We start from the raw sequence: 144,179 nt of genomic DNA on the forward strand, positions 1-144,179 counted from the left end.
AACTTATATGGGCGCAAGTGAAAGGATTTGTAGCAAGACAAAAAACGACATTCAAAATGAAAGACGTTAAGCTACTGTTTGATCAAGCCATTAAGGCACCAGAGAACTGGCGAAAAGCAGTCCAGCATGTCATTAAAGGGGAGAAAATGTGGGATCTTGACTACATGATTGAGCGGACCGTCGACCCGTTAATTATAACGTCAAAAGGAGATGACAGTTCCTTAGATGACGAAGAGTATTATGATTTTTTATAATTTAATTTCTGTATAATGTTCAATAACAAATAAGTGTACCTAATGTCTAATTTTTATTCTGTTAAAATAAAATTCTTTCCTTTTTACGAGTATCCCACCGGCACGCCTTTGGCACACTATTTTCAGTGTTTGGGAATGCATAATAAAAGGCTAAACCCATATATTGATCTCAACCCGGGTGGTACTACCTGCACTTGATAAAAAGAAAAAATTTTACAATGAAATCAATGCCAAACTATGAAAGTGGCTTAAATATTCGTTGGGTCACTCTGTGGTCCTTTTGCATACCTATTGAGATTTTATTACTCTATACCTTTCTGAAATAAACCATAGTAATATTTAGTACAAAAATGAGAATTTCAGTTTTCTTGATTGACTTTGATATTATTTCATGTGCATTTTCAATAATACCTAGATTTTTGTTCCAATATTAAGTTAATAATTTTCAATATTTTTTCTCCTCAGTTTTTAAAAAGTGATTACATATTTTTTTAATTGGCTTACTGTGCCAGAACAAAACTTTAACTGTTGTAAAATTTTGATTTAAATGAATAATAATAAAAATTAATTTATTCTCTATGCTATAAGAGGTTAATGAATGATTGAAAATAAATTAAAATTGTATATTACACTAAAAATAATTAATTTTCCTTGACACTTTTTTAGGCTAAGAACTGACAAAAAAATAAATATTCTTAACAGGCTTGCTTAAAAATCTAATTAATCTAATAAATTTGATAAAATGATTAAAGTTCTTCGCTTTCACATTTCTAACTTTGTAATTCCAATCTCCAATTTCTACAAATCACAAAATATACTAAATTATTGAAACCATTTTTTTTGTGAGTGCTTCTCATTTCTTTTCTTGAAACTTTTAACATCATCTTGGTAGCAAATTAAAGTTTTCAAAGACTCATATATTCTTAAATCTTCTTTGTCCTTACATTATAATACCATATCCGACACTGTAAATCACAAATTTTGTTGCAAAAAACCTTACTATAAGATTTGCCACTTACCCAATTCAGTTTTACCTTAAATGCCCTGATCTCAATTATTTCTATGCTATCCTAAACATTTGCTTTGTTCTGAATTTTTAATTCTTAGTATCAACAGTAACGTTTCTGTGGTAATTTTTGGTATTTGGTTTTTCATTTTTAATAATCTTCCACATCTTTCCATCTATAGTATGTTTAACAACCAAAACAAAACAAATTAAAATAAGTTTTTGGTTTGTAACTGATATAAGCTAAATACCTAAAATTATGTTTTCCACCTAATCATACTTTAAAAACTTATTCTAATGCTTATAATATTTTGTGTGATCACGTACCTGCTCTGTATGTTCCAATTCTTAATAATATGCCTTATACAAAGTAATCTTCTGGATTTTTCTTCTTTACACATAATCTTGGTTCATGGATTTTAGAAGATCTATCATCAAAATTTGCCTCTTGATTGATCTTCGGTAGTAATGACTTTTTGTTGAATGCACAATTTTTGTCAGATCTTAGTGAATTCCTCCTCCAATTTCTTGATGTGGCATTGATGGGATTTTCCATGAGACAATATCTCTGCAAAGAAATAAAGGAACAAATGTAAAGTACCGATTACTGTTATATTGAAATTACCTGAAATATCTATTGAAAATATCAATATTGAACCACAGCTTCTCTTCTAATTGATGATACTTTGATAGCATCTAGAGAGGATACATGAAAAACCCAAAACCATAGACTAATAATTATATCTTCAAATGACAAATGGGTGCCTTCAAAGAATGAGCCATTAGTAATGCGGCTGTAGTGTTTACATTTTCTACAATATACTGTATATTCTATATTTCACAATAGCACTTGTTGATTCCTGCAATTTTTCTTGGGGCATCTTTTTAGTTGTTTTAGAAAGTGATCTTGTTGGAATGCCAAGATTACATCTTTCTCATCTTGTTGGAAATTAAAAACAAATTGTTTGTTAAATGCTTATTGACGGAACCATTGTTGAGATTTTAAGATGAGCTTATTTCGAGCACAAATATTCAAAAATTCTTTGTAGAATATTCACATGTTTTTCATTTTACTAAAAATCAACTTAAATAAATAAATCTTACATTAGTAGTATGCACATTTATATAGTTAAGTAATCAAGTAATAGCAATTGTGTAATTGTGCATTTTGTTTACAAGTTTTGAAGCAAGTTGTATGTATCAAAAATTTACACAAGAAAATAGACAACACTACCGCTTCATTATTTTTTTACAATAATTAAACGTTCTCGCCACACCTAGAATAATGTGTCCACTACATATCTTTATAGATCCATGATTTTGCTTTATTAAGATATGATAAACAATAATACCATACACTACTAAAATGAAAGCTTGAAAAAGTTATTGAAACATAAAATAAATAAATTAGGATAAAGGTTTTTATCGCACATATCTAGGCATTCTAAACTAGATTTAGGGGTAGGCGAGATACCTGTCATCACTGTTTTCCATACTTCAAGTTCTGTTTTAACCACTGATATGTTGCTTTCGGGAAGTAGTGACGAGTATATGGAATACTTTACGATGTTTGGTAAACCTTTCAACCAATTGTTGAATTGTATGATCATGTAATGGAATGAACAAATTAATTTTGTAATACGTGCATACAACGCGTGGTATTCGCAATATACCACCATTTTTTTCAGTAAATCCTTTGCGTCTTCATATAGATGAAGATATTCAACGTCAGTTTTGTTTCTCAGGAGTTGTGACATTAATAACATCATCTACATGTTTGAATGCCGTGATGAGATCGATATCAATTGTTTGTAATTGTTTTGATAGCGACAATATATAGTTCATAACTTTTTGAAGAATCACTAAACACATCACAAAATCCAAAAATCGAAGCGTACTTAGTAATTTGACGGCTTGTTGCGATGTTTCCTTATTGTGATTGAGTTCTTCGAAAGCATTCACAATCGCTGAATAAATTTCCTTGAATCTTATAATAGCTTCATGTGGACCCACCGTGTTTCACACATTGAGAGCTAGCTTTTTTGGTTACCAACGGGTAGTAGCTCTTCAAGCTCTAGAATTTTTTCCTTTAACAGTGCAATGAGCAAAATGTCGAAAGTAGGAACCAACAGATTGCACAATCCCAATGCAATTTCGGACATTTGCTAATGAACATGAATCAGCAATCGCAAGGTTGCCCTACAGTATACATAAAGAGCAAAAGAACATAAGCTTGGGCACCGGCTAGGGCATTTTTCCATTTACTAAAAGGTTCGCTTACCAGGTAGCCAATCTTTTGATGACCGCCTTTACCTTCATCAAGCGAACGTCCCATTGCCACGCAAACTTTGCAGTATGCTCCACTTTTATATTCCAAATATGACAACCAGCGAAATCTCTCAAGCCTTTTTAATCGAAACCGCAAGTTTCGTTTTGTGAAAATAGGAAACTCATAATAATAAAATTGGACTTTAAAATATTCATCCAAGATTTTTTCTTGATTCGCGTAAAAAACCAACATCCAACTTAGCTACTGTTGTAAAAGATAAGGTACCAGGCAAGCTGGCCTGTTGCAGACTAGATGTAGATTCGGCAGTTGAAGGTATCGAACAGGGCACCAGTAACATGGCATCGATTTCGATATTGTGATTGAGGGCCCGCTTGCCATCGCAGTCTTCTTATCAGCATGCAAGGTATCTGAAGCTTCGATAGTTAAATCTAAATTTGTTTCTTTATTAGAAACCCCTTGACTACACCACTCTTTCCAGTAGTCCATACCTTTAATTTATCACCCTTCCTTTTTCCCCTCCATTTTTCGACAGTAATAATGATTCACGTATCTATCCTTAACAGGGTCATCGAATAACACTGCTCTAAAATTACTCACTTACACGGTACAATACTGCCGTAAGCGCGGTCACGCGCCGCTTATATAGCTTCCACAAAGCACCGCTCTTTCCGACCTAGGTGCGTGGTGAATAATCGAGAAACAATGCAAAGTTTCCATCCAACACAAAATAGTTCGGCTACTCGACTAGAGATGGCTTTACTGTGCGCAACGTCCACTAGTTCAGCTGCAACTGCGTCTGCCTCTCGTCAAAAGATGACGCGAGGCGCTACTATATGTATTCAAATGTAATAATTTAACTCTCTGCACTTCTCGTATTTTTTCGGTATAATATTAGGTGATTTTTGTTTATTTTTTTGGGCTAAACTTACAACTAAAATACAGTAAGACCCCGCTTAACGCTGTTTCGGTTTAGCTCTCTTTTATTTCAACCCGGGGATTCCTCGAAATCACTCACAGCATAAGGGGATTCACCGAAATATTATGCAGCGATAAGTTTCAAATACATATCCGAATGAGTTTACTTGTATTTCTTGTTTAGTGCCGTATTGTACAGACATATTTTTATTATTGGAAACATTTGTTGACATTATTGTAAATAGGTATTAATTTACATATTCAATACTATATTACAGTGTCAAATATTTTGATCTTTAGTTTTTTACTATGGGTGATAATGAAAAAGAAAAGAAAGCAACCAGAAAAAGCATTTCACTCAAAACTAAAATGGAAATGATAAGAAGAATAAAGAAAAAATACTGTCATCGGCAACTGCAACTACGTCAACCTCTGCAACTAGAATTACCCGTTCTAGAAATAATATTATAGAGGGAATGGAAAAACGACTGTCTATATAGATTAACGACGAAATTGACCGCAATATGCCATTAAGCCAATCTAACAGAATGGAAAAAGCTAGAAGAATTTTTAATTACATTCAGGCTGAGACAATTGACAAAAGTGAAACCCAAGAGCGATGAAAGGCATATCTAAATCAACTTTACCTGTAATTTAGTCTAATAAAAAATCATGGATAACTGCGAAAATTTTCCAGGATTGGTTCACTGAACATTTCTGCCCGTCTGTTAAACGTTATTGCGAAATTAAAAAACTTGAACAAAAAGCACTTCTGTTAATTGATAATGCTCCAAACCACCCAACAAATTTACTATTCAGACTTAACAACATGCATTCCAGTCGAAGTGGTTTTCTTGTCGCCTAACACAACTGCCTTAATTCAACCAATTAACCAAGGCGTTATATTAAATTTTAAGGCTTATTACTTGCGGCGAACCTTTAAGCAAATGTTTGAAAAAACAGACGGAGAAGAGAACAAGTCCGTAAGAGAATTTTGGAAAAACTACAACATCGTGGATGCTGTAGAAAACATAGGCCTTTCTTGGAATGGGGTAAAAGAAAGATCTTTGAAAGGAGTATGGAAGAATATTTGGCCGGATTTAAGTAAGAGCGATGACGTTGGACACTCTGTCGATGCGGATGAAATAGTGGAAGAGATAGTGAAATTAACGAAGCAAACCGGTTTTGAAGGGGTAAATGTGGAAGATGTCGAAGAAATAATTCAAGAAGCAGCGGCTAGTCTTTCTAATGATGAGCTCAAGGAATTAACTGAACAAAAAGAAAAAAAAAATGTTGACAGCAGTGATTCAGAAGAGCAAAAAGAATTTTCGATGGCGTTTGTAAAAAGGAGTTTGTCTACCATAACTGAAATAATGGATAAGTTAATTGAAAATGATCCGAATTTTGACAGGAGCTCAAAAGTAAGGCGTGGTGTTAGATATGCTCTATCCGTTTATGAAGAACTTTTAAGAGAACGACGCAAAAGAAAGAGGCAAACATTGTTAGATGCTTTTGTCACAAAAAGGCAGAACACTGAAAACGCGGAAGGCTAACTAAATATGACTGACTTGGAATTTTATTTGCTTTTATTTTTGCAAGAAATAATATGGTATTAATTTGGGCTTTAAGAAATAAATGTTTGGTTTTATTTTTATTAAAAAACATACTTTTTAAATTTAATACCTAACCAATTTCCTAGCCGCAATATTTACATGTAAAGATAGCCTCATTTAGCGCTGTTTCGCATTACGCTCTACTTTGATGGAACGTATCCCCCGCGTTAAGCGGGGTCTTACTGTATTAAGAAAATATTAAAAAGAGTTAAATTCTACAAAAAAAGTTACTCTTCTTTGATTCGTGTAACTCAATCGGTTATCGAGTTATTTGCTTCTAAAAAGTTCAAGAAATTTTAATTTTTTTCCGAAAAATTGTTATTATTCCTTAAAAAATATGTAACAATAACAAATTTTTAAACAAAAATAAAAAACTTCAAAGCAAATGCTCAAAATGCCCACCATTTAATTAAATACACTTTATGATCCGCTTTCGTAAAGATCTCTTAATATCAAAATCACATTCGTGAATTAAGCCGTTGTTTAATTTTTCGTTTCCTTTTCAAGTAGGCTTGTGTCGTTATTAGACAGTTTGTGTAGAGTTTAATTTTTCGTTTTTTTAAGTTGGCTTGTGTTACTTTTAGACAGTTTGTGTAGAAGGTGAAACGGGGTCTTTACGCTCTAAAACTGAGCACGGTGCTACAAAAAAATCACTGCCAATGAAGAAGATGAAATTTTAATTTGTGTTACGGAGAATCCAGATATCAGTACTCGCCGATTAAATCTGCAAACAGGTATAAACCAATCATCTATTTTTAGAATACTGAAGAGGGAAAAATTGCCCATTTTTTGCAAGATAAACAAAATGTTAACCCAGATTTTCTGGATACAATTCTTTTTACTGATGAGGCAACATTTACCAGACGAGGAATATTTAATTATAAAAATAATCATTTGTGGGATTCTGAAAATCCACATGCTATGAGGGAAACACATTTTCAGCACGAGTTTAAGGTTAACATTTGGTGTGGTGTAATATGTGGGTATTTAAGAGGTCCTTTTGAACTTGAACTTCAAGAACATTTACACGAATTACTAGAAGATATACCTCTCGCTTTAAGACATAATATGTGGTTTTTCCACGACAGAGCACCACCACATTATTCTTACAAGTTCGTCAATACTAAAACGAACAGTTTTCGCATCGATGGATTGGTCGTGGAAGTGAGTTTGCTTGGACACCAAGAGGCCCTGATTTAAATCCTTTGGATTTTTCAATTTGGTCGCAAATGAAGGCATTAGTTTACAAAGAAAAAATTACTTCTCTTCCACAACACCGACGGAAAATAGAAGAAGCCGCGGATGTAATTAAAAATAATAGACAAGGATTATTTGATATTAAGAGATCTTTACGAAAGCGGATCATAAAGTGTATTGAAGTAAATGGTTAAAAAGAGTAACTTTTTTCTGTAGAATTCAACACTTTTTAATATTTTTTTATTATTTTAGTTATAAGTTTAGCCCAAAAAAAGTTTACTTTGATTTAATTAACAGAAACAAGTGTAACTATCGCCCTCTATTAGTTATGTTAAATTAGAATACAAATTATGATTCTTTATGCAAAAAAACGTAAAATTGCCAACTTTCAAAGAGAAATTGTGAAAACATAAAAAATTATTGCGAAATTCAAAATTTAAAGTTACACTTTGAACACCCCGTATCTCGGAAGCTGGCAATATTTGCATAAGGCATGTTGAGCGGAATCATCATATTTTGATGTCTAGAATCTACAGTTCAGAGATTGGACATTCTTAATGAATCACCCGTCCCCGTCCCATTTCAGTTGGCCCTATTGAAAAAAATTACTAATTATTGCTTTTTCAGCTATTAAAAACCGGCAAATTGTTTCGTTTTGAGCACTTTATATTTTCTATAAACATTTTAGATACTTTTACAGGAGTTACAAGTCTTAAGATATGTTATAATTACAAACCAAAAAAACAAAAACCAAATGTGATCAGAAAAGCTTAAATATTAAACATACTTTTAAAAGTTACCATTGCGTAACATCCCCTTGATTTTTAATAACTGCCGTAATTCTTTGAGGCATGGAGTTTATTAAATTCTGGCAGTATTCGAGAGTAAAATCATCCCAAATTTCTTGTAGTCTTTCTTTTAATTCCATGACAGTTCTAGCTGGATTTGCACGCCACTGCTTTTTCATTTCATGCCAAAGTGTTTCTATTGGTGATAAATCTGGACTACTTAAAACCCACTCTAAAAGTGGAATATTGTCTAAGAACCATTTTAAGGCCTTTTTTGACTTATGGCATGCTGCTCCATCGGATCAATAAGTATTTTGAAGTAAATTTTGAGCATTTGTTTTGAAGTTTTTTATTTTTGTTTAAAAATTTTTTATTGTTACATATTTAAGGAATAATAATTTTTTTTAATATTTTTTTATTATTTCAGTTGTAAGTGTAGCCCAAAAAAGTTTACTTTGATTTAATTAACACAAACAAGTGTAACTAGCGCCCTCTATTAGCAATGTTAAATTAAAGTGCAAATTATGATTCCTTATGACAAAAAACGTAAAACTGCCAATTTTCAAAGAGAAATTGTGAAAACATAAAAAATTATTGCGAAAATCAAAATTTAAATTTAAACTGATTCTCGGAAACTAGCAATATTTGCATAAGGTATGTTGAGCAGAATCAACATATTTCATCATCATATAAAATTCACTGTCGATATAATTACCAAAAAATTATATAGTATGTTGTTCCAATTTCACCATCTATATCTTGAGTTACGAGTGGATGAAAGTGCTTTTCGCTAGTACACGAGAATGGCAATAAAAACATTTGATTATAATGATGAAAAAATACGCAGTGTCTGTTATCATTGCACAACGAATTTTCAAAGACCGATTTCTGTTGAAGAAAGGCTTTTGTTAACCTTAGGTAAGTAATGTACATGTAATGTAGGATATTTATTTTTTAGTGTTTTTATTATAATTTACCGATCAACAGTTTAGTTTAACTAAAGAGGGTACATATTCTGAAAATGAGTTGCCAAATAGGCTGAGTCTGCAGATGACGGAGGTGAAGAAACATTCGAATAGGTCGATGAGGCCACTGATGATACAGCAGTTGAGTGGTGCTGACGAAAATGAATATTTTCGGAGTGAGAACTGGTAGACGGAGGTGACATTTCTTGGATTAATATGTCTTGGAATTTGTTTCTTACACGTAGTTGCTGCAGCGGATCCATTTTTTGGAAATATGGCAGGAGGGACCTCAGGAATAGAGAATTCTCGTCTTCCGGTGTTTCAAGTAGAGCAAGTTTTTTTGCCTCTATATTTAATAATTGTTGTTCTACATCTTCTTTCTTTTCAGGTGGTGCCTTTCTTTTAAAACGAGGTGTTGCTGTACTTTGGGATGGCGTGTTTTTTTATCAAGATACAAGCTATCTTTGATTTTCATTTACTCGTAAACCACCACTGTTGGCATTGACTTGTGAAATACCATCCTTAGCACCTACTTGTGGAACCTTGGCCATTGGGTTCTCTTGTGTAACATCAGCAGTGACAATTCCTTCTGAAACATCGACAATTCCTGTAATTTCCATCTTCATCTGAGGGGTCGCCTGAACGAGGTTCACGAACTTTTTTTAATTCTTTCGCGAATTGATCTAGTAAATTGCGCCATTTTCTTTTTGCTTCGTTTTCTGGAAGAGAAATCTTGTATAAACAACTATGCTATGTTTTGTTACAGGTACCTATCTACTGGACTCGCTTTTAGGCAAATTGCCTTTACATTTCGCATATCAAAGTCATCAGTTGGGTCTATAGTCATAGAAATTTGCAAGGCTCTTTGGGACGCACTTCAGAGAATACATATGCCTGAGTCTACCGTTAGATATTTTGAAAATGTTGCAGCACAGTATTTCAAAAAGTGGAACTTTCCAAACTGTTTAGGCAGTATCGATGGAAGAGCACATAAGAGTTAAATGTCCTTCAAAATCGGGCAGCATGTTTTATAATTACAAGATTTTTTTCTATAGTACTAATGGCAGTTGTGGATGCAAATTATCATTTTTTAATGATTGATGTGGGTGCCTATGGAAAAGGTAGCGATATCAATATATCCAAACACAAATGACGATTGAAGTACAAATTGATGATGATCTCCATGCCCATTTTTTTGGCAAAATTCTACAACGAATGAAGCTGCAACTCAAGTATGTATTCCATTAAGAAAGACAAAAGTAGTTTGTAAAGTAAAAGCACCACTACCAAAAAAACTGTATCAGTTCGTGAGGTTTCTGACGATCCACCAAGAATAGGATTTTTGGGTTACGAAGATTTACAAAACGATAGAAGTATGAAAAAGTTGGAATTACATTGAGTTTCTTTAAAACTTTATTAAATTTCTTTCAACCAAAAAGCAAAGGTCAACCTGCTTTTTATAAAACTCTAGATACACCTAATAGATTACTATTGTTTTTAATAAAAATGAAGTTAAGCATAACCTTCGATGCAGTTGATCGTCTTTTCAAAGTTTCAAACAGCACTGAATCCAATATTTTCCATGAGGTATTTATGAAAACACCAAAACTTGGATTTTTTGGCCTTCTAGAGAAGCAATAAAGGAAACAATGCCTTCATCATTCAGAAATTAACCAGGGTGCCGAGCTATCATTGACTGCACAGAGCTTTATTTTGAAACTCCAAAAAGTGTTGAGATGCACGTACAAATGTATTCATCTTATAAATCTAATTATACAATCAAATACCTCATCGCTATTAATCCTTCAGGAATGATCACTTTCATCTCAAAAGGTTATGGTGGTGAATCCACTGATGGATTCATCGTCAATGATTCCAGATTTTTGAAGTAGTAGAACCAGATCAAATTCTGGCAGATAAAGTATTTTCACAAATAAGAATAGCTCTTGTACATAAATTAATATAGTTTTCGTTAGATTTTCCAAAGATAGAAAAAAATTTTTCTATCTTTGGAATAACTTCATTAAAAAACTCTTCATCACGTTGAATTTTGAAGTGAACATGTTGCTGCATGGAGTACATGAAAAAATGGTAACTTCTCACGCTCACTACGTACATTGAAAGCTGAATTTAAGTGTAGTTTTTGTGTTTCTTTTTTAATGTAATCTCATTATCATCATTAACATCAAATAATCAATAAAACTTTGTTTATTTTGGTAATCAACAATGAATGAATTGGCCCACGAAAATAAATATTTTATTTCGAGTAGTTCGAATTCTTCTGCATTAAAGACTAACCCATCAGGACTGCATGCTAGTTGTAAAAAATTACTAGCCCTGTGTTATAAATTTCTTGTTCGCAGCCAATTTGTCGAAAATTTCGCGTCCAGTTTTGATTCGATGAGCTTTTTCACTACAAGTGATCCTGTTCACTCGTCCCTTAATCCAAACAGAAGATTTCGACTGATTTATAGATGACAAACATATCTCGAGCCACTTTTGTTCATCTACCACCACATTTTTTTGATAAAAATCTGCTCAAATTGAAGGACATTCAAAAATTTACAATTTATGTTTTCTGTTTTCATTTAATATGGATTTCCAGGAATGGTATACTTGGAAGAAATTCTTACGTTGTAGTGATAATATGTGATTGAGGAGTTCCCTGTTAGCTCTTTCTTGTTACTTTTTCATTTGTTCTCTCGCTTCTTTTTCATCGATACATTGTTTTTCAGCCTTAATTATATTAATGAGATAGCACGTTTCTTCCATATGAATCTCTGTGATGTTCTGCACATCCTTGAAGGTATAAACTTTCCTGTCTTAAATATTTCCTATATCAGAAGGAAACAATGATTTAAATGTGCAGCCCTTCCGATATTTCTCGTGTTGGCGTTCATGCGGACGATTCCAAATCATTGGAGTGACAGTTTTTGATAAGGTGCTTTCTTCGTTGGCAAAAATGCAAATTGCAGCAGCATTCTTGCAAAATAGCATTCCTGCTTTACAGGTGTATTGTGCAGCACAAACGACTCGCCCATTTACATTATCTATCTGAAAAATAATCATAAATTATTGAAAACTCATTTATAACGATTCAAGCTAACTAATAAGATACATAACATACATAAGAATTTATCAAATACTTACTGTAAAAACAGGTAAATAAACATTTTCATTCTTTTTGTGCTGTAACACCAGTAGTTTCTCTAAACACGGATCCAATTTGCTACCTTTCGCAATGCTCTTTTTACGAAAATTTCGTGAATCAAGTGCTTGAAATCCTCATTATAAAGTTGTATTATGCTTTTCAATGTAAAAGATCCCTCCAAATCAACGGTTCCGTTTTACCCGAGAATTTAATAAAACATCCACGAATAGCGAGCACATCACCGACTCGAGTGACTTGCCAAGCGTATATACCAAGAAAACTTTAATTCAAAAATTAGAAAATGAATCGAGAGATATTAATTAAAGTAAGCCAATTAAAAAAATATGTAATCACTTTTCAAAAACTGAGGAGAAAAAAATATTGAAAATTATTAACTTAATATTGGAACAAAAATCTAGGTATTATTGAAAATGCACATGAAATAATATCAAAGTCAATTAAGAAACTGAAATTCCCATTTTTGTACAAAATATTACTATGGTTTATTTCAGAAACGTAATAAAATCTCAATAGGTATGCAAAAGGACCACAGAGTGACCCAACGAATATTTAAGCCACTTTCATAGTTTGGCATTGATTTCATTGTAAATTTTTTTTTATCATGTGCAGGTAGTACCGCCCAGGTTGAGGTCAATATATGGGTTTAGCCTATTGTTGTAAGAAGGAAAGAATTTTATTTCAACAGGTTAGCAAACCTTCTTTTAAAAATCCCTCTTCTCTTCCAATGTGGACGATTATTAGTCTTTTCTCTTTACCTGAAGGCACCTTAATACCTGTTGACAGGCCTTCCATGAAAGCTTGGCGAGCACCAGTTATATTTTTGTCTTGCCACATTTTTGGTACTGTATAACCTTCATTAATCCACGTCTCATCAAGATAAAAGATTTCTTCTGCTCTGTTATGTACTGCTTTATACTTCTTAAGTATTTTCGACGCCAGCAAGCAATTTCATAGCTTTCCAGTAAAAGTGCTTTATGGTTATGCTTTTCCCAGGCAAAATCCATATTTCTGAAGCGTATTACAAAAATGGCGTAGCTTGGTAAGAAGTTACAAAAGTACCAAAGATAAAAACAACAAAACGGGTAGAGTTGCAAGTAGATTTATGTTTTATGAACAAATTGATAATTTAGTAGGAGATAAACCACCAATTAGCTTCCAATACATAATGAAGTCATGCTGCAACGAAAAACGGAAGCGATATATCACAAAAAGTAGAAATATTTGAACAAATACATCAGAAGCTAACTGTAAATAACATCATTTTCCTTTCATTATAATTTTGACACAAAATTTAATATCAGTGTTTAAACAAAGTCTCCTATATCTATTCTTTAACAAACCAAATGCATTTTCTGTAACAATTCTAGTAGATGAATGTCTACAGGGTGATTCATTAACAATTGACTATAGTCATGAGAAAATCAAACAACCAAACAAAGATCAAGATTCCTATTGCAACAGAAAAGATTCTCATAGCTTGATTATATAAGCAGTTTGTGATCTTGATAAAAAATTTTTGATTTATACTGTGGGAAACCAGGATCTCTTCACAAAAGGGTATTAAGAACATCAGCAATTTATCAGAAAGCGAAGAATCCACAATTTTTTACCAATTATTACCACTTTTAGGTGATGCAACTTATCCAAGTTTGTCTCGGCTAATACCTCCTTTATAAGACATGGGTGCTCTTTCAGAAGAACAAAAGCAATTTAATTATACAGGGTGATTCATTAAGAATGTCCAATCTCTGAACTGTAGATTCTAGACCTCACAATATGATGATTCTGCTCAACACGCCTTATGCAAATATTGCTAGTTTACGAGATACGGAGTGTTCAAAGTTTAAATTTAAATTTTGGTTTTCTCAATAATTTTTTATGTTTTCACAATTTCTCTTTGAAAATTGGCAATTTCACGTTTTTTGGCATGAGGAATCATAATTTGCACTCTAATTTAACATTGCTAATAGAGGGCGCTAGTTACACTTGTTTGTGTTAATTAAATCAAAGTAAACTTTTTTTAGGCTAAACTTACAACTAAAATAATAAAAAGATATTAAAAAGTGTTATATTCTACAAAAAAAGTTACTCTTCTTTGATTCGTGTAACTCAATGGTTATCGAGTTATTTGCTTCTAAAAAGTTCAATAAATTTCAATTTTTTCATAAATAAATTTTATTATTCCTTAAAAAATATGTAACAATAACAAATTTGTAAACAAAAATGAAACACTTCAAAGCAAATGCTCAAAATGCCCACCATTTACTTCAATACACTTTATGATCCACTTTCGTAAAGATCTCTTAATATCAAATAATCCTTGTTTATTATTTTTAATTACATCCGCGGCTTACAAGTATTGACGAACTTGTAAAGAATAATGTGGTGGTGCTCAGTCGAGCAAAAACCACATATTTTGTCTTAAAGCGATTGGTTGGCAGTTCAAAATGACCTATTAAATACCCACATATTACACCACACCAAATGTTAACCTTAAACTCGTGCTGAAAATGTGTTTCCCTCATAGCATGTGGATTTTCAGAATCCCACAAATGATTATTTTTATAATTAAATATTCCTCGTCTGGCAAATGTTGCCTCATCAGTAAAAATAATTGTTTCCAGAAAATCTGGGTTAACATTTTGTTTATCTTGCAAAAAATGAGCAAATTGTAGACGCTTAGGTAAATCTTGAGGTAATAAATTCTGAACAGGAGTGTAATGATATGGATGCAATTTTTCCCTCTTCAGTATTCTAAAAATAGACGATTGGCTTATACCTGTTTGCAGACTTAATCAGCAAGTACTGATATCTGTATTCTCCATAACACAAATTAAAATTTCATCTTATTCATCGGCAGTGATTTTTTTTTGTAGCACAATGCTCAGTTTTAGAGCGTAAATACCCCGTTTCACCTAAGCGGCTGTAAAGATTTCGGTACAGTTTGTAATTGGGTTGCCTTCAATTTAGGTATAATTGTGAATATCTTCGAGACGCAGCTGGACCACTATAATTTGACTGAGCAAACACACAAATCATATCACGCTTCTCATTATTGGAAAAATTCGTTGTGCCTAGGCATTATTTGATAAATAACTATTACACTTGTTAATTACTAAATTGTTAATAAATGGTATACTAATGTATTACTTATTCTTATTATTATGCAATTTTTGCTTCTACACAAATTATCTAAAAGTGACATAAGCCTACTTAAAAAAAAACGAAAAATTAACCACGGCTTAATACACGAATGTGGTTTTCATATTAAGAGATCTTTACGAAAGTGGATCATAAAGTGTATTGAAGTAAATGGTGGGCATTTTGAGCATTTGCTTTGAAGTGTTTCATTTTTGTTTACAAATTTGTTATTGTTACATATTTTTTAAGGAATAATAAAATTTATTTATGAAAAAATTGAAATTTATTGAACTTTTTAGAAGCAAATAACTCGATAACCATTGAGTTACACGAATCAAAGAAGAGTAACTTTTTTTTGTAGAATATAACACTTTTTAATATCTTTTTATTATTTTAGTTGTAAGTTTAGCCTAAAAAAAGTTTACTTTGATTTAATTAACACAAACAAGTGTAACTAGCGCCCTCTATTAGCAATGTTAAATTAGAGTGCAAATTATGATTCCTCATGCCAAAAAATGTGAAATTGCCAATTTTCAAAGAGAAATTATGAAAACATAAAAAATTATTGCGAAAACCAAAATTTAAATTTAAACTTTGAACACTCCGTATCTCGTAAACTAGCAATATTTGCATAAGGCGTGTTGAGCAGAATCATCATATTGTGAGGTCTAGAATCTACAGTTCAGAGATTGGACATTCTTAATGAATCACTCTGTATAATTAAATTGCTTTTGTTCTTCTGGAAGAGCACCCATGTCTTATAAAGGAGGTATTAGCCGAGACAAACTTGGATAAGTTGCATCACCTAAAAGTGGTAATAATTGGTAAAAAATTGTGGATTCTTCGCTTTCTGATAAATTGCTGATGTTCTTAATACCCTTTTGTGAAGAGATCCTGGTTTCCCACAGTATAAATCAAAAATTTTTTATCAAGATCACAAACTGCTTATATAATCAAGCTATGAGAATCTTTTCTGTTGCAATAGGAATCTTGATCTTTGTTGTTGATTTTCTCATGACTATAGTCAATTGCACCTATAACTCCATTAAACTGTTGTTTCTGTTTAAATTTACCAGCAATTGTCTCTTTTTCTTCACTGGGCAATTTTATGTATATATTTTTTATAGATATTGACAAGACAATCACTCTAAGTAGTGACCTATGTGCTGAGCTTAAGCTGACATTGAACTGTACAGAAATTTGCCTTAAACTCTGTACCCAGATACTACATTGTTAGAAGCATAAAAGCAAAATGGTACTATATTCACTTGTTTAGGATATCTGTAAAAGTTTTTTCATTGGTATTAAATGATATTTTGAAATAGTATCCTGCACAATAATTTAAAATATCTAACGTTCAAATGGAAACACAATTTTTTGTTTTGAAGAGACAAAAACAAGTTTGTTTCACAACAATTTTTAACAACCACCCAAATTAGAAGAATGCTCAAATTTTTAATTCACAAATGTATAAGGTTAATAAGCACATACCAATAAGCTCGCTGATTGTTTATATTGTCATTCGGAAATGGCGTTCATAAGTGTCTGAATAGTATTGCTGGACTGTGTGTTCTATTTTTTTTTTCATTTTTGTAAGTGTACGAAGTTCCTCTTCGTCTGAAGATGAAGAAGTGAACCAGCCAGCCTTGGTATCTAATGTACAATCTACAAATTGTACATTACATTAAATTGGTTAATATTTCTCATTTCCAATAAAGTATAAATAATGAGGTATACCAGTATACTAAGAAATGCTATATATAGTCATCAACCTATAGTCATTTTCGTATTCCATTAATTGAGTAGCTTTTGTGGTTATGTACATAGATAAAAGATATAGGATGGTTATGTTTTAAAATTTGTCATTTGACATAAAACTCACGGGAAGTTTGCTCCAATTTATTCTTGTGTACCAAGATCATGAGCGTCGAGCTCATAGGTTTCGTGCACAAAGTGCTTGATTAATTGGATAGCAACAATAGAAACGCGCATCTTGATATTTTGCAAAATATAATGTTCATATAATTCATTCAAATTGTTAGCTGCTCCTTTTTTATCTACCTATTTACATTTTAATCATCAAGGACAAAAAATCTTTGTAGCATGAAATAATCAAAAATTCAAGATGGTAACATTGCTTACACAGACTGGGTACATTCGGGATGGTCACAAAAACCGAGACAGGGATTCGATCTAATACCAATCGTAGTTGTAAACCAATTAATTTCTTTTAGTATGAAAGGTGGGAACAATTTTAGATATTTAGATAAATTCGTCTAATAGAAATAGGAGTACATTCATTGCAAGAAGTTTGGCAAAAAGTTTCTTCTAGTGGTTGTTTTAAATAGCTTAGTTCATTGAAAATATATTTGATATTGTGGCTTCATTTCGAACTAATGATTGATTAAACTTACGAATACGTTTCACAAATAGTTTTTAATGCTGACAAACAAAATTTGATAAAAATTAACTTTAGCGCCAAAACCATAAAGACCAAAAGATGGCGCCTCCCATTGTTAGTGAAAATTGTAAAATGGCGGATCAAAGTTTGGTGAGCTAGTGCATATAAAATTATTGGATAGAAACATGTTTATTAACAGATTTTTGGTGAAAATTTTTTTCATTTAGTTAGCCGGTAGTATAGATTTTTAGTATCGTGGCATTTGTGATCCAAACAAATATAAGATTTCGTGTGGTTTCTACTTATGAATAGACCTTGTCCACATCTTATGTAGCCATATTTATGAAGTTTATATTGAAAATATATCCGATTGCTGCAGTTTCCAATGAGAAGTGAGTACTATCTTAAAATAAAGTCTAATTTTCCAATGTTATAGAATCATTTCTATACTTTCTTGGAAGCTCATTCGTTTTAATCATCCAAGAAGCTAGGGCATAGCGTTGATTTTGTTGATTTCATGTCAGAGGTCAAGATTGATTGGATTTATTTAAGCCGTACACTTCCTTACTTCTGAATATTTGGTACTGAATTCATTAAATTTCGAAATGATTAGTGAATATCTTCAAACCAGCGGTAATATTCAAATTTTCTTACACATATATGAGCTTCACATTTTCAAGGTTACTTAGCTCTTCTTTTAGAAGAAAACATTCATATGGCAATATAATGGTTGTTAAATGTTCTGCACTTTTAACTGATTGATTGAATATACCTAGAGGTAACCTTTATTTTATAAGTCGAATAAAAACTTACCCTTTAAACTAACAATCAATATCAAAAATATCACTTCACAATTTTTTTATCATTTCTGTAATTAAATTTCTCACTTTCATTTTTGAGCTTTTAACTTCAATATAAAATGCTTCATATACTTGCAACTTTATTAAATACCTATGTATGAGTATTAATATCTATTTTCATTTTTTTAAGGACCATTATTAAAATATTTTACAGCCAACTCTGTTTTAAAATGGAACAACTAACTATAAAATGATAGTACATTATAGACACTTATTACATGTTTTATTACAGTATTACATTTAGACGTCTATGGCAGACACATTGCATTCTGAACGATACAATTTTGCTATTAGTATAATAGTAATATATACTATTTTTCGTCAGACTTAAACATAATCTAAATTATTCTAACAAAAAATAAGAAATACATGGCATTGTTTATAGCTCAACTATTTATTAATATATTCTTGGAATAAGTGATTTAATACTGGAATAAACTATTCCAACTAATTATAGATGCATTCATTACAAGATTTAATATATCGATCCATCTTTTTGTTGATATATTCCTTTAATTTTTTACTTCTTAGACCTTTTGTTTTTGTTGATAAATCATATTGATTTTATGTATTTTCTGATTGAAAATTAGTTTTTCTAAAAGGTAAAATTATTAACATTTTAATCTATTTCTGAGTTTATCAAAATATCAGAATGATACAAATTTTAAATTGTTTTTTTTTTATTAAGTTTATACATTTCTGGTTTTTAGGGAATTTTATTTATCTTAAGTATTCTCAACTCCTGTTTAATACAGATAAATTTTGGCCAAAACTGTACTCCCCAGAGTGGCAAGAGTCAAGTGTCGACCCTCGAGAACCCAGAGACATTAACATATAACATGCTAATATGTGAACATGTATCACAATTTATTGTATGTTTCTATTATTTGTCATTTTATTATAATTAAAATTTAAAATGTGAGTAATCAGTATCATTACAGTCTACTTACACGACAATAACTCCTGCATATTTATTGTTATAAAGATTATCTCATTTTCTTTGATTATGGATTTTCTCTGGCTTTCTGCATGATAAAAGCAAAGGTGCCGGAGTAAATACGTAGTTATGACAAGAATAATATAATGTTGGAAGTTTAAAACTTTAAAAACTTCTTCAATTTTGTTTTTGTTCCTAATATCAATGGCTATAAAATATGGCTCTGCTAATACTTTCTTTTCCAAAGAAAATCGTTTATAGAGCAGATTTCTGATAAACACCTGACTAGGTAAATGGACAAAAGAAATTTTGGTGACTATGGCAAAATGTAGTCTTTTTTGGAATGTAACAGTTTTTGTTTCTAGATTTCTTGAAAAAATTTCTTAATATCTGAATATCTTTTTGCCGATAATTACCAGGATTTTCAACTAGATTATATTTCAAAGTATGTTAAATATATTTTCTAAAACTCAATTTAAATCATTTATGATATACTTGCTAACAGCTCATTAATTTGTTTTAGATGGGATGGCTAAGCAACATGAGCTAACCAGTATTAATTATGGATCCAGTGGGGCCATGGTATGCAACTCCCTATAACCGCCTTGCTAGTGTGCAAGCGGGATCAGGAAGTGGAGAATTACATCACCATTTAGCCACAACAACTGCAGGTGCTCCCCCGACGACAACCACTCAACTTCTACCAGGTGGATTTCTCTCCCCACCTCCTGTAGGATATGAATCAGTATTTACTCCTCTTTTCCACCATGCAGCAGCAGGAGCCAAACCTGCAGCACATTATGTGTCTCAGGTCACACAACAAAGAGCACAAGCCTTGGCACAAGCTGCTGCTACTAAACAATCTGGGGATGGAGAGTTCCATCCCCAAACTCAAGCTTTTTTTGAACAAGGTGCTGCAAGTGCCTGGCAGCAGAGTAGCCCTTTTGGGATATTACCCCATGAAAGTGTCGTAGCCACTACAACTAGTAAAACTTACGAAAATTTTAATGCTCACTTTGCAGCTGCGCAAAACCTTAACAACCATTTAAATTCTCAAATTGCCAAAACTGGTGCTAATAGGGCTCAAAGTCCACAAGTATCAACTGCATCAACAAAAAATAATGCATCACAAGGCAATTCAAGTAGTTTCTTTCAAGTCCCATCCAGTATATCTGACAATGCTTCAAGTACTAGTAAAACTTTCTCTTCATCCAACACATCTAATATACAACAATCATGTATTGTATCCTCTCCTCCCACCACTGTCTCTAAGGATTATAGAGTTCCACATCCTTCTCCTCGTACCACTTTTTTAAGTTCTCCAAATACTTCTCGTACTACCATTGAAAAAACTTTTACATCTCCATCTAGTAAACAACAGGCATCACCTGTTCAACCCCAAATTCAAACCAAAGCCCAGACGAAAATATATTCTGAGCTAGGAAATCAACAAGAAAGACAGAGGTTAGTTTTTATATATCTTGATTTAAGGTCTTAAAATTAGTTTTTTTATAATTGTACTCTAATAACAAAATTAGAAACTAATTTGAAATACATAACTATTAAAATAAGTAAAGTAATTCCTATTAATATTTTGCAAAAATTTGGAGAAAAATGTTTAGAAAGAACTGAATCACTTAATAAATGTGGAGAAAAAATATCGAAACAACTATCTATCAAATTGGATCGGAAATTTAACTGACACTGACATACCAGATGAAGTGAATGAAGTTTTATCTTTAGGTCCCAATTGTACACAAAATATTTCAAGGAAAAAAATTACCTGTGACAAATATTTTATATAATATAGTATCGTAATATTGAATGCAACATAAATCATCTAAATAATGAAAATCAAAATGAAATAAGATCTGTACTTGTAATATTATCACTAATTGTAAAAATGAATAGAAAAACTAAAAACACTAGAATCTTATCAAATTTCAAAATGTAACTGAAACCAAAGAGTTTATCAATAAAAACAGAAATCTCAATGTTTTGAGAGCAGGTAAATCTAATAAAATGGTAAATAAAATTATTAAATGATGATACAATATGACCCTACGAATTCTTATTAAAAACAAAATAATGATCTAATTAGATCTTGGGAAGAACTTTTTATTTTGCCGTCAGAGGCAAAAAATTGACAATTCACATTGCTTTACCTAGAATATATGGTTAGCCAAAACTGCACAAATGTAGCATACCTCTTCGACCGATTTTTTCAAGTATTCACACTCCTATTACCCCGCCAAAACAAATACTCTAACAATAACACATGGAATTTCAAAGAAAAAATTAAAAATATAAAAATTCCTCATTGATTTCGTTAGATTAGTTTCTTTATAGACAAATATTTCTATTACAATTGTGAAAAATATATTGATAAAAAATGGGACAAAATTAAAGATTATATAGAAATACCTCAAAATGAATCTATAAAATCTATAGAACTTATACTTGCAACAACGTACTTTAAATAAGAAAATGAAATATACAAACAAATTGATGGTTGTGCTATGGGAACTTCCATTTCAAGTGATATAGCACAATTAGTACTGCCCTAAGCAAACTTGATATAAATATACTATTCTTTTTCTGATTTGTAGATGATTGCATTACTGCCGTACCAAAGAATCAAATTGAAAACATAAATAAAAAATTCGATTCTTATCATACAAAACTGACATAATTGAAATTGAACAAAATAATAAAATCAATTTCAGTGATAATAAGTTTGGCTGATAGATCTATCCAACTATTAGATCCTGAATTTAGATGCTTAGCTATTCAAAAAGCGAAATATTGCATTGAAAGAAAATAATTATCCGCAAAAAATGATAAATAACATAATCAAGAAAAGGATAAACAGATACTACAATCAATTAAAAAACAAAACATAAAACAACAATTAAACTCTAAAACGCCCAAAAAGAAAAGATCTCTCAGTATTTAGAAAATAGACTAAAAGATCATCAGTATGATAAAAAAAAATAAAACCATTAACAAACCATGAAATATCAAAAAAACATAACTTCAATTATAAAGATTCAAAAATTCTTAAAACAGAATCTAATACATGATGATACAACTACAAATAATTTGATTGATTAAAGACTGCTACATATTTAAGATGTAAGGACTAAGTATAAATTGATTTTTTCTTATTAGAACATTTTCTATTTTGATTTTATTCTTATTTTGATGTTCATGATGTAGGTGATCTATTGATTAATATAAATACGCAAATTATCAGTGTCAATATCATATTTTGATAAAGACTTGAAAAAAAGTCGAAACGTCAAATTTTATCTTCCAAAAATTATTAAATTTAAAAGAGGTCTAAAATCAAGAACATATATATATATATATATATATATATATATATATATATATATATATATATATATATATATATATATATACAAAGGTTTCCGTGGTCAAGTATTATGAACAAAAGAACTAGGTTTACACGGTGGTTTCAATCTGCCTACTCCACGCAATGAATCACCCCTTTTTTCAGTTGATTACAAGGAAATGGAAGGCTGAAATAATAAAATATAAAATTATTAAAATAAAAAAAAAAATGATATGCTTACCCCATCGAGAACACTTTTGACACTAACACAATCACTGCTGGTCTTGAGTTAACTGGTGAGCTAGACGCCTGGACTTTGTAATTATAGGGAATCATTCGCGGGTTTTGGGCTTTTGGCGCGCGTGAGAACTACATTATTGGCGGGAGAGGTAATAAATGTGTGGAGATCGACTTCTCGGGGGGTTTTAGAGGAAATGTTATTGTTGGCAGGAGTGGTATTGGAGCGAAGTGTATGAAGAAGGTGTTTCCGGCAATCTCTGGCTGTCATCCTTGTGTTCAGACAGTTTGGACGTTTTTCTATTTCGATAGTTACTCGAATAATCCTGGACTTGAAAGAGGTGAGTGAGTCCATGGTTTTGATTATTTTGAAATCAATTGTGTGTCCACGACATGGACACTATGTTGGAGAAGGGTGGAAGACGTCGGTTTGTCTGGCCAATATACAAACGGGGGCAATTTATATAGTGTTTATTGGATATTTTATCTTTGACGCATCTGATTACGTAGAGGAGTTTCTGATTTGGTTTCAAGATTGTATTGATGTAATGAAGAAACACCCTCAGTTGATCCTTCAATCCAGTGGAGGAGGCTGAAGGAGTTGAAGATGAAAATTTGTGAATGCTCCTAGAGATTTGAGATTTGTTGTAACCATTTTGAATCAATGTTTGAATCAATTGATTTCAGGTGGTCGACTGGAGTCGACAGTCAACGAGATGGATAGTGTACGAGTGTATCAATGAGTTAAGTTTGGCTGGATGATGATGGGATTGAGCTTTGAGGAAACGATTAGTGTGAGTGGGTTTTATGACTCCTCCACATCCATCGTCAACTGTATACAGAAATGTACGCCATTCAGATGGAGTAAGAAGTAATCTAGAGTATCTCTTCCATGGGGCCAAATGACAGAAATATCATCAACATAACGTAGCCAACTACTTGGTTGGAGGGGGGAGAAGGTTAGTGCTTTATTTTCAAAATGGTCCATGAAAATATTGGCAATGACAAGAGAGAGGAGGGATCACATGGGGGCATCTTTGAGTTGCCGATAGAAATTTCCTTGGAATATGAAGAAGGTGTTGGGCAAACAATGTTTGATGAGCGAAAGGTAATATGGGGCGATGTAGTGACTAGTGCTTAAGATAAAGTTTCATCGATGGGAATGTTGGTTAATAAGGAGATAATATCAAAGCTGACAAGAATATCTGAGGGGGAAATATCGAAACCTTTGAGTAGGTCGATGAAATGACGAGAGTTTTCGACGTAAGATTGGGATTTTTCAGCAAATGGCAGGAGAATTCCAGCAAGATATTTGACCAAGAGTTGGGTGGGACAATTAAATGCACTAACAATGGGACGTCTTTGGCAAGCGCCTGTTTGGCATATTGGGGGATAGGGGTTTTGGAATAGTTGTTAGTTTGTCCATATGAATAGTTTTTGGAGCGAAATAAGTTTGGATAGTTTTCTCTTTTGATATATGCTGGCCTTTCTCGTTAGATAAATGATGGAAAGTGTCAATCAATGGGTCTATATGGAAGGAGTGGATTTGATGAGAAAATATTGAGAAGTCGGAGATTCCAACGCTGTTCTTACGCGTACAAATCTGAACATATTTCTTTATCCTGACCGCGGAAATTATTATATATATATATATATATATATATATATATATATATATATATATATATATATATATGTATGTATGTATATATATATATATATATATATTCAGTAAAATCAATTTTTGGAACCATTGGTCATTTATAATGAGCACACTATTTTTTATCCACCAATACTCACAATTACACTGTCTGAGGCGCGTTTTATTGTCTTTAGAGACTGAACATGTTTTGACAACCATGTTTTTATCTCCATTAACTGAACGCGCGTCAGACAGTGTAATTTTGAGTGTTGGTGTAGGGGTAGTAAATAGTGGGATCAGAAAGAAATGAAATTTAAATGATCTACTGAAATATTGATAGAGAAATGTGTAAAATTAGTATATATGTATATACTTAAGTTCGTAGGTTATATAGCTTTTTTATTTTAATAGATCTAGCAATGAAGATAATCAAAGTCAGTCTTCTCCTATAAGTTTTTCGATAATGGACGCCCCAGGCCGTTTGAACTACTCTGGTAGTAATTCATCTGGAAAAAGACCGCCACAATTTCAGCATAATTACAGACATTACCAACAAGGCAGTTCAAATTCTGAAGAATTTCAGAGACCTAAAAGTGGATCTGATTACAATAATTCGAATGGACCTGATTGTAATGTTGTTGTACCGAGAAGACCAAGTCCACTTCAAGCACATTCCCAGGCATCACCTTTAGGTAATTATTGAGTTTTATTTAATTTGTTGTTTGAACCAAGAAACAAACTTTTTTTTCTATTAAAAAATAAAAGAAGGAATTACTCAAGTATAATTTTGAGTAATTTGTTACAAACATATATTGTTGATTCAACCAATTAGCATTCATTCAGTTTTTACTACTTACTGTATTGTACTTGAATTTTAGTTTGATACAGATCTAAATTGATGGAAACAAGAAACATCTCATTGTAATTTTTATTCTATAAAACTGTTTTGTTTTTAATGTTTGTAATTTTATATTTAGGTCATGCTCAAAGTCCAGCTTATCCTATGTACAATAGTCCTATGAACTCAATATCGTCTCCTCAGCAAAGTTCTAGCAATCAAGTAGCTCCACCTTCACCATTGGATGTTTCTGTACCAAGGCCAAGTTCTCAGACTAGCTCTGTAGCTTATCCTTCTGTTATAACTAGAGCATTGAACCATGAGAAAAATTTTCCTGATCGATATGAACGCCAGAATCATAACAATCAGCAGAACCAGAACTGTTGGGATGAGAGACAGGTAACTTAAGTTAAAATTAAAATTGGATAATTTAGTTAAATAAAAATTTTGATTGTTAATTATATTTATTAGGATCTTAAAATTTAATTGAAACATAATAATTATTATGTATTTCAAGATATTGAAAGAACTACGTACTTTATCTATGTATTGGTTAAGATAACTTTTAAAACGGATTTAAACTTATTTAATGATAAAAAACACACTGCCACAAATACCATGAATAAACAAGTTGAACTCATTCCAAAAGTAGCAGAGAAAGAAATGGAAGTAGACAATAGACAGCAAAATAAAATAGAAGAAGAAAGAAATTGCGAACAACTTGTAGATCTATGGAATTGATCAAAAAGAGTCACGTTACTATCAAAAACTTATGAATGACAAGTGCAACTATTAATTAAATCTTAAAAACATCATGAATCAAAACTAGCAGCATATTATTCAAATATCAAACAATCCAGAATACAATTTGCTAATTTCTGAAATACAAGACATCAAAACTCCTCTAATATGTAAATAAAAACCAAAAAGTAAAAAATAGTATATTGTTTAACGAGCAAGAAATGATAATCGTTTCCAACTCTTTTGAAGTTTGTGGGAAATGGCCATTTATACACTATACTTTTTCTACGGCTTTAAAGGATAATATCAAAATAATGTAACAAATAACATGAACTTCAAATTTAAAGTCATTTAAAATTTCCATTTACAATAAAAATATCAATTACTCATTGAATAAAGAAGAGGAGGTATTTTCATCCTTTTTGGAAGGTTAAAACAAATATTTAATTATTATTACTATATTATTAGGATTTTACAAAATCCCAATAATTTTGTAACACGTTTCACAACTATACAATTATAAGTAAATAGAGCTGTAATTGCTTGAAATTTAACATTCCATAGGAGACCTGATTTATTGTATAATGATTTGTGTAATAGTCGTTGAAAAAAAGAATTACACAAAAACACAACTGAAATTATCAGTCCAGTCAAAAATGGTCAATTAATATAAAGAAACAAAGTTTCACTAACATGGAACACCATCATATACCTCTAGTAACAGGACTCTCCCCTTTGTTGCATCATATGTAGAATTGGATATTGAAGTCACATCTATAAAAGATCATTTTATAAATAATTGAATAATTAGTGAGATTATTTATCATTGCAAAAACTACTGATTGGAGGAAGGTTCCTGAAAAATTATCATTATATTTACCGTAGCCAACCACCCTAAGCCTCTTGAATCTCATGTTTTAATTATTTATTATGCACCCACACTACAGAAAACTGTACCAACTTACTAAATTGCAGGAAAAGGCATTGAATAGTACTCATAGTTTTCTGTTAATTGATTTTTATTAAATCAATTAAAAATATAAATTTTTTATTCTAATGAAAATTCCTATAGTAACCAGAATCAATATTTCTATCAAAATCAATTTAAATATTGAATTTTGAATTCTATGAGTTTAAAAATTTTTACAAACTTTAATAATATCAAAAATCACCAGAAATCTTAATTAATTATTGTAAGTAAAATATTATTATCGTTATACGTTTATACATATTTCTTCTATTGCATTTTCATGAATGCATAAGTATTCGAAAGCTTGGAAAATATATTGTAGTTAGTCCTTTTTGCTGTTTCCTTGCCACGTTCCCAATAAAAAACTACTCATAATATAGCTGGCAGACTTCTTTACAATTCATATAAATATATATATATATATATATATATATATATATATATATATATATATATATATATGTGTATATATATATATATGTGTATATATATATATATATGTGTATATATATATATATATATATATGTGTATATATATATATATATATATATATATATATATATATATATATATATATATATATATATATTTATTTATTTGTACTTCTACTTCTGAATGCTCTTGATTTTAGGTCTCTTCTATTTTAAAATTAGTTTTTTTTAATAATTTGAATTTGAAAGTCTGATAAAAATTCGATTCGACTTTAGTTTTTATCAAAATGATTGAAAATAAATTTAAAATAGAAATTTGTTCCAATAAGAAAAAATAATTTTCCTTAGTCCTTACATCTCAAATATGATTAAATTATTTTTAATTAATTTACAAAATAAAGCTATAAATTTTACTTAAATTATTTAGGTCTTTTTTATCATTTATGGCTTTTTTGTTCTTATGACTATGATCTATTTCTAAAAATTCTCTTTTTTGTGTATTAGATTCTGGAATCTTTATAATTGAATTTATGTTTTTTTTTATATTCCATGGTTCGTTAATTCAGTTTTATTTTTTTTATCATTTGATGACCTTTTATAATATTTCGAGTATTGAGAGGTCTGCCTTATGTAGACAGCGTCACAGTACAAGGCACTTGATATATTGACTTTTGTTTTTTGGTGGTTTAGTTTTTAATTTAGTGAAATATTTGGATAATGTATTATGTCCTTTATGACTTATACAAATATCATATTTATAATTTGATAGTTGTTGGGAAAGTCCTTGTACATAAGTTAAGGAGAAATGTTTTATGTTTTGATGTTTCGATTCTGTTTTGTTTCTTAATTGATTATAGTAACTGTTCACCCTTTTCTTGATTATATTGTTTATCATTTTTTCCAGATAATTATTTTCTTTCAATGCAGTTTTTGCTTTTTGAATAGCTAAGTATCTAAATTCATGATCTGATAGGTGGATAGATCTATTAGTCAAACTTATTAACACTGATCTTTTTTGTGGCATAGGATGACACAAATAACTTGAGGACCAAATTGGTTTTGTATACCATTCTGTTCTTATGTTATTATTAAATTTATATAATGTGACATCAAGAAAATTAATTTATCAGTTTTTCATATACTTCAACTTTGCCTTCTTTTGTGTCTTCTGTTATATTTGCTATACTATTTTTTATTCTTAACTTTGATATTCTTTCACTTCACTTCATATTCTAGCACATTTCTTATCATCCTTTTGCTAATCATAAAACTGGTACCACTCTTTCCTTGTTTATCTTCCTCGCCATAAAATAGAGTAAAGTTTCTCTTATTTATTTGTCTTTCACTCTTCTATCGTATTTCTTAAAGTGCCAATATGTCTATTTTGTATTCCAACATTTCTTTTGCAATTTCCTTCATTTTCCCATTGCCAGCATTGTCCTGATATTCTATGATGCCTTACCACTATATCCTTCCATTTGTTTTTGTTGTTTTTACCCTAAGGCATTATTCATTTCATTTCTTTATCGACTTTTATCATATCTATGTTCTTTTCTTTAATTACTAGTTTTTTGACTTCTCTTTATTTCCCCCTTCATTTTCTGGGTAAAAATCGCTTGCTGCATATTTCTTGTCGTCATTTTCTCTTGACTTTTCCTCTATGTAATGCCTCTGCTTCATAAAGTTTGATATTTATAATTAATTTGTTATATTTGAGTGTTGCGTTGTATCTTTGTTCTCAGGCTAATTTCATCTGAGGTAACAACTTTTCTTTCTATTAATTTTTTTCAGTAGTCTTCATTAATCCAACCTATCAGTTTTTTTAGCTTGTTTCACACTTTCTAATTTTTTGTTACATTTTTTAATTTTAACTATAATTGTTCTCTTTTTGTTTGTTTTAAATGCTGCTATTCTGTTGCATTCTAGTAAATAAAATTATGATTTGGACTTTTTCCTTTATGATTTGTTGACTTTCATTTTCCGCATCTTCTTTAAATTATTATATTATAGCGCCTCATTTCTCTTTCTACATTTTCCAATCTTTCTTCTTATTCAGTTATTATTTGATTAAGCTTTTGATTTTATTGTTTTAATTAATCTATAATATATGCACTCCAGTCTATTTTTAATTCCATGCGTTTGAGACTTTCTTTTATATGTAAGAACATTCCATGCGTTTGAGACTTTCTTTTATATGTAAGAACATTCCATTTATTGTTTCCATATCGTATTTTTCTTTTTGATCATTCATTACTTTGCTTAACGCACCTTAACGAGTTCCACGTCTCGTGCAGTTTCGCAGACCCCAACAGTTACGCCGGCTGGCAAAACTCGTCTAGCTACGTATTGTGCTCTAATTTTTCTATTCTAATTGGATTTACTCTGGTTCTTTATTTTGATCACTTTGGGTTTCTATTTTTATTAGTTTCTTTTGTCTTGTCAAACGATATTTGTTTATCGTTTTTTTTGTTGATATTCATATGTATGTATGGATATTGGGGTATCATATATACTGCGACCCAAAGGATATATTGTGTCCCCCTTTTTTGATGCGATACTTCGAGAGAATTTGGATAGAGGTTTCGTCAACTGTGCACTAAAATCTGATAAGTCTAGCGTCTTTACGTGTTGTTGAGGCGACAGTGCCCCGATAGGACTCCTGTTAGTTTTCATAAATTGTTCTGACTTAGGTTCATACATTCCGTAGATCTTCTCTGGTTATAGTTTTTCAGAAGAGTCTTTGCCTGTCTCAGCCACTGTAGGTTATCCCAATAATTGGGTTTGCTCTTATCTACCTTCCAGTGCTTTTTCCATTGTTCGTATCAGATACCACAGAAGGGTTCAGGTCCCATGAAGGGCTTGTTTGTCCCCGCTTTAGCGTGTTTATCAGCTATTTCATTCCGTTCATTCCCAGTGTGTCCTGAAATTCATTGTAGGGTAATTTTATATTTCTTTCCTAACTCGTTTAACTTTTGTAGGCAATTCCAAACAAGTTTGGATTTTATGATCTTCTGTTTTCGATAGTTTCTCTCTACATTCAACTAGACACATTTTTCAATGACATAGATTTCTGCTTGGAAAATGACGCTTGGTGTATTGCCCAGGCTTTCACAATGTTTAGTACTGGGTCCGTACACTCCTATTTCAGTTCTGTCTGCTGTTTTAGATCCGTCCATAAACCATTTAATGGCATTTCTGTTCATTTCTTGTTTGTTGTTATGATCTCACTTATTGCTCAAAGCTAATCTTTTTCGAAGCCACAACCTGAGGCATGTTCCCGGTTTGGTCATTATTTAAGGACGTTTTTTTTTGTGATTGCGTCTCTAATCATTCTAAGTGATATTTAACACGCTTTCCTGTACTATGTGGAGAGGTGGGAGGTTTAGAATCGCTTCCAGTCTTGCTGTTGGGCATGATCTCATGGCCCCGGTTGCACATAAAAGCCAACCTTCAAGAGCTTGTTCTTCGTGGTATTCAGACTTTTATTAGTACCTTAAACCACTGGATTTTTTCTCTGTTTTCACTAATTTGATGGGCTTGAGGTTGAGTTTTTTCATCCTAGTAAAGGGAAGGAAAATATTATATTTTGATAAAGACTTAAAGAAAAGTCAAACGTCAAAATTTATCTTTCTTTTAAAAAATTATCAAAAAAACTAAAACAGAAGAGACCGAAAGTCAAGAACATTTAGATGCATTAATATATCAATAGGTCTAAGAAATGAAAGAAAGAAGTGTATATATATATATATATATATATATATATATATATATATACGTTTAAAAATTTCAAAATGCTCTAATATATTTAACGGATTCCAGGGCCAAAGAAAGTTTCAAAACAACCAAACAGGGTCACAGTCCAGCAGCAGCTACGGTTCAAATAACAATATTGAATTGAGCAGAAATGAGTCCAGTCAACAGAGAGTGATACTTGGTGGTGGCGAGAGGCAGCAAACATATTTTGATTCAAACAGTGGTCATCAAGTAACCCTACAAGATCTTTCTAGCTGTAGGGGCGATCCTATGAGTATAGTCAAGAATTTACAACAGCAGCAACAGCAGCAGAGCTGTCAGGTACAACAAACGGAGATTAAAACAGAACCTAAGCCTCCTAAAAGAAGGAAGAGCAGTGATAAACCAATTACTGAAATGCATCAGTTACCAAGTAAGTTATTTTATTAGTAAATTACAATAATGTAAGTAATACATTTTTAATTAATTAACACATATTTAATACAGACAAATAATCTTTTCAGTTCCAAAAATAATAAATTTCATCATTATTTTAAATCATGAATATTAAGTATTCTACAGCTAACACTCTCACACAAAACCGTACTTTGAAATCTGTACTTTGAATGGTAAATAATTACATATCTACTTAATTAGTTCCAAAACCTAAATCTCGCGGAACTACCGCGGGTTTTGTTACCGCGTGCTATGTGAGAATTATTTTGCTTTTGAGTTATTTCAATACTGTGATTCATCCTAAGATATTTGTTGAAATGAAATCATTTATTTTCATAATGATCACGATTTTATCAAAAAGAGTTCGCATTCTTTCTAATAAAAATTATTCCCCATAAAAAAGTTATATTGGTTGCTATAGTGTATGTCCACTTAAGGACTAAAAATTTATTATCATTGTTTTATAAATTAACATTAAAGTAATTATTCCATTTGAGCAATATTTTCATCTATATACTATTACTACAGAAATTAAAATTTTTTTTATGTAAAATTTAGCTACAATGCTGTGGTTTTAGGTCGAATTCCTCCACCAGCACATAGCTCCGGTGCCAATCAACCACAACAGAATGGCGCTTATTTTGACTTTGATAGATGGAATCTTCCCCCACCTACTTCCAAATTCCTCACACCTCAATCATTACATCCACAACATCAAAGTCTTATGGTACCACATCCGCATGGTCCTCATCACCCACCTCCACCTTTACCATATTTTGCTCCATTCCATTTACCGCCCCACCCCACCGATTATCAGTCTTCTGTAGAATTGACCCCCTTAACAAATTACAATGAACAATCACCACAAGCTTCCAGTCAGTATCAACCACAACCTGAGGAACACCCAAAAGTGGTGGTGCCAAACATTGAGGAGGAACTGAATTTTTTGTCCCAAGGTAAGATCTCTAAATGTTTTTCATGAATGGACCTGAAAAAAGTAAGGTTAACTAGGCAATAAAGTCTGTAATGTATTAAATTCTGTATTAAGTGAGAAATGAGAATTATAATCTATTTGGCTCGTTTACTCTTTCGATCTTTTGAATACTTATGTATTCATCACTGGGTACTGAAACTATGTTCAAAGTACAATTTAAAATTCACAATTCTCAACTAACTAATGTAAGTAATTTTAATTGTTGTTATACTATTATTGATATTTTTAAATTGTATTTGACCATAATTTCAGTTCCTTATGATGAATACCTATGTCGAAAGATGGAAATTACAATAATGTAAGTACACTTTGGTATTGAATTTTGCCACAATCCCACAACGAAAACGTAACAAAGTTAGAATATTTGAAACGAAACTACAATATTCATACATCAAAATAATGTATTAACAAAAAATCCGATTTGAATAACTTTTGTATGAAGAACAAATTTTATAATTATCCAAAAACAAATATAAATATAAATTTCAAAAACAAAATAAATCAATAAATTTGGAAATTGTCTTTTGAAATGGAACTATCCAATTTTTTATTATAATTTTTACATTTTTCCTCGATTCTGGGTTAATTGATGTTATTAATTTCTAAATTTCAATTTTTTCTTTTATGTTCTAAATAGTTTTAAATAGTAATTCGTGTGGACTTCAGTTAGATATCATTTATTATTAACGGGTATTTGTAATTGTTAAAAAAAATTACAGATGTGGTTTCTCAGATTTGCTGGAATGGTATTTTTCCTTTGACTTTTCAAGGGATTTTATGCTTCATATAAATGTTTGTATCAATTTTTGTTTGATGCATTTTTTGCAGGTCATTAGTGAAAATTGAAAACACTTTGGTTGGTATTGTGCAATAGTTCTGTTTTCTATCAACTGGTCATGGGCTATGAAGGAAAAAGTAGTGCTGTGGGAATATATATTTATAATTATAATCTCCATAAAGATATATATTACTTAAAACCCACAGAATAATAGTTTTAAAAATATCCATAATGTATTCCTTACTATTGTAGATTCAACAAGAGTTTCAAACAACCAACATCAACACCAGGCTATTCCAAAACCATCAGTTTCCATTAATTCTGGTACTAATAAATCTGCAGAAAAGTCTGCTGGTACTGGCCCTAGTTTCATGAGTAGCTATTTAAAATTTCTGCAGGGAGAACGGGATACCTCCCCACCTCCTGCAATGCGAGGAGGTAACAGAAAACAAACTTGGCCCAGGACTCCTATGAAAGGTATGGAAGACAAATCTCCAGAAAGCAATGGTGTCCCATCAGGCCACTCTAATTTAAATCCGTCAGTGCCTATAGTTCCTCTCATACCTACACCAGCTGCTAGACTTTCATCTCATGGTGATCCTCAAGATGATCCGAGGTATTTCCCATTACCTAAAGAGAGAAAACGTAACAGTTTCGATAGCTCTGACGATGGATTTAGTTCAGATGATGATTTCTTTGGAAAGAAGAATAAACAAAAACCTCCACCTATTTCAACCACAGAGGTAATTCAAATGATTTTTGGCGCGTTTAAATTTGTAAAAATTAAAATTAATCTGATATATTAAAATAGTTTTATGTAAAATGGTGAATTTTACTCAAAATCGAAATTAAAGAATAATGTGAGAAAAATCAATGATAAATTTACACAAAATATCTTGGAAGGTCTGGGACAATTAAATTCACAGAATCAATAATTGCTTATTTTAAATACATACTTGAATATATTTTTTACACTATTTGTCTAGGTAATCTCAAACAAAAATTTTTAATTTGGATGACATAGATGGAAAAAATATAAGATACATTTGGTATGAAAATTCGGTGATATCGAGCTTGACTAATATTAAAATGAATGTTACTTTGAGGTTTTTTTGCATAGCTAAATATTGATAACCGTAGATCAATATAAACATTTACTAGATTACTACTATTTAGAAAATAGATAAGAATGAAAAGTGGTGTACCAAAAATATATGCTCTTTAAAATTAAGCTTGACTTCTCTCGTTGGAACAAATATTATTTTTCCATTAAATCCGTCTTTGTGATATGCTAAAGCACATATTTGATATTACAGAAAAATGAAAAAATCCTCTAAATAAATGAACGAAAAATGACTTTTCTATAACCTAGTGAAATCTGTATCTCGATATGAAAAATACATAATTTGATAAATAATATATATGTTAAATAAGTTTTCTAATTTACAATACTTTATTCTTATCTGACCACTCTGAAGAAAACTCCTAAAATTGACTATAGAATGGAGCAGATAAGGTTAAATTTTTCATTTCAGTTTTATTTTATTTGCGATTTTCATGAAACCAAAATAATGATGATGAGATATTTCTCTTGAACAGAACATTTATGGATACAGTGTATATGGTTGTTACCTAATGAATATGTTGAATTTCCAGTTTTAGTGTCTTCACTAAAAATGTAAATTGAATCAATGTACCAAATAGGTTGAAATACAACTTTTTCCGTTTTTTTTTTTCGATTAATTTACTTGTTAATGTGTTTTACAGCAGATTAAAGATAAAGAAAGAGAAAAGGATAAAGAGAAAAAGAAAGATAAAGACAAAATCAAGATGATTAAATCTCCTCCTGATAAATCGAAGAAATCCAAAACAGATAAATTTCCAAAACCGGAAAAAGAAAAAAAGTTCAAGGAAAAAAAAGATAAATCAAAGAAAGAGAAGGATTTAGAAAATGTTCCTAGACGAGAATCGACAAAAAGGGCAGCAAAAAAGAAAAACAGTCTATCAGAGATTGGTAAAGATGATGAACCAGAGGAGCCACTTGAGTTTCAGGATTCAGATTCAGATCCAGCTTGGACACCTGCTGCTAATAATGATGAAGAGGACGGTGCGTTAGTTATTAAAAAAAATAGAAGAGGCAGACCACGTAAGTATGTTCTTTATAGTGGAAAATTTAATCGTATATTCATATCAGTAGATCAATACTACACTGCCGTACAGAGTTTGGAAGTAGTTCAATTTCACGATGTTCTTAAAAAAATTTGAGGATTATCATTCCACATCCGTCACCTCACAAAAATTCTTAGATTGTAATAACTATGTATGATATCCTTTTTTATGTAATTTTGAATAGATTTATTGAACATTTTTGGTAGTTTAGCAGTTTCGTCTCTATGTGTTTTCCTTTTTTGGCATTCTGCTTTTGCCTGTTTTCTTGCTTCATTATATCTTCTTTTATTGTTATCTGTATTTTGGTTCATTAGTCTGAGTCTGGCTTGGTTTCTCTTCTCTAGCATCAATCTACAATGTTCGTCAAACCAATCTTTTCCAGTGCTTATTTTTGAATGTCTCAAAAATTTTTGCATCGTTTCTTTCAGTGATGATTTTATTTGTTTCCATTTCTCATTAATGTCCTTCATTTCTGGCTCCTCCATTCAGCTTTGCTATTTTTCATTTCTCTATATTTCTTAGTATTTCTTCACTCTTCAATCTGTTCATATTAAACTCAATCATCGCCTTACCTTTTGTTTTTATAGATGTTTGCATCTCCGGCTTCATTTTAGTTATGTTCAGAACATGATTTAAGTCTGCATCTGCTCTCTTAAAAATTTTGACATCTTTTATTGTTTTTTCGTGAAGTCTCTTTGTGCACTTGGTCTATTTGCTTTTTGGTTCTCTCTAATAGTATTTACTTTTTTGCAATTTTTTCTTGTCTGTGCCTTTTGCCAAATCATTTGAATCCTTACTCCATTTCCAAACTTCCCCATTTATAAATAGTTTTGTGTAGCCTATTCTCATCCCTCATACTTCTCTCTTTCCTCTCCCACTCCTTAAATCTTCTCTTGCATTTCTTTCTCTTTTGTAGTGAGATCATCATTATGGGAGACTATCCCATCTTTCATGTGCCGTAATTTGTTTTGGTTTTTCAATATCTTCATTTTATCCTCAATTGTTATTACACACATTTCAATTCCAATTTTTCTCACTCCAAATTTCGAATTTATTGTTGGTGAAAAATCAAATTTGATATTGTTATTTTATTCTACTAGTTGGCAGTAAATCGAAAAAAAATTTAAAGAATCTAATATCGGTTGCTGCCCAAGGAGCGGGTATCAGCGATGGCGATGGTTACGGTAGCGATAATTCTCACAAAAAGAAATCTTCACACAAACATAAACAACCTCAACAGCCTCAGCAGAATATTGCACCTACATTGGAGGACAATATTGCAGCATCAATTCAAAGTAGTATTCCATCTGTCATTGACGAAGGACCTTTCAAAGTGAGTAACATATCAATAGATAGATATCATATTCTGCATAATATGCAGAACATTAAGTCATGAGAATTAAATATTTGCTTAAAAAAATCATTTAGTATGAAACCCATACCTATGTATGCAATTCTAAGATCCGAAATATTAAATAGTTAATATAAACCCAATTATCATTCCAATAAATCTGTATATAAAATATTTATAATGATTAGATATTCCATATGATTAAATTTAGGGGTTTCTTTAATTTATTTTATTCATATAATAAACTAGATTTATTTTTCTTTTATGCAGTCGAATAGACTAAAGGAGAAACAAGATCAGGTAACAAATTATTAAGTATATTTCTCTACTTCTAAGAATTTATATGTTTAATTTTTTTAGGCTGGAGAATTTGTAGTAATTAAGTCTGAACTAAAAGAAGAATGGCCTGCAATCTGGAGAGTCGATGGTAAAACACTACTTCAAAAATATGAACCTTTTGAACAAAACGGCATAACATTATATCGGAATATATCAACGGTAAGAAAAATTGTATCAGATCAACGAAACTTTACAGTAAAATAGGACAACACAAAATGTTTATGTGCAGTATTTGAGTCAGTCAATATTCGTAAATTAATATTGCATATTGATGAGCATTGTCACACACTGCACAACAGACAGTTGCATTTTTTAGTGAAACTATACTCGCCTGTTTTGACCACGTTTGATATCTGATTATTTTTTAGCCTAAAGAAACATTTACGTGGTAGACGTTTAACAACAGAATTTTAAAGATATTCGACGTCATATTGAAAATATTTTTGATGTTTCAAAATAGCTTAGCTGTTTATCAAAATTTAATTATATACGAATGTAAATATTAATGAATTCAATTCCTTGAAAGGAAACCAATTAGATATATATTCTAATTTATCTGAATTTGATATTCAACATATCAAACTAAATTATGAACAGAAGTGTTCCCAGCATTTTATCCAGTAGAACACAATTAATTGATATATTTCACTTACAAAGTGTTTGCTTGATTCAGATTTTGTAGCTCTTTTATCTACATTTGTGTATGTAAAATGCAGTTCGCATTACGTCACGCTGGAATCAGAATGTTTTCTTGGCAATTAAGATTAGATTGGAGTTGTACGTATTTTACTGGGATTTGTTATTTGTGTGAGTGATATTTTTTGTGCTTAGCGGCTATTATAGAGTTGACCTGTCTTTATTTTCTTTCCAACTATTGTACTTTCTATTATCAGATCATAATACCGTCGCTACATGCAAAAACATTAATCGAAATACCAAAGAAAGAGGTATTGAATACTTTGGTTTCCAAAAAAAATGGATAGGACCCTGTGGTTGAGAGGATGAAATTAATTTAAAATATGGTAAATGAATGTCGTAAATCACAAAATAACGCACACAATTTTTTCCAATAATTATACTTATTTTATGTTGTTATCGATTCACTTGTAGAATTATTAACAAAAACGATTTCATACTGAATACATTGGTTACACCAACACTCACAATTACACTGTATGACGCGCGTTTCGATAACCAAGTTATCGTCTTCAGATACTGAAGGTAAACTAATTTACCTTCTTGGTTATCGAACCGCGTGTCAGGCAATGTAATTATGAGTGTTGGCGAAGTGGTGGTGTAAAAAGTGTATTCATATCATAAACGGTTCCAGAAATTCCAACTTAGTTAAAAACGATGGTTGGAAATATAATCTTTTGTCTATAGGAAGGTTCATTTGTGTTCATTGTAATTGACGTTCTTGTATATGTTTTGCCACTCTGATAATTTCATATTTTTCATACGTTTGATTGAATTAATCATTTAATTTGATGCTTTCCAAATTCTGTGCTATGATTTTATTTGTGACCAGTGAGATAATAAAATGTCACTTTTGAATTTTTTTATTTGAAGAATTGAGGAACCTTTACCATTTAATTTATTCAGTATCCAACTTTATGGTTAGCTTGTCAATCAATTTATATGTATGTCTTTCTTTGGAAATTAATATGATTTGATTGAATTCTATATAACACTGATTCAATAAATAAACTTTCTTTCAGTATACTTCCTGGACTCCCGAAAGTAAAAAGGAATATATGGCTGTACCGGTGAAATACAGGTCACAGAGTCAGTTAGAAACTATAGTAGAGTTTTTAAAACATGAAATGACAATTGTAGACTTTGATTATCAGGAACAGTGTATGAAACAGTTTGAACTCTATCAAGATAATTTTGAGGTGTATATCCAAACGCTGATATCCCAAGCTCTAGATAGTAATTTTCTCATGGAAATATTCCATGAAAAAGGTAATTTATATTTAAGATTTAGATTAAAATTTGCATAATTGGTTAATAAATTTTAATTCATATTTTGGAAAAAAATTAAGTAAAATTGCCAATTGAACTTCCAAAACATATTTTAAGTCCATAAAAATTTATTAGATGAAACAATCTATGCATTAAAATATATGTAACCAATTTCACACAGTAACTTGAAAGAACATTTGTACATAAATTAATACATTCTAATACCTATTTAATTTCTTCCATTTATTTGTTATTCTTTAACAAAAATTATGTTGGCAAATTACAAAACAAATCAATATAATCAAACTTTCTCAAGAGGACTCAATGAATGATATTCTCTTACATCTATGATTAACAACTAGTTTAATTAGTCAAAAGGGAATATGTCCAGTTTTATTGTTTATTTTGATTTCTGGGCAGTGTCATCTGCAAATGTAGCTAAAGCAAAAGGTATTAAAGTATTAAAGTGAATAGAGGTTTTCTCGTATCATGGGACTACTTTCTTCAAGAATAATTTTTACTGAAACGCTCGCAAAATCAGTTCATTTCTTACTAACTTTATATCCCTTCTCAGTTTCATCTGAATTTATTATTGCATCAATGTAATCACTTGCACAAATTAATTTTAGATCCTGTTTCATATTCATGATAGTTTTTTAATATCCTCAAAAACCGGACAAAAATAGTAATGGTATACAGACATTGAAATTGCCATTTACATCACCCAACACCTTTTCACCCTTCATTGTTGGGACCATCCTGCATTTTCATTCAGATACAGATAATTTTTTATTGTCGAAACAAGACCTATATACATCACGTACAGAATCCACTTACGTCAGCTCATATCTAAGCTCACGAAATAAGAATGCAATAGCGTTGTTTATGAACTTTATTGGGTTTTCTTCAATGTATAAATAACTGTTTGAGGGTAGTGTATATGTATCCAGATCCTGTATGGGCGTTCGAATCTCATCATTTTAGTTCAATTTACCAGGTATGAAGGGCTGATATGTGTGAATCTGATATTGCTCAATAGTGGTGTCATTGAAGAGTTCACATGTAAGATGTCCATTATATCAGTAGTTTGAATACAAGAGATTTCAAAAATTGCTTATTTTTGGTTGTGAGTGCCTCTTTGCTCTCATCAGACTAATGGGTGGTCTTTTATAGTGTTTAGTGGAATGTGAATAATTAAATTTTAAGACCATACTTTTCCTATGTTTAAAGTAACAGCAATTTCTTCACATTGAAAATTGACGAGGTTTCCCAATTGATCAATGATTTTTATTTTGACGTTGTTCATCGTTTCAACACTGACTGGGAAATACAAGATATTTTGCGTGACTACTATTTTATAACCAGGCACCATTGGAAAAAATTGGTGAATGATATGCACAGGTTTTCTGTTAAAATAGGATTCGGTTGCTATGCTGCAATCAATGCCTGTCGTGTTCACTTTGAAAATAGTCACCAGTCGGTCTGAAACATATCTCAAGTTTGGATGAAGAGTATCTTTGAGGAAATTATGCAAGGAACCTAGGGTGGTGTCTGATTGAAATGAGATGAAGTAATTGCTCTGCCCAGACAATTTCAAAGTATTTATATCCTGTGTTATTTCAATACATGTATCTTTCTTTATGCTTTTCATTTGACTGTTTAAAACTTAAGCTATACCGATCAATTCATATGCACCAAGGGGTATATTATAAAGAAAAAATTGTTTTCCTAATTTTTCACTTGAAGAAATTGTTCATATAGACGCGGTGCTTGTTCCTGCCCCTAAAGTTGCAAGTAGTGGTAGCAAAAGCGCTAGAAACCCACCATTACATTACGAATTACACAATTTTTTTTGATACCATCTTTTTTCCACCTTAGGCAAATCCTCAGTTTAAGTTCGCATTTCATAATATTGACAAGCATCCCTACGCTACAGTGCCGACAATATTCATTTTCTCTCTCGTTCGAGACACTTCATCTATACTGCGCATGCTTGAGAATGCCGAACTGGAACCTCAGAGGATAGTGAAATCGTTGCCATTCTGTCTTTCTTAGTCGGAACAGCTTCCACTTTTAGAAACTGTCCATATAGAAGTATTACGTATATGGTGAATCGGTTGGCAATCAACCAACAATGACTTTCATTGAATAAGTGTTATGATATCTGAACGGTCATGTGACTCATATAATCAACGAACAATACCCTTATATATCGAACTGTTACGTGATACACTTCGTATATGCCTTTTTGATATTGAACCCTTATGTACCACCTAGTATATAACTCTTTCAATGTACCCCGCCTTTTTAACATACTTCTTATTTCGATTTTTCTTGTTGATGTTGAATATTTGTTATCGCAAGATGCGATAATGATCCAATAATTTATTGTTACTAATTGAATTTTTCTGTTGTTAATTTATTCTAATCTTGAATAAAATGCTCATAATATTTAAATACATAATATATCCTATAAGGAATCCATAAAAGCGTTATAGTCTCTTCTAACGAAATATTAAACTTACTTAACGCACTAGTGCGTGAGAAAATCACAATTCAACTTATGTATTTCAATAAAAATTTTGCTGGTATTGTATGTAATTCATGTGTAAAGGCATTTTTTATTGTCGCATTCGCTTGCAGCTCATTCACATTCGTCGAAAAAGGCTACTACATTAATAACTATTTTAACACGCTTATATATGTATACTTGTATGCTTGTAACGGAATCTTGAATTCGATTTTTGAATAATTTAAAACGTCTGATTTATTTTATACTTATTGAGGACCAATACCACTCATATTATCAAAGGAAATAAATAATAGTTCAAAAAACTAAAAAACTACCCTTTAATAGTAAACCAAACTGAAAATTGCTAAATAATAATACTTCTAATAAGGGTGGAGATATTATGATGTAAAAATGTGTGGGATGTGCTCTCCAAGATAATTTGATAATGAATCTGCTTAATCAGTTTATTTATTTACATCCATGGATATCAAGCTTTTTACATTAAAATATTTCCAATTTTCTTAGTTTTTTTAAATTATTATTTGCATGTGATTTTCATTATTTGCGTTTGATAAATCATAAATTCATATCGTTAGTATTAAAACTAGAATTATTTTTTATTTCTGGGAATGACTCAGGGGGTGCTGTCTGTCATCTGTATATATATATATATATATATATATATATATATATATATATATATATATATATATACAGTGCTTTTCAGATAAAAGTATCCACCTTTAATAACTTTTGTAATACTGGTATTTAGAAAAAATCCAAAAACACGTCAATTTATGTTGGAAGGGGCAAGCATTATGGCTTATTTAAACTTACTGGAAAAGCCACCCCCTCACCCCTAGCAGCATCCCCTTTATTTTTTTAAATTACTTTTCACATTTTTTATGTAAAATTTGGATACTCCTCTTTGAGCTGATTTCAAAAATGTATAATACTTGTAGGTTAAAGTGGTTAGTTTATGAGATAAACAATTTTTCTTTTAAGAGCACAAATTTTACTTATTATTTACTTTCACCTTATTTGCCTGTACTAAAATAGGTTGTACAACAGTTCAAACTCTTTAATCTTTTTAACTGTGCTATTTATTCTACTTAAAAAATCCAAACAACAAAAAACTCTACTTTTTATTAAAGTTTGACATTGTCAACTAGAATTTGTAGTCACTATTGATAGTGTAATTTGATACATTATTTATTTTGTTTCTCTGAAATGGTTTACTCTTTGCAAGAAAGAATTGAAATTGTAGGTTTATACTACCAAAATAATAATTGTGCAAGAGCTGCTGCTAGAATATTTAACGAATTACATGACGGAAGACATGCAACTCATAAGTATGTAATTCAACTGATGGAGAAATTTACCACAACAGGGTCTGTTTGCAATAAAGTGCATAAGCGAGAGGGACTCGTAAATAACGAAGCAATCCAAGTGGCAATTTTAGGGCAAGTCAGCTTAGAGGCTCAACAACCCCAATCGTTGTCAACAATAAGTAGAGCGATCGGTGTTTCATCTTCTACAGTTTTCCGAGTTCTACATAAATTCAAGTACCACCCATACAAAGTTAAGTTGGTGCACGAGTTGAATGAAGATGATTTTGATCGTCGTCTAGAGTTTTGCGAATCAATGACGCAAATTATCAATAACAATCCACAATTGTTAAACAATATTTGCTTTTCTGATGAATGCTCATGGTCATTAAATGGCTTAGTAAGTAGGCATAATTGTAGATATTGGGCTGAAAGTGATCCACATATTATGCGTGAATTCCATACACAACATCCCCAAAAGTTAAACGTTTGGTGTGGTATCCTAGGTGACCACATTGTCGGACCTTTCTTCATCAACGGAAATTTAAATGGTGAATCATATCTTGAGTTACTCAGGGAAGGGGTTGACCCACGTATTACAACAATAATAGAAAATGATGATAACCTTTCCGAAGATTTACTGGTATTTCAACAAGACGGAGCTCCCCCACACTATGCTATGCCTGTCCGACAATTTTTAAACGAAACATTCCCCGCTCGTTGGATAGGTAGAAGGGGGCAGATGATGGAGTGGCCACCTAGGTCACCGGATCTAACACCCCTAGACTTCTTTTTATGGGGGTATTTAAAAACAAAAGTTTATGCTACCCAACCAGAATCTCTGGATGATTTACGAGAGAGGATAGAAAATGAATGTCGACAATTAAATCCAGCCGTATTAAGCAATGTCAGAGAGGCATTTCAAAATAGATTATACCATTGTATGGAAGTGAATGGTACTCATTTTGAACACTTATTGTAACTTCATAATAAATAGCACAGTTAAAAAGATTAAAGAGTTTGAACTGTTGTACAACCCATTTTAGTACAGGCAAATAAGGTGAAAGTAAATAATAAGTAAAATTTGTGCTCTTAAAAGAAAAATTGTTTATCTCATAAACTAACCACTTTAACCTACAAGTATTATACATTTTTGAAATCAGCTCAAAGAGGAGTATCCAAATTTTACATAAAAAATATGAAAAGTAATTTAAAAAAATAAAGGGGATGCTGCTAGGGGTGAGGGGGTGGCTTTTCCAGTAAGTTTAAATAAGCCATAATGCTTGCCCCTTCCAACATAAATTGACGTGTTTTTGGATTTTTTCTAAATACCAGTATTACAAAAGTTATTAAAGGTGGATACTTTTATCTGAAAAGCACTGTATATATATATATATATATATATATATATATATATATATATATATATATATATATATAAACAGATGATTTGTTGAAAATTATCGCATGAGTTCACTCCCAATACAATACAAAATTGTTTTGGTCAGATCAATCACGTGAAATACTGGAACACTATTTTTTGAAATGTAGCTTAAAATATATGCTTATAAAGACTAGAACATCTAAATTTATCTAGATTGTTTTTACGGAATAATTTTTAGTAACAAATTGATTTAATCACGTATTCCTTGAAAGTAACAAGATTAATGATGCTACACTATTTATTTCCAAAGTTCCTCAACTAACGGTTTTAATACTTAGAAATCTATTTATACAGATGACTACTTTCTCTCGAATGTGCAAACCATTGATGACATAACAGATAGTAAGAAACAAAAATTCTTCAATCTCTTGAGGTGGCCCGCGAACGTTCAAGCAGCAATATGCACCTGGCCATGCTTCAATGTTCTTAGAGAAGTTAGCGTTTCAGATGCTGAGACAAAAAATTGTGTAGCGTGCGGTAGAATCGGCGTATCTGCCCGGGTACTCATGTATGGCCAGCCTTATAATTCTACAACATTGGAAGGCTGCCAGCCTGATCCTAATGCCATAAATGAAAAGGTGAGTTTAATGAGATTAATATATTTGAATTATATATATATATATATATATATATATATATATATATATAAATGTTCTTGAAATTTGGTCTCTTCTGTTTTAAAATTAGTTTTATCAAATAAATTTTAGAAGAAAGACTTTTCGACTAATTTTTAAGTCTTTATCAAAATATGATATTGACACTGACAATTGCGTATTTATACTAATCAATAGATCACCTACATCATGGACATCAAAATAAGAATAAAATCAAATTATAAATTTGTTCTAATAAGAAAAATAAATTTTTGCTCAGTCCTTACATCTCAAATATGTAGCGGTACTTAATCAATCAAATTATTTGTAGTTTTATTAGAATTTACAAAATAGAACTATAAATTTTACTTAAATTATTTAGGTCTTTTTTATCATTGACAGATTAGATTCTGTCTCAAGAATTTTTGAATCTTCATAATTGAATTTGTTTTTTTTGATATTTTATGGTTCGTTAATGCAGTTCTTCAAAATATATTCAAAATATTGAGATGTCTGCCCTATGTAGACAGCGTCACAATTAATACAATGAATATTCAAGAAAAAGGATAAACAGGTACTACAATCATTTAAAAAAACAAAACAGAAACGAAACATCAAAACAAGACATTTTTCCTTGCCGATGTACCAGGACTTTCCCAACAATTATCTAATTATTTAAAAAAAATGATATTAGTATAATTCATAAAGGACATAATATGTTATCCAAATATTTTACTAAATTAAAATCTACAACACCAAAAAACAAAAGAAGTTATATTATTTATTAAGTGCCTGGTATTAATTGTGACGCTGTCTACATAGGGCAGACACCTCAATATTTAGAAAATAGACTAAGAGGTCATCAATATGATAAAACATATAGAACTGTATTAACGAACCATGAAATATCAAAACACCCTAAATTCAACCCATACCATTTGGAATATCCTTTATTTTTAAACTTTTTAAATCAATCTTCATTGGAGAAACGTGTAATTGATTTAATTCATTTATTGCAAAAGGTTGTCCAAACGTTTTTGTTGAAATATTAACTCTTGGTTCCTAAATATAATTTTACATGCTGAATTTTCTATTAAATAAATGCCTTTAAGAGTTCTCACCTCAGTTTCTTGCTTACATTTTATGATTAATTTTTCTTCTACAGGAAATATTGCCAAAAATTGATTTATCTCCATAATAATTTCAATGTGATTCTTAATTATTTCAATTTTTGTATATTAACAATATGTAGAATTTCCTGCTAGCAATATGTTTTCTTCGCATCCATAATTATTATTGTCTTGTAAATGGTTAAGACATTGAAAAATATTGCCACAAGTGCAAATGTCATTTAGAGGTTTAATGACATTATTTGATTTAAGTAAAAATTTTTAATTAGGTATTAATGTTACGTATTCTGATTCAATTTCTGTAGGTATAGATATCGATAAAAAAATTTGTATTTGATTATTTTCTACTTTACAAACTACGTCTATGACGGCTTCAAATTCTACAATATTTTTATGTTTTAATTCGAAGGGTAATTCCGCTTGGTAGTAATAATGCAGTTTTTGCAACTCTACAAATAAATCGTGAGATTTTATAATACTTGGATGTAATGTTCTAAGTTTACAGAAGGTCAAGGAATTTTCAACCGTTTCTAAAATGTCTTGAATTACATTGAATGTGATAAGAAGTTCGTTGAATAACTCTTTCAAATAAATAATATTTTCCGCATTTTCGTTTTCAATATTTTTTCATTAAATTTAATGTCCTGAATTGTCTTATTAAAATTATCAATGAATTGGTGACTAACAGAATATTGCATTCTAATTTGATTATGCAAGTTTTCTTGGTTTTGTTTTAAATGTTCCATAATTGAGTTAATTCTATCTCCATCTTCAGAGTCCAAGTTTCCTGTAATTGTTTTTACTATTGATCCAAGACCGTTAATTAACCCTCTCTTTGGTCTATCTAAGGTAGAATGAATATTAATGTTATCAAATTTTTCTTCTATACCATTCCTAGTGTACTCTATTATATTTATAATATTTTCTGTTTCAGATAGAAAAAATGTATTATTAGACATATTATATTTAACGTAATTATATTGTATACTTAACTTATTATATTCTACGAGTAGTAGACTTAAATTATAAAAATAAACAAAAGTATGACTGGATTTCTGCAGCTTGGCATATCCAAGATTTTGGGAAGTATTCCCAAGTTATGGGTAACATCTTTTATTTTGACTGTTGCGTCTCCGGCGGTGACGAACTTAAAATATATTTATAGGGAGTCTTTTTAGGACGTTTTATGTTTGAAAGATGAATATTTTCTGAAGTATTTTTGTGTCTAGTAGCGATTTTAGCTGTTTTTAGTCGGATATTGTTGCTTTTAATTTCTTCACTTTTATATTTATTTTTGGTTTTACCTTGTGTCAGTTTATTATGTACGTACACTTGTAGTGTATTGTATCTGGTAATTCTTCACGGCTTTTATTTGCTTTAGAGATTACTTTTGATTTGTTTTCCTGTAATTTTTTATTTAAATTCGAGTATAAAATTTTCATTTTATCTTTATGATTTTGTATATAATTATTAACTAATTGTTGATCAATTTCTATATCGAAAGGTGTTACTGTTTATGTTTCCGGTAATTATTTCGTTTGGTTTCAATTTTGAATTGTAAAGAAGTCTTTGCCAGCTATATTATAAGCTGTTTCTTATTGGGAACGTGGCAATGAAACCACCAAAGTAGACTAACTTTAATATATTTTCCGAGCTTTCTTATACTCATGTATTCATCGTCTGGGAAATAATTAATTAAGAATTTCGGTGGTTTTGAATCGTATTAATTCTTGTAAAAATTTCAAATTCATAGGTGTCAAAATTTTAATATTAAATTGAAAGAGTCTTATTAATATTTGTTATATCGCTTCTTCCATTTTCACTTAATTTGAGACTGGCATTTACATTTGCAACTTTCGTGTCTTCTATATTGTCTACTGGTAACCTAATCGGTTCAGAATACTATTCTATATAAAAGCTGACAAAATTTGTGTCTCGAGAAAATTTTTTCTGTGATTTTTTGTTTTATGAAATTGTTAGGTTTGGCAAGTTTGATAATATTTATTAGTCGGTAATGAACGTTAGCTACTGTTAAGAAAACTGGTTGGGGAGACAAAAGGTCTCTCCCACCTAGGAGAATTATTCGAATTGTTTAATTTTAAAATTATAAACATCAATATAATTGTACTTGTTCATAATTTTTTCTTGTTGACGGTTAATACTTTCTATCATGCTTATAACCAAAAACTTTTAATTTATTTAAGTTATTTCTCAGTAGAACGTTAATGTACTCGTACTAGCGAAACGATTTTAATTACACACACTTTCACGAGCCTATCCAGGGGTCAATATGTCAATTATTGTGGGTAGACATTTCAGTATTTAGAAAGTAGATTGAAAGGTTATCGAACGATAAAAAAATGAAACTACATTTACAAAAATCATGAAATATACATTCAATTATAAAAATTCAAAAATTTTTTAAAAATACAAATTTTTGGAAATGGTTGATATGCATAGAAGGGGAAAGCTGTCAATGTTAGAAAAGACCTAAATAATTTGAGTAAAATTTATAGTTTTATTGAGCGCTATTCTGATTTCACTATAACGACTCATTTCGGTTTTCACTGATAGAATTTCAAGATCTAGTTCAATTAGTAGGTTTGGAACGTATGATGCAGTACTGGTGTGATACATAGTATCTTGTTCTGGAACCCTGATATTTCAAAGTTTGAATTACTGGCTGTACCCTGTAGCTATATTCTGCAAACCCATATTAACTTTGTAAATCAGCAGTTTATTTTCTAGATTTAGTATCTTTCTCATAAATATATGGCTCTCCAGAGTTAACCTTGATCTAAGTGAGTTCCAAGATATTTGATTTTTATCTACAAGAGATTGATTGCTAAACAAGACCTTTGGACACGAATCGTTCTTTAGGGTGAAAGTTACATGCACAATTCTAATTTGATTCGTTTTGATTTACCATGTTTTGAACTAATTTGTTGATTTATTTAGATGCAATTGAAGATGTTTAGTTGCTGTGTTTGGATTTTGATGGGATATAAGCAAAGATGTGACATCTGCAAATGTTGCGATGAACCAAGAACGCTACCTTGTAAACCCATGATTTGATTGGGTATTGTAGATTGTTAGGAGAGTCGTTTCGTTAGGGTTTCTGTGTCCAACATCTCAATGTATTAGTACTGCTCTTTCAAGGTACTTAAGCCTTTTAATGAAATGGACAAGATATTCGCATAATAGAGGCTGTGCTGTTTCCATGGCTTGCTCACGGAATCTGCAATTGTCGTCATCTGATATGCCTATTGTCTTAAGGTGGTATTTAACGGGGAAGTCACCTGTCAGAAGCGACAATCAGTTTAATGCGGTTTCTTGTTATCACAAGAGTTCCTCAGACTTCTTAGCTGGTATGGTTATGATACGCATTGTTTTAGGCCTGGAATGTTTCTCCTGTAAGACTCTGCTCAGTTCGTTATTGATGTGGCACCTCTTGAGGCCACAGTAAGGCTCGGTCCTATATGGAGTCATTGCTCCTTTTTTAAAAGCTGCTCCTCATTGCCTGGCGGTCTGATAGCTACATTAAGATTACTTTACTGTTAACTAGTGCTTTTAGAGTTTGTTTGCACTCTCACTCTAGTTTGGACATGCACTCAATAGCTTTCAGGACCTTTAAGGCCGTTTGGCTAACTGAAAGAATGTGAATGTGCTTTCTAGAGAGGTTTGTATCCAAATACTTTTGTTTATTGCTAACAAATCTACCTGAAAATTGATAAGTGATTTTTCGTTTTGCGCTAGTTTTGAACTATCTTTGTACCAAAGAGATACATGTCAAGCTTCGCGGAATATCTTTATTAACCTATGATTGGTGGTCATTAATTACCACAAATGGGATATCTGTGTCCATCATGATGTGAATTTGGTCTATTGATTTGTCACTGCTTTCTAGCTTTATCAATTCTTGAATCCATAGGTGACTGTCAGATTTCCTATCTGGCCCATCATCATAGATTTGATGATTGATCTCATTCATTCATTGATTCTTTATGTATGGTCTTGTATTATTTTCAATATTTAATTGTTGATTTCCTTGTCTTGTTACTTGTGCATATGTTATATCTGGTTAGGTTGTTATTTTGGAGGTGCTTTCCATGTATCTAATTTTTGGATAAAGTTTTTCCTGTAACTTTTTGTGAATAACACATCCTCTATAGATCGCTGGCTGTTTTCCTTTACAGTTAATCATTTCACATTATCTGGGAGTTCTTTGACAAAAGTTTTTTGTGTGCCCATAGTGTTCACATTTTGTATAATGCAGAATTATTCTGTTTGTGTGGGGTGCTTCAAATGTTACTTCAACTAATAGCAGTTTGATGTTATGAATTTTTTCATTATTTTTATTTAGTTTGATATTCCAGATATTTTGCTTGATCTCATTTAGTTATGTGGAATGATCTATATTATGTAGCAGTAGTTAATTAAATTATTTGTAGTTTCATTAGAATTTACAAAATAGAGCTATAAATTTTACTTAAATTATTTAGGTATTTTTTATCATTTATAGCTTTTTCGTTCTTATGAATGTGAACCATTTCTAAAAATTCTCTTTTTCGGGTATTGGATTCAGTTTCAAGAGTTTTCCAATCATTATATTTGAATTTATGTTTTTTTGATATTTCATGGTTGTTTAATGTAGTTTTGTTTTTTTATGATATTGATGACCTTTTAGTCTTTTCTAAATATTGAGAGGTATGTAGACAGCGTCACAATTAGTACAAAAGACTTGATATATAATATTACTTCTTTTTGTTTTGGTGTTTTAGATTTTAATTTAATGAAATATTTGGATATCTAAAGTATTATGTCATTTATAACTTTTACTAGTTTCTGTTTTGTTTTTTAATTAATTGTAGTATCATTTTTTCAGGATGCTTATTTTCTTTCAATGCAGTTTTTGCTTTTTGAATAGCTAAGCATCTAAATTCAGAATCTAATAGTTGGATAGGTCTATCAGTCAAACTTTACACTGATCTTTTTTGTGGCATAGGATGACACAAATAACTTGAGGACCAAATTGGTTTGGTATACTATTCTATTCTTATGTTATTATTAAGTTTATCTTATCACTGATCTTTTCTGTTTTAAAACAGAAGAGACCTAAAATTAAAAACATTGAAAAGCATTAATATATCAAAAGGTCTAAGAAATAAGAAATTAAAGAAATTTATACCAACATGGATAAAATAATGCCTACCTACCATAATATTGAACTTACATATGGAACTGGAGCCAAACAGAATCTGAAAAATTACGAAAGACATTGTGAATTTTCAATTTTTTTGTATATGTTGGCGAAATATAGTTTTTCTTCCCAAGGTCGAATTAGATAATTATTTTGTGTTTGATAAGAATTCATAGGATCTTGTTTAATTTTCCTGTAAGTTATCTCATCGTTTAATAATTTCATAATTTTATTATAATCTTGTGATTTCATAATAACAGTTTTATTAGATTTATCTACTTTCAACATTTTGAGATATCTGTTTTGATTGATAAATTCTTTGGTTTTAGTTATATTTTGGGGTTTGATAATGCTTTGGTTTTAGTTATATTTTGGGGTTTGATAATGCTTTGGTTTTAGTTATATTTTGGGGTTTGATAATGCTTTGTTGTTGTTTGTTTTTCAATTTATTTTCAAAAATAGTGATATTACAAGTATCAGATCTTATTTTATTTAGAAATATTTTGTGCAAAATTGGGACCTAAAAATAAAACTTCTTTCACTTCATCTAATATGAGAGTATCAGTTAAATTTTCGATCCATTTTGATTTTATTTCATTTGAATTTTTAGCAGTAGGTTGTTGTTTCAATATTAGATTATAAATTTGCTTAATATTTTACTCTTTTTGTATTTATTAAAAAGTAATTCAGTTGTTTCTCAACATTTTTCTTCAAATCCTGATCATATTTTGCTAAAGACTTAAAATTAGTCGAAACGTCAATATTTGTCTTTCTTTTAAAAAATTATTTAAAATTTTCGATAAATTAATGTAAAGTAATTTGAATATTGTTATACTTTTATACATATTTTTACATTGTATTTTGACCATCATTTCAATTCTCAATGCATAGGTATTCGAAAGCTCGGAACGGAACTAGTTGGCAAAGACAGGCATAATTGTTTAATCAATATAGATATTCCATTCTTTTTTCGTTATGTAGATGACTGCATTAGCGCTGTACCGAAAAATGAAATTGGAAATAAAAAATTCAAATCTTATCATAAAAAACAGAATGGTAAATAGGGCCAAGTTCGTTATCAAGATATTTAAACTTCAATTCATGTCATCCTATTTCACAAAAGAGATCAGTAATTGTTAGTTTGGCTGATAGAGCTATCCAACGATCAGATCCTGAATTTAGATGTAAACAATAAAAAGATGCTTTAATAGAAAATAATTATCCTGAGAAAATGATAAAAAACATATTCAATAATAACTTTCTTTAATTTCTCATTTCTTAGACCTTTTGATTTGTTTATGTTTCTAAATCGCCTTGATTTTAGATCTCGTATGATTTAAAATTATTTTTTTTATTTTTAAAGAGAAAAAGTTGACTATTCTACCTGTTGCGGTCTTTATCAAAATATTTTTGAAATAAAAAAAACTAATTCTAAATCAGAAGAGATCTAAATTCCATACTATTTAAGAACATATTCAATAATATATAATCAAATGAGAAAGAAAGATAAACAAATACTATAATCAATTAAGGAACAAAACAGAACCTATACATTAAAATGTAGAACACACCTCCTTACTATATGTACAAGGGCTTTCACCATAACTTTCAAATTATTTTTATAAATATATTATATTAGATCAAGTTATAAAGGATATGATACATTATGAAATATTTCACTTAACTAAAATCTAAAACACCCAAAACAAAAGAATATTGTATATCCAGTATCTTGTAATGACTGACGCTGTACATAGGACAAATATCTCAATATTTAAAAAATAGAATAAAATAGTGATCACTGTGCAAAAATAAGTGAAAATGTATTATCAAAACATCATACATTCAATCATAAAGATTAAAATTAATCTTTCTTGTTAAAAAAATTCTATTTTGATTTTATTCTTATTTTGATATTCATGTAGATAATCTAATGATTAATATAAATACGCAAATTATATGTGTCAAAATTTTGATAAAGACTAAAAGAAGTCGAAACGTCAAATTTTCATTTATCTTCAAAAAATTATAAAAGAAATTAATTTTAAATCACCAAAATCTAGAATCAAGAACATTTAGAAGCATAAACATATCAAAAGATTTAAGAAATATATTTATGTTTCTAAATCGTCTTGATCTTGGGTCTTTTCTGATTTAAAATTAGTTTTTACTTACAATTTTTTAACGGCATAAAAAACCTTCCAATCATATTCGAAATCGAGAACAATAATTAAATTTTCTTAATGCCGCATTATATAAAATTAACAATAAAACAGAATGGTATATGGAACAACTTGTCCTCAAGATAATTGAAATGCAATTCATGACATCCTATACTCCAAAAAAGATCAGTGATACTAAGTTTGGCTGATAGATCTAACATCAGATCCTGATTTAGATGCTTACCTATTCAAAAAGCAAAAACTGCATTGAAAAAACTTATCCGGAAAAATTATAAAAAACATATTTGGGGCGTTGTATTTTTCTACGGACAATCTCGGTGATAAATTTTTTGATTTAAAAAAAAAATTATTTCTTTTATAAATTTTATTTTTGTCCAATTATCGAAGATTTCAGAAACGTATAATCCATCGAAGTTTTATTTTATGCCTTTTATTTATTTTAATTTTTTTCGGACTAGTAAGAAAAAATGAACACCTCTGTCACAAAAAAAATATATTTAATAGGTATTATATAAAATCAAATTTTCATTTTTTCTTTAACTATGCTCAATTAATACAAGAATTATTATTAACTAACTAGATTTATAAGAATTTTTATTACAAATATATAAAAAATGATATTTAATACCACTCTGTCACATTTTTGCTGGTTAAGGTAACAAACTTTGGAATATTTTGCAAATAAATGAAATAAACATAGTGGATATTCTGTATGGTCAATATGTAATAATATGAGTTATTTTAGTTTATATTTTTTCAATAAACTGATCATATGCTACATCGACGTTTAATCACAAGAGGCACAAAATTGTGACAGAATATGATAGAGTGGTAGATATTAATAAGCCAGCATTTGAACTTATTTTTTTAACATTTTTGAAACGAAAACAAAACATAATGGTTCTCTTGGTAGAACCATTCTTTGGTAGACATAAAATCAGACTAATTTTCTCTTTTCCCTTATTCTACTTTTCAAATACTTCTATTGGTTTATCAAATTCGTAATAAACACGCCTTCCTCTTTTGACTTCTCTAGTACTAGGAATTATTTTTATCAAGTTTTCAAACATCACATCTGATACATCTGATTTTACTAATTTAAATATTTTTCCACTGTCATCAACAGTTTTATAAAACATGACCTCAACATCTTCATCCACACAACTTTTTGCAACTCCAAAGTAGGTGTACTCAATTTGTTTTTACTGGGTACTTTTACTAACATATTTTACTACCATTTTTTATTAATAATGGGTAGATGTTGTCAACAGACAGGTCATCTGAAGTACCCGATTTTATATGCACAGTTTTTTTCTGATTAAAAAGAGGTTGATCATTTTCATCCTCTGAACTAGAAATATAAATAGTCTCATAAAATCTCTTTGTAGAAGTTATAATTATGTTGGTTATATCAGCCAGTGGTTCTTTCAAATCTGAGGTTGGGCTGACTTTCATCTCATGTTCAGGTAATTGGCGATAAGTCTTCAAATTGTAACAATCACAAAATTTGTGGCAAAAACAACTCAATTTTCGGTAACTCAGCACTCTAGGTTGCTGAGCAAGTAGTTGGTGGACGTTCATAGTACCTTTCAGCGAAATAATTTCATTTGGAATTTCCATTAAAATTTGGGCAATATCATCTTTACCAGCAAGAAAAAGCTTTACCTTACTGAGGTCTTTAAGTGCTTCATAAAATTGTAAAGCGTTGATAATGTCGTCTCCACTGGCGACGAAATTGTCAGCTAAATTTTTTATAAACCCTCCATACCGTCAACTGCTCCCTTGCCGTGACCGGACTCAAAAAAATTCCAGGTGGAAGGTGAAATCTGTATTGTTTAAAAAATCTTGTTGCAAACAGATAAAAATTATTTTTTTACTTGTACTGTGTTGCTGGTACATCAGAAAAAAAATGAACTGTCTTAATGTGGGGTAATTCTTTTTGAACCCAATCAAGTACCGGATGTAGGTGGGCCTAAATAGCTGCAGGACCAGAAGACAGAATACAAAAAGCAGTGATCCACCGAAAGGCACTGATTGAATTTCTTCGTGGTACTTACTCGTACAGGCGTAGTTTTCACTATAGTCAATATGTAAGCAATTTCGGTTACAGTCAACTCATTTATACATTGGCGATATGATTTATATTGATTTCTAATATTAAATATATGTGATTTAAAAACTTTTAATTCTTCTTCAAATTTACTAATTAAAATTTCAATTGTAACTTGGTCGGTCTGTTTTATGTTTTTACTGATTTTAACTTTTTTCGTTCTTCCCAATAATATCCGTTTCTCTAACTCATTGTACCAATTCAACTAGTTTCTCTTAGTCGATCATATTACTATATTTGAGTTTCTTTGCTTCACATTCAGTGCATTTTCCTTTCATTCATGTTAATGAATTTACATAGCATACAATGTGTGAGATTAACAGATTCATGTAATTCGTTTTGATAACTTTGTTTTTATAGAGAGCAACTTTCATAAACGTAATATTTGCGTGCAGCTTACACATGCAGGTTTTGAGGACATCAGTACGAGGTGGTATGACATAAAATGGTTTATGTCCTGCAAAATAACTTTAGTGACATTTAACGTCTGGATTTTCTTTTCAAAATGATAAGTCTAGATTTTTTCTGATTTTTTCTTGTGTCCAACAAAATTCGTTTCTGCATCTTTTTTTTTATGAAAACTTACAGTCTCGTTTTTCCCAGCAGTAGCTCGTGATACATCATCCCTGAGATAACATGTATGAATTTTCTCTCTCAATGAAATACTTATTGGTCTTAATGTATAGTTTTTTGATTTTCTTTTTATTCCTAAAGTTTGTTAAAACAGTTTAAGTTTTAGTCCCGAACGGTTAATTGTTGTGTCTTCAAGGATTTTTCTCAAGCAGCGTTTTGTTTTGTAGTCTTTAATTTTTTTTGTAATGTTCCTTAATGGTATTTGTCAAGATAGTATATTTTTTTTCTTCTTCGGTGTCTTTAATTTTATCTTCATTTTTTTATTTTTTTTTTTAATAGTTTTGGTTATATTATGTAATAATATCTTTTTTATTTTTTTGACGTTGTCTTTTTGTATTTTCTTCCTTAATTGTTTTACATTGTCTTGAAGTTTCACATTTGGCCTATAAATTTTCGATATGTCTCGTCTAACTTTTTTTCTACCCCTTGCTCTAGCAGTGGATGAGATTGGGGTTAGTGAACGAGATCTAGGGCTTGAAGGAACAGGTGTAGAAGCCGGAGCATTCATTAGAACATTCTGCAAAGCTTTCTGTTGTTCTCTACTCTTCTTGTTTCTAATTTGCCATTTTCTTTTCATTTGTCTGTGTTCTCATGGTGTCAAATCTTTGACAAGCTTTTTGCGAGTATGGTATCTTTCTAAGTCTTTTCGTTTCATTTCTGCAATTTTTTCGGTGTCTTGCTTCCTTTCTTCACGACAACGTCGCTGCCTTTCTGCCGCAGATAACGCCATTTTTTAATTACCCCGATGATAATACCTTAAATGAATGAAATAATTGATAATGTAATATATAGATCACAAAAAATAATAATTTACTATTGTAAGAATCAATTAATGCAAAGTTTCAGACAAAATCACCACTTCGTCACGAGTTATGCCACTCCGTCACAGTTTATTTGTGACAGAAGTTTAAAATAACAGTGTTCGAGGATTTTAACATTCATAAAATTACAAATTGTTCGTAAAAGTGGGTGAATATGACAAATTTACTGGGAAAGAATAATATTACTAGGGTTCACCCCAGCAATGAAAATTTAGTGGTCCAAAAGGACCACCTAAGTTATGATTTAGTGGTCCAAAAATATAACGTGGTAGACAAAAGTAAAAAAATTAACATATGCATGCTACACACACTTTTATAGGTATTTTTACGGCATATATAAATTCTTTTATGCAAAAACAGCACAGTAAATATAAAACATAGGTTTTTTTTAAAAATATTTTGGGCGATAAATTTGTCGTCGATGTGTATGATTTTGGCGACATTTCTTGATGATTTGGCGACAATTGTCGCTATGTCGCCATGCTGGCGTGAACCCTAAATATTACATATATAAATAGTAATTAAATAAAATTTCAAAGTAAAAACTTACGTCACAGAGCGGTCGCCGAATAAACAAACGCACCTCCGTTCACTTCCTGCAGGCGACTAACTCGACTCGCTCCCGGGTATGCCTCCAAGGGGAAGAGGAAACCTACTGTTGCTTAGTATTGAAGATCAAACAGCTAGGAGCGTTTCTTGTTTTGCGAAATGCGTGACGGAAGAAAGTAATAAAAAACATTCATAGCCGAACCTAACGATAAAATATTTTTTTGTTTAATAGTATGAACCTTTACGTTTATTATATTCTAATTAATTTAAAAACAATATTTCAGAAGTTCAATAAATAATTTTATATTAAATAAAGGATTCTATATTTTTTAAGCGAGATCATTTCGTAACATTAGGCAGTGCAAAGAGACACATTTTAACACATTTTATTTGTATGTAAAACACCTCTGTCACATATTTCGACTACTATGTCACAATGATTTTGTAAAAAGCAAAAAAAATAAAAACGGAATTTTATTATTAATCTCTGTATGGTCCAAAAAAATTTTTTGTGAATAAAATTTGAGAAACTGCAATTTTTGGACAAATAACAATTTTTTTTTCAAGAGGAGACTCGCCATTATCGGTAGAAAAGTAGAACGCCCCATTTAAGAAAAGGATGAACAGATACTATAATCAATTGAGAACCAAAACAGAAACTGAACAACAGTTATAAAACATTTTTCGTTACCGTATCTACAAGGACTTTCCAACAATTATCGAATTATTTTAATAAATATGATATTAGTACAAGTCATAAAGGACATAATATTATTATCATTATCCTAATATTTCACCAAGTTAAAATCGAAAACACCTAAAACATCTTTATCAAAATATTTTGATAAGTCGAAATATCAATTTTTGTATGTCAAAAATTATTAAAGAACTTAATTTTAAAATAGGAGAGACCTAAAATCAGAAATCAAGAAGATTTAGAGATTTAGAAGCATATATATATATATATATATATATATATATATATATATATATATATATATATATATATATATATATATATATATATATATTATAAGAAGTCTTTGCCTATATACATACAGGGTGATTCATTATGAATGCCCAATCTCCTCTGAACTGTAGATTTTTGATCTCAAAATATGATGATTCTGCTCAACATGCCTTATGCAAATATTGCTAGATTCCGAGTGTTCAAAGTTTAAATTTAAATTTTGATTTTCGCAATAATTTTTTATGTTTTCACAATTTCTCTTTGAAAATTGGCAATTTTACGTTTTTTGGCTTGAGGAATCATAATTTGCACCCTAATTTAACATTGCTAATAGAGGGCGCTAGTTACACTTGTTTGTGTTAATTAAATCAAAGTAAACTTTTTTTGGGCTAAACTTACAACATAAAATAATAAAAAAATATTAAAAAGCGTTATATTCTACAAAAAAAGATACTCTTCTTTGATTCGTGTAACTCAATCGGAAAGGATTTAAATCGGGGAAAAATTGCATCCATATCATTACACTCCTGTTCAGAATTCATTACCTCAAGATTTACCTAAGCGTCTACAGTTTGTCCATTTTTTGCAAGATAAACAAAATGATAACCCAGATTTTCAAATAATCATTTGTGGGATTCTGAAAATCCACATGTTCTGAGAGAAACACATTTTCAGCACGAGTTTAAGGTTAACATTTAGTGTGGTGTAATATGTGGGTATTTAATAGGTCCTTTTGACCTGCCAACCAATTTAAATGGACCTCTTTATTTAGTTTTCTTCAAGAACATTTACACGAATTACTAGAGGATATACCTCTCGCTTTAAGACAAAATATGTGGTTTTTGCTCGACTGAGAATTTAAGGCTTTTTAATATTTTTTTATTATTTTAGTAGCCCAAAAAAAGTTTGCTTTGATTTAATTAACACAAACAAGTGTAACTAGCGCCCTCTATTAGCAATGTTAAATTAGAGTGCAAATTATGATTCCTCATGCCAAAAAAAAACGTAAAATTGCCAATTTTCAAAGAGAAATTGTGAAAACATAAAAATTTATTGCGAAAATTAAAATTTAAATTTAAACTTGGTAGGTGTGTAGCAATATTTGCATAAGGCATGTTGAGCAGAATCATCATATTTTGAGATCAAAAATCTACAGTTCAGAGATTGGACATTCTTAATGAATCACCCTGTATATATGTCAGCTCTTTGTCAGCTAGTTTATAAACGTTCTCGTCTAGGTATTTTTGTAAAATTAAACACTAAAGTGAACTATTTCTAATATATTTCAACCTTTCGAATACCTATGTTCCTATGATACTATTTGAAAACGAAGAAAGGTTAGGTAGAATTGATTACAATGAAAATTTGTCAAAAAATTCGTTCTTCCGGCTGTAAAAAATAAATTAAAAAAGTAACTGGAATTGAATAGTAAAAATCTGTGAACAGAAGGCACGAAAGAATGTTGAAGTGTAGAAATTAAAAGGCCTAGACAAAATAATATTACAGAATTAATAGGAAAAATTAAATATTAATCAAATGGCATTCAAATAAAATATAAAAATACCTCTTCCATCGACAAACTAACAATTTTTTCCAATACTTCAATGTCTTTTTTTTTGGTTGTGACCATTTTACAGTTTTAATTTATTGTCCAATATATTTCATTTCGATTTTGTATGTATTAACATAGTCTTCTTTTCACATATATCTTGATTTCTAATTCTTGTTTTGTTCGCCTTTTAGCCCCATTATTTTTTGTCGCTTACTTGCGATTTGGATTTTCTTATTATTATTCAAATATTATACAACTCTGATTTATACGTTCGTACATCAGCCTCTTTTCCCCTGTTAGTCAACCGACTTCAAAAAACGAGCCATATTGTTATAATTGCACAATTCTTTTGTATGGTTGGCAATATTAGCTACCAAGCATGTGTGTATTGTTCGTACGCTCATACCTTCAAAAGTATAAATCGGATAATCCAGTAATCTATTTCAATTCAGAATTTAATGGTATAAGTTTAATTATTGTATGGGCCATTATTTTAGCATTACAAATTTTATCTCAAAATTCACAAATGCCGGCGTGTACCGTCTTTAGACATTCAAAGAAAAAGTTCGCAAAAATCAGTATCTGTCCTTACTATAAATATGTAGAAAGGTCGGATAATTGAGTTGGTATTAATTGGTTTATAGTTTTGAAAGCATACCTAAATTCAAGAGATTACATCGTTAAGACAAATTCATTTAATATCTTTTAAACTTAGAACACAATTCAATTTTAGTCTAAAATGACTGTACTAAGATTACAATTTTTTTCGTTGGATTAGTGTACTAGAAAAAAATCATTTTATGTTGACAGTATTGAAATTGTTATTTGTAAAAATAGCTTAAGGACATAGAACCTATTACATTCAAATGTTAGTGCTATTCATCGAGGATGGCTATAAAAATGTGGGTAATACCGAGGATGCAGTTGGTCCCCAATATTAATACTGGAACATATCTCAAAAAATAGTTGGAACATTTAAATTTTAATAAACGTTTTATTTCCCCCCTTTTTGATACTGATCTTACAAATTAAATAAATTACAACTTTAAGAACTTTTATTGATTGGACGATTCATTTCAGGGCATTTGGTTTTTTTTTCTGGAACAATGTTTCCTTGCCATAGGCCTATATAATTTTATGCCGAATTGTATATTCTCGTTTATGTTTCCACAAATATTTTTATTGGTATATTGTGATGATTCTGTAATGTAAGCAGGTTCCAATTATTTTTTTAGAAGTTTAGAACGGATTTTTCAGAAACAACTGGTAATCTTTTTTTAATTATTATTTATTGGAAGAATGATATTAAGAGATGACTAGGAAATATTAAAATTATTCTTATATGTTTTCTGTATCTTATCCATGCTATTACAGTCTGGTATTCATTTGGGGTTTTCTCAATCATGTCTACTTTGTCTCTTTATTGTTCCATAACTACTTTCAATTAGTTTCAATTAGGTGTTTGTAACTTTTTGCTGCTTTTTGTAACCAAATTTTTTTCTTTTTATTCTGTTTTATTTCTCACTTTACAAGGTGAAAAAACAATTTTCATTATGAGAATTGTACGATATTGATATTTTTCTTAATTTTTTATATATGGTATTCACCATTAGCTTACATATTGAAAAATGGGTATAAGTCTCTGCTTCTCTTTTTAAAATAATAATAATTTGTTTCAGGACTTTTTAATGTGTAGATTATGTGTAACCCAAGTAGAACTTTTGAATAAAGTGACTCACCAAAAGTATCTAATGTATATAGAATGTGCAAAACGTGTTAGTGAAAAACGGACTAATGATGCAACAAAAGATACAACGTGTATATTAAATGAGTTATTGGCAGATGAAAATTGGCTAAATCAGGTATGTTTGATTTATTTTTATGTTCAACAGACTCTAAAAATATGGGTGCGCTACAACTCGTGACGATTATTAATCCGTTGAGATAAGGATGCGCCATCTCGGGACAGAGATATTTCAGGTAAACGAAGAGTCTATAATATAACTCGTTACAGATTCATTAAGAGTATTACCTGTACCTAATCCACGTAAAGTTAGAAAATCCAAAAATTAAAACCTAGAATTTCTAAATCCCTTAAATTTTATTTTAATTTACGTAGGTACTAATTAATATACACTAGAGAAATGAATTTTTAAAATTGCAATTGGTTAAAATTCTACCCCCAATGTTACCACTACCCTTTGTCATTTAAAAACAAAATCGATACTCCGTTCTCTATTCTTCAAACAGATAACTTGGTGTGACAATCTAAAAATGGAATTAGCATTTGATTTTATGCAAAGGCATTAATGATTTTAAATTTAAAAAATAGAAATTACAAAAATGTAAAGTATTTTCATGTTTTTTGTATGAAAAATTGGATCAGAAATGATGAATATTCAACTACATTCAAAACGACTTAACCAATTGAAATTTAATGTTATCCATAAATTTACAATATTAAACATCATTCTTATCTAACCTATAAATATTCAACGTCATTCATAATCTAACCAATCAAAATTTAATGAAAATTCCTATGGTAACCAGAATCAATATTTCAATTAATCAATATTACTATCAACGTCAATTTGAATATTGAATTTTGAATTCTATGAGTTCAAAAATTTTTAAAAGCTTTAATAATATCGAAAGGCACCGGAAATTATTATAAGTAAAATTTTATTATTGTTATACAATAATACATATTTCTTATATTGTTTTTGACCATAATTTCAGTCCCAGACGATGAATACATGAGTGTTCGAAAGTCCACTTTGGTGTTTCCTTGGCACGTTCCCAATAAAAAATCGCTCATAATATAGTTGGCAGACTTTTTTACAATTTAAATATTTAAAAAAATTGCTTATTTATATTGATCACCTTCATCATGAATAATATACAAGAATTAATACATTTCAAAACTACCAAATATGTTGATTACTTATTGTAAGTAAAATTTTATATATATATATATATATATATATATATATATATATATATATATATATATATATAAATGTATAACAATAATAAAATATATATAATATATATATATATATTTATATATATATATATATAAATGTATAACAATAATAAAATATATATAATATATATATATATATATATATATATATATATCATCCGCCACTATTTGTCTAATATTTATAACAGCCAGAATCTCAAGTAGGCACATTGTAACAGAAGTTAAAATTTTATAGCGGATGTTAAAATCACGAGTTGTCGCACGCCTAAAAATGTTTTGCCCTATTGTCCAGTTTTTAAATAAGTATGTTTATTGTATTCTATTGTTTGTATAGTACTGAGATGTTATCCTTTAGAAATCTTCTTTGGATGAATGTTATTATAATACAATTTACTCTTATTACTTCCAATTTTATTATTCAAAATAATTTTCTTCCAAGCAACAAGTATATTTATTTTATAGTTTCATGTTTTTTGGTTAGAACTAGTCACATTGACAAGTATTTCTGGGATTTATTGTTGTTCTGAAGAAAAAAAACTGAGTCAGCATTTACAATTTCTGAATCCGAATAATCTGAGAAATAAACAAATATTTTACGAAATTTTTCATTTTTCACAAATTATAAAATAAATAAAAATATTTATGTTTATTCTCAATAACAAAATCCCATTTCTTTCATAAGTTCTTTTTTATGTAGCTAATTTTTGTAAGTTGGTTGTTGACAAATTTTTCGTGCCACTCAACTTCATAAAAGTCCTGAGGTATTGATTTTTGATATATTAGTAGTATCAGCATTCATCCTATATCAACCTAACCAACCTTTTTTTAAAATAATAATTGTAAAAATATCAGTTCGACTTAAAAACACAAACAGGGTGGTTCAAAGATTGGGGTTCATCTTAAAAATTGGGCAGTATTACCAGAAGAGCTCTGAAAACTGTTGGTTTAGTTTGTATAAAACAGAGAAATCTGACATTGATACTATTGTCAGTTAAACGCTAATAATAAAATATTTATATTATACATATGGTACAGAGGCAGTTAAATAGATAAAGTTGTTCGTTTCATATCACATGTATGAAAATATATTTATTTGTTTCAGTTATTCTTGGAAGTGCGAACGTCTTGGGGAGAAATAGATAGCATAGACTATAGTTTTAGAACAAAAAATTCAGTGCATTCTCAGTGATTCAAGAATTAAAATATTAATTAGGCCGTAATTTAAATCAAAACAAAACGTGTATATTTGAGAGTTTTTATGGATAATAATAAATTGTAATTAATTTAGGAATAGTAATCGATATGCATAATATTTGATGAATAAGTACATAATCTGTTTTTTATGGTTACATTTACCATTGTATGCTGTGCATTTTTTATTTCAGTGCTCTAACATTTTTTAAAAGTGATATTGTATTATTTGTTAATTATTATTTTGTAAAGATTCAGCATTGGTTATTTATAAAGAGCACAAACACTCATTTAATAAAAACGAACATTATCATTTATAATTTCTTTTTATGTTGAAACACGCCAACTCTAACACCATTTTATTATGAATTAAAAATGTCCCTCAGAAACATTGATATCGCTTATTTCTAATTTCCTAGAGCTTTAACAATCGAATTATATTAACGATTTCCTTTTGACGTGGAGTGACAAACTGACTGACTGAACATCTTTTAGGTCATCTTAAAAACGCTTAAACAACCAAAAAAAATACGTGCACGCGATAAACATTTACTATCATACTCTTCTTTTAATAAATGTATTTTTCAAAACCACGATTTAGTGGTCGTTCGGGCTCTTCTGTAATAACATGGATCGAGAAAGCAAGTTGAGACTTTGTGTAAAGGTTCCTAAGACGTATCACTCAAGCATTTAAGATATATTTACTAACCCACTCTTTCTACTATATGAGGCCAAGAAATCGGGAACCGCACTACGTATTTCAAGGATTCGTTGGGCGACTGTTTGCCGCATCAAACAATTTGGTCTATATTTATACATATTTGGTTCTTAAACAGTATCGCTCAGATGAACAGTAATAAAAAAGAGGAAATTTCTGACATTCGTTCAAAAGTCTTAGTAGCTTAAATATTTTCTGTCCTTTTTTCCCATTTAAATGATCACATACTAAAATACCAATGATGCTTTAAATCATAGAATGGACTTAGGTGCTTTTAATCCAAAAAATCCAATAGATTTTTTTATTTAATTATGAATTGCAAGTGCCTTACAAATAAATTGCTTTCTCATTATCTTATGAAAGTCATCGTTTTCTTGTTGGACCAGGTTAGTATATAGGAACGAGAGAGATCCGCTTTAGTAGAGGTTTCAAAGAAATTAACTGCATCAATGAAAGTGATGCAGGCGATGTAGCTAGTACAAAAGTTTTTGAAAAATCGAGATATTTAATGATGTGGGTGTTGATTAATATTTTTTTTTTTTTCATTTTTTTAAACATCCCAAATAATTGTAATCTAGGTTGATCGCTCCTGTATATCAATTCATTATTGCCAACTCTTTAGCATATGTTCCACGATATTTTGGTTTTATTTTGTATCCCACACCCAAGTTTCCACCTCAACGTGTTCTTTGACTACTTCCATGTTTCTAGTTTTGCTTTTTACATTTCTTTCTTAGCTTTTTCTTCATTTTTCTCTGAAATTTCACGGTTGTTCTTTCTACTTCCATCCTATCTATGCAATCGTTGTTTCTTGTCAGATGAGTTCTCTTCTGAAATTCTCCAGTTTAGTACTTTTTTTTGCGATTATGGTGTCGTGACAGTTTGATATCAATATGCGAGGCATCTTCATTTCGTCGAAATGTAGGTGTATTTCCGTCATTAAGGACGATGAGGTTCAGTTTGGCCATTTTGGTAATGCCGAGAAAAGCAGATCATCCTAAGTATAACTGTAAAATAAAATTTTCATTCACAGTTAATGTTTTAGTTTTTGTGTTCGGGAAACTTATAGTAACATGTACCGGCTCAGCGATCGACACTAAACAAACGTTTTCCTAAAGATTTTGCATATTACAACCTTATCCGCTCTTTTACAACTTGTAGGAAATGTCTTATATTGTTTTAACAAACGAGGCTCGTGTATTTTTGTGAAAATAATATAATATATGAAATGCAGTTCTATTATTATAAATAAAATACATATTTGTGGTTCGATTAGAGGGACTTTGAAGACGAATACTAAAACTAAATTTGTTTGATATGCTTAGAGATCGATTATTTCCAAATATTGTGAAGTTTCAGAATATTTTACCTTTTCTGACCGAATATTCTGAGATTTCTTTAGAGGCAGTGAACAAATTTTCGGGGTCAATAATAGATTTCCGGTTATTGATTTAAATATGCTATCAATACCATTAATCAATCCCCTCTTTTGTTTTTTCTCGTCAAAAAATATTTTACTATATCTTTCACTGATAGATTTCGCGATTTGTTGTAATAACGACAAATGTGATTTAACTTCGGATCTAAACGACGTTATCATGGAGTAATTTCAACCAAAGGTATTTTGAATTGTATTTAAGATTAGATTGTTATTTTCAGAAGTTTGTTTAAAAGTTGATGTTTTTTTATGTACCAATAAGGGCCATTCGCCGTTCAAGACCATTATTTTGGTTTTTAAATACGTTGTGGAATTTTTGTGTATTTTTAATTTTTCAAAAGGACAATTAAAATTATTTTCTAATTTATACTTAATTTGTGTTTCTTTTACATAAACTTTCGTCATCTACACAGGCGAAAAAATTGAGGTCTCCTTAAAATCTTCATGTTCTTTGAAATTTTACGTTTTCAGATAGTATTCGCAAACTGCATCATTGCATGTTCTTTTGTAAGCTGAATGTGATACTCTACACCAAAGAAAAATGCATTTTTTTCTTGTATTTAATGATTTATTTTGAAAAAGCAACACATTAACATTTTGGGCGAAATTAAACATTTTGTTGTTAGGGAATCTTCTCAGCTCCTGGGCAGTTCTTGGTGCTGATGTGTGTCTGCGGAACAGTCGTCCCAGACATGTTCTATGGGATTCATGTCTGTGCTGCGGGCTGGCCAGTCAAACCGCCTATTTCCTACCTCATAGAGATACTCCCCGACAATTCTGCCTGTATGCGGTCTCGCATTATCTTTCATAAAAATGCCACGTTCTCCCATAGTCACCATGAAAGGCATGACATGGTCTTCTAGCACCTCTGTAATGTATGTGTGAGAGGTTATGGAGCCATTTTCTATGAAGACCCACTCTTTTTGAGCTTGTGCAGTGATTCTTGCCCAAACCATAACTGACCTACCGCCAAATGGAAGACGCTCGTCAATGCAAACTTCAGCACATCTTTCCCCAGGTCTTCTCCACACTCGTTGACGTCCGTATGATCCAATGAGGGAAAAACGCGACTCATCAGAGAACAATACCCAGCTCCAGTCATCATCATTCCAACGAACGTGGTTTCTAGCAAATGTCAATCTTGCACTCTGATGTTGGCGTTACAACGGGGGACCTGTAGCCATTCTGCATGATAGTCCAGCAGCATGAAGTCTTCTAACGGTTCATTCACTAACGTTGACATTTCTCACTTCTTCCAACTGATTTCGCAATACCACTGTAGCTGTCCTATTCTGCAAACTTGTGGAGATCAAAAAACGGTCACCTCGTTGAGTGGTACTCTTTTTGCCAAGACTTTTTGCACACTACAAAGATTAGCACCAACAATTCTTGAAGTTTCACGTTGCCCCCGACCATCTTGTAACAGCGCAACAATTCTTGCCTGTTAAATCACTACACTTTGCAATCGATAGGCTTTACACCAAGAATCAACAGTAAAACTGGAAAACAGGCAAGGGAAATGTGAATGTGCAATTAGCGCAAAGGAACATTTTTCATCAAAGTCGTACTCTAATACATCGAATGACAGCTGTCAAGTCTCGGAAAGAATTTGCTTTAACACATACTAATCCTTATCAATATTGACGCTAAAATTATTCGGAATTTCTGAAGAGACCTCAATTTTATGCTCACCAGTGTATTTTACTTTACTACTTGCTTTACTTTACCCTTGCTACTTCTAGTAATAAGATATACGGTTGTTTAGGTTTAGGTATTTGGTGAGTAATTCTTGTTAATTATACAATTTTTCTGGTGATCTACTGGACTTATGTCCTAATATAAGTTTGTATGATGTAAATCCGTTGTCTGTTTATAGAATTGTTATAAGTAATAATTGCGAAAGGTAAAATACTAAGGGTTGTTCGTTCGGGTGATCTGTTAAATTTATTCAAATCATTTGTAACAAATTAGCGTGTAATATTTCTAAACATCTGTAACTTTGTGGATGATCAACACTTGAATATGTGAATTTAATATCAAACATTACATAGGTCTTTCGTTAGTCCGTTATTCGCAACCGGCATAGCATTGAATTGAAAGCGGTGTACCAAAGTGTTGAAAGAAAACTAGTAGTGAACTGACAATAGGTTTTGCACTTTTATCCTCAAGAGGGTATGCTTTGCTAGTTCCTCTCTCATTATATCTTTGTGGTATTCGCCTAATAGTTTCATTAATTTCGCGGTGAAGGTAGCTTTTGCTGTTATGAAATTTATATAAAATAGTTGGTATTTGATGTTGTTTTGGTTCTTTAGTAACATTTTGACAAATAGTGAATTTCACATCAATTTCTGCTAATAGAAATGGCAACGTTTCTAATATTGGTAGATTATGGTTATCTTCAACTGCATATCTTTCTGAGGGTTTAAACAAACTTCGAGTTCTATAAATTGCTGCAAATAAGTGATCACAGTAATTACTTGGTTCACATGGTATAGAAATATTGAGTATTTTCTATTTTTGTCGGTTTTACTGCTAAATACGTTAATTGTTGCGTAAGAAAATTCAGGGCTTTTTTCATATATTATTACATCTATTATTTTTTCATAAATTATTTTCTCGCAAAATGTTTTTATTTTGCTTATTTAGTAAATGGCTATTAGAATATTCTATTTTCGAATAATCGATTAATGATTTTGTTTTGAATAGTTCGGTAACTTCCCAATTGACTTCCAGTTTACCTTCATCAGTTTATTCGGATGACCCTACAATTTCATGAGTGGGATAAATTGAGTAAGGTAAACATTTGAAATTTCCTAGTTTTGGAAGAAAAGAATGGAAATATTTAACTTGGTTCATTTTTATCCGAGAATGGGCATCTGCATTTTTATTAGATTTGTCAGGTTTGAATTGGGTTTGATAATCATATTCTTCTAATATAAGGTGCCTCTTTCTATCTTAGAGTATTTTTTTTGGCTTTGCACAATGTCCTAGACGCATAAGCTATAGGTAAATCTTTTTCTCTATTGGGCCTTGCGATAAAACCGCGCCAATTGCAATTGCGTTATCATCTGCAGTTAAAAGGAAAGTTTGGGTATATTTAAATCGGAATGATAGTTAAAGCATCTTACAACTCTTGAAAATCCTTTTGACATTTGTTATCAAAAATAAACGGAACATATTTTTGTAGAAGTGTTGTCATTGGCCTAAAAATTTTTACCAAATTTTGTATAAACCTTCGGTAGTAGCCAGCGAGTCCCGGTAATACAACCAAATACCCACGCTCTACGGATCACTTATTCTCTAGCATTTACAGACGATAACAAAGCTAATGGACTCGTAGAAAGCTTTGAGCGAGTACACGTACACCACAGGACTGAAAATGACGGGGATGAAAAAATAGAATTCCTAGATAATAATATATACATTCAAATTAAAAATGAAACTATAAATATCGATGAGATAGAACAAGGTTGCAACAATTAAAAATACAAAACCTAGGAAAACGCCAGGACCTGACGGAATACAAAATATCTTTTACCCAAAAAAGTAATTGTACTAATGTTTATTATAAATACTTGCATGAAAACATCCTACTTCCCGACTTCATGAAAGAAGTCAATGTACTACTGGCTTTTCCCAAACCTAGCAAAGACAAACTCTTCCCAAAATATTATCGTCCAAACAGCTTACTACCAAGTCTCAGCAAAATTTTTGAAACTATAATACATCGATATTTAGTTTCATTTTTATTTGAATGTATGTATTATAAGCTAGTAATTCTATCTTTTCATCATAAAAAACTAGAAAGTGTTAATGGACAAAGAAAATCTGATACAAAAAATATTCAACATTATCTAAAATTACATGTTAAAAATATTAGTAACTTGTGGTAATACTGAAAAGTATTTATGGATAGAGAAAATCTGATACTCAAGATGTATAATTTGAATAAAACAAATTAACATACCTTTCACCTCCTGTTCTCCTGATACTACTTTTTCGGAGATTTTGTCTCCGTGGGTAGGGACATGAGTACTGTGGTTAACAACTAAATACCTACGCTCCACGGATCACTTATTCTAGCATTTACAGACGATGACAAAGCTAATGGAGTCGTAGAAAGCTTTGAGCGAGTACACGTACACCGCATGACTGAAAATGACGGGTATGAAAAAATAGATCTCCTAGATAATAATATATACTTTCAAATTAAAAATGAAACTATAAATATCGATGAGATAGAACTAAGATTGCAACAACTAAAAAAACAAAACCTAGGAAAACGCCAGGACCTGACGGAATACAAAATATCTTCTACCCAAAAAAGCAATTATACTAATGTTTATTATAAATACTTGCATGAAAACATCCTATTTCCCGACTTCATGAAAGCAGTCAATGTACTACTGACTTTTCCCAAACCTAGCAAAGACAAACTCTTCCCAAAAAATTATCGTCCAAACAGCCTAATACCAAGTCTCAGCAAAATTTTTGAAACTATAATACATCGATATTTATTTTCATTTTTATTTGAATGTATGTATTATAAGCTAGTAATTAATTCTATCTTTTCATCATAAAAAATAGAAAGTGTTAATGGATGAAGAAAATCTGATACAAAAAATATTCAACATTATCTAAAATTACATGTTAAAAATATTAGTAACTTGTGGTAATACTAAAAAGTATTTATGGATAGAGAAAATCTGATACAAAGAATATTCAACATTATCTAAAATTTCATGTGTGAGGGCCACAGGTAGGAAACTCAAGATGTATAATTTGAATAAAATAAATTCACATACCTTTCACCTTCTGTTCTCCTGATACTAATTTTTCGGAGATTTCGTCTCCGTGGATAGGGAGTCCAAATCGAATCTCATAAATTCTAATATATTTGAGTGAGTTTACATACAACTTAGTCAGATATCGTCGATTTACAAACAATTGATACCAGTTTAGGTCGATTGTCATTTGTGTTGATTGAAAATTTTCAAAGTCTATATTCCTAATTTGAGGTCGATTCTCATCAATTCTCATATATTTGAGTGAGTTTGCATCTAATTTGGTCAGATATCGTCGATTTACAAAAAATTTGTGCCAGCTTAGGTCGATTGTCACTTTTTGTTGATTGAAAATTTTCGAAGTCTATCTTCCTAATTTGAAGTCGAATCTCATCAATTCTCATATATTTGAGTCAGTTTGCATCTAACTTGGTAAGATATCGTCGATTTACAAAAAATTGATGCCAGTTTGGGTCGATTGTCAATTGTGTTGATTAAAAATTTTCAAAGTCTATCTTCCTAATTTGAAGTCGAATCTCATCAATTCTCATATATTTGAGTGAGTTTGCATCTAACTTGGTGAGATATCGTCGATTTACAAAAAATTGATGCCAGTTTGGGTCGATTGTCAATTGTGTTGATTGAAAATTTTCAAAGTCTATCTTCCTAATTTGAAGTCGAATCTCATCAATTCTCATATATTTGAGTGAGTTTGCATCTAACTTGGTAAGATATCGTCGATTAACATCCGTTGAAGCCCTTTGAGGTCGATTGTCACTTTGTGTTGATTGAAAATTTTCTAAGTCTATCTTCCTAATTTGAAGTCGAATTTCAAAATTTCTCATATATTTGAGTGAGTTTGCATCTAACTTTGTCAGATATCGTCGATTTACATCCGTTGAAGCCCTTTGAGGTCGATTGTCACTTTGTGTTGATTGAAAATTTTCTAAGACTATCTTCCTAATTTGAAGTCGAATTTCAAAATTTCTCATATATTTGAGTGAGTTTGCATCTAATTTTGTCAGATATCGTCGATTAACATCCGTTGAAGCCCATTGAGGTCGATTGTCACTTTGTGTTGAGTGAAAATTTTATAAGTCTATCTTCCTAATTTGAAGTCGAATTTCAACATTTCCCATATATTTGAGTGAGTTTGCATCTAACTTTGTCAGATATCGTCGAATAACATCCGTTGAAGCCCTTTGAGGTCGATTGTCACTTTGTGTTGAGTGAAAATTTTGTAAGTCTATCTTCCTAATTTGAAGTCGAATTTCAAAATTTCTCATATATTTGAGTGAGTTTGCATCTAACTTTGTCAGATATCGTCGATTTACATCCGTTGAAGCTCTTTGAGGTCGATTGTCACTTTGTGTTGAGTGAAAATTTTGTAAGTCTATCTTCCTAATTTGAAGTCGAATTACAAAATTTCTCATATATTTGAGTGAGTTTGCATCTAACTTTGTCAGATATCGTCGAATTACATCCGTTGAAGCTCTTTGAGGTCGATTGTCACTTTGTGTTGATTGAAAATTTTCTAAGTCTATCTTCCTAATTTGAAGTCGAATTTCAAAATTTCTCATATATTTGAGTGAGTTTGCATCTAACTTTGTCAGATATCGTCGATTAACATTCTTTGAAGCCCATTGAGGTCGATTGTCACTTTGTGTTGAGTGAAAATTTTCTAAGTCTATCTTCCTAATTTGAAGTCGAATTTCAACATTTCTCATATATTTGAGTGAGTTTGCATCAAACTTTGTCAGATATCGTCGATTAACATCCGTTGAGGTCGATTGTCACTTTGTGTTGATTGAAAATTTTCTAAGTCTATTTTCCTAATTTGAAGTCGAATTTCAAAATTTCTCATATATTTGAGTGAGTTTGCATCTAACTTTGTCAGATATCGTCGATTAACATCCGTTGAATCCCTTTGAGGTCGATTGTCACTTTGTGTTGAGTGAAAATTTTCTAAGTCTATCTTCCTAATTTGAAGTCAAATTTCAAAATTTCTCATATATTTGAGTGAGTTTGCATCTAATTTTGTCAGATATCGTCGATTAACATCCGTTGAAGCCCATTGAGGTCGATTGTCACTTTGTGTTGATTGAAAATTTTATAAGTCTATCTTCCTAATTTGAAGTCGAATTTCAAAATTTCTCATATATTTGAGTGAGTTTGCATCTAACTTTGTCAGATATCGTCGATTAACATTCTTTGAAGCCCATTGAGGTCGATTGTCACTTTGAGTTGAGTGAAAATTTTCTAAGTCTATCTTCCTAATTTGAAGTCGAATTTCAACATTTCTCATATATTTGAGTGAGTTTGCATCAAACTTTGTCAGATATCGTCGATTAACATCCGTTGAAGCCCTTTGAGGTCGATTGTCACTTTGTGTTGATTGAAAATTTTCTAAGTCTATCTTCCTAATTTGAAGTCAAATTTCAAAATTTCTCATATATTTGAGTGAGTTTGCATCTAATTTTGTCAGATATCGTCGATTAACATCCGTTGAAGCCCATTGAGGTCGATTGTCACTTTGTGTTGAGTGAAAATTTTATAAGTCTATCTTCCTAATTTGAAGTCGAATTTCAACATTTCTCATATATTTGAGTGAGTTTGCATCTAACTTTGTCAGATATCGTCGAATAACATCCGTTGAAGCCCTTTGAGGTCGATTGTCACTTTGTGTTGAGTGAAAATTTTGTAAGTCTATCTTCCTAATTTGAAGTCGAATTTCAAAATTTCTCATATATTTGAGTGAGTTTGCATCAAACTTTGTCAGATATCGTCGATTAACATCCGTTGAAGCCCTTTGAGGTCGATTGTCACTTTGTGTTGATTGAAAATTTTCTAAGTCTATCTTCCTAATTTGAAGTCAAATTTCAAAATTTCTCATATATTTGAGTGAGTTTGCATCTAATTTTGTCAGATATCGTCGATTAACATCCGTTGAAGCCCATTGAGGTCGATTGTCACTTTGTGTTGATTGAAAATTTTATAAGTCTATCTTCCTAATTTGAAGTCGAATTTCAAAATTTCTCATATATTTGAGTGAGTTTGCATCTAACTTTGTCAGATATCGTCGATTAACATTCTTTGAAGCCCATTGAGGTCGATTGTCACTTTGAGTTGAGTGAAAATTTTCTAAGTCTATCTTCCTAATTTGAAGTCGAATTTCAACATTTCTCATATATTTGAGTGAGTTTGCATCAAACTTTGTCAGATATCGTCGATTAACATCCGTTGAAGCCCTTTGAGGTCGATTGTCACTTTGTGTTGATTGAAAATTTTCTAAGTCTATTTTCCTAATTTGAAGTCGAATTTCAAAATTTCTCATATATTTGAGTGAGTTTGCATCTAACTTTGTCAGATATCGTCGATTAACATCCGTTGAATCCCTTTGAGGTCGATTGTCACTTTGTGTTGAGTGAAAATTTTCTAAGTCTATCTTCCTAATTTGAAGTCAAATTTCAAAATTTCTCATATATTTGAGTGAGTTTGCATCTAATTTTGTCAGATATCGTCGATTAACATCCGTTGAAGCCCATTGAGGTCGATTGTCACTTTGTGTTGAGTGAAAATTTTATAAGTCTATCTTCCTAATTTGAAGTCGAATTTCAACATTTCTCATATATTTGAGTGAGTTTGCATCTAACTTTGTCAGATATCGTCGAATAACATCCGTTGAAGCCCTTTGAGGTCGATTGTCACTTTGTGTTGAGTGAAAATTTTGTAAGTCTATCTTCCTAATTTGAAGTCGAATTTCAAAATTTCTCATATATTTGAGTGAGTTTGCATCTAACTTTGTCAGATATCGTCGATTTACATCCGTTGAAGCTCTTTGAGGTCGATTGTCACTTTGTGTTGAGTGAAAATTTTGTAAGTCTATCTTCCTAATTTGAAGTCGAATTACAAAATTTCTCATATATTTGAGTGAGTTTGCATCTAACTTTGTCAGATATCGTCGAATTACATCCGTTGAAGCTCTTTGAGGTCGATTGTCACTTTGTGTTGATTGAAAATTTTCTAAGTCTATCTTCCTAATTTGAAGTCGAATTTCAAAATTTCTCATATATTTGAGTGAGTTTGCATCTAACTTTGTCAGATATCGTCGATTAACATTCTTTGAAGCCCATTGAGGTCGATTGTCACTTTGTGTTGAGTGAAAATTTTCTAAGTCTATCTTCCTAATTTGAAGTCGAATTTCAACATTTCTCATATATTTGAGTGAGTTTGCATCAAACTTTGTCAGATATCGTCGATTAACATCCGTTGAGGTCGATTGTCACTTTGTGTTGATTGAAAATTTTCTAAGTCTATTTTCCTAATTTGAAGTCGAATTTCAAAATTTCTCATATATTTGAGTGAGTTTGCATCTAACTTTGTCAGATATCGTCGATTAACATCCGTTGAATCCCTTTGAGGTCGATTGTCACTTTGTGTTGAGTGAAAATTTTCTAAGTCTATCTTCCTAATTTGAAGTCAAATTTCAAAATTTCTCATATATTTGAGTGAGTTTGCATCTAATTTTGTCAGATATCGTCGATTAACATCCGTTGAAGCCCATTGAGGTCGATTGTCACTTTGTGTTGATTGAAAATTTTATAAGTCTATCTTCCTAATTTGAAGTCGAATTTCAAAATTTCTCATATATTTGAGTGAGTTTGCATCTAACTTTGTCAGATATCGTCGATTAACATTCTTTGAAGCCCATTGAGGTCGATTGTCACTTTGAGTTGAGTGAAAATTTTCTAAGTCTATCTTCCTAATTTGAAGTCGAATTTCAACATTTCTCATATATTTGAGTGAGTTTGCATCAAACTTTGTCAGATATCGTCGATTAACATCCGTTGAAGCCCTTTGAGGTCGATTGTCACTTTGTGTTGATTGAAAATTTTCTAAGTCTATCTTCCTAATTTGAAGTCAAATTTCAAAATTTCTCATATATTTGAGTGAGTTTGCATCTAATTTTGTCAGATATCGTCGATTAACATCCGTTGAAGCCCATTGAGGTCGATTGTCACTTTGTGTTGAGTGAAAATTTTATAAGTCTATCTTCCTAATTTGAAGTCGAATTTCAACATTTCTCATATATTTGAGTGAGTTTGCATCTAACTTTGTCAGATATCGTCGAATAACATCCGTTGAAGCCCTTTGAGGTCGATTGTCACTTTGTGTTGAGTGAAAATTTTGTAAGTCTATCTTCCTAATTTGAAGTCGAATTTCAAAATTTCTCATATATTTGAGTGAGTTTGCATCAAACTTTGTCAGATATCGTCGATTAACATCCGTTGAAGCCCTTTGAGGTCGATTGTCACTTTGTGTTGATTGAAAATTTTCTAAGTCTATCTTCCTAATTTGAAGTCAAATTTCAAAATTTCTCATATATTTGAGTGAGTTTGCATCTAATTTTGTCAGATATCGTCGATTAACATCCGTTGAAGCCCATTGAGGTCGATTGTCACTTTGTGTTGATTGAAAATTTTATAAGTCTATCTTCCTAATTTGAAGTCGAATTTCAAAATTTCTCATATATTTGAGTGAGTTTGCATCTAACTTTGTCAGATATCGTCGATTAACATTCTTTGAAGCCCATTGAGGTCGATTGTCACTTTGAGTTGAGTGAAAATTTTCTAAGTCTATCTTCCTAATTTGAAGTCGAATTTCAACATTTCTCATATATTTGAGTGAGTTTGCATCAAACTTTGTCAGATATCGTCGATTAACATCCGTTGAAGCCCTTTGAGGTCGATTGTCACTTTGTGTTGATTGAAAATTTTCTAAGTCTATTTTCCTAATTTGAAGTCGAATTTCAAAATTTCTCATATATTTGAGTGAGTTTGCATCTAACTTTGTCAGATATCGTCGATTAACATCCGTTGAATCCCTTTGAGGTCGATTGTCACTTTGTGTTGAGTGAAAATTTTCTAAGTCTATCTTCCTAATTTGAAGTCAAATTTCAAAATTTCTCATATATTTGAGTGAGTTTGCATCTAATTTTGTCAGATATCGTCGATTAACATCCGTTGAAGCCCATTGAGGTCGATTGTCACTTTGTGTTGAGTGAAAATTTTATAAGTCTATCTTCCTAATTTGAAGTCGAATTTCAACATTTCTCATATATTTGAGTGAGTTTGCATCTAACTTTGTCAGATATCGTCGAATAACATCCGTTGAAGCCCTTTGAGGTCGATTGTCACTTTGTGTTGAGTGAAAATTTTGTAAGTCTATCTTCCTAATTTGAAGTCGAATTTCAAAATTTCTCATATATTTGAGTGAGTTTGCATCTAACTTTGTCAGATATCGTCGATTTACATCCGTTGAAGCTCTTTGAGGTCGATTGTCACTTTGTGTTGAGTGAAAATTTTGTAAGTCTATCTTCCTAATTTGAAGTCGAATTACAAAATTTCTCATATATTTGAGTGAGTTTGCATCTAACTTTGTCAGATATCGTCGAATTACATCCGTTGAAGGTCTTTGAGGTCGATTGTCACTTTGTGTTGATTGAAAATTTTCTAAGTCTATCTTCCTAATTTGAAGTCGAATTTCAAAATTTCTCATATATTTGAGTGAGTTTGCATCTAATTTTGTCAGATATCGTCGATTAACATCCGTTGAAGCCCATTGAGGTCGATTGTCACTTTGAGTTGAGTGAAAATTTTCTAAGTCTATCTTCCTAATTTGAAGTCGAATTTCAACATTTCTCATATATTTGAGTGAGTTTGCATCAAACTTTGTCAGATATCGTCGATTAACATCCGTTGAAGCCCTTTGAGGTCGATTGTCACTTTGTGTTGATTGAAAATTTTCTAAGTCTATTTTCCTAATTTGAAGTCGAATTTCAAAATTTCTCATATATTTGAGTGAGTTTGCATCTAACTTTGTCAGATATCGTCGATTAACATCCGTTGAATCCCTTTGAGGTCGATTGTCACTTTGTGTTGAGTGAAAATTTTCTAAGTCTATCTTCCTAATTTGAAGTCAAATTTCAAAATTTCTCATATATTTGAGTGAGTTTGCATCTAATTTTGTCAGATATCGTCGATTAACATCCGTTGAAGCCCATTGAGGTCGATTGTCACTTTGTGTTGAGTGAAAATTTTATAAGTCTATCTTCCTAATTTGAAGTCGAATTTCAACATTTCTCATATATTTGAGTGAGTTTGCATCTAACTTTGTCAGATATCGTCGAATAACATCCGTTGAAGCCCTTTGAGGTCGATTGTCACTTTGTGTTGAGTGAAAATTTTGTAAGTCTATCTTCCTAATTTGAAGTCGAATTTCAAAATTTCTCATATATTTGAGTGAGTTTGCATCTAACTTTGTCAGATATCGTCGATTTACATCCGTTGAAGCTCTTTGAGGTCGATTGTCACTTTGTGTTGAGTGAAAATTTTGTAAGTCTATCTTCCTAATTTGAAGTCGAATTACAAAATTTCTCATATATTTGAGTGAGTTTGCATCTAACTTTGTCAGATATCGTCGAATTACATCCGTTGAAGCTCTTTGAGGTCGATTGTCACTTTGTGTTGATTGAAAATTTTCTAAGTCTATCTTCCTAATTTGAAGTCGAATTTCAAAATTTCTCATATATTTGAGTGAGTTTGCATCTAACTTTGTCAGATATCGTCGATTAACATTCTTTGAAGCCCATTGAGGTCGATTGTCACTTTGTGTTGAGTGAAAATTTTCTAAGTCTATCTTCCTAATTTGAAGTCGAATTTCAACATTTCTCATATATTTGAGTGAGTTTGCATCAAACTTTGTCAGATATCGTCGATTAACATCCGTTGAGGTCGATTGTCACTTTGTGTTGATTGAAAATTTTCTAAGTCTATTTTCCTAATTTGAAGTCGAATTTCAAAATTTCTCATATATTTGAGTGAGTTTGCATCTAACTTTGTCAGATATCGTCGATTAACATCCGTTGAATCCCTTTGAGGTCGATTGTCACTTTGTGTTGAGTGAAAATTTTCTAAGTCTATCTTCCTAATTTGAAGTCAAATTTCAAAATTTCTCATATATTTGAGTGAGTTTGCATCTAATTTTGTCAGATATCGTCGATTAACATCCGTTGAAGCCCATTGAGGTCGATTGTCACTTTGTGTTGATTGAAAATTTTATAAGTCTATCTTCCTAATTTGAAGTCGAATTTCAAAATTTCTCATATATTTGAGTGAGTTTGCATCTAACTTTGTCAGATATCGTCGATTAACATTCTTTGAAGCCCATTGAGGTCGATTGTCACTTTGAGTTGAGTGAAAATTTTCTAAGTCTATCTTCCTAATTTGAAGTCGAATTTCAACATTTCTCATATATTTGAGTGAGTTTGCATCAAACTTTGTCAGATATCGTCGATTAACATCCGTTGAAGCCCTTTGAGGTCGATTGTCACTTTGTGTTGATTGAAAATTTTCTAAGTCTATCTTCCTAATTTGAAGTCAAATTTCAAAATTTCTCATATATTTGAGTGAGTTTGCATCTAATTTTGTCAGATATCGTCGATTAACATCCGTTGAAGCCCATTGAGGTCGATTGTCACTTTGTGTTGAGTGAAAATTTTATAAGTCTATCTTCCTAATTTGAAGTCGAATTTCAACATTTCTCATATATTTGAGTGAGTTTGCATCTAACTTTGTCAGATATCGTCGAATAACATCCGTTGAAGCCCTTTGAGGTCGATTGTCACTTTGTGTTGAGTGAAAATTTTGTAAGTCTATCTTCCTAATTTGAAGTCGAATTTCAAAATTTCTCATATATTTGAGTGAGTTTGCATCAAACTTTGTCAGATATCGTCGATTAACATCCGTTGAAGCCCTTTGAGGTCGATTGTCACTTTGTGTTGATTGAAAATTTTCTAAGTCTATCTTCCTAATTTGAAGTCAAATTTCAAAATTTCTCATATATTTGAGTGAGTTTGCATCTAATTTTGTCAGATATCGTCGATTAACATCCGTTGAAGCCCATTGAGGTCGATTGTCACTTTGTGTTGATTGAAAATTTTATAAGTCTATCTTCCTAATTTGAAGTCGAATTTCAAAATTTCTCATATATTTGAGTGAGTTTGCATCTAACTTTGTCAGATATCGTCGATTAACATTCTTTGAAGCCCATTGAGGTCGATTGTCACTTTGTGTTGATTGAAAATTTTATAAGTCTATCTTCCTAATTTGAAGTCGAATTTCAAAATTTCTCATATATTTGAGTGAGTTTGCATCTAACTTTGTCAGATATCGTCGATTAACATCCGTTGAAGCCCATTGAGGTCGATTGTCACTTTGTGTTGATTGAAAATTTTATAAGTCTATCTTCCTAATTTGAAGTCGAATTTCAAAATTTCTCATATATTTGAGTGAGTTTGCATCTAACTTTGTCAGATATCGTCGATTAACATTCTTTGAAGCCCATTGAGGTCGATTGTCACTTTGAGTTGAGTGAAAATTTTCTAAGTCTATCTTCCTAATTTGAAGTCGAATTTCAACATTTCTCATATATTTGAGTGAGTTTGCATCAAACTTTGTCAGATATCGTCGATTAACATCCGTTGAAGCCCTTTGAGGTCGATTGTCACTTTGTGTTGATTGAAAATTTTCTAAGTCTATCTTCCTAATTTGAAGTCAAATTTCAAAATTTCTCATATATTTGAGTGAGTTTGCATCTAATTTTGTCAGATATCGTCGATTAACATCCGTTGAAGCCCATTGAGGTCGATTGTCACTTTGTGTTGAGTGAAAATTTTATAAGTCTATCTTCCTAATTTGAAGTCGAATTTCAACATTTCTCATATATTTGAGTGAGTTTGCATCTAACTTTGTCAGATATCGTCGAATAACATCCGTTGAAGCCCTTTGAGGTCGATTGTCACTTTGTGTTGAGTGAAAATTTTGTAAGTCTATCTTCCTAATTTGAAGTCGAATTTCAAAATTTCTCATATATTTGAGTGAGTTTGCATCTAACTTTGTCAGATATCGTCGATTTACATCCGTTGAAGCTCTTTGAGGTCGATTGTCACTTTGTGTTGAGTGAAAATTTTGTAAGTCTATCTTCCTAATTTGAAGTCGAATTACAAAATTTCTCATATATTTGAGTGAGTTTGCATCTAACTTTGTCAGATATCGTCGAATTACATCCGTTGAAGGTCTTTGAGGTCGATTGTCACTTTGTGTTGATTGAAAATTTTCTAAGTCTATCTTCCTAATTTGAAGTCGAATTTCAAAATTTCTCATATATTTGAGTGAGTTTGCATCTAATTTTGTCAGATATCGTCGATTAACATCCGTTGAAGCCCATTGAGGTCGATTGTCACTTTGTGTTGATTGAAAATTTTCTAAGTCTATCTTCCTAATTTGAAGTCGAATTTCAAAATTTCTCATATATTTGAGTGAGTTTGCATCTAATTTTGTCAGATATCGTCGATTAACATCCGTTGAAGCCCATTGAGGTCGATTGTCACTTTGTGTTGATTGAAAATTTTCTAAGTCTATCTTCCTAATTTGAAGTCGAATTTCAAAATTTCTCATATATTTGAGTGAGTTTGCATCAAACTTTGTCAGATATCGTCGATTAACATCCGTTGAAGCCCTTTGAGGTCGATTGTCACTTTGTGTTGATTGAAAATTTTCTAAGTCTATTTTCCTAATTTGAAGTCGAATTTCAAAATTTCTCATATATTTGAGTGAGTTTGCATCTAACTTTGTCAGATATCGTCGATTTACATCCGTTGAAGCCCTTTGAGGTCGATTGTCACTTTGTATTGATTGAAAATTTTCTAAGTCTATCTTCCTAATTTGAAGTCGAATATCAAAATTTCTTATATATTTGAGTGAGTTTGCATCTAACTTTGTCAGATATCGTCGATTAACATCCGTTGAATCCCTTTGAGGTCGATTGTCACTTTGTGTTGAGTGAAAATTTTCTAAGTCTATCTTCCTAATTTGAAGTCAAATTTCAAAATTTCTCATATATTTGAGTGAGTTTGCATCTAACTTTGTCAGATATCGTCGATTTACATCCGTTGAAGCTCTTTGAGGTCGATTGTCACTTTGTGTTGATTGAAAATTTTCTAAGTCTATCTTCCTAATTTGAAGTCGAATTTCAAAATTTCTCATATATTTGAGTGAGTTTGCATCTAACTTTGTCAGATATCGTCGATTAACATTCTTTGAAGCCCATTGAGGTCGATTGTCACTTTGTGTTGAGTGAAAATTTTCTAAGTCTATCTTCCTAATTTGAAGTCGAATTTCAACATTTCTCATATATTTGAGTGAGTTTGCATCAAACTTTGTCAGATATCGTCGATTAACATCCGTTGAATCCCTTTGAGGTCGATTGTCACTTTGTGTTGAGTGAAAATTTTCTAAGTCTATCTTCCTAATTTGAAGTCAAATTTCAAAATTTCTCATATATTTGAGTGAGTTTGCATCTAATTTTGTCAGATATCGTCGATTAACATCCGTTGAAGCCCATTGAGGTCGATTGTCACTTTGTGTTGATTGAAAATTTTATAAGTATATCTTCCTAATTTGAAGTCGAATTTCAAAATTTCTCATATATTTGAGTGAGTTTGCATCTAACTTTGTCAGATATCGTCGATTAACATTCTTTGAAGCCCATTGAGGTCGATTGTCACTTTGAGTTGAGTGAAAATTTTCTAAGTCTATCTTCCTAATTTGAAGTCGAATTTCAACATTTCTCATATATTTGAGTGAGTTTGCATCAAACTTTGTCAGATATCGTCGATTAACATCCGTTGAAGCCCTTTGAGGTCGATTGTCACTTTGTGTTGATTGAAAATTTTCTAAGTCTATTTTCCTAATTTGAAGTCGAATTTCAAAATTTCTCATATATTTGAGTGAGTTTGCATCAAACTTTGTCAGATATCGTCGATTAACATCCGTTGAAGCCCATTGAGGTCGATTGTCACTTTGTGTTGATTGAAAATTTTCTAAGTCTATCTTCCTAATTTGAAGTCGAATTTCAAAATTTCTCATATATTTGAGTGAGTTTGCATCAAACTTTGTCAGATATCGTCGATTAACATCCGTTGAAGCCCTTTGAGGTCGATTGTCACTTTGTGTTGATTGAAAATTTTCTAAGTCTATTTTCCTAATTTGAAGTCGAATTTCAAAATTTCTCATATATTTGAGTGAGTTTGCATCTAACTTTGTCAGATATCGTCGATTTACATCCGTTGAAGCCCTTTGAGGTCGATTGTCACTTTGTATTGATTGAAAATTTTCTAAGTCTATCTTCCTAATTTGAAGTCGAATATCAAAATTTCTTATATATTTGAGTGAGTTTGCATCTAACTTTGTCAGATATCGTCGATTAACATCCGTTGAATCCCTTTGAGGTCGATTGTCACTTTGTGTTGAGTGAAAATTTTCTAAGTCTATCTTCCTAATTTGAAGTCAAATTTCAAAATTTCTCATATATTTGAGTGAGTTTGCATCTAACTTTGTCAGATATCGTCGATTTACATCCGTTGAAGCTCTTTGAGGTCGATTGTCACTTTGTGTTGATTGAAAATTTTCTAAGTCTATCTTCCTAATTTGAAGTCGAATTTCAAAATTTCTCATATATTTGAGTGAGTTTGCATCTAACTTTGTCAGATATCGTCGATTAACATTCTTTGAAGCCCATTGAGGTCGATTGTCACTTTGTGTTGAGTGAAAATTTTCTAAGTCTATCTTCCTAATTTGAAGTCGAATTTCAACATTTCTCATATATTTGAGTGAGTTTGCATCAAACTTTGTCAGATATCGTCGATTAACATCCGTTGAATCCCTTTGAGGTCGATTGTCACTTTGTGTTGAGTGAAAATTTTCTAAGTCTATCTTCCTAATTTGAAGTCAAATTTCAAAATTTCTCATATATTTGAGTGAGTTTGCATCTAATTTTGTCAGATATCGTCGATTAACATCCGTTGAAGCCCATTGAGGTCGATTGTCACTTTGTGTTGATTGAAAATTTTATAAGTCTATCTTCCTAATTTGAAGTCGAATTTCAAAATTTCTCATATATTTGAGTGAGTTTGCATCTAACTTTGTCAGATATCGTCGATTAACATTCTTTGAAGCCCATTGAGGTCGATTGTCACTTTGAGTTGAGTGAAAATTTTCTAAGTCTATCTTCCTAATTTGAAGTCGAATTTCAACATTTCTCATATATTTGAGTGAGTTTGCATCAAACTTTGTCAGATATCGTCGATTAACATCCGTTGAAGCCCTTTGAGGTCGATTGTCACTTTGTGTTGATTGAAAATTTTCTAAGTCTATTTTCCTAATTTGAAGTCGAATTTCAAAATTTCTCATATATTTGAGTGAGTTTGCATCTAACTTTGTCAGATATCGTCGATTAACATCCGTTGAATCCCTTTGAGGTCGATTGTCACTTTGTGTTGAGTGAAAATTTTCTAAGTCTATCTTCCTAATTTGAAGTCAAATTTCAAAATTTCTCATATATTTGAGTGAGTTTGCATCTAATTTTGTCAGATATCGTCGATTAACATCCGTTGAAGCCCATTGAGGTCGATTGTCACTTTGTGTTGAGTGAAAATTTTATAAGTCTATCTTCCTAATTTGAAGTCGAATTTCAACATTTCTCATATATTTGAGTGAGTTTGCATCTAACTTTGTCAGATATCGTCGAATAACATCCGTTGAAGCCCTTTGAGGTCGATTGTCACTTTGTGTTGAGTGAAAATTTTGTAAGTCTATCTTCCTAATTTGAAGTCGAATTTCAAAATTTCTCATATATTTGAGTGAGTTTGCATCAAACTTTGTCAGATATCGTCGATTAACATCCGTTGAAGCCCTTTGAGGTCGATTGTCACTTTGTGTTGATTGAAAATTTTCTAAGTCTATTTTCCTAATTTGAAGTCGAATTTCAAAATTTCTCATATATTTGAGTGAGTTTGCATCTAACTTTGTCAGATATCGTCGATTTACATCCGTTGAAGCCCTTTGAGGTCGATTGTCACTTTGTGTTGATTGAAAATTTTCTAAGTCTATCTTCCTAATTTGAAGTCGAATATCAAAATTTCTTATATATTTGAGTGAGTTTGCATCTAACTTTGTCAGATATCGTCGATTTACATCCGTTGAAGCTCTTTGAGGTCGATTGTCACTTTGTGTTGAGTGAAAATTTTGTAAGTCTATCTTCCTAATTTGAAGTCGAATTACAAAATTTCTCATATATTTGAGTGAGTTTGCATCTAACTTTGTCAGATATCGTCGAATTACATCCGTTGAAGCTCTTTGAGGTCGATTGTCACTTTGTGTTGATTGAAAATTTTCTAAGTCTATCTTCCTAATTTGAAGTCGAATTTCAAAATTTCTCATATATTTGAGTGAGTTTGCATCTAATTTTGTCAGATATCGTCGATTAACATCCGTTGAAGCCCATTGAGGTCGATTGTCACTTTGTGTTGATTGAAAATTTTCTAAGTCTATCTTCCTAATTTGAAGTCGAATTTCAAAATTTCTCATATATTTGAGTGAGTTTGCATCTAATTTTGTCAGATATCGTCGATTAACATCCGTTGAAGCCCATTGAGGTCGATTGTCACTTTGTGTTGAGTGAAAATTTTATAAGTCTATCTTCCTAATTTGAAGTCGAATTTCAACATTTCTCATATATTTGAGTGAGTTTGCATCTAACTTTGTCAGATATCGTCGAATAACATCCGTTGAAGCCCTTTGAGGTCGATTGTCACTTTGTGTTGAGTGAAAATTTTGTAAGTCTATCTTCCTAATTTGAAGTCGAATTTCAAAATTTCTCATATATTTGAGTGAGTTTGCATCTAACTTTGTCAGATATCGTCGATTTACATCCGTTGAAGCTCTTTGAGGTCGATTGTCACTTTGTGTTGAGTGAAAATTTTGTAAGTCTATCTTCCTAATTTGAAGTCGAATTACAAAATTTCTCATATATTTGAGTGAGTTTGCATCTAACTTTGTCAGATATCGTCGAATTACATCCGTTGAAGGTCTTTGAGGTCGATTGTCACTTTGTGTTGATTGAAAATTTTCTAAGTCTATCTTCCTAATTTGAAGTCGAATTTCAAAATTTCTCATATATTTGAGTGAGTTTGCATCTAATTTTGTCAGATATCGTCGATTAACATCCGTTGAAGCCCATTGAGGTCGATTGTCACTTTGTGTTGATTGAAAATTTTCTAAGTCTATCTTCCTAATTTGAAGTCGAATTTCAAAATTTCTCATATATTTGAGTGAGTTTGCATCTAATTTTGTCAGATATCGTCGATTAACATCCGTTGAAGCCCATTGAGGTCGATTGTCACTTTGTGTTGATTGAAAATTTTCTAAGTCTATCTTCCTAATTTGAAGTCGAATTTCAAAATTTCTCATATATTTGAGTGAGTTTGCATCAAACTTTGTCAGATATCGTCGATTAACATCCGTTGAAGCCCTTTGAGGTCGATTGTCACTTTGTGTTGATTGAAAATTTTCTAAGTCTATTTTCCTAATTTGAAGTCGAATTTCAAAATTTCTCATATATTTGAGTGAGTTTGCATCTAACTTTGTCAGATATCGTCGATTTACATCCGTTGAAGCCCTTTGAGGTCGATTGTCACTTTGTATTGATTGAAAATTTTCTAAGTCTATCTTCCTAATTTGAAGTCGAATATCAAAATTTCTTATATATTTGAGTGAGTTTGCATCTAACTTTGTCAGATATCGTCGATTAACATCCGTTGAATCCCTTTGAGGTCGATTGTCACTTTGTGTTGAGTGAAAATTTTCTAAGTCTATCTTCCTAATTTGAAGTCAAATTTCAAAATTTCTCATATATTTGAGTGAGTTTGCATCTAACTTTGTCAGATATCGTCGATTTACATCCGTTGAAGCTCTTTGAGGTCGATTGTCACTTTGTGTTGATTGAAAATTTTCTAAGTCTATCTTCCTAATTTGAAGTCGAATTTCAAAATTTCTCATATATTTGAGTGAGTTTGCATCTAACTTTGTCAGATATCGTCGATTAACATTCTTTGAAGCCCATTGAGGTCGATTGTCACTTTGTGTTGAGTGAAAATTTTCTAAGTCTATCTTCCTAATTTGAAGTCGAATTTCAACATTTCTCATATATTTGAGTGAGTTTGCATCAAACTTTGTCAGATATCGTCGATTAACATCCGTTGAGGTCGATTGTCACTTTGTGTTGATTGAAAATTTTCTAAGTCTATTTTCCTAATTTGAAGTCGAATTTCAAAATTTCTCATATATTTGAGTGAGTTTGCATCTAACTTTGTCAGATATCGTCGATTAACATCCGTTGAATCCCTTTGAGGTCGATTGTCACTTTGTGTTGAGTGAGAATTTTCTAAGTCTATCTTCCTAATTTGAAGTCAAATTTCAAAATTTCTCATATATTTGAGTGAGTTTGCATCTAATTTTGTCAGATATCGTCGATTAACATCCGTTGAAGCCCATTGAGGTCGATTGTCACTTTGTGTTGATTGAAAATTTTATAAGTCTATCTTCCTAATTTGAAGTCGAATTTCAAAATTTCTCATATATTTGAGTGAGTTTGCATCTAACTTTGTCAGATATCGTCGATTAACATTCTTTGAAGCCCATTGAGGTCGATTGTCACTTTGAGTTGAGTGAAAATTTTCTAAGTCTATCTTCCTAATTTGAAGTCGAATTTCAACATTTCTCATATATTTGAGTGAGTTTGCATCAAACTTTGTCAGATATCGTCGATTAACATCCGTTGAAGCCCTTTGAGGTCGATTGTCACTTTGTGTTGATTGAAAATTTTCTAAGTCTATTTTCCTAATTTGAAGTCGAATTTCAAAATTTCTCATATATTTGAGTGAGTTTGCATCTAACTTTGTCAGATATCGTCGATTAACATCCGTTGAATCCCTTTGAGGTCGATTGTCACTTTGTGTTGAGTGAGAATTTTCTAAGTCTATCTTCCTAATTTGAAGTCAAATTTCAAAATTTCTCATATATTTGAGTGAGTTTGCATCTAATTTTGTCAGATATCGTCGATTAACATCCGTTGAAGCCCATTGAGGTCGATTGTCACTTTGTGTTGAGTGAAAATTTTATAAGTCTATCTTCCTAATTTGAAGTCGAATTTCAACATTTCTCATATATTTGAGTGAGTTTGCATCTAATTTTGTCAGATATCGTCGATTAACATCCGTTGAAGCCCTTTGAGGTCGATTGTCACTTTGTGTTGAGTGAAAATTTTGTAAGTCTATCTTCCTAATTTGAAGTCGAATTTCAAAATTTCTCATATATTTGAGTGAGTTTGCATCTAACTTTGTCAGATATCGTCGATTTACATCCGTTGAAGCTCTTTGAGGTCGATTGTCACTTTGTGTTGAGTGAAAATTTTGTAAGTCTATCTTCCTAATTTGAAGTCGAATTACAAAATTTCTCATATATTTGAGTGAGTTTGCATCTAACTTTGTCAGATATCGTCGAATTACATCCGTTGAAGCTCTTTGAGGTCGATTGTCACTTTGTGTTGATTGAAAATTTTCTAAGTCTATCTTCCTAATTTGAAGTCGAATTTCAAAATTTCTCATATATTTGAGTGAGTTTGCATCTAATTTTGTCAGATATCGTCGATTAACATCCGTTGAAGCCCATTGAGGTCGATTGTCACTTTGTGTTGATTGAAAATTTTCTAAGTCTATCTTCCTAATTTGAAGTCGAATTTCAAAATTTCTCATATATTTGAGTGAGTTTGCATCTAATTTTGTCAGATATCGTCGATTAACATCCGTTGAAGCCCATTGAGGTCGATTGTCACTTTGTGTTGATTGAAAATTTTCTAAGTCTATCTTCCTAATTTGAAGTCGAATTTCAAAATTTCTCATATATTTGAGTGAGTTTGCATCAAACTTTGTCAGATATCGTCGATTAACATCCGTTGAAGCCCTTTGAGGTCGATTGTCACTTTGTGTTGATTGAAAATTTTCTAAGTCTATTTTCCTAATTTGAAGTCGAATTTCAAAATTTCTCATATATTTGAGTGAGTTTGCATCTAACTTTGTCAGATATCGTCGATTTACATCCGTTGAAGCCCTTTGAGGTCGATTGTCACTTTGTATTGATTGAAAATTTTCTAAGTCTATCTTCCTAATTTGAAGTCGAATATCAAAATTTCTTATATATTTGAGTGAGTTTGCATCTAACTTTGTCAGATATCGTCGATTAACATCCGTTGAATCCCTTTGAGGTCGATTGTCACTTTGTGTTGAGTGAAAATTTTCTAAGTCTATCTTCCTAATTTGAAGTCAAATTTCAAAATTTCTCATATATTTGAGTGAGTTTGCATCTAACTTTGTCAGATATCGTCGATTTACATCCGTTGAAGCTCTTTGAGGTCGATTGTCACTTTGTGTTGATTGAAAATTTTCTAAGTCTATCTTCCTAATTTGAAGTCGAATTTCAAAATTTCTCATATATTTGAGTGAGTTTGCATCTAACTTTGTCAGATATCGTCGATTAACATTCTTTGAAGCCCATTGAGGTCGATTGTCACTTTGTGTTGAGTGAAAATTTTCTAAGTCTATCTTCCTAATTTGAAGTCGAATTTCAACATTTCTCATATATTTGAGTGAGTTTGCATCAAACTTTGTCAGATATCGTCGATTAACATCCGTTGAGGTCGATTGTCACTTTGTGTTGATTGAAAATTTTCTAAGTCTATTTTCCTAATTTGAAGTCGAATTTCAAAATTTCTCATATATTTGAGTGAGTTTGCATCTAACTTTGTCAGATATCGTCGATTAACATCCGTTGAATCCCTTTGAGGTCGATTGTCACTTTGTGTTGATTGAAAATTTTATAAGTCTATCTTCCTAATTTGAAGTCGAATTTCAAAATTTCTCATATATTTGAGTGAGTTTGCATCTAACTTTGTCAGATATCGTCGATTAACATTCTTTGAAGCCCATTGAGGTCGATTGTCACTTTGAGTTGAGTGAAAATTTTCTAAGTCTATCTTCCTAATTTGAAGTCGAATTTCAACATTTCTCATATATTTGAGTGAGTTTGCATCAAACTTTGTCAGATATCGTCGATTAACATCCGTTGAAGCCCTTTGAGGTCGATTGTCACTTTGTGTTGATTGAAAATTTTCTAAGTCTATTTTCCTAATTTGAAGTCGAATTTCAAAATTTCTCATATATTTGAGTGAGTTTGCATCTAACTTTGTCAGATATCGTCGATTAACATCCGTTGAATCCCTTTGAGGTCGATTGTCACTTTGTGTTGAGTGAAAATTTTCTAAGTCTATCTTCCTAATTTGAAGTCAAATTTCAAAATTTCTCATATATTTGAGTGAGTTTGCATCTAATTTTGTCAGATATCGTCGATTAACATCCGTTGAAGCCCATTGAGGTCGATTGTCACTTTGTGTTGAGTGAAAATTTTATAAGTCTATCTTCCTAATTTGAAGTCGAATTTCAACATTTCTCATATATTTGAGTGAGTTTGCATCTAACTTTGTCAGATATCGTCGAATAACATCCGTTGAAGCCCTTTGAGGTCGATTGTCACTTTGTGTTGAGTGAAAATTTTGTAAGTCTATCTTCCTAATTTGAAGTCGAATTTCAAAATTTCTCATATATTTGAGTGAGTTTGCATCAAACTTTGTCAGATATCGTCGATTAACATCCGTTGTAGCCCTTTGAGGTCGATTGTCACTTTGTGTTGATTGAAAATTTTCTAAGTCTATTTTCCTAATTTGAAGTCGAATTTCAAAATTTCTCATATATTTGAGTGAGTTTGCATCTAACTTTGTCAGATATCGTCGATTTACATCCGTTGAAGCCTTTTGAGGTCGATTGTCACTTTGTGTTGATTGAAAATTTTCTAAGTCTATCTTCCTAATTTGAAGTCGAATATCAAAATTTCTTATATATTTGAGTGAGTTTGCATCTAACTTTGTCAGATATCGTCGATTAACATCCGTTGAATCCCTTTGAGGTCGATTGTCACTTTGTGTTGATTGAAAATTTTCTAAGTCTATCTTCCTAATTTGAAGTCAAATTTCAAAATTTCTCATATATTTGAGTGAGTTTGCATCTAATTTTGTCAGATATCGTCGATTAACATTCTTTGAAGCCCATTGAGGTCGATTGTCACTTTGTGTTGAGTGAAAATTTTCTAAGTCTATCTTCCTAATTTGAAGTCAAATTTCAAAATTTCTCATATATTTGAGTGAGTTTGCATCTAATTTTGTCAGATATCGTCGATTAACATCCGTTGAAGCCCATTGAGGTCGATTGTCACTTTGTGTTGAGTGAAAATTTTATAAGTCTATCTTCCTAATTTGAAGTCGAATTTCAACATTTCTCATATATTTGAGTGAGTTTGCATCTAACTTTGTCAGATATCGTCGAATAACATCCGTTGAAGCCCTTTGAGGTCGATTGTCACTTTGTGTTGAGTGAAAATTTTGTAAGTCTATCTTCCTAATTTGAAGTCGAATTTCAAAATTTCTCATATATTTGAGTGAGTTTGCATCAAACTTTGTCAGATATCGTCGATTAACATCCGTTGTAGCCCTTTGAGGTCGATTGTCACTTTGTGTTGATTGAAAATTTTCTAAGTCTATTTTCCTAATTTGAAGTCGAATTTCAAAATTTCTCATATATTTGAGTGAGTTTGCATCTAACTTTGTCAGATATCGTCGAATTACATCCGTTGAAGCTCTTTGAGGTCGATTGTCACTTTGTGTTGATTGAAAATTTTCTAAGTCTATCTTCCTAATTTGAAGTCGAATTTCAAAATTTCTCATATATTTGAGTGAGTTTGCATCTAATTTTGTCAGATATCGTCGATTAACATCCGTTGAAGCCCATTGAGGTCGATTGTCACTTTGTGTTGATTGAAAATTTTCTAAGTCTATCTTCCTAATTTGAAGTCGAATTTCAAAATTTCTCATATATTTGAGTGAGTTTGCATCTAATTTTGTCAGATATCGTCGATTAACATCCGTTGAAGCCCATTGAGGTCGATTGTCACTTTGTGTTGATTGAAAATTTTCTAAGTCTATCTTCCTAATTTGAAGTCGAATTTCAAAATTTCTCATATATTTGAGTGAGTTTGCATCAAACTTTGTCAGATATCGTCGATTAACATCCGTTGAAGCCCTTTGAGGTCGATTGTCACTTTGTGTTGATTGAAAATTTTCTAAGTCTATTTTCCTAATTTGAAGTCGAATTTCAAAATTTCTCATATATTTGAGTGAGTTTGCATCTAACTTTGTCAGATATCGTCGATTTACATCCGTTGAAGCCCTTTGAGGTCGATTGTCACTTTGTATTGATTGAAAATTTTCTAAGTCTATCTTCCTAATTTGAAGTCGAATATCAAAATTTCTTATATATTTGAGTGAGTTTGCATCTAACTTTGTCAGATATCGTCGATTAACATCCGTTGAATCCCTTTGAGGTCGATTGTCACTTTGTGTTGAGTGAAAATTTTCTAAGTCTATCTTCCTAATTTGAAGTCAAATTTCAAAATTTCTCATATATTTGAGTGAGTTTGCATCTAACTTTGTCAGATATCGTCGATTTACATCCGTTGAAGCTCTTTGAGGTCGATTGTCACTTTGTGTTGATTGAAAATTTTCTAAGTCTATCTTCCTAATTTGAAGTCGAATTTCAAAATTTCTCATATATTTGAGTGAGTTTGCATCTAACTTTGTCAGATATCGTCGATTAACATTCTTTGAAGCCCATTGAGGTCGATTGTCACTTTGTGTTGAGTGAAAATTTTCTAAGTCTATCTTCCTAATTTGAAGTCGAATTTCAACATTTCTCATATATTTGAGTGAGTTTGCATCAAACTTTGTCAGATATCGTCGATTAACATCCGTTGAGGTCGATTGTCACTTTGTGTTGATTGAAAATTTTCTAAGTCTATTTTCCTAATTTGAAGTCGAATTTCAAAATTTCTCATATATTTGAGTGAGTTTGCATCTAACTTTGTCAGATATCGTCGATTAACATCCGTTGAATCCCTTTGAGGTCGATTGTCACTTTGTGTTGATTGAAAATTTTATAAGTCTATCTTCCTAATTTGAAGTCGAATTTCAAAATTTCTCATATATTTGAGTGAGTTTGCATCTAACTTTGTCAGATATCGTCGATTAACATTCTTTGAAGCCCATTGAGGTCGATTGTCACTTTGAGTTGAGTGAAAATTTTCTAAGTCTATCTTCCTAATTTGAAGTCGAATTTCAACATTTCTCATATATTTGAGTGAGTTTGCATCAAACTTTGTCAGATATCGTCGATTAACATCCGTTGAAGCCCTTTGAGGTCGATTGTCACTTTGTGTTGATTGAAAATTTTCTAAGTCTATTTTCCTAATTTGAAGTCGAATTTCAAAATTTCTCATATATTTGAGTGAGTTTGCATCTAACTTTGTCAGATATCGTCGATTAACATCCGTTGAATCCCTTTGAGGTCGATTGTCACTTTGTGTTGAGTGAAAATTTTCTAAGTCTATCTTCCTAATTTGAAGTCAAATTTCAAAATTTCTCATATATTTGAGTGAGTTTGCATCTAATTTTGTCAGATATCGTCGATTAACATCCGTTGAAGCCCATTGAGGTCGATTGTCACTTTGTGTTGAGTGAAAATTTTATAAGTCTATCTTCCTAATTTGAAGTCGAATTTCAACATTTCTCATATATTTGAGTGAGTTTGCATCTAACTTTGTCAGATATCGTCGAATAACATCCGTTGAAGCCCTTTGAGGTCGATTGTCACTTTGTGTTGAGTGAAAATTTTGTAAGTCTATCTTCCTAATTTGAAGTCGAATTTCAAAATTTCTCATATATTTGAGTGAGTTTGCATCAAACTTTGTCAGATATCGTCGATTAACATCCGTTGTAGCCCTTTGAGGTCGATTGTCACTTTGTGTTGATTGAAAATTTTCTAAGTCTATTTTCCTAATTTGAAGTCGAATTTCAAAATTTCTCATATATTTGAGTGAGTTTGCATCTAACTTTGTCAGATATCGTCGATTTACATCCGTTGAAGCCTTTTGAGGTCGATTGTCACTTTGTGTTGATTGAAAATTTTCTAAGTCTATCTTCCTAATTTGAAGTCGAATATCAAAATTTCTTATATATTTGAGTGAGTTTGCATCTAACTTTGTCAGATATCGTCGATTAACATCCGTTGAAGCCCATTGAGGTCGATTGTCACTTTGTGTTGAGTGAAAATTTTATAAGTCTATCTTCCTAATTTGAAGTCGAATTTCAACATTTCTCATATATTTGAGTGAGTTTGCATCTAACTTTGTCAGATATCGTCGAATAACATCCGTTGAAGCCCTTTGAGGTCGATTGTCACTTTGTGTTGAGTGAAAATTTTGTAAGTCTATCTTCCTAATTTGAAGTCGAATTTCAAAATCTCTCATATATTTGAGTGAGTTTGCATCTAACTTTGTCAGATATCGTCGATTTACATCCGTTGAAGCTCTTTGAGGTCGATTGTCACTTTGTGTTGAGTGAAAATTTTGTAAGTCTATCTTCCTAATTTGAAGTCGAATTACAAAATTTCTCATATATTTGAGTGAGTTTGCATCTAACTTTGTCAGATATCGTCGAATTACATCCGTTGAAGCTCTTTGAGGTCGATTGTCACTTTGTGTTGATTGAAAATTTTGTAAGTCTTTCTTCCTAATTTGAAGTCGAATTTCAAAATTTCTCATATATTTGAGTGAGTTTGCATCTAATTTTGTCAGATATCGTCGATTAACATCCGTTGAAGCCCATTGAGGTCGATTGTCACTTTGTGTTGATTGAAAATTTTCTAAGTCTATCTTCCTAATTTGAAGTCGAATTTCAAAATTTCTCATATATTTGAGTGAGTTTGCATCAAACTTTGTCAGATATCGTCGATTAACATCCGTTGAAGCCCTTTGAGGTCGATTGTCACTTTGTGTTGATTGAAAATTTTCTAAGTCTATTTTCCTAATTTGAAGTCGAATTTCAAAATTTCTCATATATTTGAGTGAGTTTGCATCTAACTTTGTCAGATATCGTCGATTAACATCCGTTGAATCCCTTTGAGGTCGATTGTCACTTTGTGTTGAGTGAAAATTTTCTAAGTCTATCTTCCTAATTTGAAGTCAAATTTCAAAATTTCTCATATATTTGAGTGAGTTTGCATCTAACTTTGTCAGATATCGTCGATTTACATCCGTTGAAGCCCTTTGAGGTCGATTGTCACTTTGTGTTGAGTGAAAATTTTCTAAGTCTATCTTCCTAATTTGAAGTCGAATTACTAAATTTCTCATATATTTGAGTGAGTTTGCATCTAACTTTGTCAGATATCGTCGATTTACATCCGTTGAAGCTCTTTGAGGTCGATTGTCACTTTGTGTTGAGTGAAAATTTTGTAAGTCTATCTTCCTAATTTGAAGTCGAATTTCAAAATTTCTCATATATTTGAGTGAGTTTGCATCAAACTTTGTCAGATATCGTCGATTAACATCCGTTGTAGCCCTTTGAGGTCGATTGTCACTTTGTGTTGATTGAAAATTTTCTAAGTCTATCTTCCTAATTTGAAGTCGAATATCAAAATTTCTTATATATTTGAGTGAGTTTGCATCTAACTTTGTCAGATATCGTCGATTTACATCCGTTGAAGCTCTTTGAGGTCGATTGTCACTTTGTGTTGATTGAAAATTTTCTAAGTCTATCTTCCTAATTTGAAGTCGAATTTCAACATTTCTCATATATTTGAGTGAGTTTGCATCAAACTTTGTCAGATATCGTCGATTAACATCCGTTGAGGTCGATTGTCACTTTGTGTTGATTGAAAATTTTCTAAGTCTATTTTCCTAATTTGAAGTCGAATTTCAAAATTTCTCATATATTTGAGTGAGTTTGCATCTAACTTTGTCAGATATCGTCGATTAACATCCGTTGAATCCCTTTGAGGTCGATTGTCACTTTGTGTTGATTGAAAATTTTATAAGTCTATCTTCCTAATTTGAAGTCGAATTTCAAAATTTCTCATATATTTGAGTGAGTTTGCATCTAACTTTGTCAGATATCGTCGATTAACATTCTTTGAAGCCCATTGAGGTCGATTGTCACTTTGAGTTGAGTGAAAATTTTCTAAGTCTATCTTCCTAATTTGAAGTCGAATTTCAACATTTCTCATATATTTGAGTGAGTTTGCATCAAACTTTGTCAGATATCGTCGATTAACATCCGTTGAAGCCCTTTGAGGTCGATTGTCACTTTGTGTTGATTGAAAATTTTCTAAGTCTATTTTCCTAATTTGAAGTCGAATTTCAAAATTTCTCATATATTTGAGTGAGTTTGCATCTAACTTTGTCAGATATCGTCGATTAACATCCGTTGAATCCCTTTGAGGTCGATTGTCACTTTGTGTTGAGTGAAAATTTTCTAAGTCTATCTTCCTAATTTGAAGTCAAATTTCAAAATTTCTCATATATTTGAGTGAGTTTGCATCTAATTTTGTCAGATATCGTCGATTAACATCCGTTGAAGCCCATTGAGGTCGATTGTCACTTTGTGTTGAGTGAAAATTTTATAAGTCTATCTTCCTAATTTGAAGTCGAATTTCAACATTTCTCATATATTTGAGTGAGTTTGCATCTAACTTTGTCAGATATCGTCGAATAACATCCGTTGAAGCCCTTTGAGGTCGATTGTCACTTTGTGTTGAGTGAAAATTTTGTAAGTCTATCTTCCTAATTTGAAGTCGAATTTCAAAATTTCTCATATATTTGAGTGAGTTTGCATCAAACTTTGTCAGATATCGTCGATTAACATCCGTTGTAGCCCTTTGAGGTCGATTGTCACTTTGTGTTGATTGAAAATTTTCTAAGTCTATTTTCCTAATTTGAAGTCGAATTTCAAAATTTCTCATATATTTGAGTGAGTTTGCATCTAACTTTGTCAGATATCGTCGATTTACATCCGTTGAAGCCTTTTGAGGTCGATTGTCACTTTGTGTTGATTGAAAATTTTCTAAGTCTATCTTCCTAATTTGAAGTCGAATATCAAAATTTCTTATATATTTGAGTGAGTTTGCATCTAACTTTGTCAGATATCGTCGATTAACATCCGTTGAATCCCTTTGAGGTCGATTGTCACTTTGTGTTGATTGAAAATTTTCTAAGTCTATCTTCCTAATTTGAAGTCAAATTTCAAAATTTCTCATATATTTGAGTGAGTTTGCATCTAATTTTGTCAGATATCGTCGATTAACATTCTTTGAAGCCCATTGAGGTCGATTGTCACTTTGTGTTGAGTGAAAATTTTCTAAGTCTATCTTCCTAATTTGAAGTCAAATTTCAAAATTTCTCATATATTTGAGTGAGTTTGCATCTAATTTTGTCAGATATCGTCGATTAACATCCGTTGAAGCCCATTGAGGTCGATTGTCACTTTGTGTTGAGTGAAAATTTTATAAGTCTATCTTCCTAATTTGAAGTCGAATTTCAACATTTCTCATATATTTGAGTGAGTTTGCATCTAACTTTGTCAGATATCGTCGAATAACATCCGTTGAAGCCCTTTGAGGTCGATTGTCACTTTGTGTTGAGTGAAAATTTTGTAAGTCTATCTTCCTAATTTGAAGTCGAATTTCAAAATTTCTCATATATTTGAGTGAGTTTGCATCAAACTTTGTCAGATATCGTCGATTAACATCCGTTGTAGCCCTTTGAGGTCGATTGTCACTTTGTGTTGATTGAAAATTTTCTAAGTCTATTTTCCTAATTTGAAGTCGAATTTCAAAATTTCTCATATATTTGAGTGAGTTTGCATCTAACTTTGTCAGATATCGTCGATTTACATCCGTTGAAGCCCTTTGAGGTCGATTGTCACTTTGTGTTGATTGAAAATTTTCTAAGTCTATCTTCCTAATTTGAAGTCGAATATCAAAATTTCTTATATATTTGAGTGAGTTTGCATCTAACTTTGTCAGATATCGTCGATTAACATCCGTTGAATCCCTTTGAGGTCGATTGTCACTTTGTGTTGAGTGAAAATTTTCTAAGTCTATCTTCCTAATTTGAAGTCAAATTTCAAAATTTCTCATATATTTGAGTGAGTTTGCATCTAACTTTGTCAGATATCGTCGATTTACATCCGTTGAAGCCCTTTGAGGTCGATTGTCACTTTGTGTCGAGTGAAAATTTTCTAAGTCTATCTTCCTAATTTGAAGTCAAATTTCAAAATTTCTCATATATTTGAGTGAGTTTGCATCTAATTTTGTCAGATATCGTCGATTAACATCCGTTGAAGCCCATTGAGGTCGATTGTCACTTTGTGTTGATTGAAAATTTTATAAATCTATCTTCCTAATTTGAAGTCGAATTTCAAAATTTCTCATATATTTGAGTGAGTTTGCATCTAACTTTGTCAGATATCGTCGATTAACATTCTTTGAAGCCCATTGAGGTCGATTGTCACTTTGAGTTGAGTGAAAATTTTCTAAGTCTATTTTCCTAATTTGAAGTCGAATTTCAAAATTTCTCATATATTTGAGTGAGTTTGCATCTAACTTTGTCAGATATCGTCGATTAACATCCGTTGAATCCCTTTGAGGTCGATTGTCACTTTGTGTTGAGTGAAAATTTTCTAAGTCTATCTTCCTAATTTGAAGTCAAATTTCAAAATTTCTCATATATTTGAGTGAGTTTGCATCTAATTTTGTCAGATATCGTCGATTAACATCCGTTGAAGCCCATTGAGGTCGATTGTCACTTTGTGTTGAGTGAAAATTTTATAAGTCTATCTTCCTAATTTGAAGTCGAATTTCAACATTTCTCATATATTTGAGTGAGTTTGCATCTAACTTTGTCAGATATCGTCGAATAACATCCGTTGAAGCCCTTTGAGGTCGATTGTCACTTTGTGTTGAGTGAAAATTTTGTAAGTCTATCTTCCTAATTTGAAGTCGAATTTCAAAATTTCTCATATATTTGAGTGAGTTTGCATCTAACTTTGTCAGATATCGTCGATTTACATCCGTTGAAGCTCTTTGAGGTCGATTGTCACTTTGTGTTGAGTGAAAATTTTGTAAGTCTATCTTCCTAATTTGAAGTCGAATTACAAAATTTCTCATATATTTGAGTGAGTTTGCATCTAACTTTGTCAGATATCGTCGAATTACATCCGTTGAAGCTCTTTGAGGTCGATTGTCACTTTGTGTTGATTGAAAATTTTCTAAGTCTATCTTCCTAATTTGAAGTCGAATTTCAAAATTTCTCATATATTTGAGTGAGTTTGCATCTAATTTTGTCAGATATCGTCGATTAACATCCGTTGAAGCCCATTGAGGTCGATTGTCACTTTGTGTTGATTGAAAATTTTCTAAGTCTATCTTCCTAATTTGAAGTCGAATTTCAAAATTTCTCATATATTTGAGTGAGTTTGCATCTAATTTTGTCAGATATCGTCGATTAACATCCGTTGAAGCCCATTGAGGTCGATTGTCACTTTGTGTTGATTGAAAATTTTCTAAGTCTATCTTCCTAATTTGAAGTCGAATTTCAAAATTTCTCATATATTTGAGTGAGTTTGCATCAAACTTTGTCAGATATCGTCGATTAACATCCGTTGAAGCCCTTTGAGGTCGATTGTCACTTTGTGTTGATTGAAAATTTTCTAAGTCTATTTTCCTAATTTGAAGTCGAATTTCAAAATTTCTCATATATTTGAGTGAGTTTGCATCTAACTTTGTCAGATATCGTCGATTTACATCCGTTGAAGCCCTTTGAGGTCGATTGTCACTTTGTATTGATTGAAAATTTTCTAAGTCTATCTTCCTAATTTGAAGTCGAATATCAAAATTTCTTATATATTTGAGTGAGTTTGCATCTAACTTTGTCAGATATCGTCGATTAACATCCGTTGAATCCCTTTGAGGTCGATTGTCACTTTGTGTTGAGTGAAAATTTTCTAAGTCTATCTTCCTAATTTGAAGTCAAATTTCAAAATTTCTCATATATTTGAGTGAGTTTGCATCTAACTTTGTCAGATATCGTCGATTTACATCCGTTGAAGCTCTTTGAGGTCGATTGTCACTTTGTGTTGATTGAAAATTTTCTAAGTCTATCTTCCTAATTTGAAGTCGAATTTCAAAATTTCTCATATATTTGAGTGAGTTTGCATCTAACTTTGTCAGATATCGTCGATTAACATTCTTTGAAGCCCATTGAGGTCGATTGTCACTTTGTGTTGAGTGAAAATTTTCTAAGTCTATCTTCCTAATTTGAAGTCGAATTTCAACATTTCTCATATATTTGAGTGAGTTTGCATCAAACTTTGTCAGATATCGTCGATTAACATCCGTTGAGGTCGATTGTCACTTTGTGTTGATTGAAAATTTTCTAAGTCTATTTTCCTAATTTGAAGTCGAATTTCAAAATTTCTCATATATTTGAGTGAGTTTGCATCTAACTTTGTCAGATATCGTCGATTAACATCCGTTGAATCCCTTTGAGGTCGATTGTCACTTTGTGTTGAGTGAGAATTTTCTAAGTCTATCTTCCTAATTTGAAGTCAAATTTCAAAATTTCTCATATATTTGAGTGAGTTTGCATCTAATTTTGTCAGATATCGTCGATTAACATCCGTTGAAGCCCATTGAGGTCGATTGTCACTTTGAGTTGAGTGAAAATTTTCTAAGTCTATCTTCCTAATTTGAAGTCGAATTTCAAAATTTCTCATATATTTGAGTGAGTTTGCATCAAACTTTGTCAGATATCGTCGATTAACATCCGTTGAAGCCCTTTGAGGTCGATTGTCACTTTGTGTTGAGTGAAAATTTTCTAAGTCTATCTTCCTAATTTGAAGTCAAATTTCAAAATTTCTCATATATTTGAGTGAGTTTGCATCTAACTTTGTCAGATATCGTCGATTTACATCCGTTGAAGCTCTTTGAGGTCGATTGTCACTTTGTGTTGATTGAAAATTTTCTAAGTCTATCTTCCTAATTTGAAGTCGAATTTCAAAATTTCTCATATATTTGAGTGAGTTTGCATCTAACTTTGTCAGATATCGTCGATTAACATTCTTTGAAGCCCATTGAGGTCGATTGTCACTTTGTGTTGAGTGAAAATTTTCTAAGTCTATCTTCCTAATTTGAAGTCGAATTTCAACATTTCTCATATATTTGAGTGAGTTTGCATCAAACTTTGTCAGATATCGTCGATTAACATCCGTTGAGGTCGATTGTCACTTTGTGTTGATTGAAAATTTTCTAAGTCTATTTTCCTAATTTGAAGTCGAATTTCAAAATTTCTCATATATTTGAGTGAGTTTGCATCTAACTTTGTCAGATATCGTCGATTAACATCCGTTGAATCCCTTTGAGGTCGATTGTCACTTTGTGTTGAGTGAGAATTTTCTAAGTCTATCTTCCTAATTTGAAGTCAAATTTCAAAATTTCTCATATATTTGAGTGAGTTTGCATCTAATTTTGTCAGATATCGTCGATTAACATCCGTTGAAGCCCATTGAGGTCGATTGTCACTTTGAGTTGAGTGAAAATTTTATAAGTCTATCTTCCTAATTTGAAGTCGAATTTCAAAATTTCTCATATATTTGAGTGAGTTTGCATCTAACTTTGTCAGATATCGTCGATTAACATTCTTTGAAGCCCATTGAGGTCGATTGTCACTTTGAGTTGAGTGAAAATTTTCTAAGTCTATCTTCCTAATTTGAAGTCGAATTTCAAAATTTCTCATATATTTGAGTGAGTTTGCATCAAACTTTGTCAGATATCGTCGATTAACATCCGTTGAAGCCCTTTGAGGTCGATTGTCACTTTGTGTTGATTGAAAATTTTCTAAGTCTATTTTCCTAATTTGAAGTCGAATTTCAAAATTTCTCATATATTTGAGTGAGTTTGCATCTAACTTTGTCAGATATCGTCGATTAACATCCGTTGAATCCCTTTGAGGTCGATTGTCACTTTGTGTTGAGTGAAAATTTTCTAAGTCTATCTTCCTAATTTGAAGTCAAATTTCAAAATTTCTCATATATTTGAGTGAGTTTGCATCTAATTTTGTCAGATATCGTCGATTAACATCCGTTGAAGCCCATTGAGGTCGATTGTCACTTTGTGTTGAGTGAAAATTTTATAAGTCTATCTTCCTAATTTGAAGTCGAATTTCAACATTTCTCATATATTTGAGTGAGTTTGCATCTAACTTTGTCAGATATCGTCGAATAACATCCGTTGAAGCCCTTTGAGGTCGATTGTCACTTTGTGTTGAGTGAAAATTTTGTAAGTCTATCTTCCTAATTTGAAGTCGAATTTCAAAATTTCTCATATATTTGAGTGAGTTTGCATCTAACTTTGTCAGATATCGTCGATTTACATCCGTTGAAGCTCTTTGAGGTCGATTGTCACTTTGTGTTGAGTGAAAATTTTGTAAGTCTATCTTCCTAATTTGAAGTCGAATTACAAAATTTCTCATATATTTGAGTGAGTTTGCATCTAACTTTGTCAGATATCGTCGATTTACATCCGTTGAAGCTCTTTGAGGTCGATTGTCACTTTGTGTTGATTGAAAATTTTCTAAGTCTATCTTCCTAATTTGAAGTCGAATTTCAAAATTTCTCATATATTTGAGTGAGTTTGCATCTAATTTTGTCAGATATCGTCGATTAACATCCGTTGAAGCCCATTGAGGTCGATTGTCACTTTGTGTTGATTGAAAATTTTCTAAGTCTATCTTCCTAATTTGAAGTCGAATTTCAAAATTTCTCATATATTTGAGTGAGTTTGCATCTAATTTTGTCAGATATCGTCGATTAACATCCGTTGAAGCCCATTGAGGTCGATTGTCACTTTGTGTTGATTGAAAATTTTCTAAGTCTATCTTCCTAATTTGAAGTCGAATTTCAAAATTTCTCATATATTTGAGTGAGTTTGCATCAAACTTTGTCAGATATCGTCGATTAACATCCGTTGAAGCCCTTTGAGGTCGATTGTCACTTTGTGTTGATTGAAAATTTTCTAAGTCTATTTTCCTAATTTGAAGTCGAATTTCAAAATTTCTCATATATTTGAGTGAGTTTGCATCTAACTTTGTCAGATATCGTCGATTTACATCCGTTGAAGCCCTTTGAGGTCGATTGTCACTTTGTATTGATTGAAAATTTTCTAAGTCTATCTTCCTAATTTGAAGTCGAATATCAAAATTTCTTATATATTTGAGTGAGTTTGCATCTAACTTTGTCAGATATCGTCGATTAACATCCGTTGAATCCCTTTGAGGTCGATTGTCACTTTGTGTTGAGTGAAAATTTTCTAAGTCTATCTTCCTAATTTGAAGTCAAATTTCAAAATTTCTCATATATTTGAGTGAGTTTGCATCTAACTTTGTCAGATATCGTCGATTTACATCCGTTGAAGCTCTTTGAGGTCGATTGTCACTTTGTGTTGATTGAAAATTTTCTAAGTCTATCTTCCTAATTTGAAGTCGAATTTCAAAATTTCTCATATATTTGAGTGAGTTTGCATCTAACTTTGTCAGATATCGTCGATTAACATTCTTTGAAGCCCATTGAGGTCGATTGTCACTTTGTGTTGAGTGAAAATTTTCTAAGTCTATCTTCCTAATTTGAAGTCGAATTTCAACATTTCTCATATATTTGAGTGAGTTTGCATCAAACTTTGTCAGATATCGTCGATTAACATCCGTTGAGGTCGATTGTCACTTTGTGTTGATTGAAAATTTTCTAAGTCTATTTTCCTAATTTGAAGTCGAATTTCAAAATTTCTCATATATTTGAGTGAGTTTGCATCTAACTTTGTCAGATATCGTCGATTAACATCCGTTGAATCCCTTTGAGGTCGATTGTCACTTTGTGTTGAGTGAGAATTTTCTAAGTCTATCTTCCTAATTTGAAGTCAAATTTCAAAATTTCTCATATATTTGAGTGAGTTTGCATCTAATTTTGTCAGATATCGTCGATTAACATCCGTTGAATCCCTTTGAGGTCGATTGTCACTTTGTGTTGAGTGAAAATTTTCTAAGTCTATCTTCCTAATTTGAAGTCAAATTTCAAAATTTCTCATATATTTGAGTGAGTTTGCATCTAATTTTGTCAGATATCGTCGATTAACATCCGTTGAAGCCCATTGAGGTCGATTGTCACTTTGTGTTGAGTGAAAATTTTATAAGTCTATCTTCCTAATTTGAAGTCGAATTTCAACATTTCTCATATATTTGAGTGAGTTTGCATCTAACTTTGTCAGATATCGTCGAATAACATCCGTTGAAGCCCTTTGAGGTCGATTGTCACTTTGTGTTGAGTGAAAATTTTGTAAGTCTATCTTCCTAATTTGAAGTCGAATTTCAAAATTTCTCATATATTTGAGTGAGTTTGCATCTAACTTTGTCAGATATCGTCGATTTACATCCGTTGAAGCTCTTTGAGGTCGATTGTCACTTTGTGTTGAGTGAAAATTTTGTAAGTCTATCTTCCTAATTTGAAGTCGAATTACAAAATTTCTCATATATTTGAGTGAGTTTGCATCTAACTTTGTCAGATATCGTCGATTTACATCCGTTGAAGCTCTTTGAGGTCGATTGTCACTTTGTGTTGATTGAAAATTTTCTAAGTCTATCTTCCTAATTTGAAGTCGAATTTCAAAATTTCTCATATATTTGAGTGAGTTTGCATCTAATTTTGTCAGATATCGTCGATTAACATCCGTTGAAGCCCATTGAGGTCGATTGTCACTTTGTGTTGATTGAAAATTTTCTAAGTCTATCTTCCTAATTTGAAGTCGAATTTCAAAATTTCTCATATATTTGAGTGAGTTTGCATCTAATTTTGTCAGATATCGTCGATTAACATCCGTTGAAGCCCATTGAGGTCGATTGTCACTTTGTGTTGATTGAAAATTTTCTAAGTCTATCTTCCTAATTTGAAGTCGAATTTCAAAATTTCTCATATATTTGAGTGAGTTTGCATCAAACTTTGTCAGATATCGTCGATTAACATCCGTTGAAGCCCTTTGAGGTCGATTGTCACTTTGTGTTGATTGAAAATTTTCTAAGTCTATTTTCCTAATTTGAAGTCGAATTTCAAAATTTCTCATATATTTGAGTGAGTTTGCATCTAACTTTGTCAGATATCGTCGATTTACATCCGTTGAAGCCCTTTGAGGTCGATTGTCACTTTGTATTGATTGAAAATTTTCTAAGTCTATCTTCCTAATTTGAAGTCGAATATCAAAATTTCTTATATATTTGAGTGAGTTTGCATCTAACTTTGTCAGATATCGTCGATTAACATCCGTTGAATCCCTTTGAGGTCGATTGTCACTTTGTGTTGAGTGAAAATTTTCTAAGTCTATCTTCCTAATTTGAAGTCAAATTTCAAAATTTCTCATATATTTGAGTGAGTTTGCATCTAACTTTGTCAGATATCGTCGATTTACATCCGTTGAAGCTCTTTGAGGTCGATTGTCACTTTGTGTTGATTGAAAATTTTCTAAGTCTATCTTCCTAATTTGAAGTCGAATTTCAAAATTTCTCATATATTTGAGTGAGTTTGCATCTAACTTTGTCAGATATCGTCGATTAACATTCTTTGAAGCCCATTGAGGTCGATTGTCACTTTGTGTTGAGTGAAAATTTTCTAAGTCTATCTTCCTAATTTGAAGTCGAATTTCAACATTTCTCATATATTTGAGTGAGTTTGCATCAAACTTTGTCAGATATCGTCGATTAACATCCGTTGAGGTCGATTGTCACTTTGTGTTGATTGAAAATTTTCTAAGTCTATTTTCCTAATTTGAAGTCGAATTTCAAAATTTCTCATATATTTGAGTGAGTTTGCATCTAACTTTGTCAGATATCGTCGATTAACATCCGTTGAATCCCTTTGAGGTCGATTGTCACTTTGTGTTGAGTGAGAATTTTCTAAGTCTATCTTCCTAATTTGAAGTCAAATTTCAAAATTTCTCATATATTTGAGTGAGTTTGCATCTAATTTTGTCAGATATCGTCGATTAACATCCGTTGAAGCCCATTGAGGTCGATTGTCACTTTGTGTTGATTGAAAATTTTATAAGTCTATCTTCCTAATTTGAAGTCGAATTTCAAAATTTCTCATATATTTGAGTGAGTTTGCATCTAACTTTGTCAGATATCGTCGATTAACATTCTTTGAAGCCCATTGAGGTCGATTGTCACTTTGAGTTGAGTGAAAATTTTCTAAGTCTATCTTCCTAATTTGAAGTCGAATTTCAACATTTCTCATATATTTGAGTGAGTTTGCATCAAACTTTGTCAGATATCGTCGATTAACATCCGTTGAAGCCCTTTGAGGTCGATTGTCACTTTGTGTTGATTGAAAATTTTCTAAGTCTATTTTCCTAATTTGAAGTCGAATTTCAAAATTTCTCATATATTTGAGTGAGTTTGCATCTAACTTTGTCAGATATCGTCGATTAACATCCGTTGAATCCCTTTGAGGTCGATTGTCACTTTGTGTTGAGTGAAAATTTTCTAAGTCTATCTTCCTAATTTGAAGTCAAATTTCAAAATTTCTCATATATTTGAGTGAGTTTGCATCTAATTTTGTCAGATATCGTCGATTAACATCCGTTGAAGCCCATTGAGGTCGATTGTCACTTTGTGTTGAGTGAAAATTTTATAAGTCTATCTTCCTAATTTGAAGTCGAATTTCAACATTCCTCATATATTTGAGTGAGTTTGCATCTAATTTTGTCAGATATCGTCGATTTACATCCGTTGAAGCCCTTTGAGGTCGATTGTCACTTTGTGTTGAGTGAAAATTTTCTAAGTCTATCTTCCTAATTTGAAGTCGAATTTCAACATTTCTCATATATTTGAGTGAGTTTGCATCTAACTTTGTCAGATATCGTCGAATAACATCCGTTGAAGCCCTTTGAGGTCGATTGTCACTTTGTGTTGAGTGAAAATTTTGTAAGTCTATCTTCCTAATTTGAAGTCGAATTTCAAAATTTCTCATATATTTGAGTGAGTTTGCATCTAACTTTGTCAGATATCGTCGATTTACATACGTTGAAGCCCTTTGAGGTCGATTGTCACTTTGTGTTGATTGAAAATTTTCAAAGTCTATCTTCCTAATTTGAAGTCGAATCTCATCAATTCTCATATATTTGAGTGAGTTTGCATCTAACTTTGTCAGATATCGTCGATTTACATCCGTTGAAGCCCTTTGAGGTCGATTGTCACTTTGTATTGATTGAAAATTTTCTAAGTCTATCTTCCTAATTTGAAGTCGAATATCAAAATTTCTTATATATTTGAGTGAGTTTGCATCTAACTTTGTCAGATATCGTCGATTAACATCCGTTGAATCCCTTTGAGGTCGATTGTCACTTTGTGTTGAGTGAAAATTTTCTAAGTCTATCTTCCTAATTTGAAGTCAAATTTCAAAATTTCTCATATATTTGAGTGAGTTTGCATCTAACTTTGTCAGATATCGTCGATTTACATCCGTTGAAGCTCTTTGAGGTCGATTGTCACTTTGTGTTGATTGAAAATTTTCTAAGTCTATCTTCCTAATTTGAAGTCGAATTTCAAAATTTCTCATATATTTGAGTGAGTTTGCATCTAACTTTGTCAGATATCGTCGATTAACATTCTTTGAAGCCCATTGAGGTCGATTGTCACTTTGTGTTGAGTGAAAATTTTCTAAGTCTATCTTCCTAATTTGAAGTCGAATTTCAACATTTCTCATATATTTGAGTGAGTTTGCATCAAACTTTGTCAGATATCGTCGATTAACATCCGTTGAGGTCGATTGTCACTTTGTGTTGATTGAAAATTTTCTAAGTCTATTTTCCTAATTTGAAGTCGAATTTCAAAATTTCTCATATATTTGAGTGAGTTTGCATCTAACTTTGTCAGATATCGTCGATTAACATCCGTTGAATCCCTTTGAGGTCGATTGTCACTTTGTGTTGATTGAAAATTTTATAAGTCTATCTTCCTAATTTGAAGTCGAATTTCAAAATTTCTCATATATTTGAGTGAGTTTGCATCTAACTTTGTCAGATATCGTCGATTAACATTCTTTGAAGCCCATTGAGGTCGATTGTCACTTTGAGTTGAGTGAAAATTTTCTAAGTCTATCTTCCTAATTTGAAGTCGAATTTCAACATTTCTCATATATTTGAGTGAGTTTGCATCAAACTTTGTCAGATATCGTCGATTAACATCCGTTGAAGCCCTTTGAGGTCGATTGTCACTTTGTGTTGAGTGAAAATTTTGTAAGTCTATCTTCCTAATTTGAAGTCGAATTTCAAAATTTCTCATATATTTGAGTGAGTTTGCATCTAACTTTGTCAGATATCGTCGATTAACATTCTTTGAAGCCCATTGAGGTCGATTGTCACTTTGAGTTGAGTGAAAATTTTCTAAGTCTATCTTCCTAATTTGAAGTCGAATTTCAACATTTCTCATATATTTGAGTGAGTTTGCATCAAACTTTGTCAGATATCGTCGATTAACATCCGTTGAAGCCCTTTGAGGTCGATTGTCACTTTGTGTTGATTGAAAATTTTCTAAGTCTATTTTCCTAATTTGAAGTCGAATTTCAAAATTTCTCATATATTTGAGTGAGTTTGCATCTAACTTTGTCAGATATCGTCGATTAACATCCGTTGAATCCCTTTGAGGTCGATTGTCACTTTATGTTGAGTGAAAATTTTCTAAGTCTATCTTCCTAATTTGAAGTCAAATTTCAAAATTTCTCATATATTTGAGTGAGTTTGCATCTAATTTTGTCAGATATCGTCGATTAACATCCGTTGAAGCCCATTGAGGTCGATTGTCACTTTGTGTTGAGTGAAAATTTTATAAGTCTATCTTCCTAATTTGAAGTCGAATTTCAACATTTCTCATATATTTGAGTGAGTTTGCATCTAACTTTGTCAGATATCGTCGAATAACATCCGTTGAAGCCCTTTGAGGTCGATTGTCACTTTGTGTTGAGTGAAAATTTTGTAAGTCTATCTTCCTAATTTGAAGTCGAATTTCAAAATTTCTCATATATTTGAGTGAGTTTGCATCTAACTTTGTCAGATATCGTCGATTTACATCCGTTGAAGCTCTTTGAGGTCGATTGTCACTTTGTGTTGAGTGAAAATTTTGTAAGTCTATCTTCCTAATTTGAAGTCGAATTACAAAATTTCTCATATATTTGAGTGAGTTTGCATCTAACTTTGTCAGATATCGTCGAATTACATCCGTTGAAGCTCTTTGAGGTCGATTGTCACTTTGTGTTGATTGAAAATTTTCTAAGTCTATCTTCCTAATTTGAAGTCGAATTTCAAAATTTCTCATATATTTGAGTGAGTTTGCATCTAATTTTGTCAGATATCGTCGATTAACATCCGTTGAAGCCCATTGAGGTCGATTGTCACTTTGTGTTGATTGAAAATTTTCTAAGTCTATCTTCCTAATTTGAAGTCGAATTTCAAAATTTCTCATATATTTGAGTGAGTTTGCATCTAATTTTGTCAGATATCGTCGATTAACATCCGTTGAAGCCCATTGAGGTCGATTGTCACTTTGTGTTGATTGAAAATTTTCTAAGTCTATCTTCCTAATTTGAAGTCGAATTTCAAAATTTCTCATATATTTGAGTGAGTTTGCATCAAACTTTGTCAGATATCGTCGATTAACATCCGTTGAAGCCCTTTGAGGTCGATTGTCACTTTGTGTTGATTGAAAATTTTCTAAGTCTATCTTCCTAATTTGAAGTCGAATTTCAAAATTTCTCATATATTTGAGTGAGTTTGCATCTAATTTTGTCAGATATCGTCGATTAACATCCGTTGAAGCCCATTGAGGTCGATTGTCACTTTGTGTTGATTGAAAATTTTCTAAGTCTATCTTCCTAATTTGAAGTCGAATTTCAAAATTTCTCATATATTTGAGTGAGTTTGCATCTAATTTTGTCAGATATCGTCGATTAACATCCGTTGAAGCCCTTTGAGGTCGATTGTCACTTTGTGTTGATTGAAAATTTTCTAAGTCTATCTTCCTAATTTGAAGTCAAATTTCAAAATTTCTCATATATTTGAGTGAGTTTGCATCTAACTTTGTCAGATATCGTCGATTAACATTCTTTGAAGCCCATTGAGGTCGATTGTCACTTTGTGTTGAGTGAAAATTTTCTAAGTCTATCTTCCTAATTTGAAGTCGAATTTCAACATTTCTCATATATTTGAGTGAGTTTGCATCAAACTTTGTCAGATATCGTCGATTAACATCCGTTGAGGTCGATTGTCACTTTGTGTTGATTGAAAATTTTCTAAGTCTATTTTCCTAATTTGAAGTCGAATTTCAAAATTTCTCATATATTTGAGTGAGTTTGCATCTAACTTTGTCAGATATCGTCGATTAACATCCGTTGAATCCCTTTGAGGTCGATTGTCACTTTGTGTTGATTGAAAATTTTATAAGTCTATCTTCCTAATTTGAAGTCGAATTTCAAAATTTCTCATATATTTGAGTGAGTTTGCATCTAACTTTGTCAGATATCGTCGATTAACATTCTTTGAAGCCCATTGAGGTCGATTGTCACTTTGAGTTGAGTGAAAATTTTCTAAGTCTATCTTCCTAATTTGAAGTCGAATTTCAACATTTCTCATATATTTGAGTGAGTTTGCATCAAACTTTGTCAGATATCGTCGATTAACATCCGTTGAAGCCCTTTGAGGTCGATTGTCACTTTGTGTTGAGTGAAAATTTTGTAAGTCTATCTTCCTAATTTGAAGTCGAATTTCAAAATTTCTCATATATTTGAGTGAGTTTGCATCTAACTTTGTCAGATATCGTCGATTTACATCCGTTGAAGCTCTTTGAGGTCGATTGTCACTTTGTGTTGATTGAAAATTTTCTAAGTCTATCTTCCTAATTTGAAGTCGAATTTCAAAATTTCTCATATATTTGAGTGAGTTTGCATCTAATTTTGTCAGATATCGTCGATTAACATCCGTTGAAGCCCATTGAGGTCGATTGTCACTTTGTGTTGATTGAAAATTTTCTAAGTCTATCTTCCTAATTTGAAGTCGAATTTCAAAATTTCTCATATATTTGAGTGAGTTTGCATCAAACTTTGTCAGATATCGTCGATTAACATCCGTTGAAGCCCTTTGAGGTCGATTGTCACTTTGTGTTGATTGAAAATTTTCTAAGTCTATTTTCCTAATTTGAAGTCGAATTTCAAAATTTCTCATATATTTGAGTGAGTTTGCATCTAACTTTGTCAGATATCGTCGATTTACATCCGTTGAAGCCCTTTGAGGTCGATTGTCACTTTGTATTGATTGAAAATTTTCTAAGTCTATCTTCCTAATTTGAAGTCGAATATCAAAATTTCTTATATATTTGAGTGAGTTTGCATCTAACTCTGTCAGATATCGTCGATTAACATCCGTTGAATCCCTTTGAGGTCGATTGTCACTTTGTGTTGAGTGAAAATTTTCTAAGTCTATCTTCCTAATTTGAAGTCAAATTTCAAAATTTCTCATATATTTGAGTGAGTTTGCATCTAACTTTGTCAGATATCGTCGATTTACATCCGTTGAAGCTCTTTGAGGTCGATTGTCACTTTGTGTTGATTGAAAATTTTCTAAGTCTATCTTCCTAATTTGAAGTCGAATTTCAAAATTTCTCATATATTTGAGTGAGTTTGCATCTAACTTTGTCAGATATCGTCGATTAACATTCTTTGAAGCCCATTGAGGTCGATTGTCACTTTGTGTTGAGTGAAAATTTTCTAAGTCTATCTTCCTAATTTGAAGTCGAATTTCAACATTTCTCATATATTTGAGTGAGTTTGCATCAAACTTTGTCAGATATCGTCGATTAACATCCGTTGAGGTCGATTGTCACTTTGTGTTGATTGAAAATTTTCTAAGTCTATTTTCCTAATTTGAAGTCGAATTTCAAAATTTCTCATATATTTGAGTGAGTTTGCATCTAACTTTGTCAGATATCGTCGATTAACATCCGTTGAATCCCTTTGAGGTCGATTGTCACTTTGTGTTGAGTGAGAATTTTCTAAGTCTATCTTCCTAATTTGAAGTCAAATTTCAAAATTTCTCATATATTTGAGTGAGTTTGCATCTAATTTTGTCAGATATCGTCGATTAACATCCGTTGAAGCCCATTGAGGTCGATTGTCACTTTGTGTTGATTGAAAATTTTATAAGTCTATCTTCCTAATTTGAAGTCGAATTTCAAAATTTCTCATATATTTGAGTGAGTTTGCATCTAACTTTGTCAGATATCGTCGATTAACATTCTTTGAAGCCCATTGAGGTCGATTGTCACTTTGAGTTGAGTGAAAATTTTCTAAGTCTATCTTCCTAATTTGAAGTCGAATTTCAACATTTCTCATATATTTGAGTGAGTTTGCATCAAACTTTGTCAGATATCGTCGATTAACATCCGTTGAAGCCCTTTGAGGTCGATTGTCACTTTGTGTTGATTGAAAATTTTCTAAGTCTATTTTCCTAATTTGAAGTCGAATTTCAAAATTTCTCATATATTTGAGTGAGTTTGCATCTAACTTTGTCAGATATCGTCGATTAACATCCGTTGAATCCCTTTGAGGTCGATTGTCACTTTGTGTTGAGTGAAAATTTTCTAAGTCTATCTTCCTAATTTGAAGTCAAATTTCAAAATTTCTCATATATTTGAGTGAGTTTGCATCTAATTTTGTCAGATATCGTCGATTAACATCCGTTGAAGCCCATTGAGGTCGATTGTCACTTTGTGTTGAGTGAAAATTTTATAAGTCTATCTTCCTAATTTGAAGTCGAATTTCAACATTTCTCATATATTTGAGTGAGTTTGCATCTAACTTTGTCAGATATCGTCGAATAACATCCGTTGAAGCCCTTTGAGGTCGATTGTCACTTTGTGTTGAGTGAAAATTTTGTAAGTCTATCTTCCTAATTTGAAGTCGAATTTCAAAATTTCTCATATATTTGAGTGAGTTTGCATCTAACTTTGTCAGATATCGTCGATTTACATCCGTTGAAGCTCTTTGAGGTCGATTGTCACTTTGTGTTGAGTGAAAATTTTGTAAGTCTATCTTCCTAATTTGAAGTCGAATTACAAAATTTCTCATATATTTGAGTGAGTTTGCATCTAACTTTGTCAGATATCGTCGAATTACATCCGTTGAAGCTCTTTGAGGTCGATTGTCACTTTGTGTTGATTGAAAATTTTCTAAGTCTATCTTCCTAATTTGAAGTCGAATTTCAAAATTTCTCATATATTTGAGTGAGTTTGCATCTAATTTTGTCAGATATCGTCGATTAACATCCGTTGAAGCCCATTGAGGTCGATTGTCACTTTGTGTTGATTGAAAATTTTCTAAGTCTATCTTCCTAATTTGAAGTCGAATTTCAAAATTTCTCATATATTTGAGTGAGTTTGCATCTAATTTTGTCAGATATCGTCGATTAACATCCGTTGAAGCCCATTGAGGTCGATTGTCACTTTGTGTTGATTGAAAATTTTCTAAGTCTATCTTCCTAATTTGAAGTCGAATTTCAAAATTTCTCATATATTTGAGTGAGTTTGCATCAAACTTTGTCAGATATCGTCGATTAACATCCGTTGAAGCCCTTTGAGGTCGATTGTCACTTTGTGTTGATTGAAAATTTTCTAAGTCTATTTTCCTAATTTGAAGTCGAATTTCAAAATTTCTCATATATTTGAGTGAGTTTGCATCTAACTTTGTCAGATATCGTCGATTTACATCCGTTGAAGCCCTTTGAGGTCGATTGTCACTTTGTATTGATTGAAAATTTTCTAAGTCTATCTTCCTAATTTGAAGTCGAATATCAAAATTTCTTATATATTTGAGTGAGTTTGCATCTAACTTTGTCAGATATCGTCGATTAACATCCGTTGAATCCCTTTGAGGTCGATTGTCACTTTGTGTTGAGTGAAAATTTTCTAAGTCTATCTTCCTAATTTGAAGTCAAATTTCAAAATTTCTCATATATTTGAGTGAGTTTGCATCTAACTTTGTCAGATATCGTCGATTTACATCCGTTGAAGCTCTTTGAGGTCGATTGTCACTTTGTGTTGATTGAAAATTTTCTAAGTCTATCTTCCTAATTTGAAGTCGAATTTCAAAATTTCTCATATATTTGAGTGAGTTTGCATCTAACTTTGTCAGATATCGTCGATTAACATTCTTTGAAGCCCATTGAGGTCGATTGTCACTTTGTGTTGAGTGAAAATTTTCTAAGTCTATCTTCCTAATTTGAAGTCGAATTTCAACATTTCTCATATATTTGAGTGAGTTTGCATCAAACTTTGTCAGATATCGTCGATTAACATCCGTTGAGGTCGATTGTCACTTTGTGTTGATTGAAAATTTTCTAAGTCTATTTTCCTAATTTGAAGTCGAATTTCAAAATTTCTCATATATTTGAGTGAGTTTGCATCTAACTTTGTCAGATATCGTCGATTAACATCCGTTGAATCCCTTTGAGGTCGATTGTCACTTTGTGTTGAGTGAGAATTTTCTAAGTCTATCTTCCTAATTTGAAGTCAAATTTCAAAATTTCTCATATATTTGAGTGAGTTTGCATCTAATTTTGTCAGATATCGTCGATTAACATCCGTTGAAGCCCATTGAGGTCGATTGTCACTTTGTGTTGATTGAAAATTTTATAAGTCTATCTTCCTAATTTGAAGTCGAATTTCAAAATTTCTCATATATTTGAGTGAGTTTGCATCTAACTTTGTCAGATATCGTCGATTAACATTCTTTGAAGCCCATTGAGGTCGATTGTCACTTTGAGTTGAGTGAAAATTTTCTAAGTCTATCTTCCTAATTTGAAGTCGAATTTCAACATTTCTCATATATTTGAGTGAGTTTGCATCAAACTTTTTCAGATATCGTCGATTAACATCCGTTGAAGCCCTTTGAGGTCGATTGTCACTTTGTGTTGATTGAAAATTTTCTAAGTCTATTTTCCTAATTTGAAGTCGAATTTCAAAATTTCTCATATATTTGAGTGAGTTTGCATCTAACTTTGTCAGATATCGTCGATTAACATCCGTTGAATCCCTTTGAGGTCGATTGTCACTTTGTGTTGAGTGAAAATTTTCTAAGTCTATCTTCCTAATTTGAAGTCAAATTTCAAAATTTCTCATATATTTGAGTGAGTTTGCATCTAATTTTGTCAGATATCGTCGATTAACATCCGTTGAAGCCCATTGAGGTCGATTGTCACTTTGTGTTGAGTGAAAATTTTATAAGTCTATCTTCCTAATTTGAAGTCGAATTTCAACATTTCTCATATATTTGAGTGAGTTTGCATCTAACTTTGTCAGATATCGTCGAATAACATCCGTTGAAGCCCTTTGAGGTCGATTGTCACTTTGTGTTGAGTGAAAATTTTGTAAGTCTATCTTCCTAATTTGAAGTCGAATTTCAAAATTTCTCATATATTTGAGTGAGTTTGCATCTAACTTTGTCAGATATCGTCGATTTACATCCGTTGAAGCTCTTTGAGGTCGATTGTCACTTTGTGTTGAGTGAAAATTTTGTAAGTCTATCTTCCTAATTTGAAGTCGAATTACAAAATTTCTCATATATTTGAGTGAGTTTGCATCTAACTTTGTCAGATATCGTCGAATTACATCCGTTGAAGCTCTTTGAGGTCGATTGTCACTTTGTGTTGATTGAAAATTTTCTAAGTCTATCTTCCTAATTTGAAGTCGAATTTCAAAATTTCTCATATATTTGAGTGAGTTTGCATCTAATTTTGTCAGATATCGTCGATTAACATCCGTTGAAGCCCATTGAGGTCGATTGTCACTTTGTGTTGATTGAAAATTTTCTAAGTCTATCTTCCTAATTTGAAGTCGAATTTCAAAATTTCTCATATATTTGAGTGAGTTTGCATCTAATTTTGTCAGATATCGTCGATTAACATCCGTTGAAGCCCATTGAGGTCGATTGTCACTTTGTGTTGATTGAAAATTTTCTAAGTCTATCTTCCTAATTTGAAGTCGAATTTCAAAATTTCTCATATATTTGAGTGAGTTTGCATCAAACTTTGTCAGATATCGTCGATTAACATCCGTTGAAGCCCTTTGAGGTCGATTGTCACTTTGTGTTGATTGAAAATTTTCTAAGTCTATTTTCCTAATTTGAAGTCGAATTTCAAAATTTCTCATATATTTGAGTGAGTTTGCATCTAACTTTGTCAGATATCGTCGATTTACATCCGTTGAAGCCCTTTGAGGTCGATTGTCACTTTGTATTGATTGAAAATTTTCTAAGTCTATCTTCCTAATTTGAAGTCGAATATCAAAATTTCTTATATATTTGAGTGAGTTTGCATCTAACTTTGTCAGATATCGTCGATTAACATCCGTTGAATCCCTTTGAGGTCGATTGTCACTTTGTGTTGAGTGAAAATTTTCTAAGTCTATCTTCCTAATTTGAAGTCAAATTTCAAAATTTCTCATATATTTGAGTGAGTTTGCATCTAACTTTGTCAGATATCGTCGATTTACATCCGTTGAAGCTCTTTGAGGTCGATTGTCACTTTGTGTTGATTGAAAATTTTCTAAGTCTATCTTCCTAATTTGAAGTCGAATTTCAAAATTTCTCATATATTTGAGTGAGTTTGCATCTAACTTTGTCAGATATCGTCGATTAACATTCTTTGAAGCCCATTGAGGTCGATTGTCACTTTGTGTTGAGTGAAAATTTTCTAAGTCTATCTTCCTAATTTGAAGTCGAATTTCAACATTTCTCATATATTTGAGTGAGTTTGCATCAAACTTTGTCAGATATCGTCGATTAACATCCGTTGAGGTCGATTGTCACTTTGTGTTGATTGAAAATTTTCTAAGTCTATTTTCCTAATTTGAAGTCGAATTTCAAAATTTCTCATATATTTGAGTGAGTTTGCATCTAACTTTGTCAGATATCGTCGATTAACATCCGTTGAATCCCTTTGAGGTCGATTGTCACTTTGTGTTGATTGAAAATTTTATAAGTCTATCTTCCTAATTTGAAGTCGAATTTCAAAATTTCTCATATATTTGAGTGAGTTTGCATCTAACTTTGTCAGATATCGTCGATTAACATTCTTTGAAGCCCATTGAGGTCGATTGTCACTTTGAGTTGAGTGAAAATTTTCTAAGTCTATCTTCCTAATTTGAAGTCGAATTTCAACATTTCTCATATATTTGAGTGAGTTTGCATCAAACTTTGTCAGATATCGTCGATTAACATCCGTTGAAGCCCTTTGAGGTCGATTGTCACTTTGTGTTGATTGAAAATTTTCTAAGTCTATTTTCCTAATTTGAAGTCGAATTTCAAAATTTCTCATATATTTGAGTGAGTTTGCATCTAACTTTGTCAGATATCGTCGATTAACATCCGTTGAATCCCTTTGAGGTCGATTGTCACTTTGTGTTGAGTGAAAATTTTCTAAGTCTATCTTCCTAATTTGAAGTCAAATTTCAAAATTTCTCATATATTTGAGTGAGTTTGCATCTAATTTTGTCAGATATCGTCGATTAACATCCGTTGAAGCCCATTGAGGTCGATTGTCACTTTGTGTTGAGTGAAAATTTTATAAGTCTATCTTCCTAATTTGAAGTCGAATTTCAACATTTCTCATATATTTGAGTGAGTTTGCATCTAACTTTGTCAGATATCGTCGAATAACATCCGTTGAAGCCCTTTGAGGTCGATTGTCACTTTGTGTTGAGTGAAAATTTTGTAAGTCTATCTTCCTAATTTGAAGTCGAATTTCAAAATTTCTCATATATTTGAGTGAGTTTGCATCAAACTTTGTCAGATATCGTCGATTAACATCCGTTGTAGCCCTTTGAGGTCGATTGTCACTTTGTGTTGATTGAAAATTTTCTAAGTCTATTTTCCTAATTTGAAGTCGAATTTCAAAATTTCTCATATATTTGAGTGAGTTTGCATCTAACTTTGTCAGATATCGTCGATTTACATCCGTTGAAGCCCTTTGAGGTCGATTGTCACTTTGTGTTGATTGAAAATTTTCTAAGTCTATCTTCCTAATTTGAAGTCGAATATCAAAATTTCTTATATATTTGAGTGAGTTTGCATCTAACTTTGTCAGATATCGTCGATTAACATCCGTTGAATCCCTTTGAGGTCGATTGTCACTTTGTGTTGAGTGAAAATTTTCTAAGTCTATCTTCCTAATTTGAAGTCAAATTTCAAAATTTCTCATATATTTGAGTGAGTTTGCATCTAACTTTGTCAGATATCGTCGATTTACATCCGTTGAAGCCCTTTGAGGTCGATTGTCACTTTGTGTCGAGTGAAAATTTTCTAAGTCTATCTTCCTAATTTGAAGTCAAATTTCAAAATTTCTCATATATTTGAGTGAGTTTGCATCTAATTTTGTCAGATATCGTCGATTAACATCCGTTGAAGCCCATTGAGGTCGATTGTCACTTTGTGTTGATTGAAAATTTTATAAGTCTATCTTCCTAATTTGAAGTCGAATTTCAAAATTTCTCATATATTTGAGTGAGTTTGCATCTAACTTTGTCAGATATCGTCGATTAACATTCTTTGAAGCCCATTGAGGTCGATTGTCACTTTGAGTTGAGTGAAAATTTTCTAAGTCTATCTTCCTAATTTGAAGTCGAATTTCAACATTTCTCATATATTTGAGTGAGTTTGCATCAAACTTTGTCAGATATCGTCGATTAACATCCGTTGAAGCCCTTTGAGGTCGATTGTCACTTTGTGTTGATTGAAAATTTTCTAAGTCTATTTTCCTAATTTGAAGTCAAATTTCAAAATTTCTCATATATTTGAGTGAGTTTGCATCTAACTTTGTCAGATATCGTCGATTTACATCCGTTGAAGCTCTTTGAGGTCGATTGTCACTTTGTGTTGATTGAAAATTTTCTAAGTCTATCTTCCTAATTTGAAGTCGAATTTCAAAATTTCTCATATATTTGAGTGAGTTTGCATCTAACTTTGTCAGATATCGTCGATTAACATTCTTTGAAGCCCATTGAGGTCGATTGTCACTTTGTGTTGAGTGAAAATTTTCTAAGTCTATCTTCCTAATTTGAAGTCGAATTTCAACATTTCTCATATATTTGAGTGAGTTTGCATCAAACTTTGTCAGATATCGTCGATTAACATCCGTTGAGGTCGATTGTCACTTTGTGTTGATTGAAAATTTTCTAAGTCTATTTTCCTAATTTGAAGTCGAATTTCAAAATTTCTCATATATTTGAGTGAGTTTGCATCTAACTTTGTCAGATATCGTCGATTAACATCCGTTGAATCCCTTTGAGGTCGATTGTCACTTTGTGTTGATTGAAAATTTTATAAGTCTATCTTCCTAATTTGAAGTCGAATTTCAAAATTTCTCATATATTTGAGTGAGTTTGCATCTAACTTTGTCAGATATCGTCGATTAACATTCTTTGAAGCCCATTGAGGTCGATTGTCACTTTGAGTTGAGTGAAAATTTTCTAAGTCTATCTTCCTAATTTGAAGTCGAATTTCAACATTTCTCATATATTTGAGTGAGTTTGCATCAAACTTTGTCAGATATCGTCGATTAACATCCGTTGAAGCCCTTTGAGGTCGATTGTCACTTTGTGTTGATTGAAAATTTTCTAAGTCTATTTTCCTAATTTGAAGTCGAATTTCAAAATTTCTCATATATTTGAGTGAGTTTGCATCTAACTTTGTCAGATATCGTCGATTAACATCCGTTGAATCCCTTTGAGGTCGATTGTCACTTTGTGTTGAGTGAAAATTTTCTAAGTCTATCTTCCTAATTTGAAGTCGAATTTCAAAATTTCTCATATATTTGAGTGAGTTTGCATCTAACTTTGTCAGATATCGTCGATTTACATCCGTTGAAGCCCTTTGAGGTCGATTGTCACTTTGTATTGATTGAAAATTTTCTAAGTCTATCTTCCTAATTTGAAGTCGAATATCAAAATTTCTTATATATTTGAGTGAGTTTGCATCTAACTTTGTCAGATATCGTCGATTAACATCCGTTGAATCCCTTTGAGGTCGATTGTCACTTTGTGTTGAGTGAAAATTTTCTAAGTCTATCTTCCTAATTTGAAGTCAAATTTCAAAATTTCTCATATATTTGAGTGAGTTTGCATCTAACTTTGTCAGATATCGTCGATTTACATCCGTTGAAGCTCTTTGAGGTCGATTGTCACTTTGTGTTGATTGAAAATTTTCTAAGTCTATCTTCCTAATTTGAAGTCGAATTTCAAAATTTCTCATATATTTGAGTGAGTTTGCATCTAACTTTGTCAGATATCGTCGATTAACATTCTTTGAAGCCCATTGAGGTCGATTGTCACTTTGTGTTGAGTGAAAATTTTCTAAGTCTATCTTCCTAATTTGAAGTCGAATTTCAACATTTCTCATATATTTGAGTGAGTTTGCATCAAACTTTGTCAGATATCGTCGATTAACATCCGTTGAGGTCGATTGTCACTTTGTGTTGATTGAAAATTTTCTAAGTCTATTTTCCTAATTTGAAGTCGAATTTCAAAATTTCTCATATATTTGAGTGAGTTTGCATCTAACTTTGTCAGATATCGTCGATTAACATCCGTTGAATCCCTTTGAGGTCGATTGTCACTTTGTGTTGATTGAAAATTTTATAAGTCTATCTTCCTAATTTGAAGTCGAATTTCAAAATTTCTCATATATTTGAGTGAGTTTGCATCTAACTTTGTCAGATATCGTCGATTAACATTCTTTGAAGCCCATTGAGGTCGATTGTCACTTTGAGTTGAGTGAAAATTTTCTAAGTCTATCTTCCTAATTTGAAGTCGAATTTCAACATTTCTCATATATTTGAGTGAGTTTGCATCAAACTTTGTCAGATATCGTCGATTAACATCCGTTGAAGCCCTTTGAGGTCGATTGTCACTTTGTGTTGATTGAAAATTTTCTAAGTCTATTTTCCTAATTTGAAGTCGAATTTCAAAATTTCTCATATATTTGAGTGAGTTTGCATCTAACTTTGTCAGATATCGTCGATTAACATCCGTTGAATCCCTTTGAGGTCGATTGTCACTTTGTGTTGAGTGAAAATTTTCTAAGTCTATCTTCCTAATTTGAAGTCAAATTTCAAAATTTCTCATATATTTGAGTGAGTTTGCATCTAATTTTGTCAGATATCGTCGATTAACATCCGTTGAAGCCCATTGAGGTCGATTGTCACTTTGTGTTGAGTGAAAATTTTATAAGTCTATCTTCCTAATTTGAAGTCGAATTTCAACATTTCTCATATATTTGAGTGAGTTTGCATCTAACTTTGTCAGATATCGTCGAATAACATCCGTTGAAGCCCTTTGAGGTCGATTGTCACTTTGTGTTGAGTGAAAATTTTGTAAGTCTATCTTCCTAATTTGAAGTCGAATTTCAAAATTTCTCATATATTTGAGTGAGTTTGCATCAAACTTTGTCAGATATCGTCGATTAACATCCGTTGTAGCCCTTTGAGGTCGATTGTCACTTTGTGTTGATTGAAAATTTTCTAAGTCTATTTTCCTAATTTGAAGTCGAATTTCAAAATTTCTCATATATTTGAGTGAGTTTGCATCTAACTTTGTCAGATATCGTCGATTTACATCCGTTGAAGCCCTTTGAGGTCGATTGTCACTTTGTGTTGATTGAAAATTTTCTAAGTCTATCTTCCTAATTTGAAGTCGAATATCAAAATTTCTTATATATTTGAGTGAGTTTGCATCTAACTTTGTCAGATATCGTCGATTAACATCCGTTGAATCTCTTTGAGGTCGATTGTCACTTTGTGTTGAGTGAAAATTTTCTAAGTCTATCTTCCTAATTTGAAGTCAAATTTCAAAATTTCTCATATATTTGAGTGAGTTTGCATCTAACTTTGTCAGATATCGTCGATTTACATCCGTTGAAGCCCTTTGAGGTCGATTGTCACTTTGTGTCGAGTGAAAATTTTCTAAGTCTATCTTCCTAATTTGAAGTCAAATTTCAAAATTTCTCATATATTTGAGTGAGTTTGCATCTAATTTTGTCAGATATCGTCGATTAACATCCGTTGAAGCCCATTGAGGTCGATTGTCACTTTGTGTTGATTGAAAATTTTATAAGTCTATCTTCCTAATTTGAAGTCGAATTTCAAAATTTCTCATATATTTGAGTGAGTTTGCATCTAACTTTGTCAGATATCGTCGAATAACATCCGTTGAAGCCCTTTGAGGTCGATTGTCACTTTGTGTTGAGTGAAAATTTTGTAAGTCTATCTTCCTAATTTGAAGTCGAATTTCAAAATTTCTCATATATTTGAGTGAGTTTGCATCAAACTTTGTCAGATATCGTCGATTAACATCCGTTGTAGCCCTTTGAGGTCGATTGTCACTTTGTGTTGATTGAAAATTTTCTAAGTCTATTTTCCTAATTTGAAGTCGAATTTCAAAATTTCTCATATATTTGAGTGAGTTTGCATCTAACTTTGTCAGATATCGTCGATTTACATCCGTTGAAGCCCTTTGAGGTCGATTGTCACTTTGTGTTGATTGAAAATTTTCTAAGTCTATCTTCCTAATTTGAAGTCGAATATCAAAATTTCTTATATATTTGAGTGAGTTTGCATCTAACTTTGTCAGATATCGTCGATTAACATCCGTTGAATCTCTTTGAGGTCGATTGTCACTTTGTGTTGAGTGAAAATTTTCTAAGTCTATCTTCCTAATTTGAAGTCAAATTTCAAAATTTCTCATATATTTGAGTGAGTTTGCATCTAACTTTGTCAGATATCGTCGATTTACATCCGTTGAAGCCCTTTGAGGTCGATTGTCACTTTGTGTCGAGTGAAAATTTTCTAAGTCTATCTTCCTAATTTGAAGTCAAATTTCAAAATTTCTCATATATTTGAGTGAGTTTGCATCTAACTTTGTCAGATATCGTCGATTTACATCCGTTGAAGCCCTTTGAGGTCGATTGTCACTTTGTATTGATTGAAAATTTTCTAAGTCTATCTTCCTAATTTGAAGTCGAATTTCAAAATTTCTCATATATTTGAGTGAGTTTGCATCTAACTTTGTCAGATATCGTCGATTTACATCCGTTGAAGCCCTTTGAGGTCGATTGTCACTTTGTATTGATTGAAAATTTTCTAAGTCTATCTTCCTAATTTGAAGTCGAATATCAAAATTTCTTATATATTTGAGTGAGTTTGCATCTAACTTTGTCAGATATCGTCGATTAACATCCGTTGAATCCCTTTGAGGTCGATTGTCACTTTGTGTTGAGTGAAAATTTTCTAAGTCTATCTTCCTAATTTGAAGTCAAATTTCAAAATTTCTCATATATTTGAGTGAGTTTGCATCTAACTTTGTCAGATATCGTCGATTTACATCCGTTGAAGCTCTTTGAGGTCGATTGTCACTTTGTGTTGATTGAAAATTTTCTAAGTCTATCTTCCTAATTTGAAGTCGAATTTCAAAATTTCTCATATATTTGAGTGAGTTTGCATCTAACTTTGTCAGATATCGTCGATTAACATTCTTTGAAGCCCATTGAGGTCGATTGTCACTTTGTGTTGAGTGAAAATTTTCTAAGTCTATCTTCCTAATTTGAAGTCGAATTTCAACATTTCTCATATATTTGAGTGAGTTTGCATCAAACTTTGTCAGATATCGTCGATTAACATCCGTTGAGGTCGATTGTCACTTTGTGTTGATTGAAAATTTTCTAAGTCTATTTTCCTAATTTGAAGTCGAATTTCAAAATTTCTCATATATTTGAGTGAGTTTGCATCTAACTTTGTCAGATATCGTCGATTAACATCCGTTGAATCCCTTTGAGGTCGATTGTCACTTTGTGTTGATTGAAAATTTTATAAGTCTATCTTCCTAATTTGAAGTCGAATTTCAAAATTTCTCATATATTTGAGTGAGTTTGCATCTAACTTTGTCAGATATCGTCGATTAACATTCTTTGAAGCCCATTGAGGTCGATTGTCACTTTGAGTTGAGTGAAAATTTTCTAAGTCTATCTTCCTAATTTGAAGTCGAATTTCAACATTTCTCATATATTTGAGTGAGTTTGCATCAAACTTTGTCAGATATCGTCGATTAACATCCGTTGAAGCCCTTTGAGGTCGATTGTCACTTTGTGTTGATTGAAAATTTTCTAAGTCTATTTTCCTAATTTGAAGTCGAATTTCAAAATTTCTCATATATTTGAGTGAGTTTGCATCTAACTTTGTCAGATATCGTCGATTAACATCCGTTGAATCCCTTTGAGGTCGATTGTCACTTTGTGTTGAGTGAAAATTTTCTAAGTCTATCTTCCTAATTTGAAGTCAAATTTCAAAATTTCTCATATATTTGAGTGAGTTTGCATCTAATTTTGTCAGATATCGTCGATTAACATCCGTTGAAGCCCATTGAGGTCGATTGTCACTTTGTGTTGAGTGAAAATTTTATAAGTCTATCTTCCTAATTTGAAGTCGAATTTCAACATTTCTCATATATTTGAGTGAGTTTGCATCTAACTTTGTCAGATATCGTCGAATAACATCCGTTGAAGCCCTTTGAGGTCGATTGTCACTTTGTGTTGAGTGAAAATTTTGTAAGTCTATCTTCCTAATTTGAAGTCGAATTTCAAAATTTCTCATATATTTGAGTGAGTTTGCATCAAACTTTGTCAGATATCGTCGATTAACATCCGTTGTAGCCCTTTGAGGTCGATTGTCACTTTGTGTTGATTGAAAATTTTCTAAGTCTATTTTCCTAATTTGAAGTCGAATTTCAAAATTTCTCATATATTTGAGTGAGTTTGCATCTAACTTTGTCAGATATCGTCGATTTACATCCGTTGAAGCCCTTTGAGGTCGATTGTCACTTTGTGTTGATTGAAAATTTTCTAAGTCTATCTTCCTAATTTGAAGTCGAATATCAAAATTTCTTATATATTTGAGTGAGTTTGCATCTAACTTTGTCAGATATCGTCGATTAACATCCGTTGAATCTCTTTGAGGTCGATTGTCACTTTGTGTTGAGTGAAAATTTTCTAAGTCTATCTTCCTAATTTGAAGTCAAATTTCAAAATTTCTCATATATTTGAGTGAGTTTGCATCTAACTTTGTCAGATATCGTCGATTTACATCCGTTGAAGCCCTTTGAGGTCGATTGTCACTTTGTGTCGAGTGAAAATTTTCTAAGTCTATCTTCCTAATTTGAAGTCAAATTTCAAAATTTCTCATATATTTGAGTGAGTTTGCATCTAATTTTGTCAGATATCGTCGATTAACATCCGTTGAAGCCCATTGAGGTCGATTGTCACTTTGTGTTGATTGAAAATTTTATAAGTCTATCTTCCTAATTTGAAGTCGAATTTCAAAATTTCTCATATATTTGAGTGAGTTTGCATCTAACTTTGTCAGATATCGTCGATTAACATTCTTTGAAGCCCATTGAGGTCGATTGTCACTTTGAGTTGAGTGAAAATTTTCTAAGTCTATCTTCCTAATTTGAAGTCGAATTTCAACATTTCTCATATATTTGAGTGAGTTTGCATCAAACTTTGTCAGATATCGTCGATTAACATCCGTTGAAGCCCTTTGAGGTCGATTGTCACTTTGTGTTGATTGAAAATTTTCTAAGTCTATTTTCCTAATTTGAAGTCGAATTTCAAAATTTCTCATATATTTGAGTGAGTTTGCATCTAACTTTGTCAGATATCGTCGATTAACATCCGTTGAATCCCTTTGAGGTCGATTGTCACTTTGTGTTGAGTGAAAATTTTCTAAGTCTATCTTCCTAATTTGAAGTCAAATTTCAAAATTTCTCATATATTTGAGTGAGTTTGCATCTAATTTTGTCAGATATCGTCGATTAACATCCGTTGAAGCCCATTGAGGTCGATTGTCACTTTGTGTTGAGTGAAAATTTTATAAGTCTATCTTCCTAATTTGAAGTCGAATTTCAACATTTCTCATATATTTGAGTGAGTTTGCATCTAACTTTGTCAGATATCGTCGAATAACATCCGTTGAAGCCCTTTGAGGTCGATTGTCACTTTGTGTTGAGTGAAAATTTTGTAAGTCTATCTTCCTAATTTGAAGTCGAATTTCAAAATTTCTCATATATTTGAGTGAGTTTGCATCTAACTTTGTCAGATATCGTCGATTTACATCCGTTGAAGCTCTTTGAGGTCGATTGTCACTTTGTGTTGAGTGAAAATTTTGTAAGTCTATCTTCCTAATTTGAAGTCGAATTACAAAATTTCTCATATATTTGAGTGAGTTTGCATCTAACTTTGTCAGATATCGTCGAATTACATCCGTTGAAGCTCTTTGAGGTCGATTGTCACTTTGTGTTGATTGAAAATTTTCTAAGTCTATCTTCCTAATTTGAAGTCGAATTTCAAAATTTCTCATATATTTGAGTGAGTTTGCATCTAATTTTGTCAGATATCGTCGATTAACATCCGTTGAAGCCCATTGAGGTCGATTGTCACTTTGTGTTGATTGAAAATTTTCTAAGTCTATCTTCCTAATTTGAAGTCGAATTTCAAAATTTCTCATATATTTGAGTGAGTTTGCATCTAATTTTGTCAGATATCGTCGATTAACATCCGTTGAAGCCCATTGAGGTCGATTGTCACTTTGTGTTGATTGAAAATTTTCTAAGTCTATCTTCCTAATTTGAAGTCGAATTTCAAAATTTCTCATATATTTGAGTGAGTTTGCATCAAACTTTGTCAGATATCGTCGATTAACATCCGTTGAAGCCCTTTGAGGTCGATTGTCACTTTGTGTTGATTGAAAATTTTCTAAGTCTATTTTCCTAATTTGAAGTCGAATTTCAAAATTTCTCATATATTTGAGTGAGTTTGCATCTAACTTTGTCAGATATCGTCGATTTACATCCGTTGAAGCCCTTTGAGGTCGATTGTCACTTTGTATTGATTGAAAATTTTCTAAGTCTATCTTCCTAATTTGAAGTCGAATATCAAAATTTCTTATATATTTGAGTGAGTTTGCATCTAACTTTGTCAGATATCGTCGATTAACATCCGTTGAATCCCTTTGAGGTCGATTGTCACTTTGTGTTGAGTGAAAATTTTCTAAGTCTATCTTCCTAATTTGAAGTCAAATTTCAAAATTTCTCATATATTTGAGTGAGTTTGCATCTAACTTTGTCAGATATCGTCGATTTACATCCGTTGAAGCTCTTTGAGGTCGATTGTCACTTTGTGTTGATTGAAAATTTTCTAAGTCTATCTTCCTAATTTGAAGTCGAATTTCAAAATTTCTCATATATTTGAGTGAGTTTGCATCTAACTTTGTCAGATATCGTCGATTAACATTCTTTGAAGCCCATTGAGGTCGATTGTCACTTTGTGTTGAGTGAAAATTTTCTAAGTCTATCTTCCTAATTTGAAGTCGAATTTCAACATTTCTCATATATTTGAGTGAGTTTGCATCAAACTTTGTCAGATATCGTCGATTAACATCCGTTGAGGTCGATTGTCACTTTGTGTTGATTGAAAATTTTCTAAGTCTATTTTCCTAATTTGAAGTCGAATTTCAAAATTTCTCATATATTTGAGTGAGTTTGCATCTAACTTTGTCAGATATCGTCGATTAACATCCGTTGAATCCCTTTGAGGTCGATTGTCACTTTGTGTTGAGTGAGAATTTTCTAAGTCTATCTTCCTAATTTGAAGTCAAATTTCAAAATTTCTCATATATTTGAGTGAGTTTGCATCTAATTTTGTCAGATATCGTCGATTAACATCCGTTGAAGCCCATTGAGGTCGATTGTCACTTTGTGTTGATTGAAAATTTTATAAGTCTATCTTCCTAATTTGAAGTCAAATTTCAAAATTTCTCATATATTTGAGTGAGTTTGCATCTAACTTTGTCAGATATCGTCGATTAACATTCTTTGAAGCCCATTGAGGTCGATTGTCACTTTGAGTTGAGTGAAAATTTTCTAAGTCTATCTTCCTAATTTGAAGTCGAATTTCAACATTTCTCATATATTTGAGTGAGTTTGCATCAAACTTTGTCAGATATCGTCGATTAACATCCGTTGAAGCCCTTTGAGGTCGATTGTCACTTTGTGTTGATTGAAAATTTTCTAAGTCTATTTTCCTAATTTGAAGTCGAATTTCAAAATTTCTCATATATTTGAGTGAGTTTGCATCTAACTTTGTCAGATATCGTCGATTAACATCCGTTGAATCCCTTTGAGGTCGATTGTCACTTTGTGTTGAGTGAAAATTTTCTAAGTCTATCTTCCTAATTTGAAGTCAAATTTCAAAATTTCTCATATATTTGAGTGAGTTTGCATCTAATTTTGTCAGATATCGTCGATTAACATCCGTTGAAGCCCATTGAGGTCGATTGTCACTTTGTGTTGAGTGAAAATTTTATAAGTCTATCTTCCTAATTTGAAGTCGAATTTCAACATTTCTCATATATTTGAGTGAGTTTGCATCTAACTTTGTCAGATATCGTCGAATAACATCCGTTGAAGCCCTTTGAGGTCGATTGTCACTTTGTGTTGAGTGAAAATTTTGTAAGTCTATCTTCCTAATTTGAAGTCGAATTTCAAAATTTCTCATATATTTGAGTGAGTTTGCATCTAACTTTGTCAGATATCGTCGATTTACATCCGTTGAAGCTCTTTGAGGTCGATTGTCACTTTGTGTTGAGTGAAAATTTTGTAAGTCTATCTTCCTAATTTGAAGTCGAATTACAAAATTTCTCATATATTTGAGTGAGTTTGCATCTAACTTTGTCAGATATCGTCGAATTACATCCGTTGAAGCTCTTTGAGGTCGATTGTCACTTTGTGTCGAGTGAAAATTTTCTAAGTCTATCTTCCTAATTTGAAGTCAAATTTCAAAATTTCTCATATATTTGAGTGAGTTTGCATCTAATTTTGTCAGATATCGTCGATTAACATCCGTTGAAGCCCATTGAGGTCGATTGTCACTTTGTGTTGATTGAAAATTTTATAAGTCTATCTTCCTAATTTGAAGTCGAATTTCAAAATTTCTCATATATTTGAGTGAGTTTGCATCTAACTTTGTCAGATATCGTCGATTAACATTCTTTGAAGCCCATTGAGGTCGATTGTCACTTTGAGTTGAGTGAAAATTTTCTAAGTCTATCTTCCTAATTTGAAGTCGAATTTCAACATTTCTCATATATTTGAGTGAGTTTGCATCAAACTTTGTCAGATATCGTCGATTAACATCCGTTGAAGCCCTTTGAGGTCGATTGTCACTTTGTGTTGATTGAAAATTTTCTAAGTCTATTTTCCTAATTTGAAGTCGAATTTCAAAATTTCTCATATATTTGAGTGAGTTTGCATCTAACTTTGTCAGATATCGTCGATTAACATCCGTTGAATCCCTTTGAGGTCGATTGTCACTTTGTGTTGAGTGAAAATTTTCTAAGTCTATCTTCCTAATTTGAAGTCAAATTTCAAAATTTCTCATATATTTGAGTGAGTTTGCATCTAATTTTGTCAGATATCGTCGATTAACATCCGTTGAAGCCCATTGAGGTCGATTGTCACTTTGTGTTGAGTGAAAATTTTATAAGTCTATCTTCCTAATTTGAAGTCGAATTTCAACATTTCTCATATATTTGAGTGAGTTTGCATCTAACTTTGTCAGATATCGTCGAATAACATCCGTTGAAGCCCTTTGAGGTCGATTGTCACTTTGTGTTGAGTGAAAATTTTGTAAGTCTATCTTCCTAATTTGAAGTCGAATTTCAAAATTTCTCATATATTTGAGTGAGTTTGCATCTAACTTTGTCAGATATCGTCGATTTACATCCGTTGAAGCTCTTTGAGGTCGATTGTCACTTTGTGTTGAGTGAAAATTTTGTAAGTCTATCTTCCTAATTTGAAGTCGAATTACAAAATTTCTCATATATTTGAGTGAGTTTGCATCTAACTTTGTCAGATATCGTCGAATTACATCCGTTGAAGCTCTTTGAGGTCGATTGTCACTTTGTGTTGATTGAAAATTTTCTAAGTCTATCTTCCTAATTTGAAGTCGAATTTCAAAATTTCTCATATATTTGAGTGAGTTTGCATCTAATTTTGTCAGATATCGTCGATTAACATCCGTTGAAGCCCATTGAGGTCGATTGTCACTTTGTGTTGATTGAAAATTTTCTAAGTCTATCTTCCTAATTTGAAGTCGAATTTCAAAATTTCTCATATATTTGAGTGAGTTTGCATCTAATTTTGTCAGATATCGTCGATTAACATCCGTTGAAGCCCATTGAGGTCGATTGTCACTTTGTGTTGATTGAAAATTTTCTAAGTCTATCTTCCTAATTTGAAGTCGAATTTCAAAATTTCTCATATATTTGAGTGAGTTTGCATCAAACTTTGTCAGATATCGTCGATTAACATCCGTTGAAGCCCTTTGAGGTCGATTGTCACTTTGTGTTGATTGAAAATTTTCTAAGTCTATTTTCCTAATTTGAAGTCGAATTTCAAAATTTCTCATATATTTGAGTGAGTTTGCATCTAACTTTGTCAGATATCGTCGATTTACATCCGTTGAAGCCCTTTGAGGTCGATTGTCACTTTGTATTGATTGAAAATTTTCTAAGTCTATCTTCCTAATTTGAAGTCGAATATCAAAATTTCTTATATATTTGAGTGAGTTTGCATCTAACTTTGTCAGATATCGTCGATTAACATCCGTTGAATCCCTTTGAGGTCGATTGTCACTTTGTGTTGAGTGAAAATTTTCTAAGTCTATCTTCCTAATTTGAAGTCAAATTTCAAAATTTCTCATATATTTGAGTGAGTTTGCATCTAACTTTGTCAGATATCGTCGATTTACATCCGTTGAAGCTCTTTGAGGTCGATTGTCACTTTGTGTTGATTGAAAATTTTCTAAGTCTATCTTCCTAATTTGAAGTCGAATTTCAAAATTTCTCATATATTTGAGTGAGTTTGCATCTAACTTTGTCAGATATCGTCGATTAACATTCTTTGAAGCCCATTGAGGTCGATTGTCACTTTGTGTTGAGTGAAAATTTTCTAAGTCTATCTTCCTAATTTGAAGTCGAATTTCAACATTTCTCATATATTTGAGTGAGTTTGCATCAAACTTTGTCAGATATCGTCGATTAACATCCGTTGAGGTCGATTGTCACTTTGTGTTGATTGAAAATTTTCTAAGTCTATTTTCCTAATTTGAAGTCGAATTTCAAAATTTCTCATATATTTGAGTGAGTTTGCATCTAACTTTGTCAGATATCGTCGATTAACATCCGTTGAATCCCTTTGAGGTCGATTGTCACTTTGTGTTGAGTGAGAATTTTCTAAGTCTATCTTCCTAATTTGAAGTCAAATTTCAAAATTTCTCATATATTTGAGTGAGTTTGCATCTAATTTTGTCAGATATCGTCGATTAACATCCGTTGAAGCCCATTGAGGTCGATTGTCACTTTGTGTTGATTGAAAATTTTATAAGTCTATCTTCCTAATTTGAAGTCGAATTTCAAAATTTCTCATATATTTGAGTGAGTTTGCATCTAACTTTGTCAGATATCGTCGATTAACATTCTTTGAAGCCCATTGAGGTCGATTGTCACTTTGAGTTGAGTGAAAATTTTCTAAGTCTATCTTCCTAATTTGAAGTCGAATTTCAACATTTCTCATATATTTGAGTGAGTTTGCATCAAACTTTGTCAGATATCGTCGATTAACATCCGTTGAAGCCCTTTGAGGTCGATTGTCACTTTGTGTTGATTGAAAATTTTCTAAGTCTATTTTCCTAATTTGAAGTCGAATTTCAAAATTTCTCATATATTTGAGTGAGTTTGCATCTAACTTTGTCAGATATCGTCGATTAACATCCGTTGAATCCCTTTGAGGTCGATTGTCACTTTGTGTTGAGTGAAAATTTTCTAAGTCTATCTTCCTAATTTGAAGTCAAATTTCAAAATTTCTCATATATTTGAGTGAGTTTGCATCTAATTTTGTCAGATATCGTCGATTAACATCCGTTGAAGCCCATTGAGGTCGATTGTCACTTTGTGTTGAGTGAAAATTTTATAAGTCTATCTTCCTAATTTGAAGTCGAATTTCAACATTTCTCATATATTTGAGTGAGTTTGCATCTAACTTTGTCAGATATCGTCGAATAACATCCGTTGAAGCCCTTTGAGGTCGATTGTCACTTTGTGTTGAGTGAAAATTTTGTAAGTCTATCTTCCTAATTTGAAGTCGAATTTCAAAATTTCTCATATATTTGAGTGAGTTTGCATCTAACTTTGTCAGATATCGTCGATTTACATCCGTTGAAGCTCTTTGAGGTCGATTGTCACTTTGTGTTGAGTGAAAATTTTGTAAGTCTATCTTCCTAATTTGAAGTCGAATTACAAAATTTCTCATATATTTGAGTGAGTTTGCATCTAACTTTGTCAGATATCGTCGAATTACATCCGTTGAAGCTCTTTGAGGTCGATTGTCACTTTGTGTTGATTGAAAATTTTCTAAGTCTATCTTCCTAATTTGAAGTCGAATTTCAAAATTTCTCATATATTTGAGTGAGTTTGCATCTAATTTTGTCAGATATCGTCGATTAACATCCGTTGAAGCCCATTGAGGTCGATTGTCACTTTGTGTTGATTGAAAATTTTCTAAGTCTATCTTCCTAATTTGAAGTCGAATTTCAAAATTTCTCATATATTTGAGTGAGTTTGCATCTAATTTTGTCAGATATCGTCGATTAACATCCGTTGAAGCCCATTGAGGTCGATTGTCACTTTGTGTTGATTGAAAATTTTCTAAGTCTATCTTCCTAATTTGAAGTCGAATTTCAAAATTTCTCATATATTTGAGTGAGTTTGCATCAAACTTTGTCAGATATCGTCGATTAACATCCGTTGAAGCCCTTTGAGGTCGATTGTCACTTTGTGTTGATTGAAAATTTTCTAAGTCTATTTTCCTAATTTGAAGTCGAATTTCAAAATTTCTCATATATTTGAGTGAGTTTGCATCTAACTTTGTCAGATATCGTCGATTTACATCCGTTGAAGCCCTTTGAGGTCGATTGTCACTTTGTATTGATTGAAAATTTTCTAAGTCTATCTTCCTAATTTGAAGTCGAATATCAAAATTTCTTATATATTTGAGTGAGTTTGCATCTAACTTTGTCAGATATCGTCGATTAACATCCGTTGAATCCCTTTGAGGTCGATTGTCACTTTGTGTTGAGTGAAAATTTTCTAAGTCTATCTTCCTAATTTGAAGTCAAATTTCAAAATTTCTCATATATTTGAGTGAGTTTGCATCTAACTTTGTCAGATATCGTCGATTTACATCCGTTGAAGCTCTTTGAGGTCGATTGTCACTTTGTGTTGATTGAAAATTTTCTAAGTCTATCTTCCTAATTTGAAGTCGAATTTCAAAATTTCTCATATATTTGAGTGAGTTTGCATCTAAATTTGTCAGATATCGTCGATTAACATTCTTTGAAGCCCATTGAGGTCGATTGTCACTTTGTGTTGAGTGAAAATTTTCTAAGTCTATCTTCCTAATTTGAAGTCGAATTTCAACATTTCTCATATATTTGAGTGAGTTTGCATCAAACTTTGTCAGATATCGTCGATTAACATCCGTTGAGGTCGATTGTCACTTTGTGTTGATTGAAAATTTTCTAAGTCTATTTTCCTAATTTGAAGTCGAATTTCAAAATTTCTCATATATTTGAGTGAGTTTGCATCTAACTTTGTCAGATATCGTCGATTAACATCCGTTGAATCCCTTTGAGGTCGATTGTCACTTTGTGTTGAGTGAGAATTTTCTAAGTCTATCTTCCTAATTTGAAGTCAAATTTCAAAATTTCTCATATATTTGAGTGAGTTTGCATCTAATTTTGTCAGATATCGTCGATTAACATCCGTTGAAGCCCATTGAGGTCGATTGTCACTTTGTGTTGATTGAAAATTTTATAAGTCTATCTTCCTAATTTGAAGTCGAATTTCAAAATTTCTCATATATTTGAGTGAGTTTGCATCTAACTTTGTCAGATATCGTCGATTAACATTCTTTGAAGCCCATTGAGGTCGATTGTCACTTTGAGTTGAGTGAAAATTTTCTAAGTCTATCTTCCTAATTTGAAGTCGAATTTCAACATTTCTCATATATTTGAGTGAGTTTGCATCAAACTTTGTCAGATATCGTCGATTAACATCCGTTGAAGCCCTTTGAGGTCGATTGTCACTTTGTGTTGAGTGAAAATTTTCTAAGTCTATTTTCCTAATTTGAAGTCGAATTTCAAAATTTCTCATATATTTGAGTGAGTTTGCATCTAATTTTGTCAGATATCGTCGATTAACATCCGTTGAAGCCCATTGAGGTCGATTGTCACTTTGTGTTGAGTGAAAATTTTATAAGTCTATCTTCCTAATTTGAAGTCGAATTTCAACATTTCTCATATATTTGAGTGAGTTTGCATCTAACTTTGTCAGATATCGTCGAATAACATCCGTTGAAGCCCATTGAGGTCGATTGTCACTTTGTGTTGATTGAAAATTTTGTAAGTCTATCTTCCTAATTTGAAGTCGAATTACAAAATTTCTCATATATTTGAGTGAGTTTGCATCTAACTTTGTCAGATATCGTCGAATTACATCCGTTGAAGCTCTTTGAGGTCGATTGTCACTTTGTGTTGATTGAAAATTTTCTAAGTCTATCTTCCTAATTTGAAGTCGAATTTCAAAATTTCTCATATATTTGAGTGAGTTTGCATCTAACTTTGTCAGATATCGTCGAATAACATCCGTTGAAGCCCTTTGAGGTCGATTGTCACTTTGTGTTGAGTGAAAATTTTGTAAGTCTATTTTCCTAATTTGAAGTCGAATTTCAAAATTTCTCATATATTTGAGTGAGTTTGCATCTAACTTTGTCAGATATCGTCGATTAACATCCGTTGAATCCCTTTGAGGTCGATTGTCACTTTGTGTTGAGTGAAAATTTTCTAAGTCTATCTTCCTAATTTGAAGTCAAATTTCAAAATTTCTCATATATTTGAGTGAGTTTGCATCTAATTTTGTCAGATATCGTCGATTAACATCCGTTGAAGCCCATTGAGGTCGATTGTCACTTTGTGTTGAGTGAAAATTTTATAAGTCTATCTTCCTAATTTGAAGTCGAATTTCAACATTTCTCATATATTTGAGTGAGTTTGCATCTAACTTTGTCAGATATCGTCGAATAACATCCGTTGAAGCCCTTTGAGGTCGATTGTCACTTTGTGTTGAGTGAAAATTTTGTAAGTCTATCTTCCTAATTTGAAGTCGAATTTCAAAATTTCTCATATATTTGAGTGAGTTTGCATCTAACTTTGTCAGATATCGTCGATTTACATCCGTTGAAGCTCTTTGAGGTCGATTGTCACTTTGTGTTGAGTGAAAATTTTGTAAGTCTATCTTCCTAATTTGAAGTCGAATTACAAAATTTCTCATATATTTGAGTGAGTTTGCATCTAACTTTGTCAGATATCGTCGAATTACATCCGTTGAAGCTCTTTGAGGTCGATTGTCACTTTGTGTCGAGTGAAAATTTTCTAAGTCTATCTTCCTAATTTGAAGTCAAATTTCAAAATTTCTCATATATTTGAGTGAGTTTGCATCTAATTTTGTCAGATATCGTCGATTAACATCCGTTGAAGCCCATTGAGGTCGATTGTCACTTTGTGTTGATTGAAAATTTTATAAGTCTATCTTCCTAATTTGAAGTCGAATTTCAAAATTTCTCATATATTTGAGTGAGTTTGCATCTAACTTTGTCAGATATCGTCGATTAACATTCTTTGAAGCCCATTGAGGTCGATTGTCACTTTGAGTTGAGTGAAAATTTTCTAAGTCTATCTTCCTAATTTGAAGTCGAATTTCAACATTTCTCATATATTTGAGTGAGTTTGCATCAAACTTTGTCAGATATCGTCGATTAACATCCGTTGAAGCCCTTTGAGGTCGATTGTCACTTTGTGTTGATTGAAAATTTTCTAAGTCTATTTTCCTAATTTGAAGTCGAATTTCAAAATTTCTCATATATTTGAGTGAGTTTGCATCTAACTTTGTCAGATATCGTCGATTAACATCCGTTGAATCCCTTTGAGGTCGATTGTCACTTTGTGTTGAGTGAAAATTTTCTAAGTCTATCTTCCTAATTTGAAGTCAAATTTCAAAATTTCTCATATATTTGAGTGAGTTTGCATCTAATTTTGTCAGATATCGTCGATTAACATCCGTTGAAGCCCATTGAGGTCGATTGTCACTTTGTGTTGAGTGAAAATTTTATAAGTCTATCTTCCTAATTTGAAGTCGAATTTCAACATTTCTCATATATTTGAGTGAGTTTGCATCTAACTTTGTCAGATATCGTCGAATAACATCCGTTGAAGCCCTTTGAGGTCGATTGTCACTTTGTGTTGAGTGAAAATTTTGTAAGTCTATCTTCCTAATTTGAAGTCGAATTTCAAAATTTCTCATATATTTGAGTGAGTTTGCATCTAACTTTGTCAGATATCGTCGATTTACATCCGTTGAAGCTCTTTGAGGTCGATTGTCACTTTGTGTTGAGTGAAAATTTTGTAAGTCTATCTTCCTAATTTGAAGTCGAATTACAAAATTTCTCATATATTTGAGTGAGTTTGCATCTAACTTTGTCAGATATCGTCGAATTACATCCGTTGAAGCTCTTTGAGGTCGATTGTCACTTTGTGTTGATTGAAAATTTTCTAAGTCTATCTTCCTAATTTGAAGTCGAATTTCAAAATTTCTCATATATTTGAGTGAGTTTGCATCTAATTTTGTCAGATATCGTCGATTAACATCCGTTGAAGCCCATTGAGGTCGATTGTCACTTTGTGTTGATTGAAAATTTTCTAAGTCTATCTTCCTAATTTGAAGTCGAATTTCAAAATTTCTCATATATTTGAGTGAGTTTGCATCTAATTTTGTCAGATATCGTCGATTAACATCCGTTGAAGCCCATTGAGGTCGATTGTCACTTTGTGTTGATTGAAAATTTTCTAAGTCTATCTTCCTAATTTGAAGTCGAATTTCAAAATTTCTCATATATTTGAGTGAGTTTGCATCAAACTTTGTCAGATATCGTCGATTAACATCCGTTGAAGCCCTTTGAGGTCGATTGTCACTTTGTGTTGATTGAAAATTTTCTAAGTCTATTTTCCTAATTTGAAGTCGAATTTCAAAATTTCTCATATATTTGAGTGAGTTTGCATCTAACTTTGTCAGATATCGTCGATTTACATCCGTTGAAGCCCTTTGAGGTCGATTGTCACTTTGTATTGATTGAAAATTTTCTAAGTCTATCTTCCTAATTTGAAGTCGAATATCAAAATTTCTTATATATTTGAGTGAGTTTGCATCTAACTTTGTCAGATATCGTCGATTAACATCCGTTGAATCCCTTTGAGGTCGATTGTCACTTTGTGTTGAGTGAAAATTTTCTAAGTCTATCTTCCTAATTTGAAGTCAAATTTCAAAATTTCTCATATATTTGAGTGAGTTTGCATCTAACTTTGTCAGATATCGTCGATTTACATCCGTTGAAGCTCTTTGAGGTCGATTGTCACTTTGTGTTGATTGAAAATTTTCTAAGTCTATCTTCCTAATTTGAAGTCGAATTTCAAAATTTCTCATATATTTGAGTGAGTTTGCATCTAACTTTGTCAGATATCGTCGATTAACATTCTTTGAAGCCCATTGAGGTCGATTGTCACTTTGTGTTGAGTGAAAATTTTCTAAGTCTATCTTCCTAATTTGAAGTCGAATTTCAACATTTCTCATATATTTGAGTGAGTTTGCATCAAACTTTGTCAGATATCGTCGATTAACATCCGTTGAGGTCGATTGTCACTTTGTGTTGATTGAAAATTTTCTAAGTCTATTTTCCTAATTTGAAGTCGAATTTCAAAATTTCTCATATATTTGAGTGAGTTTGCATCTAACTTTGTCAGATATCGTCGATTAACATCCGTTGAATCCCTTTGAGGTCGATTGTCACTTTGTGTTGAGTGAGAATTTTCTAAGTCTATCTTCCTAATTTGAAGTCAAATTTCAAAATTTCTCATATATTTGAGTGAGTTTGCATCTAATTTTGTCAGATATCGTCGATTAACATCCGTTGAAGCCCATTGAGGTCGATTGTCACTTTGTGTTGATTGAAAATTTTATAAGTCTATCTTCCTAATTTGAAGTCGAATTTCAAAATTTCTCATATATTTGAGTGAGTTTGCATCTAACTTTGTCAGATATCGTCGATTAACATTCTTTGAAGCCCATTGAGGTCGATTGTCACTTTGAGTTGAGTGAAAATTTTCTAAGTCTATCTTCCTAATTTGAAGTCGAATTTCAACATTTCTCATATATTTGAGTGAGTTTGCATCAAACTTTGTCAGATATCGTCGATTAACATCCGTTGAAGCCCTTTGAGGTCGATTGTCACTTTGTGTTGATTGAAAATTTTCTAAGTCTATTTTCCTAATTTGAAGTCGAATTTCAAAATTTCTCATATATTTGAGTGAGTTTGCATCTAACTTTGTCAGATATCGTCGATTAACATCCGTTGAATCCCTTTGAGGTCGATTGTCACTTTGTGTTGAGTGAAAATTTTCTAAGTCTATCTTCCTAATTTGAAGTCAAATTTCAAAATTTCTCATATATTTGAGTGAGTTTGCATCTAATTTTGTCAGATATCGTCGATTAACATCCGTTGAAGCCCATTGAGGTCGATTGTCACTTTGTGTTGAGTGAAAATTTTATAAGTCTATCTTCCTAATTTGAAGTCGAATTTCAACATTTCTCATATATTTGAGTGAGTTTGCATCTAACTTTGTCAGATATCGTCGAATAACATCCGTTGAAGCCCTTTGAGGTCGATTGTCACTTTGTGTTGAGTGAAAATTTTGTAAGTCTATCTTCCTAATTTGAAGTCGAATTTCAAAATTTCTCATATATTTGAGTGAGTTTGCATCTAACTTTGTCAGATATCGTCGATTTACATCCGTTGAAGCTCTTTGAGGTCGATTGTCACTTTGTGTTGAGTGAAAATTTTGTAAGTCTATCTTCCTAATTTGAAGTCGAATTACAAAATTTCTCATATATTTGAGTGAGTTTGCATCTAACTTTGTCAGATATCGTCGAATTACATCCGTTGAAGCTCTTTGAGGTCGATTGTCACTTTGTGTTGATTGAAAATTTTCTAAGTCTATCTTCCTAATTTGAAGTCGAATTTCAAAATTTCTCATATATTTGAGTGAGTTTGCATCTAATTTTGTCAGATATCGTCGATTAACATCCGTTGAAGCCCATTGAGGTCGATTGTCACTTTGTGTTGATTGAAAATTTTCTAAGTCTATCTTCCTAATTTGAAGTCGAATTTCAAAATTTCTCATATATTTGAGTGAGTTTGCATCTAATTTTGTCAGATATCGTCGATTAACATCCGTTGAAGCCCATTGAGGTCGATTGTCACTTTGTGTTGATTGAAAATTTTCTAAGTCTATCTTCCTAATTTGAAGTCGAATTTCAAAATTTCTCATATATTTGAGTGAGTTTGCATCAAACTTTGTCAGATATCGTCGATTAACATCCGTTGAAGCCCTTTGAGGTCGATTGTCACTTTGTGTTGATTGAAAATTTTCTAAGTCTATTTTCCTAATTTGAAGTCGAATTTCAAAATTTCTCATATATTTGAGTGAGTTTGCATCTAACTTTGTCAGATATCGTCGATTTACATCCGTTGAAGCCCTTTGAGGTCGATTGTCACTTTGTATTGATTGAAAATTTTCTAAGTCTATCTTCCTAATTTGAAGTCGAATATCAAAATTTCTTATATATTTGAGTGAGTTTGCATCTAACTTTGTCAGATATCGTCGATTAACATCCGTTGAATCCCTTTGAGGTCGATTGTCACTTTGTGTTGAGTGAAAATTTTCTAAGTCTATCTTCCTAATTTGAAGTCAAATTTCAAAATTTCTCATATATTTGAGTGAGTTTGCATCTAACTTTGTCAGATATCGTCGATTTACATCCGTTGAAGCTCTTTGAGGTCGATTGTCACTTTGTGTTGATTGAAAATTTTCTAAGTCTATCTTCCTAATTTGAAGTCGAATTTCAAAATTTCTCATATATTTGAGTGAGTTTGCATCTAAATTTGTCAGATATCGTCGATTAACATTCTTTGAAGCCCATTGAGGTCGATTGTCACTTTGTGTTGAGTGAAAATTTTCTAAGTCTATCTTCCTAATTTGAAGTCGAATTTCAACATTTCTCATATATTTGAGTGAGTTTGCATCAAACTTTGTCAGATATCGTCGATTAACATCCGTTGAGGTCGATTGTCACTTTGTGTTGATTGAAAATTTTCTAAGTCTATTTTCCTAATTTGAAGTCGAATTTCAAAATTTCTCATATATTTGAGTGAGTTTGCATCTAACTTTGTCAGATATCGTCGATTAACATCCGTTGAATCCCTTTGAGGTCGATTGTCACTTTGTGTTGAGTGAGAATTTTCTAAGTCTATCTTCCTAATTTGAAGTCAAATTTCAAAATTTCTCATATATTTGAGTGAGTTTGCATCTAATTTTGTCAGATATCGTCGATTAACATCCGTTGAAGCCCATTGAGGTCGATTGTCACTTTGTGTTGATTGAAAATTTTATAAGTCTATCTTCCTAATTTGAAGTCGAATTTCAAAATTTCTCATATATTTGAGTGAGTTTGCATCTAACTTTGTCAGATATCGTCGATTAACATTCTTTGAAGCCCATTGAGGTCGATTGTCACTTTGAGTTGAGTGAAAATTTTCTAAGTCTATCTTCCTAATTTGAAGTCGAATTTCAACATTTCTCATATATTTGAGTGAGTTTGCATCAAACTTTGTCAGATATCGTCGATTAACATCCGTTGAAGCCCTTTGAGGTCGATTGTCACTTTGTGTTGAGTGAAAATTTTCTAAGTCTATTTTCCTAATTTGAAGTCGAATTTCAAAATTTCTCATATATTTGAGTGAGTTTGCATCTAATTTTGTCAGATATCGTCGATTAACATCCGTTGAAGCCCATTGAGGTCGATTGTCACTTTGTGTTGAGTGAAAATTTTATAAGTCTATCTTCCTAATTTGAAGTCGAATTTCAACATTTCTCATATATTTGAGTGAGTTTGCATCTAACTTTGTCAGATATCGTCGAATAACATCCGTTGAAGCCCATTGAGGTCGATTGTCACTTTGTGTTGATTGAAAATTTTGTAAGTCTATCTTCCTAATTTGAAGTCGAATTACAAAATTTCTCATATATTTGAGTGAGTTTGCATCTAACTTTGTCAGATATCGTCGAATTACATCCGTTGAAGCTCTTTGAGGTCGATTGTCACTTTGTGTTGATTGAAAATTTTCTAAGTCTATCTTCCTAATTTGAAGTCGAATTTCAAAATTTCTCATATATTTGAGTGAGTTTGCATCTAACTTTGTCAGATATCGTCGAATAACATCCGTTGAAGCCCTTTGAGGTCGATTGTCACTTTGTGTTGAGTGAAAATTTTGTAAGTCTATTTTCCTAATTTGAAGTCGAATTTCAAAATTTCTCATATATTTGAGTGAGTTTGCATCTAACTTTGTCAGATATCGTCGATTAACATCCGTTGAATCCCTTTGAGGTCGATTGTCACTTTGTGTTGAGTGAAAATTTTCTAAGTCTATCTTCCTAATTTGAAGTCAAATTTCAAAATTTCTCATATATTTGAGTGAGTTTGCATCTAATTTTGTCAGATATCGTCGATTAACATCCGTTGAAGCCCATTGAGGTCGATTGTCACTTTGTGTTGAGTGAAAATTTTATAAGTCTATCTTCCTAATTTGAAGTCGAATTTCAACATTTCTCATATATTTGAGTGAGTTTGCATCTAACTTTGTCAGATATCGTCGAATAACATCCGTTGAAGCCCTTTGAGGTCGATTGTCACTTTGTGTTGAGTGAAAATTTTGTAAGTCTATCTTCCTAATTTGAAGTCGAATTTCAAAATTTCTCATATATTTGAGTGAGTTTGCATCTAACTTTGTCAGATATCGTCGATTTACATCCGTTGAAGCTCTTTGAGGTCGATTGTCACTTTGTGTTGAGTGAAAATTTTGTAAGTCTATCTTCCTAATTTGAAGTCGAATTACAAAATTTCTCATATATTTGAGTGAGTTTGCATCTAATTTTGTCAGATATCGTCGATTAACATCCGTTGAAGCCCATTGAGGTCGATTGTCACTTTGTGTTGATTGAAAATTTTCTAAGTCTATCTTCCTAATTTGAAGTCGAATATCAAAATTTCTCATATATTTGAGTGAGTTTGCATCTAATTTTGTCAGATATCGTCGATTAACATCCGTTGAAGCCCTTTGAGGTCGATTGTCACTTTGTGTTGAGTGAAAATTTTGTAAGTCTATCTTCCTAATTTGAAGTCGAATTTCAAAATTTCTCATATATTTGAGTGAGTTTGCATCTAATTTTGTCAGATATCGTCGATTAACATCCGTTGAAGCCCATTGAGGTCGATTGTCACTTTGTGTTGATTGAAAATTTTCTAAGTCTATCTTCCTAATTTGAAGTCGAATTTCAAAATTTCTCATATATTTGAGTGAGTTTGCATCTAATTTTGTCAGATATCGTCGATTAACATCCGTTGAAGCCCATTGAGGTCGATTGTCACTTTGTGTTGATTGAAAATTTTCTAAGTCTATCTTCCTAATTTGAAGTCGAATTTCAAAATTTCTCATATATTTGAGTGAGTTTGCATCAAACTTTGTCAGATATCGTCGATTAACATCCGTTGAAGCCCTTTGAGGTCGATTGTCACTTTGTGTTGATTGAAAATTTTCTAAGTCTATTTTCCTAATTTGAAGTCGAATTTCAAAATTTCTCATATATTTGAGTGAGTTTGCATCTAACTTTGTCAGATATCGTCGATTTACATCCGTTGAAGCCCTTTGAGGTCGATTGTCACTTTGTATTGATTGAAAATTTTCTAAGTCTATCTTCCTAATTTGAAGTCGAATATCAAAATTTCTTATATATTTGAGTGAGTTTGCATCTAACTTTGTCAGATATCGTCGATTAACATCCGTTGAATCCCTTTGAGGTCGATTGTCACTTTGTGTTGAGTGAAAATTTTCTAAGTCTATCTTCCTAATTTGAAGTCAAATTTCAAAATTTCTCATATATTTGAGTGAGTTTGCATCTAACTTTGTCAGATATCGTCGATTTACATCCGTTGAAGCTCTTTGAGGTCGATTGTCACTTTGTGTTGATTGAAAATTTTCTAAGTCTATCTTCCTAATTTGAAGTCGAATTTCAAAATTTCTCATATATTTGA

The 144,179-nt window shown here is 31.7% G+C and overlaps 3 protein-coding genes and 1 long non-coding RNA gene across 8 annotated transcripts; 2 read left to right on the forward strand and 2 right to left on the reverse strand.

The window, feature by feature from the left end:
• Positions 1–908: 908 nt before the first annotated feature.
• Positions 909–4,675, reverse strand: LOC130898276 (uncharacterized). Of its 2 annotated transcripts, none has more exons than XR_009059867.1 (4): positions 1,886–4,675; positions 1,588–1,828; positions 1,274–1,436; positions 909–1,219 (listed from the first exon to the last, which is right to left on the reverse strand). It is a non-coding gene; the product is annotated as an uncharacterized LOC130898276 (long non-coding RNA). The 2 variants fall into 2 exon arrangements; XR_009059866.1 differs by having other exon boundaries at positions 1,274–1,511.
• Positions 4,676–5,250: 575 nt separating this feature from the next.
• LOC130898094 (tigger transposable element-derived protein 1-like) lies at positions 5,251–6,018 on the forward strand. Its single transcript, XM_057807139.1, has one exon. The coding sequence runs from the start codon at positions 5,251–5,253 to the stop codon at positions 6,016–6,018; it is 768 nt and encodes a 255-aa protein (XP_057663122.1).
• A 2,825-nt stretch (positions 6,019–8,843) lies between these two features.
• Positions 8,844–9,875, reverse strand: LOC130898095 (uncharacterized). Its single transcript, XM_057807141.1, has 4 exons — positions 9,837–9,875; positions 9,610–9,760; positions 9,546–9,557; positions 8,844–9,470 (listed from the first exon to the last, which is right to left on the reverse strand). Exons 1-4 carry the CDS (start codon positions 9,873–9,875, stop codon positions 9,061–9,063), a joined length of 612 nt encoding a protein of 203 aa, XP_057663124.1. The 3' UTR covers positions 8,844–9,060.
• A 7,960-nt stretch (positions 9,876–17,835) lies between these two features.
• On the forward strand, positions 17,836–65,138 carry LOC130898275 (uncharacterized). 4 transcript variants are annotated; one of them, XM_057807448.1, is made up of 15 exons: positions 17,836–18,134; positions 20,063–21,003; positions 25,188–25,468; positions 25,754–26,013; positions 31,577–31,922; positions 32,524–32,901; positions 33,970–34,460; positions 35,488–35,863; positions 36,987–37,219; positions 37,508–37,537; positions 37,598–37,735; positions 39,295–39,541; positions 45,120–45,403; positions 62,246–62,428; positions 64,655–65,138. In XM_057807448.1, exons 2-15 carry the CDS (start codon positions 20,102–20,104, stop codon positions 64,739–64,741), a joined length of 4,236 nt encoding a protein of 1,411 aa, XP_057663431.1. In that variant the 5' UTR covers positions 17,836–18,134; positions 20,063–20,101; the 3' UTR covers positions 64,742–65,138. The 4 variants fall into 4 exon arrangements, with proteins under 4 accessions (XP_057663431.1, XP_057663430.1, XP_057663434.1 ...); XM_057807447.1 differs by having other exon boundaries at positions 17,837–18,134; positions 35,485–35,863; XM_057807451.1 differs by lacking the exon at positions 37,508–37,537 and having other exon boundaries at positions 17,837–18,134.
• Positions 65,139–144,179: the final 79,041 nt, after the last annotated feature.

Source organism: Diorhabda carinulata, chromosome 9 (genome assembly GCF_026250575.1).
Source record: "Diorhabda carinulata isolate Delta chromosome 9, icDioCari1.1, whole genome shotgun sequence".
Taxonomy (NCBI): domain Eukaryota; kingdom Metazoa; phylum Arthropoda; class Insecta; order Coleoptera; family Chrysomelidae; genus Diorhabda; species Diorhabda carinulata.

What these genes read in the sequence shown, in the direction of transcription:
- LOC130898275 (XM_057807447.1), top strand. Translation starts at nt 20,102, where the DNA reads ATGGATCCAGTGGGGCCATGGTATGCAACTCCCTATAACCGCCTTGCT. An exon ending in TTGACGAAGGACCTTTCAAA is followed by an intron (nt 37,220 to 37,507) that starts GTGAGTAACATA and finishes TCTTTTATGCAG; the next exon opens with TCGAATAGACTAAAGGAGAA. An exon ending in ATGAAAATTGGCTAAATCAG is followed by an intron (nt 62,429 to 64,654) that starts GTATGTTTGATT and finishes TATTTGTTTCAG; the next exon opens with TTATTCTTGGAAGTGCGAAC.
- LOC130898094 (XM_057807139.1), top strand. Translation starts at nt 5,251, where the DNA reads ATGCTCCAAACCACCCAACAAATTTACTATTCAGACTTAACAACATGC.
- LOC130898095 (XM_057807141.1), bottom strand. Translation starts at nt 9,875, where the DNA reads ATGACTATAGACCCAACTGATGACTTTGATATGCGAAAT. An exon ending in ATGACTTTGATATGCGAAAT is followed by an intron (nt 9,761 to 9,836) that starts GTAAAGGCAATT and finishes TGTTTATACAAG; the next exon opens with ATTTCTCTTCCAGAAAACGA.